Below are 144,179 nucleotides of genomic sequence, written 5' to 3'. Positions count from 1 at the left end.
GATGATATTTTATTATTCGTCTCCGACCCCATTAGATCTGTGCCTTGCCTCCATAGAATTATTAATTCCTTTTCTAAGTTCTCAGGATACAGAGTCGATTGGTCTAAATCCGAAGCTTTGGCTCTGACAGCATACTGCCCGGTAACGGCTTTCCAGCCGGGCGCCTTCCAGTGGCCCAAAGAGGGTATTAAGTATTTGGGCATTTTATTCCCAGCAAATATGTCTGATTTAGTTAGAGTTAATTTTGACCCCTTAATAAAAAGGTTTTCGAGCAATGTGGGCAGGTGGGCTTCATTACATTTATCTATGATTGGGAAGGTTAATGTTATTAAAATGAATTGTATTCTAAAATGTAACTACCTGTTACAATCTCTTCCTGTAGATGTCCCCCTCTCTTATTTCAAGCAATTTGATAGCATAGCAAAGTCCTTCATTTGGAATGGTAAGCATCCTAGATTACTTTTTAATAAGTTACATCGGCCGATTGACAAAGGTGGGCTAGGCCTCCCCAAGATTTTGTTTTATTATTATGCATTCAGTCTCAGACATTTGGCTCATTGGTCGCTTCCACCTGAGAGAGCTCCTCCTTGGTTTTGTATTGAACAGGAAGTTCTTGCCCCTATTTTGCCATTGCAAAGCCTTTCTATCAAACTAATCGGACAAGTTAAATTACACCCTGTTATCTCGCATTTGCACTCGGTATGGACAAAAGTGTCCAGAGTGTTTAATTCGGACATTTATTTAAATGATGCCTCAAGCATATGGCTGAACCCTACATATATTAATAAGCCCCCTTTCTGCTGGTCAGAGTGGATTTTGAGGGGGGTTACTACACTCAGTGACCTGTATGAGAGTGGAGTGTTGAGATCTTTTGAAAATTTGGTTCAACATTTTGGGATTCGCAGATCTCAGTTCTATAGGTATTTACAGCTGCGCCACCTGCTCTGTATTGTTTTTGGGAGTAGCACACACCCCACTAAAGCAGCAGATACTCTGGGAGTGGTGATTACTGCTTTTGTAAAAGGTCATGAGGCATCAGTGTATTACTCCCTGCTAATTCAGAGTTTGGGTGATGGAGCTTTAAATTCTATCAAGAGATTATGGGAGAAAGATTTAAACTTGGTATTGGAGGAGGGAGTGTGGGCCAGGATTCTAAAAAATTTCAAGTCTGCATCTAGAGATGCAAGGGTGCGCCTTATGCAATTCAAGGTTTTACATATATTCTATTGGACTCCCTCTAGATTGTATAGGCTTGGTCTTAAAGACACACCCACCTGCTGGTGATGCCAATCAGAAGATGGAGAGACAACCATGTTTTTTGGGGGTGTATTAAGATCCAAGAATTTTAGTTGAAGGTTCAGAGTTGTATGTGTGACGTTTGGGCACTCAGATTTTACTTTGCCCCAGACTCTGTATTTTGGGTGATGGGGCGTTCATAAATTTGGGGGATAAACGCATAAAAAATTGGGTTCTGACCAGTATCATGATTTGCAGACAAATTAGTTTAAGGGGATGGAAGTCAGGTGGAGTGCCCTCATTTCCAGAGTGGTGTGCAGAGATGGGGAGGTTGGCTGCTTTTGAGGAGGTGGAAAATAGAAGGCTGGGGTTTGGGGACTTGTTTGTTAAGAAATGGGGCAATTATTTAGTGTTTTTGGGGGACTCTCGGGGAGGGGATATGGAGAGAGAAGTTTAGTTTAATTATGTATGTTTATTATTATTTTTGTGTGTGTGTGTGTGTATTATGATATGTGACCACAGGGGTGTTCATTGGGGGTCAGGGTGGGGTTGGTGATTGGGGAGGGATATTAGTGTGGGTTAAATGTTAAATGTTGATTAGATGTGTATGTGTTGTGTTTTTCTCCGTTGTGTATTTTTGAATCAATAAAAAATGTTATGTTAATGATCTGCAGCGACAAGCAGGCACGTGCACACATAGACATCAAAGGGGGCTTGAGCACCTGGCCTTTTTCTTTCTCGAGAGAAAGTGCTTTTTTTTTCTTTTTTCTTTTTAAAATAAATGAATATATATATATATATATATTCCCTGTCTAACAAATATATTTATTGAATAAAAAATCAAAATATCAGGTCGGGAGATGAGACTTTGTCGAGTTCCGATGCTCGCCTTCCTTCCCTCCCGGCCTCCGTGCAGCACATCGGCACATCAGACACACAGACAGGCAGACAGGCAGGCAGCAGCCCCTCCCAGCTCCTATCCCAGTTGTGTTTTTCTTGGCTTGTGTGGATGTGAGTAGTGATGAACAAAAAACTAAGCTACCAGTGCCTCGACTTTACAGCTAATTAGCCAAAAGCCAAAAGCCAAATATTCACTATATGGCCAAAAGTTTGTGGACGCAATATGTGCTTGATAAACATTTGATTTCAAAACCTTAGGCATCAATTTCCCCCTTTGCTGTAATAACAGCTTCCACTCTTTTGGGAAGGTTTTCCACTATACTGTATGTAGTAACATGGCTGCAGGGATTTGCTCTCATTCAGACACAATCAGTGAGGTCAGGAACTGATGTTGGTCGATGGGGCCTGACTTGCAGTTGCTGTTCCATTTCACCACAAAAGTGATCAGTGGGTTTCAGGTCTGGGCTTTGTGCAGGCCAGTCAATTTCTTCCACGCTAGACACAGTAAACCATTTCTTTATGGACCTCACTTTGTTCACAGGGGTATTGTCATGCTGGAACAGAAAAGGACTATCCCCAGTTGCCACAAATATGGAAGCACACAAAGCCCAAGCCATTACATAAAGAAACATTAAGATTTTCCTTTACTGGATTTAATGGAGTAACCAAATTCATTAATTAGAAGGGGGTGTCCACAAACTTTTGGCCATATAATGTAGTTAACTTGTGTCTTGCTAACATGCATGACTCATGAGCTACTAGCTAATGTAATAAGTTAGCTAAAGTTTAGCTAAGGCAATATATCATGGCCATACAGGCTAATGTACTGTACATTATGGAGACACTACAGGTGAATACAGTAAAATCTGTGTCTAATAATGTCATCACAATCGCCACATTGATATGCAAATTAGGCGTTAACTAATTAAAATGCGCTAATTTGCATACATTTGACAAGGCACTGCAGGTGAATAGGATAAACAAAATAACTAAAGCATATCACCAGGGAATGAAAGGAATGGAAGTAACAGATTTTATTTCAAAGTTCAAGACCTTTTTTTGTAATCATTTCAGTTAAGTTGCTGTATTTTTGTATTTTGTCAATCATTTTTTGCAATGTTTTTTCATTATTTTTGCAGTTTTTTCCTGTAAAATTAACAAAATAGCAGCAACAGCCTTTTTCAGTTTAGTGTGTAGATTTCTGTTGATTTTGAAGTGTTATGTATTCCAATAACACTAAAAGAATGAAAACAATTTATTGCCTTGTGCAAAATAAACAAATTATTAGTGAAACTATGTCCCTCTCTTTGGTGCAGTCATTTATTCTAAATATATACTTGAAACTAGTAGCATAGAAAACATGCACATTGTGGCATAGTTTCCTTTGCTGTTGCCTGCTCTTGTGATAAACCTAGTGAATACTAAAGAAGACCATGGTCTCTGTGTGAACTGATTATTTTGTAGAAATCTGTTGAGTATGAAACAATTGTTTGAGTGTGAGGGAATTAAAATAAATTGGTAAGGAAGTCAGAGTTGTGTTAATATATTTAATGTTTTGTTTAAAATTTTTTTTTAAAATAAATAATAATGAGAAGTGCCCTTTTTTCCACTTGAGCCCCTGCCCCCCAACACACATTACAAACGTGACAGACCCCACATCCTAGTCGAAAACCTTTCCTGTTTTTATGCCCCATCCTCAGGATGCACCTGCCTCCTCCTCACCTCTCACAGGTGAATAACGTCATCTGGGCCCCACCTTCTGTGTCCGTCAGTACTATACCTAATGACTTCCTAACACAAAGTTATCAAATGGCTTCAGAAGACTTTTGACTTAAAAGACTTTGAAGATACTTTTATGATGCTTTTTTATCATTTTGGAGCTTGGCAGCCAGAGTCTTTATACACTTTCATTATATGGCAAAGAATGACTATGATCTTTTACTTAAAAAATTAAATTAAATAAAAAATCACCTTTTGTGTTTCACAGAATAGTAAGGTCATATGGGTTTGGAACAACATTATGATAAATAAATGATGACAGAATTTTAGAGGGATCTATTCCTTTAACAGCTTCAATTTTCTCCCTGAAAGAAAGAATTTCATACGTGCTATTTATTTAATTGGCATGTTAGATGCTGTAAAAGTTATATTCTGTGTTGTTGCATGATACAAGGCATCATATGCCACTAATTGCAGTAAAACACTTATTTCTCTCTGGGACCATGTTTATCTGAAAGTTCCACAATGGTTGCTATGGAAATGTGTGGTGAGATGGGTAGCTGTCCTAGATAGCTCTCTGCTTGTGTTGGCAGTGAATCGTGGGAGGCATGAGAGCGATGCTCCAATCTTATCAATTCTGCTTGATGCATTTCGAACAACAGCACAGGTCATCACACATGACTAAAGTGCTACTGAGCTAAAAATCATTTCCCCATTTGTTTCTGAGAGCATTACACTTTAAAATGCTTCACATACGCTACAGTTAACCTGCACACCCCTACGCTTCTTTTAAAAAGATTAAAATGTCAATTATGCAATAGTAATGTCAGATATTTGCAAATGCTTCTTATTTATCTAATTAGGCACAAAACATGACACCAAACAGCAGAAGACTGTATGAATAGTTCTCATCTTGACTTGTGATTTGGTGGAAAATTTATAATAATATTAATTATTATTGTTGTTGTTGTTGTTGTTATCATATCCTTTTATATTATATAAGAAACAGTATATCATATAAAATATATTACATTCCATATATATATATATATATATATATATATATATATATATATATATATATATATATATATACAGTATATATACAGTTGCATACCCTTGGAGAATTGGTAATATATGTACAATTTTTAAAGAAAACATGAGTGAGCAGGCAAAACACATTTCTTTTATTTCTTATGGGATTCATATTCAACTGTAGGTTATAACAGAATGGCACAATCATAAAATAACACATGGCAACAAAGAAAAAAATGAAATGACCCCTGTTCAAAAGTCTGCATACCCTTAGTTCTTAATACTGTGTATTGCCCCCTTTAGCATCAATGACAGCGTGCAGTCTTTTGTAATAGTTGTCTATGAGGCCCCAAATTCTTGCAGGTGGTATAGCTGCCCATTCGTCTTGGCAAAATGCCTCCAGGTCATGCAAAGTCTTTGGTCGTCTTGCATGAACCACACGTTTGAGATCTCCCCAGAGTGGCTCAATGATATTAAGGTCAGGAGACTGTGATGGCCACTACAGAACCTTCACTTTTTTCTGCTGTAACCACTGGAGGGTCAACTTGGCCTTGTGCTTAGGGTCATTGTCGTGCTGGAAAGTCCAAGTGTGTCCCATGCGCAGCTTTCATGCAGAAGAATGCAAATTGTCTGCCAGTATTTTCTGATAACATATTGCCATCGATTTTCACAAGATTCCCCGTGCCTTTAGAGCTCACACACCCCCAAAACATCAGTGAGCCACCACCATGCTTCACACTGGGGATGGTATTCTTTTCACTATAGGCCTTGTTGACCCCTCTAATAGAGAAGAATAGCATCTCAGAATGCTATTTTGAGTTGCAGGTTGGTGCTGCTTTGGCAGCATGAGGGGGACCAACACAATATTAGGCAGGTGGTTTTAACGTTGTGGCTGATTGGTGTGTATATATATATATATATATATATATATATATATATATATATATATATATATATATATATATATAGTATAGACACTGTGGCTTGAAGGCCTCTCCAGGTCTTCGTCTAACCATTAGAAGACCAGGTGGAGGATCAGTGATGATCTGGGCTCTTCAGTAAGGCTGGAATCGGGCAGATTCGTCTTTGTGAAGGATGCATGTATCAAGCCACGTACAAGGTTATCCTGGAATAAATCTTGCTTCCTTCTGCTCTGACTATGTTCCCAAACTCTGAGGATTGGTTTTTCCAGCAGGAAAATGCTCCATGCCACACAGCTAGGTCAATCAAGGTGTGGATGGAGGACCATTGGATCAAGACCCTGTCATGGCCAGCCCAATCTCCAGACCTGAACCCCATTGAAAACCTCAAACAAGCCATCAAACAAAGCCAAGCTGCTTGAATTTTTGTACCAGGAGTGGCATAAAGTCACCTATCGGCAATGTGAAAGACTGGTAGAGAGCATGCCAAGTCGCATGAAAGCTATGATTGAAAATCAGGGTTATTCCACCAAATATTGATTTATGAACTCTTCCTAAGTTAAAACATTAGTATTGTGTTGTTTAAAAATGAATATGAACTTCTTTTTTGCATTATTCGAGGTCTGAAAACATTGCATCTTTTTTTTAATTTTTTTTTTATTATTATTTATTTATTTATTTTTTGACCAGTTGTCATTTTCTGCAAATAAATGCTCTAAATGACAATATTTTTATTTGGAATTTGGGAGAGATGTTGTCAGTTCTTTATAGAATAAAACAAAAATGTTCATTTTACTCAAACACATACAGTACCTATAATTAGTAAATCCAGAGAAACTGATAATTTTGCAGTGGTCTCTTAATTTTTTTCCATAGCTGTATATAAAGTACATACTGTATACTGTTTTTATGTGTAAATGAGGTGATAAAACTAAAAGAGGAAAGTACTTCAGCATTATATGCAGCTTGATGTTTAAATGGTTCCTTAAAACACAATTTGATTTGCATGTTACATTCTACCTTTAACCAACAACCAGTTAGTTCACAATTTAAAACTAGACTTTTACATTTTCTGAAAAAAATGTGCTTGGTTCTTGCCTGTGCAAAAGTCACTGTCACGATTCGAGGATGTTGTGGCTGGTTACCAACTTGGTAATACCAAGGCGTTGCTAAGGCATTGCATCATGTAAGGTATCATTTATGTCTGTATGAGCAATAGTAATATTGCAAGCATCAATAATTAACCAGTTCACAATGTAAAATGAGGGTTTATCCATTTTGTAAGTATGGCAGCTTAATAAGTATAAAAGTTGCCTGGTAGGGAGCAACTTGAAAATCTGACTAAATCTTTTGGTCTGCAAGCTGCACTATGAGTCATCTAATCAACAAAAGTCAATGCATTTCCATGAAAGACTGACTTAAAAACTTTTCCACAGACACAAGGTATTAAATGTGTTAAACATTTATTTAAAACTTAAAAAAAAAAAATCGCCTTTACAAAAAATGTCATTGTTTTATCTTACAAATGTGCCATGTAATACCATGTTTTTTTGGACACTACCATAATGGTAATACTATGATATTCTTTAAAGTGCCTTGAAGTACCATTTAAATTCTATGGTATATGAATATGGCTGTCAAACAGAATCATGGTGGTATATCAAAATACATTGGTATTATTAACTGATATAATTATTGAACCATGGTACAGCCACAGTAATTTTTTTGTTAGGGCAAAGCAGAAAATCTCTGTAAAGCTCTGCTGAATAAATCTAATTATTCTAGATGTCAAAGTTTTAGTCATTTATCAGCGGAAGAGTTTTTAATTGGATATGATCAAAGACAAGGTTTCCTTTATTCACACTCATGCATTCTCTCTGTACTTCATTGAAATGTGACATCATAACCCTGATTACTTTGATCCATAAGACTACGTCCTATTAAAGAATTTGAAGAAGGTTTTTAATGTGTCTAAACAAACAGGCTAAACTGATTATAAAAGAAGTAAAAAAATATTAAAGAACATTATGTATTATGTAACATTAAACGTACCTTTATGTAATTACATTGCAGTCTTAAAGGAATAAATCACTGAAAAATAACAATTCTGCTCAACAATATCACTTTCAGGTGAAATATTCCTTTAAATGTACTTGATGGCCAGTACAAAAATACTGCAATAGACCTTTTTCACACTCCAGGTTTTGGAATGCAGAAGTAAAGGTTTGCAGGTTAAATTTTGACAGCGGTGAATGGGAGTGAATGGGAGATCACAGCAAATATTATTTTAACTTACCCATTTGCTCTAAGACCAAAAGAAAAAATCCACTGTTGCATTTGAATGACATTCCAGAAGAGGAAAAAAATAGAGAGTGGTGAATTAAGACTAAATTTACTGTCACTCTCTCAGCAGCTGTAATCAAAACCTCTCCCAGCTGTGGTAAATAGTTTTTTAAAACTAATTCCAGGGTAATATAACAATAAGAATAATGTTATAAATTTACACTAAATATGTAAAAAATGTATAATATAAAAAAAGATAGAGAAATTAACGCTGATAAATAAGGCAGAAACGCGTCATCACAGTCTGTGAAACTAAAGGGCTATTGATTTGAATGTTTTGCTCTAATTATGCTGGATTGACAAAGCTAACATACTGTTATTCTACAGACTAGAGTTAGGGTTTTTTCAAAATCTCTAAACCAAGACCAACACTTCTGACTGTTACTCCCCCTAAAGATTTCAAACTACATCCACCAAACTCGACACCTTTCTAAGACCTATCTAACTGATTGGACTTACAGTTTTCCCGTAGGCTAGCAGACATTCAAAGTGGCCAAAATTCTCCGACTTACATTGACAGAAAGTTCAAATGAACCAAAAGTCTAAAACGGAATGTTCGTGAATTCAAATTGCAAACTTAAAAAATTCAACATCCATCAAAACTCGGCACAAACCTTCAAACTGTTCTATTCGCATTCCATCCATCCATCTATCAGACAAGGCTTTGATACACAGTGTGAATCATACAGGGGCTCTAAATCAATGTATTCCAAGACCAACAGCTCTTTTTAAACAACCTGAAAGAGCCTCTGTTCATAGTCATTAGACAAGAACATGTTTCAGTTTTGAATAGAGTGAATAGAGTGTGTTCTGTAATTGGCTCAGTGAGACATACAGTATATATTAGCAATGGCAGACATAGAGAATGAAAGTGGAATTTCACTCATTATGTCTAGTGGCTTCATATATTCCTGATTCAATTCAGCTGTTTTTATAGAAATGCAACATAATGCAAATATAAATCTACACTGCAGCTGGGCCCTGTAGTACAAATGTTCTGTCATAACGTTTCACAGCTCATTCAACAATCATAAGGAGTGTATGTTACTGTAAGCTTCCTTTTTAGAGAATGTGTTATGGAAACTAATGAATTCCTGGAAAATCACTTTGAAAAAACTCTACTTGTGAAAGGAATGTGAAAATCCAGTATACAGTTCATCTTCTGTTTTCCCGTTCACTTAAAAAAATGTTCCGGTTTCAATAAAAGTAAAGCTGAATTGACAGCATTTATAACAATGTTGATTACCAAACAAATAATTTCGACTCGTCCCCTGTTTATTAAAAAAGCTAAAAAGAATTCGCTGTTAAAGTAAGGAACTTATGATGGAAATGAATGGGGTCAGTCAACAAATGTTAGAAAACACACTGTTTCAAAGGTACAGCCACTAGACACAAACATTGTACATGTTAACATAACTTTAGTGTGATGAAGTCGTTTACTAACCTTATTTGTGTAAGGTTATATGAAATTACAATTTAGTTGTCATGATGACATAACACTGGCAAACCCTGTAATCTGGTAAAAACAGTGTGACAAGGAGGAGGGCGTGGCCGGGCCGTGATGATGCACTGTAGTGATGGGAAGATCGGATCATTTTACTGGCTTGGATCATTGAGTCTCCTTCAGCAAAATGAACGAATCTTTATTCAAGTCATTTCGTTCATTTTGTTCATTTGAGCAGAATTAAATTAAAATGTTACATTTCAATAGCCAAACTTTGATTATAGTCCCAATAAGGAAAAAATTATAATGCAGCCAAGGCCAGATTATGAGAAACAGAAATGATTAGTTCACCTCCGGAATCTTCTTGTCCGAGTCGTTCGTTCTTTTGTCACGTGACAGCTGATATACGCTATCGTGAACAGCTGTCACGTAATAAGCCACAAAAGAACAAACGACTCGGACCAGATGACTCGAGAGGTGAACTAGTAATTTCTGTTTCCTGTGTGAGCAATGCATAGCGTATACGGCTGTCACGTGACAAAAGAACGAACGACTGGGACCAAAACAGTTGAAAGGTGAACTAATCATTTCTGTTTCCCTGTAACAACCGAACGGAGGTTGCGCAATGCACATGTGCGGCCACTACAAAATGAACGAATCACTCTCTGAGACTACTCGTTTTTCTGAGTCGCATAAAAGATTCGTTCAAAATGAATGACCCATCACTAATGCACGGCCGGCGCTGAATCAGCTGATCAGAGGGAGAGCAAGATAAAGGAGAGACGCATGCGGCCTCGCTGCATGTGTGTTCGTCTTATGTTTTATGTTGTTTTAAGTTCATTTATATCATTAAACCTTTATGTTGACTGTTCAGCCAGTTCTCCCCTCCTCCTTGCCCATGCTGTTAAACTGGTACCGAAACCCGAGAGGGAAGAGGAATGCGCTGTCGCGGAGTCGTCGCCTATGCCAACCGCCAGGGGAGCAGCTGCGGCTGTCTGCCTGGGGGCGGAGGGGGCACTGCCGGCCACCAAGAGCCGGAGGAACCGCTGCCATCCGCCGAAGAAGGGGAGGACTCGCTGCTGTCCGCCGGGGGAGGAGCGCGTGGCCAGGCCGTGATGATGCATGGCTGGCGCTGAATCAGCTGATCAGTAGGAGAGTGAGATAAAGGGGAGTCAGAAGCGCCAGTTCGAGAGACGCACGCGGCCTCACTTCATGTGTGTTTGTTTTATGTTGTTAAGTTAATTTATATTTATAACTTATAATTTATGTTGTCTGTTCAGCCAGTTCCCACCTCCTCCTTGCCCGTCCGTATGCTGTTACAAACTGTAATGCAAGTAAATCCCTTATTTTATCGCACTAAAATCATGTTAAAACATAACGTGTATGTCTAGTGCCTCTACTTTTGAAATAGTGTCAATTTGAATGTTTATGAACTGGTCCCATTGACTTCCATTGTAAGTGCCTTACTGAAACAGCCTGACCTTATTGCTTTTTTATTTTAAGTAAACGAGGGACAAGTTGAAATTATTTTTGTGATAATCCACATTAACAGATATTGTTGATTGAGCTTGTACTTACTGAACCTAGGGTTGCCATGATGAAAAATGTCCCAGAATTTGAATATTATATCAGGCTACTCAGACAGGAAACATTCAAGGCACCTTTGTACAATGGGCATATTTTCACAACGCGTTCAGACATATGAACCCTTGTTTAGAAGCACACCATGCTATGAGGAGAATCAAACACATTCATAAGAAAGTCTGATTCATTTTAGTGAACTGGTTTATTCAGATGATTGAGAGAGTATGATTTTTCACTTTTGTGAATGATCCTTTTAATTTTCGCTTTAACTTGCTATAATGCTTTAATGTTCCAGAAAACATGTCCAAAAAAGGAATATCCTTCCTTTTACTGTAAGATCTCTTAGGTTCATAATGGACAACACTCAAAAACTGTTTTAAAATGTATCCATTTCAATTTCATAAATTTCAAATTGAATTGTGTGATCTTTAACAAAATTAAATTAGTAAAACTTAACATATCTAAGATTGTTACTACTTAATTTAGTTAAAGATTATCATATTCAATTGGATGGAAATTTGTTATGAAATTGAAATGCGTAAATCTTGAAAAGTCAAGTCATTTTTATTTGTATAGCACGTTTCACAACACACCATTTCAAAGCAGCTTTACAGAAAATCATGCATCAACAAAAAATGAAACTGTAATATCTATAAAGTCTTAGAGTGATCTTTGTGTAGTTTGATTAAATATGATTGTAAATTGTGTATAGAAATTAAATACTTAAATTATAATTGTATTTAGAACCCCAGTGAGCAAGCTGAAGACAACTGTGGTAAGGAACACAAAACTCCATAAGATGTTGGTTAATGGAGAAAAATAACCTTGGGTGAAACCAGGCTCACTGTGGGGGCCAGTTCCCCTCTGGCTAAACAACATGAATATAATGCCAGTATTAGTTATTTATGTGCAGTGCAAGTCATGGTTTTACATTTGTAAATTAAATAAGCATTAAGGTCCATTTTTAACTTTAAGATTAATGACTAATGTCTTTGAAGTCCATCCAGGATTAACTGCAGAAGTTCACATTGATGCATTGTCCTTTGTTAGTTGGATGATGAAGGCTTTTGTTGGCAATTAAATGATAGTCTATGTATTCCATTTCAAGAATGTAGTCCATCAATAGACAAAGGTGATGCAGCAGGCAGAGATTAATGAGGTGCATCGCAGTTCAACCTGCAGGTCATTTTGGTGAGGTTCGGTGGGGTCCATCCTATGTCCAAGGTTCAAGCAGTGGCATATGAAGTATCTGATGTCTTACAGTTGGAGTTGGCATCAGTTCATCCTCTGAAGTCATAAGACTGAAGTGAAGTCTAGCTGGCACCGGCTGTAGTTTGTCATCATCTTTCAGCGATACGTAGCAGTGCAGTCCTACACCAAGCAGGAACGGAGCTGGATCTGGCTGGCTCTGCTAACCTCGGGATATGAATCCCAAGGTTGAGACATGGAAACAAAAAAATTTATATTAGCGTAGATGCCATTCAATTTTATGAAGAGTTATAGATCATGATGGAAGTTTCTGGTTTCGGCAGACCTACCTAAAGCAGCCTAATTGTGAGTTTAAGGATAAATTAGGTGTATGCCTGGCTAAATAGATGAGTCTTTATTCTAGACTTAAACTGAGTGAGTGTGTGTGCATCCCAAACAGTGTTAGGGAGACTATTCCATAGTTTAGGAGCCAAGTATAAAAAGGATCTACCTCCTTTTGTGGATTTAGATATTCTTAGAATTATTAACAAGCCAGAATTTTGTGATCATAATGAACATGACGGAATATAGCGTGTCAGAAGGTCACTTAAGTACTGTGGAGCTAGACCGTTCAAAGCTTTGTATATAGTTAACAGAATTTTAAAATTAATACGAAATTTTACAGGAAGCCAAAGTAATGACAAAAGAATGGTGCTAAGATGATCATATTTCTTGGTTCTAGTCAGCACTCTGGCAGCTGCATTTTGAACCAAATAAAGTTTATTTATTGAACTTGCTGGACATCCTCCCAGTAATGCATTACAATAATCTAGTCTTGAGGTTATGAACGCATGAATTAGTTTTTCAGCATCAGCAACAGAGAGCATGTGTCATAATTTAACAGTATTTCTCAGATGGAAGAATGTTGTTCTACAAACATTGGAAATTTGATTTTCAAAGAACAGATTGGTATCAAATATAATGCCTAAGTTATGTGCTGTAGAAGACGATGTAACAGTACATCCATCGAGAGTCAATTGATATTTTAGCGGCTTATTTTTAGAGGTTTTTGGTCCAATAATTAGTACCTCTGTTTTGTTGGAATTGAGTAGAAGGAAAATTCTGGCCATCCAATCTTTGATTGCATTGATACACTCTGCTAATTTGGAGAACTGTGAATTTTCATTGGGTTTAGAAGAAATATAAAGTTGGGTATCGTCAGCATAACAGTGGAAATTTATTCCATGATTCCTGATAATATCTCCCAGGGGAAGCATGTATAAGGAGAAAAGCAGAGGTCCTAAAACTGCTCCCTGTGGCACTCCATACGTTTGTTTGATTTGACAATTCCTCATTTACACATACAAAGTGGTAGCAGTCTGTTAAATAGGACCTAAACCATGCTAATGCAAGTCCACAAATGCCAACATAATTCTCCAGCCAATTCAAGAGAATGTCGTGATCTATCATATTGTAGGCAGCACTAAGATCTAAAAGCACTAGAAGAGAAATGCAGCCGCGATCAGATGATGAGAGCAAGTCATTTGTAACTCTGATAAGTGCAGTCTCTGTACTGTGTTGGGGCCTAAATCCTGACTGAAATTCTTCATATATTCCATTTCTCTGTAGAAATGAACATAGTTGGGAGGACACTACATTTTCTAGTATTTTCGACATAAATGGTAGATTTGAAATCGGCCTGTAATTAGCCAGTCCTCTAGGATCAAGCTGTGGCTTCTTAATAAGCGGTTTGATAACTGCCATTTTAAAGTTTCTTGGGACATGTCCTGAGGAGTTAGTAATATTAAGAAGAGGTTCTGAGATTACTGGGAATACCTCTTTTAAGAGCTTAGTTGGTATTGGATTGGATCTGGCTTTTGATTTTTGATACGTTTTGTTAGCTCTTCATGACCTGTGACAGCGAAAGATTGAAGTTGCTCATGAGCAAAATTATGAGATTGCTAGAGAAGACTGTACTTATATTTTCTGTTTTTACATCAAGTTTTTCTAGACTTTTTGGCTTACTGAGTATGTGAGACAATTCTGGAAGTTTATTAGTGAAGCTATCTTTAGTGGTCGAAAAATATTTTCTACCTGACGATAGCGTGATGTAGATTAAGTGACATTAGCTGATAGCAACAAAGGAGAGACTAGGTAATGATCTGAGATGTCATCGCTCTGCGGTAGAATTTCTGTACTATCAACATCAACTCCATATGACAGAATTAAATCTAGTGTATGATTATAGTGATGAGTTGGTCCTGTCACATTTTGTCTGACTCCAAGAGAGTTGAGAATATGGATAAATGCTAATCCCAATGTGTCATTTTCATTATCTATGTGAATGTTGAAGTCACCAACAATTAAATCTCTATCTACATTAACTACTAGATCTAATTGAAAATTTGCAAATTCACCAAGGAAACCAGAGTTAGGCCTGGGTGATCTATATACTAGCAAGAGCAAAAGACAGAGATTTTTTATTTATATCTGACAGTGTCATATTAAGCATTATTAGTTCAAAAAACTTAAACTTATATCCTGTCCTCTGAGTAACACTAGGGGTCGCTCTTGGGAGCCCCAAACACCTCTGATCTTTGAGAAAAGGCTAATGGGAATTGGCGAGTGGAATTTGCATGCCACTCCCCCAGACATACGGGTATAAAAGGAGCTGGCTCGCAACCACTCATTCAGGCTTTGTTTTGAGGAGCCGAGACAGGGTCAGCGTTGTGGCAGGAGGGACACAACGTCTCGTTCCCTCCTTCAGGGAATGGAGGTTACGAAAGTAACTAAAACATTCCCTATCTGTCACTCACTCGATGTTGTGTCGATTTAGTGACACTAGGGGTCCCTATACGGGATGCCACAACTAGCTGAACTGTGTTATGTGAACTGGCGGTGCGAGACAGGCAAATGTAACCTCCCCCAAAGCCCCTACGAGCGTCGTACGGTCCCCCGCACCTCGGGAACAAGTCGACTGCCCAAAATGGGGACAGGCCGTCCCAGCCGTGGCATCTTCTCTTCTTCTTTTCTCCCCAAAGAAGAATGATAAATCATTCAGCTGGGGGCCATAAGTGTCCACATTGGGGGGTGTCCATTCTCAAGGGGAAGACACCACAGAGACCACAGCCTGCCCGAAGGGGAGGCAATTATTTGGAAATACGTCACATGATCTTACCGAGTTCTTTCAGCAGTGTCGCATGTGAAGAAGTCCCCTTGCTAGGTCCTACCTAGAGGGGATGGAGCTCTACAAACATGGCGACTGGTGGCAGAGGGGAACTCTGCCCAAGGAAGACGTGGGTTTACCAACGGGGAAACCATCTCGTGGAAGATATATCACACGGGGTTACATTCAGGCAACCAGCGCATGTGGAGCACCTACCCTTGCACAGGGTCTGAGCAAGTAGGCTCACTGAGGGGAACGCATACTTACGTAACCCCTGGGGCCAGCTGTGTACCAGCACATCTGTGCCGAGAGGAGCCTCGGTCAGGGCATACCAGAGCGGGCAGTGGGAGGATTCCCGGGAAGCAAACAGGTCTACCTGCGCTTGACCGAATCGACTCCAAATCAGTTGGACCACCTGGGGGTGGAGTCTACACTCTCCCCTGAGAGTGACCTGCCGTTGAGGTCGCCGGGGATGTGAATGGCTCACAACGACTTGAGTCACTGCTGACTCCAGAGGAGACGGCGGGCGAGTTGCGACATGCGAAGGGAGCACAAGCCGCCTTGGCGGTTGATGTACACTACCATCGCCATGTTGTCCGTCCAGACCAACACGTGCTTGCCCTGGATCAACAGCCGAAGCCTCCGCAGGGCGAGTGACACTGCCAGCAACTCGAGGCAGTTGATATGCCAATGCAGTCACGGCCCTGTCCAGGAACCCGTGGCTGCATGCCCATTGCATACGGCACTCCAGCCACGCTTGGAGGCATCTGTCATAACCACGATGCGCCTGGACACTTGCACTAAGGGCACCCCTGCCCGCAGAAATGCAAGGTCCGTCCAAGGGCTGAACAAGTGGCGGCAGATCGGCGTGACGACCATGCAATGTGCCCCGTGGTGCCATGCCCATCTTGGGACTCGAGTCTGAAGCCAGTGCTGAAGCGGTCTCATATGCATTAACCCGAGCGGTGTGACCACCACCGAGGATGCCATATGCCCCAGAAGCCTCTGAAATTGCTTCAGTGGGACCACTGTTTCTGCCTGAACGACTTCAGGCAGTTCAGCAATGACTGCGTGCGCTCGCTTTTGAGACATGCCATCATAGAGACTGAGTCTAACTCCAACCCGAGAAAAGAGATGCTCTAAAATGGGGAGAGCTTGCTCTTTTCCCAGTTGACCCGAAGCCCCAACCGGCTGAGGTGCCTGAGCACCAGGTCCCTGTGTACACACAACAAGTCTTGAGAGTGAGCTATAATCAGCCAGTCATCGAGATAGTTGAGGATTCCCTTAGTGGGGCAAGGGCTGCCCCTGTGACTTTCGTGAAGATGCGAGGTGACAGGGACAGACCGAAGGGGAGGACCTTGTAGTGGTATGCACAGCCCTTGAAGGCAAACCACAGAAAGGGCCTGTGCTGAGGTAAAACCGAGACATGGAAGTACGCGTCCTTCAGGTCTACCGCCGTGAACCAATCTTGATGCCAAACGCTCGCTAAAATGTGTTTCTGCATCAGCATCCTGAACAGGAGTCTGTGCAAGGCCCGGTTCAGTACTCGCAGGTCCAAGATTGGCCGCAACCCACCGCCTTTCTTTGGTATGATGAATTAGGGGTTGTAGAATCCCTTCTTCATCTCAGCTGGAGGGACAGGCTCTATCTTGTCCTTCTGCAGAAGGGTCGCGATCTCCGTACGCAGGGCAGCGGTGTTCTCACCCTTCACTGAGGTAAAACAGATGCCGCTGATCCTGGGTGGGCTGAATCACATAGCCATCGCGATGGGTTGGGAGTGCAAGCCACGCCTCCAAGCTCCGGGCGAGGGGAACCAAGGGGACAATCACGTCGGACGTACCAGCGGGTGGGGCCTCGCGGCAGGGCGGAGCCGGAGGCGCCAAGTTGAGGAGGCTCGAACCCCATGCTCGTGCTGAGTCTGGGGACATTGAAGCACTTACCTGGCTCTGGGTACCCACCATAGGACCGGTCAGCAACAGGGGAGGTGGGGAACCGTCCTCTTAATCCGTCACAACCGCCTAGGCGTGGGTGTGTTTGTGCCATAGCTGGGCATGCAAGGGCGGGGGGCCCGCCTCCGCAGCGCCGTGCCTGCCGTAAATGTGCGATGTCCGGCGATCGTGATAACGACGGCCGTAAACACCGGTTGTGTGACCCAGGGAATGAGGAAATGGCTCTTTTTCTGAAAATGTGGGTACCGCAGCCCCTTAGGCATGTGGCGAAATCAAAGGAAAAGGCAACAATAGATTCTCCTCCCGGGCCTCCACCGGGGGATGGAGTGGTCTGCTTACCACCTCCAGGCCTGTAGTGGGTCTCCACGTCCCTGGGTCGCCCGTCTCAGGGGCGCTTAGAAGTCTTCCTTGGGTTCTTGGCGGTGGGCCGTGAGACAGGGTGCATCTGCTTCCTGTGGGGGGCTCTATGCCGGGGGGGATGCCCCTGGCGATGAGCAGAAGGGTTGCAGGATCTTGATCTGCGCCGGGGCAGGATATGCTGGATGGCCTCCGTCTGCTTCTTAACCTTACCTGCTGCGCAAAGTCCTCGATGGTGTCGCCGAATAGGAACCGTACCTTGTCAGCCTCCCTCATCTCAACCAAGTTGAGCCATAGGTGGCGCTCCTGGACCACCTAGGTGGACATCGCCCGCCCGAGAGTCCGCGCATGATCTTTGTGACCCGGAGGGTGAGAATGGTCACTGAGCGTAGCTCCTGCATACACTCGATCAGTTCTCTCAGTGCCTTGGCTTGGTACATTTGCAGGAGAGCCATGGCGTGCAGGGCGAAGGCGACCTGTCCAGTGGCACCATAAGCCTTAGTCACCAGTGACAACATAAACCTAAAGGCCCTGGACAGGAGTCTTGGGCGGTTCCGCCAGGTGGCGGCGCTTTGCAGGCACAGGTGCAACGCAACCAATTTGTCCACCTGGGAAACCACCGAGTACCCCCTGGCAGCCCCACCATCAAGGGTAGTGAGAGAGGAGGAGCTCAGAGATTGGGTCCAGGCAGTGAAAGGTGCTCGTCACGACTTCATGAGCACCTCATGCACCTCCGGGAAGAAAGGGACCGGGGCGGGGCGCGGCTGTGAGTGGTGCTCCGAGCCCAGGAACCAATACTCAAGCTGCGTGGGTTCAGGGCGGGGCGGAGGGTTCCACTCCAGCCCGACACTCGCAGCCGCCTGGGCAAGCATGGCCGCCAGCTCTGTGTTGGCCTGCGACTGGGTGACCGCATCTGAAGGTGGGAGCCCAGTCAAGTCCTCGGCATCAGACTGAACCAGCCCACTCTCCGATGCTGCTATCGAGAGCTCATCCACTTCGCGAGCCCCGAATGAGACCGCGAACTCGCCCTGAGACGAGCCGGAGGTCTCATCCCAGAACTCGACCGGGGTGAACGAGCGTGCTGGGGAATGGGAGGTCCATGGGGGGTCCCAAATCGTCCCCAGTGCTAACCGATACGGCCTCATATCTGTAGGTAGAAGGACCAAGGCGGGGAGCCGCTGGGGTGGCTTTCCCTCTGAAGAAGGAAAGCCGTGACCGCAACATTGCCATGAGAACATGACCCGTCCACGAACGCTGTTTCCACGTGGGCAGCGCCCAAGCACGTTAAACAGTGATCGTGACAGTCAGAAGCGGAGAGGTAACGACCGCAACCAGGAATTAAACACAGACGGAAAGTCATCTTTAAAAAGACGCTCTCCATCAGTACCACCCTTTTAGTAGGGAAAATATACTCTTTTATTGCAAAAATATATTCTCTTTTAGACTGTTGAAGTGCCCAGGGGCGTTCTCTGCACTCCACCGGTGCACGAGGGGGAGAAACCGCTGTAATGCGCTGTAAATCCAACAGCTTTTTAGAGGTGAATGGAACGGCAGAGGGATTCAGCTCACTGAATACAACCGCTCGGCACCGAAGAGAAAATCTGAAAGAGTTGTTGCGAGCCAGCTCCTTTTATACCTGTATGTTCGGGGGAGTGGCATGCAAATTCCACTCGCCAATTCCCATTGGACTTTTCTCAAAGATCAGAGGTATTTGGGGCTCCCAAGGGCGACCCTTAGTGTCACTACATCGACACAACGTTGAGTGGGTGACAGATAGGGAACTTAATATTTTAAGTTTTAAACATGCCCATTTTTGTACATTTGTACATTTAAACTATACACTTATGCATTTAGCTGTCACTTGATCTGAAGTGACTTACAGTGCATTCAAGGTGTACATATTATCATTTTATATGTTCTCTGCGATCTTAACCTACGATCCTGGCATTGCTAGCGCCATGCTCTACCAGTTGATCTACAGGAACCCTGTTTTAGTTTTGTTAAAAATTACACACTTCATTACGATGCCCAGGGCCAAGGTGGTAACCCTAATTGAACCCAGAAAGACATTCCTTTAAGTTCACTTGTAGCTAATTCATGCAATCATATAATACATTTCGCAAGAATAAGAGCTGTGCTTTCCTATGCAAATGTTGGCACTTCGATGCTAGACTGTTGTGGATGGTTGCTATGGTGTTGCTAGGTTGTTGCAAGGGTGTTTTGGGTAGTTGCTTACTTGCCCAAGTCAAAAGAGCCTACTCTCATATCTCATCCATGATAATCTGAGGATGTATTACAAGAACATCCTAACTCTAGAATCCTATCTTGTCTAATAGTAATTTAGTTATTTGACATGTTGGATCTTAAATTAAGACTGTAGGGTTCTGTAATATGGCTCCTGGTCTCTATATAGCTTGGGTCCCTCCTTCAACATAAGTCTATATTTTCTATTTCCAAACATTATGTAATAATGAACCAAGTTTTAGCTCAATATTCATCTGACCATAAAGGACTCGTCATGTGAGCTCATCGCTGCTTAATGTTCCTTCATGTTTATTGCATTTATTACACACATTAATTGTGTGTGTGTGTGTGTGTGTGTGTGTGTTTGTGTGTGTGTGACTCTATCCCTCGGGAAGCTCTGATAACACATGGTGACATACTCTTGGCATGATAGCTGTGAAACAGGGCAACAAAACGTGGATTGCCAACACTGTTGCTATAGTAACCCCATAGCCTCTTACATTCTGCAGTAGTCTATGCTGGGAAGATGAGGCAGTGTTTGTTTTTTTATTGTGGCTCTGTGATCTGTGCAGCCCACACAGAGCATCCAGCATGTCTTCGCAGACATGACAGAGTGTTATTCACCCTCATTCTCTTTATTTTGAGTTTCTGTTACAGATACTGTAATATAGTCATGTAAAATGTCAGATGCATTATGTTATATATACTCCCTTTCCTTTTCATTTATGCATTTCATTATGTAAAGATCATTCTGATGTCTTCTTTTACATAATGTTGTACTTACAATCAAGTTTAATGCTCTACTATCGGAATTCATCATGACACAGATGATTTTGACTTCTTGGATGGCATGAGGGTGAGTAAATGATGAGAGAATTTTCATTTTTAGTGAACTACCCCTTTAAATCAACAGTCCAAACCCTGACTGTACATTTGGGAGAGACAGTATAGTGTGTATTGTGGCCAGATATTTTCAGATGAGATTCATTTTACTAGATTATTTTTAATCAATTATAATAAAATAAAGTCATACAACTAGGTAGCTGTAGTTAGAGAAAATGTTAGTAGAAGAATCTAGCCAGCACTGACAATCCAGACTATACTGGTTTTAAATTGTTGTACTCTACAGTACTGTCAGAGAGTACTCACCAAATAATATATTTGCCCACAGTAAAAGTGAAAATGCTGAATGATGTGACACAATCACAGAAAATCAGAACATATTTGATGTGGATTATACAACTATCAGGGGCTGGATTTTGGATCAATGAGATTTCATTGTGGGCGGGGCTACTCAGCATTTCATCACGTGAACAGAATGACCTGTTGTCATTGCAGTCGTGACTCGTGACTGGTCAATTAATGTTCCTACCTCTAAATTTTAACACTTTAAAATATTTTTCCCCCCTTCAAGAACAAAATAAATTCAATATATTTTTGCAAATCAAAAGAAATGTTTTCAATTCAAGAATTTCCCCAAAATAATTTACATTCAGGCAGGGATGTCTTCTGCAGGTTTCTATAGCCCCTTTCACAAATACAGCCTTTTCCAGGATATTAACTGAATTTTTCAGATTGGAGGTCATGTGTGAATATGACCTTTTTGAAAATTCTGGTAAATTTTGCTCTGGCAATTTCTCTTAATGAGAAGTTCTGTCATTACCTATAAATTTCCATACTGATGGTATGTGTGAACAGCACAAGTGGTACATCTACCAGTAAAGACAACCCAACAATTTTCCTATAATTTACCTGGTTGCTTGTGTTATCAGGGCTTATGAGTTTTACTCACTTAGATTTGTTTTAGAATTAATCATTTTTGCCTTTTATTCAAAGCAAAATTGCTCCAGCTCTGCCATATTAGACTTCCAATGGACAGCAATTTACAGGTCATGCCTATTTTCAAATAGGCATGGGGGATAGATTTGTTATGAATTATGTAGGTTCACATTGACTGATCCAGTCACAATGGAGATTACTGTACTTTGTTTATAGAATTCTTGAGATGTTATGAAATGCAAAATGTGATTGAAATTAAAAGGAAATGGTGCCCCCTTTTTTTAAGTGTTTTTTTTTAATAAGCATTATCCTAATTTATTACCCAGATAAGTATCCAACACCAGCAGTGACCCAAGTCACCCACACATAGGCCTGAACAGCGTAAGCCTATTTGCCACTTTGGAGCTGCACCAACTTGCCGAGCTGAGATGAGAATCACATGGAGCTGCTGCTTCTTTTTTCCGCACTTGTGACTCTCATCTCTAACCTTTTTTCCACACATACCAAAACCAATCCAAATTTTTATCTTTTTTTTCCTTTCCGCTAATTTCTTTGGTTGCTCTGGCTGAGCGATACAACTTAAATTTGCTGCTCATTGCGCATGTTCAACACCTCCGCCAAATGGTTTCTGTGATGGAAAAAACAGCTTAAACCAGTTTATGCTGGTTTAAGCTGATCTTGTTTGCTGGTTTAAGCTGATTTCATCTTCAGCTTGGTCTTCAGATGGTTTCAACCCATGCTTTTCTGTTGGTCTTAGCTGGTTTTAGCTGGTCTAGCCCAGCCTGGTCAACCTGATCCTCAGTTGGTCTAGCTGATCTTCCAGCCTGGCTAAGCTGATCTTCAAATGGTTTTAGCCAATGCTTGTTTACTTGTCTTAGCTGGTTTAAGAAGGTCTATCTGGTGCTTAACTGGTCAAGATGCCTCTCAAACTGGCCAAGCTGGTTTACAGATGGTTTCAGTCTAAGCTGGTTTGCTGGTCTTAGCTGATTTAAGCTGGTTTAGCTGCTCTCCTAGCCTGGCCATGCTGGCCTTCAGATGGCCTAGATGGCCCTCAGCCTGGCCATGCTGGCCTTCAGCTGGTCTTGATGTCTCTCAGTCTCACCAAGCTGGCCTTCTGCTGGTCTAGATGTTCCTGAGCTTGGCCAAGCTGGCCTTCAGCTGGCCTTGATATCTCTTACTCTCACAAAGCTGGCCTTCAACTGGTCAAGATGTCCCTCAGCCTGGCCAAGCTGTCCTTCAGCTGGTCTTGATGTTCCTCAGCCTGGCTAAGCTGGCCTTCAGCTGGTCTAGATTTCCCTCAGCCTGGCCAAGCTGGCCTTCAGCTGGTCTTGATGTCTCTCAGTCTCACTAAGATGACCTTCAGCTGGTCTAGATGTCCCTGAGCCTGGCCAAGCTGACCCTCAGCTGGTCTTGATGTTTCACAATCTCGCCAAGCTGGCCTTCAGCTGGTCAAATGTCCCTCAATCTGGCCAAGTTGGCATTCAGCTGGTCTTGATGTCTCTCATTCTGGCCAAGCTGGCCTTTAGTTGGTCTAGATATTCCTGAGCCCGACCAAGCTGGTCTTCAGCTAGCCTTGATGTCTCTCAGTCACGCCAAGCTGGACTTCAGCTGGTCTTGATGTCCCTCAGTGTGGCCAAGCTGGTCTTCAGCTAGTTTAGATGTCCCTCAGCCTGGCCAAGCTGGCCTTCAGCTGGTCTAGATGTCACTCAGCCTGGCCAAGCTGGCCTTCAGCTAGTCTAGATGTCACTCAGTCTCGCCAAGCTGGTCTTCAAGGGTCTAGTTGGCCTCCCAGCCTGACTGGCTGACAAGTTTTTAAAACTCCTCTAAAACAAGCAAACCAGACCAGCCTTGTTGGGCTGGGAGGCCAGCTTAAACCAGCCAAGCATCTTTTTTTTTTTAGTAGATTTGAGTTCTACCTTGGACCCTTTTCACAGATGTATAATGATGCGTTTCCGCCTTATTTAACAACATAAATGTTGCAAACATTTTTTATTTCCAATTTTTAAAATATTTGGTGTAAATTTATAATATTGAACTTTGTACTATATTACCCTGGAGTAAGTTACCACAGCTGCGCTTCTAACACAGGTGCTGAGGAAGTGACAGAAAATTTAGCCTATTTCTCTCTTCTTACTGCTGTTATTCAGCGCTATATATTTTTATCTTCCTTTGAAAGGCAGTGAAAGTGCAAAACTAATAATAGTCTATCATATAACATGATACATGTGGTTTCTTCAATAGCATCTTATATGATAGCTAAGCCCATAACCCAGTACTGATACTCGATCCTCAGCAGTTGCAGGAACAAAGCCCAATGAAATCGTTCATGTGTCCAGCATGATTAATTTAGAGCTGCCACCTGCCTGTGGCCCATCTGAGCAGTCAGACATTGAGCTGTGTAGGGAACAGTGTTAAAATAATGCATTGCTACGGCACTGCCTCGCAGAAGACACTTGATAAATATACTACATACACACAGATGTGTTTATACAGTAATGTATGGACTGTATTATCACATAGGAAATCGTCTTGTTGCTTCCGAAAGTTTGTGGACCCTAAAATCAACCTCATTCAGCTAAATTACTGACAAACGGCATCCACCATCAGATATTTTTGCATCAATTCAAGTGCCAACACTTTACCTCTAGAGTTATTGATAGTGTGTTGCTTGAGCAACCTTCGAAACATGGGTTCTAATGTCGTGGGAACCAGGAAGTAATTGTGTTCACATAAACAATGGTGAGTGTGATTTGCAGAATGCATTTTCACTCTACAATTAAAATTTTACTCTACTCACAGTTAGGTGTAGGGGGTTGGGGTTTTGGTTTTAGGAAGTAGGGTTAATCAAATATGCATTCCTTTTGACTGTTTTGCATCATTTACAACTTCAAATAATTTTTTTTATAAGAATTAAAAGTTCTGAAAGCACAGACGATTTCAGCAGAACTTTTGACCTACTGTCGCCGAATTCACGGTGTGATCAGTCTGCTTTTTATACAATAATCACATATTGTCACCAGGGACTGTCAAGCTCCAAAAAAGCACCATAAAAGTAGCTATTACCATCTCTTAATGGTGCCCCTAAAATCAGTCACCCAAGTTTCATAAAAGATCATTAATCTTACTGATCTGACCCCCTAAAATTCAAAGATGGCATGCTTGTAAATAGTCCCTCTGAACAAATCTTTCTTTTTATCCATGTTGGGGAAATTGCAGTTCATCACTGGCTCACCACAACTTTTCCCATAACATTACACTACTATCAGATAATTGCTTGACCAAAAAGGTCCTCTGGATTACAAGGGTAAATAAAATAGTTTCATTTTATAAACTGCAAAAGAGTGTGAATGTTCCCTGAAAGACACTGAGACACACAGGCTTTTGAGAGATTTCACTTGAAAATCAAAAGGGTTATGTCAAAGTAGGCTAAAAGCTCCAGCATATAAAAAGGTTGCCTAGAAACAAGATGAAATTTAAATTGCATATCCATTTACAGATAAGGCTGTTTGCTGGTAAATTTTCGTTAAGCGCTACAGCTCAAAGAAACTCTTGCCCACTCTGTACTGTACAACCTCGTATACACTATATTATTGGACTGGATAACTCTTTGGTCAAAGTGTAAATTAACCTTTTAGGCAGGTCAGCTCTTGCATAGCTCATTGAGGCATAAAGGTGCTGTGGCCAACACAGAGCGATAACGAATTCATCCATGGCGATCATTATTAACAGTACATTCCCAACCGTGAAAGAAAAAGTGTTCCTCTGCTTTAATTATGGCCCAAGAACTTCACATTGTTATCGCTCCTGTGTTGCCATGGTGACCCCCGGACCCCTCTACCGACCCATAAGTATTCGATAATGCAGGTTAAGGTTCTGTGGCATTGAAGGAAGTTGTATAGAATACACCGATAAGCCACAACATTAAAACCACCTTCCTAATTTTGTGTGGGTCCCCCTCGTGCCGCCAAAACAGCACCAACCCGCATCTCAGAATAGCATTCTGAGATAATATACTTCTCACCACAATTGTACAGAGCAGTTATATGAGTGTGACAGGGAGAAGGGCGTGGCCAGGCCGTGATGGAGCACGGCCGGCGCTGAATCAGCTAATCAGTGGGAGTGCGAGATAAGAAGCGACTGAAGACGCTGGTTCAAGAGTGGATGACGCACACGGCCGCATTGCATGTGTGTCTGTTTATGTTTGTTTAAGTTCTCAAACCAGCCCATCTGGCACCAACAATCATGCCACGGTCCAAGTCACTGAGATCAAATTTTTCCCCATTCTGATGGTTGATGTGAACATTAACTGATGCTCCTGACCCATATCTACATGGTTTTATGAACTGCACTGCTGCCACACGATTGGCTGATTAGATAATCGCATGGATGATTGTTGGTGCCAGACGGGCTGGTTTGAGAATTTCTGTAACTGCTGATCTCCTGGGATTTTCACACACAACAGTCTCTAGAATTTACTCTGACTGGTGCCAAAAATAAAAAACATCCAGTGAGCGGCAGTTCTGTGGATGGAAATACCTTGTTGATGAGAGAGGTCAACAGAGAATGGCCAGACTGGTTCGAACTGACAAAGTGTACGGTAACTCAGATAACTGCTCTGTACAATTGTGGTGAGAAGAATAGCATCTCAGAATGCTATTCTGAGATGCGGGTTGGCGCTGTTTTGGCGGCACGAGGGGGACCTACACAGTATTAGGCAGGTGGTTTTAATGTTGTGGCTGATGGGTGTATGTACACTACCAATTATGTCACTTACAAGTGTGAAGGTGAACTACAGTAATTGAGTTATTTAGGGCAAGCACACTGCAAAAAATATATACCGTTAAGTAATAATGAGATCTTATATCTTGCTTTCCAGTAAAAGATATCTAAACATATTTAAAACAATGATTAATTGACTTGACAAGACAAAATTATTAAGATATAAAGACTTTTTTTCCCAGAGAATATATTTTGGCAAATTGTTTAACTAGTTTTAAGCACACACTGTGCAAAGGCAAAACGCAGTAACTAAACATTTAGTCAAAACTGAGCTCTGATGAAAGTCAGGTTTCCTAGGCCATGTTTATGCTGATACATTAGGTTTTTAATTCCCTAATGTCACTGGTTTTCCGATTATACTGTGCTAGAGACTGTTTTCGAAAGTCTCCCTTTTCATTGGATAAAAATGCTGTTCCAGTGTGTATGAAAGGTGTAAATGAAGAAAAATAAATGCTCTAACCAAAACATCTTGGAATGTGGCCTAAATCTTTGATCTGAACTGTGACAGGTTTGTCTCAACATTGCTCAGATTCAGAGAAAACAGAGTGTGAAAACTGCAGTTACTACAATATCAAAACACTAAAACCAAGTCATTTTTTTTATTTTTATTTAAGTGTCAGTGTAGTTTTGCTTTTGTAGGGCATCATAAACATCAAAAAATGTTGATAGATTTAAGGCTGAAACATAGTCTACTCAGGTATGTGAATGTTGAAGATCCTAGCTGTTACATGCATAGTTGCATATCATAATGTGTAAGACAGCAATTCATAACACAATGCAAGTACACATTGCATTCTCGTCATTACCACAAGGGGGACGGACCCTGTGAACTGTCAAAAAGCAAATTACCTGAATGATCACACTTCCAGGTTAATGGTACAGACTTTTGAAGGTAACTCTATCCACCCCCTTAAATACTGAGATGTGTTACCGCCACAGTAATACAAGTACGTATGTTAAGGCCAAAACATACTTTAAGCAAGCAAGCATTTAATGCAGGCGCTTCTTGCTACACAAGTTCAATTTCATGCATTGTTGCATTCAAAAATGTGTCAAACACAATACATAACACAATGCATAAAAAAGTATGCATTGCATTCGCAACATTGCCACAAGGGGCACTATATCGTACATTAGTGTGAACTGTCCACTTCTATGGTGAGTTTTCTCTTTTAGGTCAACTACTGTCATGGCGGAACAACAGTTTGAAGAGAATATTGTGGAGCAAGTAAAGTCAATATATTTAAAAAAACGTACCTAAATAATAGCACATCCAGTGTAGACACACATTTTTGAGGGTAACTCTATCGCCTCTTGAGTACTGATGTTTGTTACCGCCACAGTAAAGCCCATAGTATATTTCGCCTGTCCGTGTTCCTCAACGGTCCACGCACAGTATGCGTGACGTAATTTTCGTCATCAGGAGTGTCCGCATGCAGCCAGATTTTTCTGTCCACACGGACTGTGCGTGGACAAATGTGCATGCGCAAGGTTGACTGTTGAGTTCGAAGAGTCCACTAGGTGGCAATATGCACAGTTGGGATGTACTGTCAATCAGTAGTCGAAGAATATATCCTTTTCCATCGTTTTGTTGTTGTTGTTCTTGCTTCCTCTAATGGCGGATCCTCAGTTTTTCCTCTTCTTTATCCTTCAGAGCGGATGTCCTGTAAATGACACGACTCGGTGCTGCCTTCTAACATCTGGTAGCGTATAACAAAGCTATTGTACTGCGCACGTGTCGAATGTGTCCATTCACGCTCATCGTGAGGTATACTTTCAAAGCTGTGTGCACACAACTGTGTGCGAGACGGAACGGATGTTTAGCAACCAAACAGCGAGTTAGCAATGCGTTGGCCAAGCTTATGCATTTCAGTGTGTGTACTTTGCTAAAGTATGTTTCTGGCCTTATGCTTAATGGTGGTATGGAAAACTGAATTCAAAATAAACAATTTGAAAAGTCTAAATATTTAATGCAATGTTGCTTCTCAAGTAAATTAACAATTTTACTGAAAAATTACTGGATTAAATGATTTTTTTGCAGAACAACTGCTCTCTACTTTCACTGTCATTTGCAGGTGTAAAGGTGGACTAATAGATAGTCATTCACTGCAAGGATGCTTCCTCTACAGCTTTGCTTTAAATTAATTAAATTTAATTAAGCAAAGCCAGGACACCGCTTCTCAATCCCAACACTCTCGCTGAAGCAATCAGCGCCATCCCCCAGTGGAAACAAACTTGTTGGACATCATTAAAGCCTTCTGCACGTCCCCTGGTTGAGGCATCTGCCTTGCAGCGCCTCAAGTAACACAGCTCATTAAGAGCTAAAGCTTCTCTCTGATCCCCCTGGTGAGGACAAGGGTCCAAAACACGAGCGGCTTCGAGATTAGACACCGCTATTATAATGCTGGAGACTCGTTGAAGTACTGTGAACAAATTCCACCCAATTTGGCTTCACCTAATGGGACTGATTATATTTTCAGTGAATATTGCTCAACATTCATGCTGGCTGTTTTTCTGGAAACCAAACATCACGCATATGCTTAATTATGCCATTTTTACAGCAGGCAAAAACAGCCCGCTCTGTCAGGACTGAACAATTGACGAGCTGGCTGCTAATAGCTGTTCAATTAATTTAATTTTGAAAATGAACTAATTTTTCATGACAATGTATGGCAGATAAGAGGACTAGAGGTGATGGGGGTGGCACTGACTTCAGAAATGTAGCTCAAACACGGACAGTCATTGATTTTATCGTCATGATAGTGAAGCCAAACCACTGTGCATAATCAGTTATGGATTTTCAAAGTGATCCGTTACAGTTCACTCTTGAATGACCTTTGAAGGTCCCCTTCATGCTGTGTCAAAAAGAAGAAAATTAAAGCAAACTACACCATTGAAAAGAATGACAGTGCTCAAAATTGCATAATAGCATGGTACTCATGCTACTTTTGCAGTATGCAGCATGTATACTGTCAGCAGTATGTTTTTTTTTGTTTGTTTTTGTTTTCCGTAGAATATTCAGATACCTGTTTCTGCTATGTGGAAAAAAGCATACTTTGGTAGGCCTAAATCAAACTGATAATTTTGAAAAAGTCATAATTATGAGATATCAAGTCAGAATTAGAAAGGAAAAAAGTAATTAATATGAAATAAAAAGTCACTATGAGATAGAAAATGTCAAAATTATGATATAAATGTCATAATTAAGAGATAAGTGTAATTATGCGATTAAGTTATGTTTAGTCATATTTATGACAAAAGTCATTTATGAGATAAAAAGTCATAATTGAGATTATAATTAAAAATTTAGATAGCAAGTATGAGATTAAGTAAACATTATGAGATACTAAATTAGAATTATGAAATATTAAGCCATATTTATGACGTAAAAAGTCATATTTGTGAGATTAAAAATTCAAATTATAAGATAAAATGCCAAAATTGAGATAATAAATCACAATTACGAGATAATATGTCATTAAATATGAGAGAAAAAGTCATAATTATGGGATACTAAGCATAATTATGAGATTAAAACTCAACTATAACATTAAGTCATCATTATGATGTACTAAATCAGAATTATGACATATTAAGCCGTATGACATAGAAAGTCACATTGGAATAAAAATCATAAATGTATATGACTTTGTAATTATTATCATATTATCACATTTATTAAATCATAATTATTAAAGATATTAAGTTACATTTATGACTTAGTCATATTTATGAGATAAAAGTCAAAATTATGAGGTCAAAAGTCATAATTGAGATCAAAATTATGAGATAAAAAGGCAAAATGATGAGAAACTTATAAGATACTATGTCATAACTATAAAATATCAAGTCATATTTATGAGATTAAAAGTCTTATGAGATACTAAGTAATAACTAAGATATTAAGTCATATTTATGACCAAAAAAGTCAGAAATATGAGGTTAAAGGTCATAATTATGAGATACTAATGCATAAGTATGGAACATGGCATATGGATGACCATCTACATTGCCAAAATGTGTCGAGTATACAGCAGAACACATTGAGCCTTCATTTAACAAGCAGTAAAGATTCAGTGTCACTGATCCATTTCATTTAATTGTTTTAGCTCTAATGTCAAGTACATTGCTCAAGGTCTACTTAACAATGCTTGTTGTTGTCATAGAAACGAGACTTAAGGCCTGTCATAAAGATGCTGTTTCAGTATAGATATGTGCATGCTTTGCCTCTTACACCTGGCAGTCATTGTTAAAATATCAAACACCTTTCTGCTCGTTAAAATCATGTAAAAGAAGTCAAGCGGAAACCTGTTTGTGTGCACCATTCTGCAGACACAAAGGGGTGTCACCCAAAAATGCCATCAGCATCTTCTTTTGTATGGAAGAAAGTAAAGTCATACGGGTTTGGAACAACATGAAGGTGAGTAAATGATGACAGAATTTAAATTTTTGTGTGAACTATCCTTTACATAAAAATAACTGAGATCTCCATTAAGTCTCATTGTTTATTGTTGTATTGTCAAAGGCCTGGCTAGGCAAGGCTAACACCCACTCCGCTCTCTCCTTCTCGGTCTCTCTCTCTCTCTCTCTCTCTCTCTCTCTCTCTCTCTCTCTCTCTCTCTCCCACTCTCCCACTTTCTCTCAGGCAATCAAGCATTAATTACATCATCAAAAGCTATCATAATCCTCTCTTTGAGCCCCACTTCATGCCAGAAACCATTTTATCCCACTGAGTGTTAACTGATATAATTAAAACCTGCGATACGTGACACACTGCAGGACAAACATTACGATGACTCATTTGAGACTTTATTTAAGAGTCACGCAAATGTGATGACAGCTACAGTAATGTTGCTATGCAATTCCCGTATAAGTGCCTGACTAATCAGCTACAGAAGCTTAGTTGTCTTTTGTGTATCTTGCAGAGTCCCCTTGCTGTGTATTTCTGGGAGATAAAAGAGCACATACAAGGTTTATAAATGCGGCATTCTGACAAAAACAGCATCCCTTACATCCTGATTTTGAAAGAGGTGCAACATCTACTGGCTGCAAAAAGTATTGCCTTTGGGTTGCTTTTGGTGAGGATAAAAAAGTAAAACCATGCTGAAAAAACAAACAAACAGCTTAACTGGATTCAGCTGGTCTCATTGGATCCCATTGATCTTGTTGCTTTTTATGTTCTGCATTTTTTTTCTTAGTGGGAACAGTGACGGCAAAAGGAGACTGTTTTCTTGCAGCAATTAAACTTTATTACATGCAGTTACAAAGTCCAGCATTGCACTAGAATGTACGTACGGCTTTACAATTTGACACTTAAGTACAAATTACCATTGATCTAAAACATAATGCACTTTTCACATAAAAGCTGCCACTGTCACAAGCACATGGGAGAGGTTTGAAAGATCTTTCCACAAACCACTCATGCATTAGACAACATTTACTCACCAGAAGTCATTTTACACAATAGCAATACCTGAGGAATAATAAAAGTGGCAATCAATCAGTATGAGATAAACAGAGAGACCTCTAGCTTATGTATTGTCTCATTTCGGCTACTTTAAGAGATTTTTAAAATGTAATATCGGCTACCGTTTCGTTTTACCTGTTCTTATATAATTTTTTTTTCTGTAAAATGTTTTAACAAACCGGCATCAGCAACAAAATACTGTAATAGTACATACAAGGCAATAAATATAATCAGCAAAAGCAAATATAAATAAAAATAATCAGTTACGTTCAGCAGTATCAGTACAACGTTCATTTCAACAGTCCAGAGAGTTTAAAGTTAGGCACTTAAGACTGGAGAGCACTCGCAGCAATAGAAAGTGTCATCCCAGCGACGATTTGACATATTTTACGATCATGAAGGCGAACGAATATACATTGCATGATGTAACCAATATTATACATTTAACTGCATCTTATAATGATGGTTTAAATTAAGTCACTGTATCCTCTGACAGCTAAGAGCCTGAGATGCCAAATACTACAATACAGCAGACAACCAACTTCAACTAATAAACAATAGTCACAATAAGGCTTTATTTCTTACAATGACGGTCGAATCCACTGAACACAAGTTCAACTTTTGAGCACTGTTATTTCAGTGCACAAACTTTATTGACTAAGAACCCACAATTCAGTCTACCTAGGCACTATCTATGCTGGTACAGCGCTGAGCCATGTACTGTATATATGTAAATAAAGTAATTGTCACCTAGAAATAAAGTAGTAGTTTGCGTAATCACATGCAGGATATGAATTATAGATATTAAAAGGCTCATTCTTGATTTCAGCAATGGAATTACTACTAGTAAAAAAAAAACTTCTTGATGTCAAAAATGACTTTATTACTAAAACCCATTCTTGATTTCTTGCGGAAATACCCATTCTTGATATCAAAAATGGAATTTCAACTAGTAAAAAAAATCTTGATAGCTGTATTTGCATTTTCACTAGTAGAATTTCACAATAATCTGTCATTTACCTCAAAAAGCGATTACAGATATCTATAAAATTTCTTACTAGTTGAAATACTAGTAAAAAATTAAATTTTTTGATACCAATAATTACATTGTTAGTAGAACAAATATCTATTCCTGATGTCAACCAATTGAATTAAAACTAGCGAAAATTCTACTTTTTTATATCTGTTAATGTATTTCAACAGGTTGGATTTGGTATTTCAGAAATCTGGAAATGGATTTCAGATATCAATAAACTGAAGTGTAATTAAAAATATCTTTAAAGGCTTTATTCCTAGTTACAATAACATTATAAATATCTTAAATTAACATTGCCACTAGTAAAAATCAAATTACTGATATCAAAAATATTCTTTTTTTTTTTCCTAGTTGATATCGGGAATGGACATTTGCACTAGTAACAATGTAATTATTTATATAAAAAATATATATATATTTTTACTAGTAAGAAATTCATATGTGATATGTTGATGTGTGAAATTGGAAATTCAACTTAGAAATTAATTACAGATATCTTTATTTGTGTTTTAAACAGGGGTGAATGACAGATCATTGTGAAATGGTGAAAATGGTTGAATTTCCATTTTTGATATCAAGAATATGTATTTCTGTAATGACGTTATTTTTTATATTACGAATGAACATTTTAACTTGTGAAAACGTAATTTCTGAGCAGATTCAGGTGCATGCATTAATGGTTATGTTTGTACTGTTATCTAATTTCCATAATCAATTTTGCAAATTGGGTGCTAAAACAACACAGACAGCATGTGCAAATAAGCAATGCTTTAGGCGAGCGCAATCCATTTTCCCCATCATTTTGGCACAAAATCTTCCAAAGCAGCAACGAGACTTCATTATCATTCATTAAATTATATGCACAGAACATCAGTATTTTGGAGACAAGCTAAAAACACGAACAATCTTTCAATCCTACAAAAAAAATTGCAAAGACATGCAATTTTTATGGTAGTGCTGCAGTGGAAAGTAATAAAATACTGGTACAATGTCCATTTATAAATACTAAAACAAACCCACAGAATACATTAATTCAATTTAAGAAGATGAGAGTAAAACCCTCTTTTAGCATAGTTTAAGTTTAGTCCCTACCCTATCAACAGGTCCAAACAGAATCTGTGGACATTTCCGCATTTTCTGCGCTGATTCTGCAGGAAAACATGGTAAAATGTGTAAATTAGAGCTTAGAGTATGATACTCTTAAGGGGTTACTTTATGACTCACATCAGCACTGCCGAATACAACTTTTTTTTGGGAATTAAGCATTAGCTTCAGTGTTAACCCTAGTACCACGTTGCGCATCTGTCAAGCATTGTAACGCGCCACTCAAAGTTCAAACCATTTCAACTTTCACCCTGTTGCTGCTGAAATTTGGAAGCGGCAGACCAGCAGGCAATGATTATCAGACATATTCAGATGATGTATCATTAAGTGGGAGATGCCAGAGCTAAAGTCAAGTTCTCTGCAATGCTTTTCCTGTAGAGATCAAAGCGGTGCATTGATGCCCCAACGCAAGTCATATGCAAGCACCTTTATTGGTAGCTGAAAGCATACCTAAATTAGCCACAATATTTAAAAGCAAACATGCAAGGGATGGAGGAAGTGTAGAACTTTTGTGAATGACATGTTGCATTTCTGCGGAAATCAGCTGAGCTTTCTGCTGAGTTCTGTGCGCACAGATTCCGTCTGGATCTTATCAGAACTCACACACTGTTCGGGTTATAACAGAGCATGTTGAGTTGTAGGTTCTCGTCCCAGTGTCTCAGAATGATGAAGAGTTGATTGGCTGCGGCTTTGACCGATGGTAGGTCTCGTCCTTCTGGGATAATCTGTTCGTCAAGCCACATGCTCGCCTTGGCTGCGATCAGCTCCCATTCGATGAAATAACTGGCTGAGCTGTGTTCCAGCCAGGCCAGAGCTACTGCTGTGGCCCACACCATGCCCTCGAGGTCTTGCATGGCCTTTTGCAGGCTCCCTGGGAAGCCCGGCAAGGGAGATTTTGCAATCTTTGACTCCGACCCTCGTTCGCTGTCATGCAAAGAATTAATGGCCGACGGTGGGGCCTCGGTTGACATTGAAGAGAAGCCTGCTAACGACGAGAGCTCATCCCCCATTCGAGGACTTTCGGCTGGCGTGGAGGATAAAGATGGGCGAGAAACAAGCTCCTCAAATTCAGAGTTCAGGTGTGAGTCTTTGGGTGGAGCAGAAGCGCCGCGATGGACCTCCAAGCTCTCTGAACGGCGAGAGCTGGAGTGGGATAGGTGGGTTAGGCTGATTCTGTGACTACTGAAGGGTGACGTCCACTTCAGCTTGTCCATGGGCACGTTGATAGCGTCACACAAGGCACTGTCCAACATGAATGCCCCACAGGACAGCTGCAATGACACCTGGAAAAGGGAGTAGAGCAGGAAACCAAATATCTTTCAATGCTTTTTCTATTTACTGCTAAAATCTTTTTCTGTTTAACTGCTAAAATCAATAAACAAAGTGACATGTCATTCACTTTTGTGTTAAATAAATATGGTGGACTACTGGAATGACATAAAGTCAGTAAATGATGACAGAACTTCCATTTCTCGGTAAAGAATTCCTTTAAGGTCTTTAAGCTGCATCTATAATGTCAATTACATTGACACCACAAATGAACGTTTGGATCAATTGGCCCAGTTCAATGAACATTTACTACAAAAATACTTGAACATAATGAGTGAAAGTCCCATAACCCCAAAAGTTATAATTCTGTTCAAATACAACATCTTATTTAAAGTAACTAGACTTACTGATTATGAGATATTGATCTACATTTATGCTTGTTAAATGACCTGTTACCGTAATCACTATACGTAAAGAGCTTTTTCCTGCAAGGCGAGTATTGATCAGCTATTCAAAGCTTGTGAGGCAAATGGATGCAAAACACACAGTGACATCATTATTTTGTAGTGGTAGGCTTTTAAACTGCTTCTGAACAACCCCAAAAAAGTGGTTCTAAACTAAAGACCTAGATTTTACACTGGACATCAAATGACAAGCCAACACCGTACCAAAGTTTTATCATTCAAAAGTTAACAAAAATGACTTTAAAGTAATGTTCTGGGTTTAATACAAGTTAAGCTCAATCAACAGCATTTGTGGCATATTGTTAATTTAACACAATAATAATTTCAACTCATCCTTCATTTATTAAAAAACATGCGTTTACAGTAAGGCACTTACAATGGAAGTGGGGCTAGTCCATAACTGCTAAAATACACAACTTTTCAAAAGTATAGCCACAAGAGGTAAATATTTTAGGTGTTAACATGATTTTAGTGTGATAAAATCATTTACTAACCTTATCTGTTTAATCAGCAAAAACTGTCTACTTTTGGAGGTAGGGCTTTCAGCATTGCTGCACCAAAATTTCCATGAAATTACATTTCTAATGATCTTTAAAGAGCACATTTATTAACACTGTGCTTTTCAACAGATCCCTGCAATGCTGTTGTCTCTGTATTATTCATGTTTCATGTTTGTGTTTCAGTCATGCATGCTTGCTCACATGTTTGAATTTACTTTATATGTTTGTTTCTACATTTTGTCTATGCTTTGTGAAGCATCCTTGGGTCCTTGAAAGGCACTATATAAATAAATATTATTGTTATCTCCAATATCGGGATTACCGTACAGGCTTTTGTTGTCATGGCCACAAAGTTGTAATATTGGATATAACTTCACACAGATATGGTTAGTAAGTGATTTTATCACACTAAAATAGTTAAAACATATAATGTTTATATCTCGTGGTTATACTTTTGAAACGGTGTGTATTTTAGTGCTTATGGACTGGCCCATTCACATTTTAAGTGCCTTACACTGCCTACGATTTTTTCTTCTTTTTTCTTTCTTTTTTTTTTTTTTAAATAAATGAGAGACGAGTTGAAATAATTTTTTGTGGAAATCAACATTATGCCACAAATGCTGTTCACTGAACTCAGAACACTGCCTTAAAATGAAACATTGAAATGTATTAGTATTACAATTAACTGCATAGGCTCAACAATATGCAATAATTTAGGCTGAATAGAAAACTGACAATTTGGTTTCTAAATGTATAATCACAATTCATTGCATCAATCAAATTGTAGTCTGCACAAACCTTGTTTATCTTCAGTGCAAATGTTCTCGTATATAACAGTTTGGGGCATATATTATTTATTTTTTATCTAGTGGAGGTTTTTTCATAGGTTTGAAGTATGAGAGCATGTAAAGCAACCTGTCCGTCTTAGCATCTGACTAATTTAACTAGCTTCTACCAAGTACAGTACGGTTGGATTGGATGCACGGCCACTGACATCAACAAAATATATACTGAAAGTGTTTTCTCCTCCCTTTTAAAAATGTATTTGTATCCAGTTATTTTACTTTATCCTAACTATGCACAATTACACAGTTAGTTTCATTTTAATATTTACATTAGACAATGTTTTTTCTTGCTGTTTGTGACCCTATCAGAACAGACTTGCGACCTCCTTCTGTGTCACGACCCACCAGTTGAGAAGCACTACCAAAAAGCATCAACATTTTGAAAGCAGAAAATGTCAATAGAAACCAGAGAGATGTAGTCTTTGTTGTCATTTTCGCTTTCTCCCATCGAGTTGCTGATTTTGCTTTGCGTTCGACTCATGAATCCTCTGGCAGCTTTCGTCAGGAGACGTGTCCTGGTCAGACTCAGCTTGCTAGAGGCAAAAAGAAACATCATCTTTAACTCTGGTGCCTCAATGTCTTCATTAAATGCAAAGACACGTCTAATGTGCTTTTTTTTTCTTTGTGATATCTGGCCCTTCATTTATTTGAAAAATGTGCACGCCTCCTCGAGAGCACTGCTCCTCACATTTATGTCATTACTTTAGCTGAAGTGACAGCTAGAGGGAGAGCTGTGAAAGAGATTCCAGACAGGCGAGGGGAAGTGTTTATTTTGGTGTCTAGTGTGTCGTGTTGCTACAGTCCCTGTTGACAGAACCAGTTTAAGGCTAGTTTATGCTGGTAGAGCTGGTTCGTTATGCTAGTTTAAGGAATAGCTCACCACAAAAAGTGAATTGGAAAAAGACTTCACAAAGTTTATTTGACATATAATGACATAATATCAAGTTCGAAAATGCATAAAACCACATTAACCCTCCTATGGTCTTCATAAATGAGCCCTTTCTATAGTAAAAATGTGCATGTACCTTGCAGATGGATTTTTTTGCACACCATGCTGGTTTTAATGTCTCTTGAGAGCCAGTCCACACACCTTTGTTTCTGTGTGTGTGTGTGTGTGTGTGTGCATGCGTGCTCTGCATTGTGGGTGTGTTTCTTCACTTTTCTGAGTGTGTGTTTAGCATTGTAGCTGATTTATTGGTTTTATTTGACAAAAAACAAAACGCTTTGTGTTAAAGACTGACCAGTTAATTTTTATGTGTGAGTAAGTGTGTGTGTGTCTGTTTTGCACACTGGATGTTTTATAGTCTCACCCTTTATTTCTGTGTGTGTTTTTTCTGCATTGTGGTTGATTTATTGACTGTATTTGGCAAATAATAAATATTGCTCTTTGTTGGTCTTTCCCATTTATTTTCAAAGGTGTCTTTTTGGGGGGGGTTACGACCACTTAGACTTATCGAATCATGCCCAACATTTTTTTTTGTTTTTTGTTTTTTGTTTTGGTATGTTCAGATTGCAAGTAGAGGAAAAGTCATCTAGACTTGTACCGCTCAGATAAAAGGAAACCATTTTTATTAAATCGGCAAAAATGATTCCGGTCAAAAATGACCAAAGTCCATAGGAGGGTTAAAAGTAATCGATACGACTCATGCACTATATTCCAAGTCTTCTGAAGATATACGATAACTTTGTGAGATGAACAGACTAAAATCAGTAAATCGTTACAAGTATTCACACTCAAATTAAATCACTAATGAAGTGCAAAAATCAAATATGGTGGCTACATCAATAATGTCAAACCTCATTGTTTTTTGGGACAAGACATCATGACGATTGGCCACAAAACACAATGAGAACCAATGAGGTTTGATGTTATCGAAGTTGTCATATTGCATTTCAGTGCTTTACCAATGATTTGATTTCATTTGAGAGTGAATAACCACATAAATTTCATCCTGTTCAACTTCGTAGCATATAATGCAGGAGTATTGTCAATTACATTTACTGTCATTTTATGGTGTTTTTTCCTTTTACGAGCATGACAGACCAGAATCACTATTCACATGCATCACATGGCAAATAAGCACTGTGAAGACTTTAAACTCACCTTTTGTGTTTACCGGAAGAGATAAAGTCATGCGGATTTAGTGGAACATAATGACAGAATTTGCATTATTATGCATGGTTAAGATGGGAGTTTGTTGTCTTGTTCAAAGACATGACAGCAGTGGTCACAGGAAGGGCAAGGCTTAGACAAGTTATAATTTCTGAATGCCACAAACTCTAATTATAACTGAAACAAAGTGTGTGTGGCTAATATCCAGTTTTTGTACTACTTTAACCCTTGTGCGACCTTCGGGACATTTTTGTCTTTCATTTTTGTTTTTTCGATCATTTTGGCTGTGTTAATGCCAACGGCATAAATTTTGCCAAAGGTGTGTATTTTTGGGGGAATTTTGATATTTCAACCTCAATTGAATTATATAAACAAACTGGCATTTAAAGGGTTAAAATCCTGGAAATGAATGAACATTTGGTAGTTCTGATCAGGACTGATGTTGGTTAAAAATATTTACTCATTGAAAGTGGAAAATAATATCAATATATAATATTATGGCAGTTTTTTGACATGGACATTTTTGTCCTCTAAGGACCTCTGAGTAACTTTTTTAAATTGATGCACAAGGGTTAAGCTGGAGTGCCCATCACGTCATGAGTTTACTTAAACGCAAAGCATTCAGGCTATTTTTCTTTTTTTTTTTTTAAAGGGCAAATTATTGAATTTTTACGTCAACAGAACAAAGCACACTCGTTGTTAAAGGGTATTTGTCACATTGACTCACACTGATTAATTGTAAGAAAGCAGTTATATACTTCACATAAATATAAAACTTGACTGCATTTATCATTAGCATGACAACAATTGAGCTAGCTTCATTAGCATAGATTTTCCAGTAACAAGCTTCCTTTTCCATTTTTTAAATCCTATAATTGTTGAAAAAAATTATACATTTTAAAAAGATATTCCCCCTTAAAGTGTGAAATCAAACTTAAAGTTTTGCTGCTTTTAGTCCATATCTATTAGCTTTAAGTCCATCTATATGCTAGTGTACTTCTATATGATGACAAAATTAGTTTTCAGAAGATATAAGCATTTAAAATCTGCAGTCTCTCTTTTCCAGCTAAAAAGACCCAGAAAAATGTATGACTCACAATATACTGCATTAATTTTGACCAATCAAATGTTTTCTAGAACAAGAACGTCCCCACCCCATCACTGAGCCTAACATATTACCAAACATCTCCTTTTGTGTTTCATGTTCCAAGTCACAGGGGTCTGGAACAACATGAGGATGAGCAGAATTGAGGATTGATAGAATTTTCATTTTTGGGTGAACTATCCCTTTAACTACTTTAAATTATGAGTAGCTTGGCAAGCTACAGATTCAAATGAGGCTCAACGTTGACATTCATTACTGTCGGGCATTTCTTGTTCACTGAATCTCTAGGATAAAATCAGCTACATATCTGCGCACATCTTTGTGGTCGTACTGTCAGTGTAAACATCTCATGTCTTTAGTCTTTTTAATGAATAATGAATATCTGTCGTGGTCTATTCTCTATGAGTATTGAACTCATTACATGCACCCACAGAATAACAAAAGCAATCAAAATGCAAATGTGACTCATGATGTAAAACAATGGAGCATGAACAACACAAACTGTTGAAATATTCATTTGTGTTCCGTGAATTACAGTGTTTGTATTTCCATAACTTGATTTGTAGAAGTTGTTTGCAGGTTGTCTATGGCTTCTATATCATGTTTTCTGTCTCCACCCACCTGGTAGAGAAAAGGCTCTCCACTGATCTTTGTGAGTGGTCTGAGGTCACAGACGGACTCCTTTGAGAGGCTGAAAGAGAGAGCAGACACAGTAGGTTGGCATTCTGCTCGTTTCAATGCACCAGTACACATTCAAACACATCCACCGATCAGCCACAACATTAAAACCACCTGCCTAATATTGTGTAGATCCCCCTCATGCCACCAAAACAGAACATTCTGAGATGATATTCTTCTCACCACAATTGTGCAGAGCGGTTATCTGAGTTACCATACACTTTGTCAGTTTGAACCAGTCTGGCCATTCTCTGTTGACCTCTCTCATCAACAAGGCATTTCCGTCCGCAGAACTGCAGGAGACAAAGTCTACGGTAACTCAGATAACCGCTCTGTACAATTGTGGTGAGAAGAATAGCATCTCAGAATGCTATTCTGAGATGCAGGTTGGCACTGTTTTGGCAGCAAGAGGGGGACCTACACAATATTAGGCAGGTGGTTTTAATATTGTAGCTGATAGGTGTACACTGCGCTCCACGGCAAAGGGCAAAGAGCACTCAACAAACTTGACAATGTTCCTCAAGGTCACAACAAACTTACAAATTCATTAGCTATAAAAACATTAATATGATTATGCCACTTCAGTGACTAATGCCGTTGTGTTTGCTTGACATGCACAATCTGCAAGATCTGCAAGGATTAGTTTTACTTTTACCCTGCAATGGTTCTCAAATTAGCAGTTTACAAGAATAAGGTCTTAATTTTTGGTCTGTTTCTCACATAAAGCTATCATATGGCTTCAGAAGACTTAGGGGGTATACACTTGGTCACTTCATGCATTTATACTGACCAGATAGCGAGAAGACCAAGTGTAAATGACCTCTAAGACAGATTCGAGACAGATCAATCCGATCACTGTTAACCTCCGGAGACCAGACAAAACTCGGTAAAGTTAGTGAGGTTTCGTTCGTGAACAAATCTGTCTTTTTGAATGAATCTTTTAAGTGAATTAATAGTTCTCTTTCACCACCATACACTGACTCGTTCACTGATGTCTCTCCCTTTTGAAGCCAATGAGCTCTGCTGCTTTTCAGGCCTGTAAAGACTGACTATAGTACGAGCCAATAGCTTTCGAGTGTGTGCTGTGAAGGAGAATATCATTGGTTTGACCCGCTGAACGAATAAGCCCCGTCACTGAACTAGACGGTCATTTGAGTCTGAACGTGATGTGAGGTGATTTGTAAACGAAGTGAATATACTGGCAAACTCATTCACGAATGACTTGTGAACAAAGATCTGCTGAAAGACTGAACAAGATGGAGGTTTGTCATTCGTTAAGTTCGGCATGTGAGTCAATCACGTTCAACAAAAAGAGACGGGTGAAATGCACTTAAGACAAGTTTATAGATATGCACAAAACATAATCCCCAATTTATGAATGTGTAAAAATGACATGAATTACGGATGGAAATGTTGTGCTTTTATGCACAGTGTAAGATATTTAGGCTTTTCTTAAACTTTTTATTTGTCTTGGTAATAATTAAGCCCAGCATTTGACAAAATATAGGGAAAATAAGACCTGCCTTTTGTGGTGAAAACGGTTATGGTGTTTAAACTCTATTTTTAAAGTGTCTTCCTCCTTTTGTAGACATGCAAATTCCATTTGTCTTCCTTTGTTGTGCTTATAAAGACTGACTTTAGCGTGAGCCAATAGCATTGAGAGGGGGCTGTGAAGGAGCATATCATTGGTTGGATCACCTGAACGAATACACTCCTTCAATGAACTCAGCATTTCGTTTGTGACATAAACGAACTGTATGTACTGATAAACTCGTTCGCGACCAACATGTATGAATCAGCCTTCATGAATGCTGACCGGCTGAACGAGAGGAGGAGCTGCATGTCATTCGTTCATATCGTCAATCTCACTCAACAAGAAAAGGAGCCGGATTAATTATGGATAAAAGTGAATGATGACCACACATTACACTGACGGATGTTATTGAAACTCATAATTATTTTTAGGCTAGCACTGTTGTCCTTATTTTTATAGCTTGATAAAAAGCCATGCTCAGCAGTTCACAGTATGATATATATGTTTTGTTATTATTTGTGGGGAAATACTTACGATGTTTAAAACGCTCTGCAGTGCTGAAGGCTCTTACTAGAATTTGAATAAAGGATAATTAGGCCTTGTTCAGACTGCCACTAAAAATCTGATTTTTTGCATATCCAGATTGTATCCAGATGAATTTTTGATAGTCTGGACAGCAAAAAACTACATGAAATCTGATTTTACCGAATCTGATTCAAACCAGATCGGGAGGTGGTTTCAAATGCGATTGAAATCAGATTTTTTTCAGATGTGTCTCAGTCCGGACGCTCTGGCTGCTCAAATCGGATTTCAAATGGTCTTTTGCGTCACACTTAACGCGACACACAACGATGACGTCAAAAATCGGTGACTGCAGCACGGAACATCACAATATTTACCAGTCTCCTGTTCTGCACCGTGACTGGACAGAGCGCTTATTTGGAGAGCGAGATGATGCACCTCCATTTTTCCCGCATCTGTTTTGAAAGCATCATCACGTGGGTACACCTACGTCGTTACCAAAGCAACCCATGCAGATAGGTTGGTTATGTCTGAATGCGCAAATCTGATTTGATCACTTGCAATTAATAGTGTGGACAATCTGCCTGAAAAAAATCTGATTTGCCTGCAGTCTGAACATAGCCTTAGACTTATTCTGGTTGAGTGACTGCTTTTGGTTCAACGCAATTACTTACAAGGTAATTTGGCGCCATCTGCAGGCACAAAGGCCTAACTTGAAGATATGGTCAGTGAACGGATCAATGAACGAATCTGAACTAATCTTTTTGGTTAACGGAATCAAAAGAATCGAGTCACTGAAATGAATCAAAGTCACCACCACTAGGCCAAGTGTAAATGCATCTGGCTGTTCAAGCCACACATGTAAACTTTACTCAGAAATAACAGATGTTACAGATTGTTTGCATAGGGCTCGTGTTGCGCTATAAATGATAACAAAGTAAGAAACAGGTGCACGTTGTAGGAGAGACAGAACTTTGAAGAAATTTAAACTAAACACTGACATTAAGTGCAGATGACGTACATGGACAAATCGTAACTACAACAAGCCCTGAGGAGAAAAATACACAGCATGCGCACACAGATACTTGCACGCGGTACGGAGTCACTTGAAATCAAATGATAAATCACATCTTTTAAATTCACTGCCTGGTATTAGCATAATCGTGGAAGTGAACTGGAAGTTTTATTTGCATATAGTGTTGGAATTGAAGATCGGATTTGTATCCATTTGGCGGTTACTGGGGATGTATCGGTATGAAATGTTCACAGTACGATATCGTTCACAAAAAATACAACAGTATCACGGTATTAAGGTGCCTTGTTAAAAATATTAGAAAAATACAGCAACGAGTCATCTGACTGAATAATGGCCCAGGATGTGTTGCTGGGACATTTTTCTGGATGAATAAATACATTTGAAATCTTTATCTTAGTTCGCTGATGAAGTCCCTACCTGATTTTTGAAATGCAGGCAACATTATAAATAATAATACATAGGCCTATAGGCCTATTAAAATATGACTTTTTTTCCCCCAGGTATTTCCCATTAGGTGTATCTTGTGAATAAAGGATAAACAATGCCAGGGGAAATGTATAAAAATTATACATAATTTTCTTTTTTTTTTTTTTTTAAATGCTGTTTTGGAATATAATAATAATGGTAAGACAGGTAAAAAAAAAATTGTGATCTTGTTCTCCCCTTTATGGTAGCATTAACACCACTCAGTTTTCTACTGTTTTCACACAGTATACAGATTTACATTTGAGATATATTTAAAAAAAAAAAAAAAAAAAACACAATTTCTATCACGCTGTTTGTCTCGCGCATCCACAAATGTCTGACTGGCTCGTTTCTAAAAGCTTAAAACTGTTTAGATGCAGTAGACCTACCACTTCTCTGGTGTTCGCATTTCATGCCATGTGTGATCTTGTTGAGCTACGATGGTTATTAAATGACACCATACAAAGAGTGCAAATGACACGTCCTGTCATGCACACATGCACGCCCACACGCCCACCACACACACACACACACACACACACACGTGCGAGTGAGAGGCCGGGGGAGGGGGGAGTGTTAATTTGACCTTTTGATGTCAGATTGACTATATATGCGTTAGGCCTACTACAGCATAATAACGTCGTATTTAATTTGATTCCAAATGAGACCCCCCAATAAAGTGCAAATTAGTTTTGCAGGGGGTCTCCTGTCTGTCTCTGCCATGCAGTTCGGTCGTGTGGCTTTTAAATTAAGTTACGGTTGAGTGGAACAGGAGACCTACCTCGCAATTTAGAGATTTATTTGATCAAGTTTATTCACCTTATGCGCCAGAGAAACTAGCGTGCAGCCATCTTGAAAATGTTGGCTTGGAACTTCCGTTCTACTGGTCGCTATAGATATCTGTGGTGTTGATGTCAAAGTGTAATTAGCTAGCGAAGTGGATTTACGGTTATAGAGTTGTCAAAATCTATCATGAGTATTTTAAGCTGTTCAGGGGATGCCATAACATCTGGAAGCAGAGCGGGGAGATTTTGAAACAAGAGTACTTCATTCATAAATCCACAATGTCCTACCTTCATGCTGTGGTTGTACTGATATTCTACTGTGCTCATTCAACTCCAAGAGACAACACAAAATCATTAAAATATCTCTGTAGGACACATCTGGCCTTCTTTTCGTGTCATTCACCCATCGTGTAATTGTTAAAGTGAGAAGATTTTTTGAGTGTTGAACCGGGATGGGGAAGGGTGCAACTATATGCCTATTTATTCATACACACAGACATACACACATCTACATGTATGTTTTATTTTATATTCCGATTTAAACCATTTTAAATCACATTTAAGCCTCTAAAAATGTAGGGTGACAAATTAATTTTTAAAAGTACAACTGTAGTTTGCTTTAATGTTATGAACGTGCATATTTAATAAGAGCTGTCACTGTTGAACGTTTCATATCAACTGCACATTTTAACACAAATAATTAACAATTTGAAGAAAAAAAATTAAGCACAATTACACATATAAAAATTTAACGTTTGTATCATGAAAAAGTGCAGTGTGTCATAGCTGTCTAAATGTGGTCTGCCAGGTCCAATTTACCTCTGCGGGTGTTGGAAAAAATGAATATTTAGAGTGCCAGTAAAATCACCTCACTTGCATTTTCACGTAGTAAAGGGGTGCTGTAGACTCACACCATCAACTCTTGGTGAAAAAGAAAAAAAAACTTTCTGTGCTCCCACACATAATCCATTTTGATCCACTCTTCTCAGTAGCTTCAATACAAACAGGAAGTTAGATGACAAAATTCGGAAGAGTGGAGCGCGGAAAAGGGGCGGGGCTGAATAATGTGAATATGATGCTGTGTAAATATAGCCGATTCTCTCTGAATTGAACTGATATTTACAATGGAAACTTTAATTCCTTTATTTGCATTTAAGGGGGAAAAAATTAAAGAAATACAGTGAATGCAATAACGTGAATTATAAATGTCAATGGTTTCATAACCGTCTCTTTTTAAAATCGTGGTATACAGTGAAACCGTGACACCGTTACATCCCTTGCCATGACACATTAATGTGGCCAAGTGTGAATAGTAAGAGTGGCTTGAAAATTTCTCCTTTGAGAAAAAAGTCATACTGGTATGAAACAACATAGTGGTGAGTAAATTTTCATTTGACTGTATTTGGGTTAAGTATTCCTTTAATAACTGAGACAATCAACTCTAAAGACAAAATCTAGACAGAAAAAAAAGTTAGCTGGTAATGGACTCACCTTCAGTAAAGCTACATCGTTCCCAACTGGAGGATGAGGGTGTTTTGCAAGGGGAATGGGCTCCATCCTCAACATCTGTAGAACAAAGAAGACTTTAAATGCATTTAAACACTGTAGCTTTTGATGCTGACCAAGTCTGAAAGCAAGATTAACTCGTTTGGTTGTTGTGAATGTGGACAGTTTGCAAAGCGGCCGAAGTTTTGCTGTAACCAAAATGGTGTGATATCCTCAGGACATTGTGACAAAGATATATTCATACTTTTGTGTCAATATACAAAAGTCTCTTCAAGATACAGTCTCACTTCCTGTTTGGCATGTTTGCCATCAACATTGTTAGGGGCAGGAGTAGCAGAAAACGGTATGTCAATCTGTTCTGAATGACCGAAACTCAAATTAAAGATCTTGAAAAATTGGCAATCATAGTATTCAACAAGCCCACAAGAGCATATGGAGAGATGCAGCATGATGTTAAGCCAAATTGCTCCAAAGTAGCCAGTAGGTGTCACTGTCCCCAAACTGCTCAGGTACTGTCAGGACACGGTATCAAAGACAATTACCAAATTTCGTTTCAATACACCAAAGCCTTGCCAAGATACAGTCCCACTATCTGTGTGGTGTCCTTTACATTAAATTTGTTGACGCATTGCACAAAAATACTTTGGTATATCAAAAGAAGTTTAAGTACTTATTTAGACTTTTCGGCATCACTACAAGATAATCTGATCCAAGTTCTAATGACCAGAAAATCTACTAGGAAAGAAATTGAAACCTAGCATGAACACGACATGACCCGAAGTTATCGGCTAAAATGTACATGAATGTTTGAGCTAGAGGGTTTGAAATTGAGATGCTATATTTGGTATGACAGAAGTTGAGGCTCTCTTCTATGAGCGTGCAAAATTTTAAATACGGTTCTAGAAGATGCCATAGATTCCCTACCAGAAGAAGTAGAAGATTAAGAAGAAACAACAGTTGGCCCCTATAAAAGTAAAGCCAACAAAACTTTCAAATTTTGGCGCCTTCTTTTACTATGTTGTTACCTAGTTACAGTGGTAAACAGCTGCTATTGGTTGTCACAGTTGTATTTATGTTGATAATGCAAATGTACTGCAGGTGACTTAAAAGCACTATGTGAAACCAGAATTGTTGGGGCAATGGGTGAGGTGAAATCGAACTTGGATTCAGACCAACTTAGTCTCTGTAATTTTATATGAAGATCATTGGCCCAATACACCCTATCCAAGTTCCTTCCCATAAATTCACAAATGTAAATGACCCTAATAGTACTTTATGTTTAGTCTTACTGCAGGGTACTGCTACATCATCTTGCACAGGCAAACTGCCTGACTGTGAGCGACCTAGGCCCACAGAGTAACCATGATTCTTCTTGCTGCCAGAGTGAGAACTGCAGTGCGAGCTCCTCTTCTGATTCTCCCCTGGATAAAAACAAATATACACACAGTCATTACCATAATCTAATTCTGTGCCTAAGCAAATTGTACATCCCTTGGCACTCTCCAAGAATTACAAGAATTACATACCAGGTTGGCTGTACTCAACACAGGTGGGTAAAAATTCATTGCTGTCCAGATCAATAGGTACAAACGCTGTGTATTTGCTCAAGATGTTGCAGGCTTTGCTGGTGTGGATGGCATAGAGCTGGTACCTTCTACCAGAACCTGAGAGCAAGTACATATTCAAGGAACTTAGTCAGACATTCAAGCACAGGGATCCCAACAATTTTGACCAATGAATTTGCATGATCTTTCCAGGCAATTTTTTTTTTAATTCAGACTCACTTATTAATAATTTTCATATATTTGTGAACATTTTCTACTACAGGTAGATTGATATATGGGTTTTAAAGATTAATCAGTGCTGAAAGTAGCTGTGGAGGTGAGGGCGTGGTCGAGCATCCATCTGGAAAGAGAGTAAGCGGTAAGGGTTCGCACCTTAGGGTACGGTTACATGACAACGATGTACTAAAAATGGAAATGTTTTTCCTTTGCGTTTTTGAAAAGTTTTGCCTATAGACGAAATGATCCCCGTTTACACGGATCTGCGAAAATGACTAAAAACGCTGTATTATGCATGCCAGGCCAGTAGTTGGCAATGTCACTTTGTAAAGAAACACTACACGTCTGCGCACATAAGCATTCTTCCACAGCGCGGTGAACACAAACAATGAAGATGGCGAAAGCATCAAGCAATTTTGTCTGGATGGACGATGAGGTTGCTTTATCACTACAAGTGACCCTGGACTATAAAGCACGCCACCTTTTTAAGGACTCCAACTGGTGATCTCATGTTGGTCTGTTCGCCCTGGAGGTAAGGACGAAGTTCTCGAAGTTCATGCCTATAGACTGAACACGTAATACGCGTGCGCATGACGTCGTCGTTTTCACAAATTCGCATTTTTGTATGTTTACATGGAGATGATAAATGCATCGTTTTCAAAAACGTGCACTTTGAAACCCTTTTTCAAAAGTTTGCATTTTCAGGCCCCAAAATGCCGTTGTCGTGTAAGCGAACAGCCAAAACGCATTAAAAGTTTTCCGTTTTTAGTTGAAAACATTGTCGTGTAAACGGCCCCTGAGATGAATTGCTGGTAATTGCTTGTTTCTGTGTTTGCAGTGAGAGACGGGGGAAATAAAAAGGGGCCAGATCTTAGAGTGTGGAGAGAGAGTGAGACAGACACCCAAAGCTGTTTGTGTTACCTGCTGTCATGGAAGCTACACCGTTGCACTCAATGCAAACATGTTTTTGTTTTGTGTTGAATAAACAGTGACATTCCTGAGTTGGAAACGCCGTCTCCCGCCTCCTCATTTAATTGAACCCGTTATAGTAGCCTTTTGGAACTATCGGTTATCTGCAAAAATCTATGCCGATAGTTTATTTTATTTTATTTTTTTTTAGTCCTCTGTTTTCCTCTGTGGCCTGTGCTGAAGTATTCTAAGGTTAGAACGGTTTGGTTCTACAGTATAACAGCGGTCCCTTGAGATTAAATAAATACAGTGCTGGAGTATTCTAAGGTTAGAACAGTTTGGTTCTACAGTCTAATAGCGGTCCCTAGAGGTGAAATAAAAACAATAACCTGAGGATAAATTTGCAAATCTAAATGATCTTTCATCATTGACAATATTCATCCATATTTTTATCCATACTTCAATGCATATTTTGTTATTTTTATAAGATAAATCAAGTGTTCTACATTAAAGCATGGACATGCAAAGAAAAATGTGGCTATATGGAAATGTGCCCAGTCAGCACATGTCTCCAACTTTATATCTTGTGAATAATAATAAACCTCATTGCTCATTAAACCTCATCTGGTTGAATATACAAAACCCTTCATCTGGTGAATGTGTAAACTATGAAAAGCATAATTTGGTAAATACTTATATATATACAGTAGAGCATTGTAACGTAGCGTCCTTTCAAAATAAGAGTCCCTTGTGTGTTTTGGTCTTCTTTATAATTAAGTCCTGCAGTTGGATGAATGAATGGTGGCACGGTAGCACGCAGCGGCCACTTCGGGTCCACAAATATGGTGCGTGTTATGTGTAGTCTGCGCCAATTGGGAAACTTTTTACCAGAGATGTGCATCGGAAGCACTGGTGAACATGTCTATCATCGCCAACATTTGCTGAATATTGGAAAACAAAACTCAGGAGAAATAAACGATGGACCACGGGAAGAGCTACGCGACCTCGGGCTGCTACGCGAACCAGGCCCTGGGACCGCGGTATTGCCTGATGCCGCTGGCCGGGATAGAGGGTGCCGGAAACGGTGTGCGAGGCAGCGGAAGTGCGGTAAGTGAGCCGACGTCCGTATTAGGCTAAAGGCTAACCCTAACCGCCCGGCTCTACCATCCATTCTCCTCTCCAATGTTCGCTCCCTCGACAATAAAATGGACTTACTTAAACTACAGCTAAAAAGTCAGGGACTGCTGTGTTCTCATTTTTGCAGAAACATGGCTCAACAGCAGCACTCCGGATGCAGCCACTCAGCTATCTGGGCTAACCACACATCGCACCGACAGGATAGTTGGTAAGACTCGTGGCGGTGGTCTGTGTGTTTACACAAACAACGAATTGTGCAGGAATGCTGTTGTGGTCTCAAGCTACTGTTCTTCGCTGGTGGAGTTTATGACTCTGAAGTGCCGGCCATACTACCTACCCAGAGAGTTTACCACCATGCTCATTGTTGCGGTGTACATTCCACCTGGTGCTAATGCAAGGGAAGCACTAAGTGAACTCTACGGGGCTATCAGTAAATTAAAGACAGCACACCCCGATGGATTTTTCATTGTCGCTGGGGACTTTAACCAAGCGAATCTGAAATCGGTGCTGCCAAAATTCCACCAGAATGTTGATTTCGCAACCCGTGGTACAAACACTTTAGACATTTGTTTACACAAATATTCACAGTGCTTACAAGGCTGCACCCCGCCCCCACCTCGGCTGCTCAGACCATATCTCTGTTATGCTAATCCCAGCATACAGACCACTGCTGAAACATGCCAGACTGGTTCTGAAACAGGTGAGAATCTGGTCTGAGGGAGCCATCTCAGCACTTCAGGACTGTTTTGAATACACAGACTGGAATATGTTCCACAGACTTGTAGGAATACACAGCATCACTGACTGGCTACATCAGCAAGTGCATAGATGATGTGACTTCCTTCAAGACCATCACCACACATGCAAACCAGAAAATGTGGATGACTGCTGAAGTGCACTCACTGCTGAAAACCCGAGACATTGCCTTCAGGTCTGACGACAAGGCAGCCCTCTGCACAGCAAGGGCCAATCTGTCCCAGGCTATCAAAGAGGTGAAGCGCAACTACGCAAAAAGTATCACACCTATCATCATGAAGTGCTTCGAGCGGCTAGTCATGAAACACATAAAGACAAGTCTTCCCACCACACTGGACCCATTTCAGTACATCTACCGTCCCAACCGCTCAACAGAGGATGCCATATCTTCTACCATCCACCTTTCTCTGACCCATCTGGACAAAAAGGACAACTATGAAAGGATGCTGTTCATAGACTTCAGTTCAGCATTCAACACAATCATCCTACAACAACTGATAACAAAGCTGAACCAACTGGGTCTGACCACCTCCCTCTGCAACTGGATTCTGGACTTTTTGACTGGGGGACCCCAGTCCGTCAGGATCGGCAACATCACCTCCAGCACCACCACACTGAACACCGGCGCTCCCCAGAACTGTGTGCTCAGTCCACTGTTGTTTACCTTGCTGACTCATGACTGTGCTGCAAAGTACAGTTCAAATCACATCCTCAAGTTTGCTGATGACACTACATTTGTGGGCCTCATCAGCAACAATGATGAGTCAGCATACAGAGAGGAGGTGAACCAGCTCGCAGAATGGTGTAGAGACAACAATCTATCTCTTAATGTTGATAAGACTAAAGAGATGATTGTTGACTTCAGGAGGACCCAAGCAGACCACTCACCACTGTACATCAATGGATCAACTGTGAAGAGAGTCAAAAGCTCCAAGTTTCTTGGTGTGTATATGACGGAGGACCTCTCCTGGACTCTCAACACCACCTGCCTAGCCAAGAAGGCCCAGCAGCACCTCCACTTCCTGCGGAGGCTGAAGAGAGCCAAACTCCCCCCTTCCCATCCTCACCACCTTCTACAGAGGGACAATAGAGAGCGTTCTGACCAGCTGTTGCACCGTGTGGTACGGGAACTGCACAGCCTCTGACCGCAAGAGTGAATTGTGAGAAGAGCTGAAAAGATCATCAGAGTCTCTCTACCCACCATCGACACCACATACAACAACCGCTGCTTCCACAAAGCCACCAGTATTGCAGACGACCCCTCTCATGGACTCTTCACCCTCCTGCCATTTGGCAGAAGGTACAGGAGCATCCGTGCCACCACCAACAGACTCCGTAACACTTTCTTCCCTGAGGCAGTCAGATTACTCAACACTCTGCTAACTCCCAATGCTCACCTGGCATAGTCAAACACCTAACCCAGTATGACTCAAAAATATTGCACACCTGCACTTTATAAAGCTGCATCAGTCACTTATTATTATGGAACTCATTTATGCTATACTTTTGCTATACCTAAACATACATATATAAAATTATGCTATACTTATTGCTGCTACACTACAAAATAGTTTACAGTCTACAGCTCATTTCTGTGTATTTATTGCCCTGCGTATTTATTGGCCTATGTATCTATTGTTCTGTTCTGTGTATTTATTGTCCTGCACTCTGTTGTGTATTGCACTTTATGTAGTCTTGCGTACTGTTCTGTGTTGCACCATGGTCCTGGAATAACAACATTTCGTTCCAGTGTATATAAGCTATATAGGGGAATGACAATAAAAACCCACTTGACTTGATGAGTATGCACCACATCTTAATTTTTTCCTAGTTATTATTTGGATTTTGGTTGAAAAATAAACTGAATCAGGGATTATATTAATTTTGAACTCATTAAGCCTCTATGTCTGTGCCCTTGATAGTAAAGAAAGACTAAAATTCTGTAAATCTAATTTAAAAACTATCAGCCTATTAATCAGTTATCTGCCATTTCCACCACCTCAGTTGTCGGTACTGGCAAAATCCACTATCGGTCATCCTCTAGTTTTAACTATTGCACTGAAAAGAACTGACTCAAAAGATCGATTAATGGACAACTTATACATTACTATGGCTTGCAAGCAAGTTTAAGCTCATGAAATATTTTTTAGCAGAGAAAAACAAAACAAAATATATGCACCCAAGAAAGTTCCAAAATTTTAAGAGAGCCACAATAAAAGATAAATATAAAATAAAAAGATAAAAAATGAAATATGATAACATGCTAATTCACTTCTAAAACATTTTTGTGCTTCTATTTTTTTGCACAATAGAATTCAAATTGTATATATCATGATAGAACATTACAAATTCATATTTTGCATTTGACATGCTTTATATTTTCTGTATTTCATTTCTGATGGTATTTCTTTATATTACATGCAGAAAAAAAGGATTATAAACTTTATACAATGCAGTAAATGTAATTAATTATAAATAAATCATCTGCTTTTCATATTGCTGTTTTAAAGCTTATGACGATATGCAGATGGTTTTAAGTTGGTCAATAATTGGCAGATAAATATCAGTGGCTGATACATTGGTGAATACCTACACTTAAACTCAGGTTTCTACAGCCGAGCTGTCCTAGTAACAAGCAAGTATACTGAAAGTATATTGTAAGTCACATTTAAAATGGATAAAAGCTATATGTTAAATAAAGTTTGAAGTTCCTTACCATGCTCAATCTCACACTCCTTGATGGCCATGTGTTCAAAGTCTTGAATAATTGAACGCCCTGCCAGGTGATGGAACGTTTCATTCCACAGGTCTTCATGAACTTTTTCCTCCCGTTCTCGGCCTTGGAGGTAAGGCTGAATGTCGAAGGTCACCTCCCATTTCATGGGTTTTCCACAGAGCAGTCCTGATACAATTGCTTTGCAATCTCCCTTTCCCCGACTGGACTTAAATTCTGGCGTATGAAGATCTTGGGGCGTTTCAACTTCACAAAGCTGATGCATGTAGCCGTCTGTCCCAAAACACACAGGAGACAAAACACAATGTTCAGAGTAGTAGATGTGTTCCCTACTGAAATAACAATCCTAGTCCAGCTAAGCTATTTCAGATGGTAACCAGCTGAAATGGCCTGGTAATCTTAAAAATGTGTTGCTTATTAGAAGTATAAGATATGGTTTGGGCACTGTCACACTGGTTTTGGTTGGTCACGTGGCCAAGCTGGTCTACCAGGAACAATAACCACCTAAAGCAGCTTGTGCCAGTCACAGACCAGCAATGCCCATGTAAAACCAGTTAAGACCATATTCAAGATTTTACAAGTACAATTCTGATGAATTCTGATTCATGAACAGTTTGTCAGTCATGTGGCATGTCGGTCCTCACCATATGCTTTGCTACACCCACACTGTGCAGATGATTATGGTTATTTAAATTATAGTGTTAAAAGCCAGCTTAATTCTGAGCCCAAGCAGAGTTCCTTTATATAATTACACACCAGAAAATCTACTCCTCTTTTTTTTTTTTCTCCCCAATATGGAATGCCCAATTCTCAGGGCACACTAAGTCCTCGTGGTGGCATAGTGACTCGCCTCAATCCAGGTGGCAGAGGATGAATCTCAGTTGCCTCTGCATCTGAGACCATCAACCCGCGCATCTGATCACGTGGCTTGTTGAGCACGTTACCATGGAGACATACACGCCATCCACCGTGGCATCCACACACAACTCACCATGTGCCCCACTGAGAGTGAACCACATTATAGCGACCACAAGGAGGTTACCCCATGTGACTCTACCATCCCTAACAACTGGGCCAATTTGGTTGCTTAGGAGACCTGGCTGGAGTCACTCAGCACACCTTGGGGTTTGAACTCGTGAACTCCAGGGGTGGTAGTCAGCGTCTTTACTCACTGAGCTACCCAGGCCCCCATACTTCTTTTATTTTTAACCAGGTGCAGTGCGACTAGTTTCCAGCAACAAGCAGTTTGTTTGTCCACACTGAACACGAAAATTCCAAGCAACGTGACATAGTCTCAGCCAATCTATGTCAAAGATATTTCATATTTAATAGATTGCTACAGTGTCCACCCATTTTTTCAGCCACCTTTGTTACGGAAATGGACGGGTCAAAGGGGGGTATTGCCCCACAAATTTTTAATTGCTCCTCAAGTAAATTTATCTTGTTTTAATTATGTTTAGATGTTTTTATTGGAAACAAGACAAAAATACTTACGTGCAAGCATGCGCTAAATCTAGGCGCAAGTGGATTGGCGAAACTGCGCATAAATGGGCTGTCTAAAATGCAATTTAATTCTGAGGTTCTTCCAAGGTTATTGCACTGTCTTCGTCCTAATATATATTTAATTACCTGTCAAGCAACATCGATATAAATGAACACAGCCCATTCTTAAGAATATGGTAGTTAAATGGGCTGTATGCAATGCATCCCCTGCTCAGTTTGTCGCCTGCGCTGCTCCAGACCATGATGTATGTGTTGTACATTCTCTATCAGCACCTCTGGGACTATTGACTCTCATACTGCTCACCCGTGACTCACCTCATTGAAATATGTTTGCTTCTCTCCCATTGTTCATTGTTTTGTAATGCATATTTGTTGTATGTTTTACCGTTTAATTTTTTATGTTTAATTTTTTAACAGCATCTTTGAGCTTTGGAATGGCGCTATACAAAATTAACATTATTATTATTGTTATTTTTATAAGTATTATTATTAATCAAATGGATCTACTGACACACAAATCATGGCTAGTACTAAAAGTGATCGATAGCTCTTTGATATCATCTGCTGGTGGAGTCCCTAAACTGCAAATGCAGGAACTGATTTGACACTTTGTGTCAAGATTAGACATGGTTTTCAAACGTCTCAGCACAATGACATTTTTTCAGGAAAACAGCAAAATTCCAGCTTGGTCTCATGAAATTTACGTGAGCATTGCAATGTTTTTGCAAAATTGAAATTACGTGCTACATAACACGTTTGCCTGCAGTTTAAAAGTGAAATGTCCAGCGGGTGGCACCAAATCCTAGCAAAATTAGGTTGTAATCAGACAAGATTTTTAAGGTGAATTTTAGATGGAGGTTTTAATAAGTAAAATGTTCCCCCCAACCTAAACTTTACCCTAAACCTAACCAATAGCCTCCGAAAAGATAAATGAGAGTTTAACAAAATAGACCTCCTTATCTGTAACCAACACCTAACCCTAACTGATAATGTCATAAAATGCAAATTCAAATGCAAAAACAAAACCACACATTTACTGAAACAACCATGTTATTTCATGTCGCATCTATGCCACTTTCACATTCGTGTGTCTTTAGCTAGACTTGAACTGCAGTCATTGAGTCCAATGTCCTACGCTCAAGCAGGTGAGCTACCAACCAAGCTAGAAAAATATGTTTTTATAAAGACACAATCAGCAATTGCACTCATGATTTGTGTGACAATTAATAAAACACACGCATTGTTATAGCGCCTCTAGTGTTCATTTCACCAGGAAACTGTAGCAAAACATAGAAAGTGGCACTTAAAAGTCTGTTTGCAAAAATGTATATAGAGTAACATTCATTCTATGAGACCAGGTTGCAAATTGTGCTTTGCTTCACTTCATTAACATTCAATACACCCACAGTTTGCGTGCATACACCCACAGACAGTCAAACACTCCCACCCACACCCACTTGTGCTGGCACTAAAATTGCGCTTAGAATTAGCAAACTCATAAAAATTGGTGACGCCTAGTGTGGTCACGATGAAAGTGCCCTTAATATCTTATGTGATTCTGCTTCTCAAGTAAATGCATCTTGTTTCAAGGGTGTTTAGCTATTTTTACAAGCAAACAAGACAAAATAATGAGTAAGAAAATAATTTTTTGCAGTGAAACCCATTTTACATGGAATAGATTTCCTAGTTTGTTGCTTTAAAGCACTATGTCTAGTTCAGACACAGTTTTAAACTAGAGAACTGTAGCGAGGAACCAACCTGCATCACCAGTGCTGCCTAGAGAAGGACTGTCCGTTGAAGACCTGGAGCCATCTTCTAAGTGTCCCTGGGTCACGCCATGCATAGAGGGGCCAGGGGCCTCTTGTTGCTGCTGCATTGAAGGTTTGTGAACAGCTGTGGGACGTGCTCTTGAGGAGGATGCACACAGGCTGGCCACCTGTGGCTGAAAAAAATGGCCAGCAGATCTTTGGTCAAAAGTCCTTTTGAGGCAAATCAGTTCACTCTGCAACCATCTTAGCAACCTTGCTTAAAAGTCATATACCTTGGAATGGACTACTCACATGGACTACTGTTATGATAGTTCTTGATGTGAGTCACTATAAACTGCTATTCTATTTACTATAAATCAGTGAAAAGTATATCCTTTAAAATAACTCCTAACACCACAATGCAACAGTAATGGCAAACGCTAACAAGTTTGACTATGTTTCTGTGCCTGCGTTAAGCATGCAGATTGCAACTGTAATTTCCAACATGCAGGCAGCATGTAGCGAAAGGAAATCTAATTTATTTCACCTCATGTAGAAAGAGTTTATGAGCACAATGATTCTTTGAGACACCGTAACCACAGCAGTTCTTATTCCTTTTGGGTTTAATGGCATTTTGGCCCATGAAAAATGTATGCCTGCTGAGGAGCTAATAAGGACCATTAAAGTAATTATTATGGGTACTGAGGGGAAATCAAGGACACTTGTCATGCTGTAGCTAATCTTTAATATTTCTCTCTCCTTTTTGATATGATTTCCATGACCAATTGCCTGTAATGCTGATTATTGCCCAGACTATTGATATCTTCTCTCTTTTCACAGAGCGTGACATTGAAATTTTATCGTGGCCATCAAGAGTTTTGTCACAGTTGTCAGAACTAATGTACCCTTTGCACTGGATGCAATTGGCTGGATGTTCGATATGCCTCTTGGCAGAGTGTCGCCCATGCAGAAGTATCCCTGAACTCACTAAATGTGAAACACAATGTTGAGAAATTGGAGCAGTAAGTACTAGACATGCCATTATTGTCTCAGTGGGTTTGTTCAGGAATGCAATTACACAAACAGACTGAGAGAAATATAATGTAGTTTGTTAAGAAAGCGAAAGCATGTGTGCATCTTTAAATTTCCCCAGAAGAGCAACTTTGAATAGAGTGTAACAGTGAGTGGGGACATAAGAGCGAACACTTAACCAATCCACACTTAGTGCACTTATGTAAATTACAATGAATAAATAATTATTCATTGTCTGTCCCTTTCTTCTGCACTAGCATCTAAACTACTCCAGTCACTTTGCGAACATGGCTGTGCAATACTGAATATACTGTAGACTTTTGTTGACAAATTTCTTATGTTCCTCATTTTTAAGTCGCTTTGGATAAAAGTGTCTGCTAAATGAAAAAGAGTGACCTGAAACCTCTATAAACCTTATTAGCCTGGCTCATGAATATTAATTAGGTGACAAAGTTCATCCAGTAATCTTTTGCTGAAAAGCAGGTAAGTGGATGCTAGGCATATTAGGTGCTGTTCACCATTGTTGGGGAAACTACTTTGTAACTGTAGCTTAATAAGCTACAAGCTACTCATACCTTTAAGTAGTTCAGTTAGAACAACTCTTGGAAATAATTCAAGATTTTTTTATTGATGGTAATGACAGTGGAGTAGATTTGGTCTTGGCGGACTAGCTCTGCTTTACGCATGCTGCTGCTGTTGCTTAACATGAGTCAATACGCTGCCGTTGTTGGCACGGAAACATGATGCTGCTGAGACAGAAGAGACATGCTCCTGCTACTGTACAAACATCACGATAAAGCCCCCATAAAGCAGATCTAGGCAGGTGGTGCTGGGAGGTGAAGGGAGAATGCTGCGGCTGTGCCCTTGTCAGAGTCCTCAACATCATCACTCTCACCACCCTGGTCTCCTGGCCTTCCTCTGGAACCCCAGTGGTCTCCTAGCCCTCCTCTGGATCCCCAGTGGTCTCCTGGCCCTCCTCCGGATCCCCAGTGGTCTCCTGACCCTCCTCTGGATCCCCAGTGGTCCCCTGGCCGTCTGTCGGCTCCATCTTCGTCTTCAGCTCCCCCATGGGTTCCTGCGCCGCTGCCGGCTTCCCTGTGGTTTCCTGCTCTGCTGCCCACAGAGCCCGTTTCTGGCCTACCCTAGTTTGCTCTTTTTGTTGTTGGGTGTCAGGAGCTGCCCATTAATGGGGGGGCTCTGAAACACTTCTGGGACTTTCCCCTAGTGGCCACCAGAGGTCACTATGAGGTTTGGGGCATTTTAGAAATGTGTGAACTCTTATTTTGAAGGATAGTTTTAGGTTCTTGTCTTGTCTCTGTTCTCTGTGCTGTGCTCTGTGTGTGTCTCTGATTGGTTGAACTATTCTTTTACTACTTCTATTCTATGATGAAGTACTGCGAATGACGTAATAGAATCTAAAATGACATTACAATATAGAAATATTGATTTTATATTCACAATTATATTTATATTGATTCTAAGTATAAGAACAATTTATTTGAAGTTTATTGCAATTTTTTCATGCATTCATATATATATATATATATATATAAACACTGGTGGCCTCAAGTTTGGGATAATGTACAGATTTTGCTGTTTCGGAAGGAAATTGGTACTTTAATTCACCAAAGTGGCATTCAGCTGATCACAAAGTATAGTCAGGAAATTACTGATGTAAAAAACATCACTATTTGAAAAAAGTCATTTTTGATCAAATCTAGACAGGCCCCATTTCCAGCAGCCATCACGCCAACACCTTATCCTTGAGTAATCATGCTAAATTGCTAATTTGGTACTAGAAAATCACTTGCATTTATATCAAACACAGCTGAAAGCTATTTGGTTTGTTAAATGAGGTTTAACATTGTCTTTGTGTTTGTTTTTTGAGTTGCCACAGTATGTAATAGACTGGCATGTCTTAAGGTCAATATTAGGTCAAAAATGGAAAAAAGAAACAGCTTTCTCTAGAAACTTGTCAGTCAATCATTGTTTTGAGGAATGAAGGCTATACAATGATTGAAATTGCCAAAAAACTGAAGATTTCATACAAAGGTGTACACTACAGTCTTCAAAGACAAAGGACAACTGGCTCTAACAAGGACAGAAAGAGATGTGGAAGGCCAGATGTACAACTAAACAAGAGGATAAGTATATCAGAGTCTCTAGTTTGAGAAATAGATGCCTCACATGTCCTCAGCTGACAGCTTCATTGAATTCTACCCGCTCAATACCAGTTTCATGTACAACAGTAAAGAGAAGACTTAGGGCTGCAGGCCTTATGGGAAGAATTGCAAAGAAAAAGCCACTTTCAAAACAGAAAAACACAAAGAAAAGGTTAGTGTGGGCAAAGAAACACAGACACTGGACAACAGATAATTGGGAAAGAGTGTTATGGATCTTAACTCCATTGAGCTTTTGTGGGATCAGCTAGACTGTAAGGTGCGTGAGATGTGCCCGACAAGACAGCCACATCTATGGCAAGTGCTACAGGAAGCGTGGGGTGAAATGTCACCTGAGTATCTGGACAAACTGACAGCTAGAATGCCAAGGATCTGCAAAGCTGTCATTACTGCAATGTAATAATTGCAATGCTTGTAATAGTAATTTTTCACGTTATTAATGTCCTGACTATACATTGTGAACAGTTGAATGCCACTTTGGTGAATAAAAGTACTAATTTCTTTCCATAGGAGCAAAATCTGTACATTATTCCAAAATTTTGGCCAGGAGTGTGTATATATAAGTAGTTTGAGAGTTTAGGGATGCCGACTTGTTTACATCATTTGCAATGTTTCATGGGAGTGGGCAGTAGCTTCTGATGTCATTTGCAGCAAGTTTCATTTCCAAGGTAACAAAAGCATCTCTTGATTGGTAGATCTCTGCTTCTGGAAGAAAAACCACTAAAATATTTCCATAGGGGAATTGTTTATTAATGATAACGAATAAACCTTTAAAGACAGACCTACCGTGAGCTCTGAGGTTGTTAATCAAGAGTATATGCTTCTGTTGGAGCCATCAGTCCACATTATTTCAACTTCATTAAAAAAATAAAATAAACATTTAACAGCAGAATTTCTGGTGAAGTGCTACACTACCCATGATCCAGTAGAGAGAGATGCACTAATCAGAGAATTGCAGCAAACAAACCACGGCAGAAGAGCTCTGCCACGACTGTCCACTTCCAAGACGCACTTTGAATGATGCAATCTAGTCAGTCTCCCTGCACTTTCAAATTACTTATGTACTTGTATATATAAAGTATATATAATTATTTTGCAATATATGAAGAATATATTATTGCTATTCTTATAAGTCAACAACTTTTATATTTTTATAAAACTTATACTTCCAGAATACAGAAATCATAAAAAGTGGGTGGGCACTGTTATGCTCTATTACATATGATTTAATGGCTTCTAAAGAAGAATATACCATCTCTTAACAACCTTGAGCACATGGTAGGTCTGTCTTGAAAAGGTGTACACATTTTCATTAAGACAAAAAATGTCTCTATGTAGAAAATTAATGGGTTTTTACTTTTGTAACCCTCTATGGCGTTACAAATACGCTATATGCTATTTAGGCCTTAGGTATTCCGCTCAGTTGTCATGCATGAAATGAGCACAGCCATCATTAACAGTCACAGAGGAAGCACACCTTCTCTGTGTGGTCTTGAATGAAATCTAATTTGTCTCTGGGTCAGAGATATTTTTGTAAACTCCCTTGTTTTGTCTCTGTTCAAACACTGGAAAATCTTCTTGTGACAGGAAGACACCAACCTTGTTTCTCACTCTGGACTCCAAAAGGTGAATTTAGAACATTGTGCACGTGGACACCCATCACAAAGTGCCATCTAATGCATCCACCTAAAATGATTTTTTTGTGAAAGGTTTTCCCTTTTTGTGAATTCTTTCTTTGCTTAAATGTCTCAGGAACTGTAATTTGCCTTCCGCCGGCTGTGTGATCTAAACTCTATTTGTGTGGACGTGGCAGTAAGAAGATTGAATTATGGCCAAAATGTGGAGATTCAGATCTCATCATCTCATCACAGAGCTCAGAAATGAGTTCAAATAACACCTCTGAATAACCAGATTTTTACGGCTCTTTTCATATTGCAGCAGATGCTTTAGATGAAGCATATGGCATTGTAAAGATTGCCTGCAGATATTTCTTCTATGAAAAACAACAACCTCCGAAATAGTAGCCTTCTGCTTTGTGACAAAAGACACATGCACAAAGGATATTAGAGATATGTTTTCTAATAATTGAAAATGTTAGAGACTGTTTTCTAATTATTTCCATGTTACAATGTTTATTGCATAGGCTACTCAAAAGTTGTATTATAAGTGATCATTTAAACCTGAAAATAAACAAAGTTTTTGATTTTTTTAAATTCTAAAATGGAGAAATTTAATATTTAATCATTAATATTTAAAAACATATTTTCGTTTTAATTTAAATTAATATTAATAATATTGAAATTAAATTAAATAATATATACATATTTAATTAATATTAAATAATATTAATTTAAATAATATTTTTATTAGGTAGTTTACAAACTTCTAGAATCTGTGCCAGCTCGAGTTTGTAGTTTGAAATAAAAAACCTTGCATTAAATTAGAAAAGAATGCAAACTAGAACTCACTTTTCCCATACAATGTAGGAACACAAATGCAGTATGTTTACAAATCTTTATGGTTTAGGATTCACCAACCTGGTAGTCTATTTTCCACTGTGCTCCATGATCAGGATGTGTCTGACCAATCAGCTCCTGGATTTTTGCTCTTCTAAGTGGGTTTTTCCCCACCACAGAGCTGGGGTCACTAGGGGTGTAGACCTTCTTGGTAGGGTTATAATCAACTATTTGATTGGTGCTATAAGCACGTCTTCTCGGGGAGGTGCTTGTCTCATTTCCTGCACAAAAAGACTCCGTCGTTAAAATGATAGTGGCTATGTTTGGAATGGAATCAATTTTGTCTCTTAGAGCTGTACTTTACCCATAGTATCTTGCCCCATGGTGATAGGACAGCTCTCAGACATGGTCTCCTGGCAACCATCAAACAGCGAGGTGACCTGATTGTCCCTGTGAAGCCCCTGACTGCCAGAGGAAACCTTCCCAGCATCCTCCTCTTGAGAGTGGTAGAATACAGAACTGGCCAACTCGTTGGAACGCATCATACTGTAACGTCTTCGTTTATCCTGTTACAACAAAGAGGATAAAATAAGGAAGTTGTTAGCTTTTTGTTCCACTCTATAAATCTATATTTTTGCTGTCAAAATGTTTTTTTCTAGATTTGATTCATATGAATTTAAAGAAGATTTTATTATAATGTTGTTTATTAGAGATGCACCGATACAAAATTTCTGTGCCGATACCGATATTGTGTGCTTATACGATAATATGGTTGTTCTGCTTTTTTTATATCCCATCACTGATAATTAACTTCGAATAAATGTAAATAATAACTTTTTATATAACAGGCCCTGATTATCGGCTGTTTTTAAACAATCGGCCGATTGTTTTAAAATTGTTTAATTGCTTTTAGCCGCTGATACCGCTGTTTGGTCAATACATCGGTGGATCTCTTGTGCTTATAATGCTTCATAATTCCAGGATAATAGAAGTCCAGTTTTAGTATGGCAAAGAACAAATGTTATTGTGCACCATTTTAAAATACTCACTGATTTGGGATTGGAGTGATATCTGGAGGTATCACAGACCACACTGTATCCAATCAGATGATCACCAGGGAACAGACAAGTCGTCCCCACTGGAGAGAGCAAGATCTCCTTTGTCTCTGGATACAGCCAATCAATGGAGATGTCAGTCAATACTGATGTCATGGACTTCTTCAGGGACTTAATCATCTGTCAGACCAAAGACAGAAATAATCACCAGGTCAAACACTACTTACTGCAGTTAATCAAGGGAACACAGTTGTCCAAACAAGTGTCCAAAAATCTGCAACCAATTTGAAAATCTGGCATTTAAAATCTAATTTAAACCTGAAAGTTTAAGGATTTTGAAAGATTAAACCAAAGAAACATTATGGAAAAATTTAGATATTAAGAAACTCAGGTAAATTTTTCAGTTAATTCAATTAAGATTTCACTCAAATTGTGAGAGAGTATAATTTGTAAAGTAAAGCAAATATTGAATTGAATAAGAAAAATGTGAAACAGATCCATATTTGCTTGTGGTCTCCAACTGTTGGACCCCACTGTATATTGTTACATGTGCCAAATAAATAAAATACACTGTATGTACTAGTAGTAGAAAAAGACAGAAAGGAAACAACAGGGAGAGAAGAAACAAAAATTAAATGTGCTGTCAAGCTTTGACCATTATTTTTAATTAATGTTTTAAGGGACAAAATGAATTGTTTACTGCTAATACAATTGGGCACCCCACAATTTACGTCTTTGCTGTAATTGCTTCGTGGTGACATTCAAAATAACAGGGCTGTTACGGTGTAGAATAAACATGTCAGAGGAAATGAAAACCTTGGGTTGCAATCTTTCCCCTTCAGCGAGAAACTCAGCTGTGCCCCTGGAAACAGCGGACAGTCCTAAAACAAGCCTTCTGCATGCACCTGGACCAATGCCAAATGCGTAACACCTGCCATGATACACAGCACACAGATACAGGTGCAGTGAGTGTCAGGGGCGTTGATTCCAGGGGGGATGGGTAGGAGGTAACCCTCCCCCCAATAATCAAAACAAGCAAGTACAATATTTATACTATGATCAATGGAAACATGTAAATGCTTCACGCTGCAACACCCCCCCCCCCCCCACCCCAAAGTTCAAGCCAATTCTACGCCCTTGGTGAGTGTCTTATCAAATTAAGATAAGGGTTTGAAGAAACTGTATCTCAGCTTGGTTACACTCTGCCAGACAACATCTGTTAAATTAAAGATTCTCTGAAGTTTAATGCTATATTACTTCTAAGAATTGGCAAGCGGAGTGCTGTCAGAAAGCCAGAAAGGAAATTATTATTTTTTGATTTTTAGAACAGAATAAAAAAAAAAAAATCCAAATCTAGTGAGCTGCCTTGCTGTCTACATAAGCAGCTGCATTCTAAGGGGCCGTTCACACTGAATACATTTTAGCGCCCATCTGCACTGCTTTTCAAGTGTTTTTCATTGTAAACATGTGCTTGTTGGACATCTTTGTCCATCGCACCACGTTTTACATGTTTAATTTAAAAACGTGGCATTTAATCGATAGCTACGTTTCGCTATTTTATGAAATATAACAATATTCGTAATCAATGTTTCTCTTGTAACTTTTTCTACTGAGTTTGTTGCAAAGCATTCTGTGATTGCCTTGTAATTTGGCCAAAAGAGGTATCTTTAACCCAAAACATACTACGCAATACATGAACATACACAATTCTAGATAAGCAAGCTGATTTGAATACAGTTTGATGTTAGCATGTTGCTAATCTAACAACAGAATTCTATAATAAACATAAAAAATCACATGCCATACATAAATATAGAGTAAAATAGTTCATTTGTAATTAGGTTGAGCTATTTTTTAACTATGTTTCAGTCACAGATTCTCTGCCCCAAGCAAATAAACAGTAACAAATTATCACCGGAAATATATGTGATAATTCCACTATTGGCACGATAATACTATAAATTTCCCCAGTTATACGCCACTAATATATAGTCTGCCGATATTTCGTGCAACCCTATTCAAAACATACACTACGATGATACATGACTGCAAACTATCAAATCAAATCAAATCAAATCACTTTATTGTCACACAGCCATATACACAAGTGCAATGGTGTGTGAAATTCTTGGGTGCAGTTCCGATCAACATAGCAGTCATGACAGTGATGAGACATATACCAATTTACAATAACATCAAATTAACACAACACAATTTAAACATCTGATATACACATAATTACACTCAACAATATACAAATACTAACATACACTGTACAGTATACAATACGCACTATATAGATACACATTATTCAATAAAAATAAAAAATAAAAATATATAAAAAAGTATATATAGTATATATAGAATGTACAGTATTGTACTGTATTGACATTCAGGCTGTCGGTTGATAGTCAGTTGTTAAGAGAGAATATAATATAATAATAATATAATTTATGACAGTCCGGTGTGAGATATAAGAGTAAGGGTAATAAAGTGCAGTGCTGATGTATTTTGATCGTGGGAGATCAAGAGTTCAGAAGTCTGATTGCTTGGGGGAAGAAGCTGTCATGAAGTCGGCTGGTGCGGGTCCTGATGCTGCGATACCGCCTACCTGATGGTAGCAGTGAGAACAGCCCATGGCTCGGGTGGCTGGAGTCTCTGATGATCCTCCGAGCTTTTTTCACACACCGCCTTGTATATATTTCCTGGAGGGAGGGAAGCTCACCTCCGATGATGTGTCTGGCAGTTCGCACCACCCTTTGCAGTGCTTTGCGGTTGTGGGCGGTGCTATTGCCGTACCAGGCAGAGATGCAGCCAGTCAGGATACTAGAGGTCGACCAATAGTGAATTTTGCTGCTACCATTAACTAAGGTGGTGGCAAAGGCCAATATCCAGTTAACCAGGCCAACAGTTTTAAAATCGATTAATAGAATGTTAAAATTCTTATTCTTTCCTTATTCTTTCCTTATTCTGTCCTATGACAGACAAAGAGATAAAGGCTACAAGAGTCTAAAATGAATAAAATCATAGCTGCAGTTTATTGTTCAATCAAAATCCCAATAATGACCAAAAGAAAAATCAGATTTGGTGTATAACGTTGGACTTTAAACTATAAACAAGCCCAAAACACACCAGTGACCGTTATTTTGAAATGATGGAGACTTGGCTCCATTACAATGCTCCATATCTGAGTATTAACCAATTTAAGCTTTTTGTAGCCTATATATTGATGAGATGAAGAGTTTTTGTAGATGAGGTTTAATGAGAATAAGGTTTAATTATTATTGACAAGATATGAAGTTGGAGATACGAAGTATGTGCTAACAGGGCACGTTACTATATAGTCGCTCTTTTCTTTGCGTGCCCTCACTTCAATTTAAAAAAACACTTGATCATCTCAGAATCAGAATAAGCTTTATTGCCAAGTATGCTTACACACACAAGGAATTTGTCATGGTGTCAGAATCTTCCAGTGCAAGAGAATGCAATGTATATACAGTACATACATACAAACATATACATTTAAACATATATACATATAGTGACAAAAAAAATACAATATAACAGATAAAAAAAGAGAAATATATACAATAGCGCAATAATGTTGTTAGAATGTTTTGTATACAGATATACAGTTATATGCAGGTGATGTAATGTATTGAAGAAGAGGTAGGATATGTTAAAGAATATAAATGAAATATGAATATAAGTAGGAATGGATGGACTGAATATTGCACATGGTTGTATTGACCAAAGGAAAGTATTTGGGGGCAGTTTTAACTGTTCATGAGATGGATGGCCTGATGGAAACAACTGTTCCTGTGCCTGGCTTTTCTGGTGCTCAGTGCTCTGAAGCACCGGCCAGAGGGCAACAGTTTGTAGAAGTGTGCTGCGTGAATGGGGTCAAGAGTGATTTTACCAGCCCTTTTCGTCACTCTGGATGTGTACAGTTCTAGTAGGGTGGGTAGGAGGAGCGCCAATAATCCTCTCAGCAGTCCGAACTATCCTTTGAAGTCTTCTGATGTCTGACTACTTGGTTGCTGAACCAAACCAGACAGTTATAGAAGTGCAGAGGACAGACTCAGTGACTGCTGAGTAGAACTGTATCAGCAGCGCCTGTGGTAGGTTGAACTTCCTCAACTTGCGAAGGAAGTACAACCTCTGCTGGGCCTTTTTCTGTCAATGTGTGTCTCCCACTTCAGGTCCTATGAGATGGTAGAGCCCAGGAACCTGAATGACTCCACTGCTGCCACAGTGCTGTTCAGAATGGTGAACGGGGTTAATGTTGGGGTGTTCTTCCTAAAGTCCACAATCATCTCCACTGTTTTAAGCGTGTTCAGCTCCAGGTTATTTTGACTGCACCAGAAGGCCAGATGTTCAACCTCCCTTCTGTATGCAGACTCATCGTCATCTTGGATGAGACCGGTGACTGTAGTGTCATCTGCAAACTTCAGGAGCTTAACAGAGGGGTCCTTGGCAGTGCAGTCATTTGTGTAGAGGGAGAAGATTAGTGGGGAGAGCACACATCCCTGCGGGGCACCAGTGCTGACTGTATATGTGCTGGATGTGAATTTCTCCATTCCCACTAGCTGCAGCCTGTCTGTCAGAAAGCTGGTGATACAATGACGGATAGAGCCGGGAACAGAGAGCTGGGATAATTTAGTCCATAGGAGAGCAGTGTTGATGGTGTTAAAAGCCGAACTGAAGTCAACAAATAGTATCCTTGCATAAGTCCCTGGTCTGTCAAGATGTTGGAGTATGTAATGCAGTCCCATATTGACTGCATCATCCACAGACTGGTTTGCTCTATAAGCAAACTGAAGGGGATTCAGAAAGGGTTCAGTGATGTCTTTTTCAGTCTCTCAAATGACTTCATGAAAACAGACGTCAGAGTGTTGGGTCTGTAGTCATTAAGTCCTTTGATCTTGGGTTTCTTTGGGACGGGGACGATTGTGGAGTGTTTGAAGCAGCAGGGAACTTCACACTGCTCCAGTGATCTGTTGAAGATCTGTGTGAAGATGGGGGCCAGCTGGTCAGCACAGGATTTTAGACAAGTGGGTGAAACATCATCTGGGCCCTGTGCTTTTCTTGTCTTCTGTTTCCAGAAGACCCAGCACACATCATCTTCACAGATCTTAAGTTCATGTTGAGTAGCAAGAGAGGGGAGGAGGTTGGTGGCAGGAGGTGTAAATGTTTGTGTGCTGTGAAGGTCGGAGTGGGTGTGGGGTGTGAGACTGGGCTTTTCAAATCTACAGTAAAACACATTCAGGTCGTTAGACAGTTGTTGATTCCCTACAGTGTTGGGGGATGGTGTCTTGTAGTTGGTAAAGTCTTTCAGGCCTCTCCACACTAATGCAGATTTGTTAGCGGAAAACAGTTTTTTCAGCTTTTCAGAATAGCTTCTTTTAGCCACTCTAATCTCCTTTGTCAGTCTGTATTTGGCCTGATTGTACAAGATTTTATCCCCAAACCTGTAAGCATCCTCTTTAGCCTGACGAAGCTGCCTGAGTTTTGCTGTAAACCATGGTTTGTCACTGTTGTATGTTAAATAAGTCCTTGTAGGAATGCACATATCCTCACAGAAAATGATATATGATGTCACAGTATCTGTGAACTCATCCAGGTCTGTGGCTGCAGCTTCAAAAACACTCCAATCAGTGCAGTCAAAGCAGGCTTTTAGTTCCAGCTCTGCTTCATTTGTCCATCTTTTTACAGTCTTTACCACAGGTTTAGCTGGTTTTAGTTTCTGCCCGTAGATCAGAAGAAGATGAACCAGACAGTGATCAGAGAGTCCTAAAGCTGCACATGAGACAGAGTGATATGCATCCTTTATTGTTGTGTAGCAATGATCCAGTGTATTTCTGTCTCTGGTGGGGCATGTAATGTGCTGTCTGTATTTGGGCAGTTCACGTGTGAGATTTGCCTTGTTAAAATCTCCAAGAATAATAATAAGTGAGTTTGGGGTATTGCTGTTCTGTGTCTGTGATCTGATCAGTCAGCTGTTGCAGCACGGCATTCACACATGTGTATGGAGGAATATAAACACTCACAAGAATACACGAAAACTAAACAAAATAACAAAATATGTATTAAAGTGAGGATGAAAATATGGATGAATATTGTCAGAAATGAATAATTTAGATACAGCAAATCCCAACGCAGTGTCAGTTTTTATTTAACTATTAGAAGCCACTGTTATACTGCCATTTTAACTTTAGAAAAAAAGCAAATACTGAAACCAAATAATTGGTAAAACCGATCTTTTGTTCTAGCTCTAATACAAACTTTTCAAGATACACAAGCTCGATTTCACGCATTTTGTAATGTGTCAGAATGCATCACAGCATTGACACTAGGGCCTTCTTCAAGAGCAAACTTTTTTTTTTAGTTCAACTACTATCATCATGGCAGAGCAACAGTTTGAAGTAAATCTTGCTGAATCTTGTCCTTCAGTACCGGGGATTGTTAACGCCACAGTACTGTAACACAAAAATGCATGTTAAGTACGTATAATGGGACCGCTTGTAGTGCATTGGCCAAGTATTCACATCTGCATACTGGCAAAGAGTAAGTTTCTAGTAGCATAAGATTGTAAATTACCTTTCCTTTGCACTTCTATGATGCCTCAAAATGCTGTCTAGATAGGCAGCTCACTAGGTTTTGGAACAGAGCTTATGTCTTAACCCACAGAGTCCTTTACTGGCAAATTCATCATGTTCACTCAAAATCACCAGATCTCTGCTTCACTGGGGTTTTTAAAAGACAGTCGAGCTAATACACACTATCTCAATGCCAAAGGTAGTAATTAAAGACAGTGACCTTCGACATGAGCAACATCTGTGGCTCACCACCCGACTTTCAGTGGAGCATTTTCTAAGTATGCACAGTGGTCTGATGAATTTACCTCAAATTATTCTACCCTCGCAAGCAAAGAAAATCCTAGTCATGTCCAAACAGCAGAGAATGGCATTGACGTGCAGTGAGATACAGCTGATATTTTCTCAACCCATCTTTCTCGGCTGTGAAGTAAATTACACTTTAGCATCATTTTCCAGCCATCTTCTTTGTGTCTATCATGTTGAAGAAAGTGCTGTTAAACCTAAAACATTTTTCCATTCTTTTGAAATACGTTTTTTGCAGCCTTTCCTCCAGAGGATGAGTTAGAAAAGAACTACTTCTCTACGTTGAACATCTCGGTAGGTGATAAATAGCCTGGAGGTGAGAGATGAAAAGCTCTCGGAAGCAACAGAGCACTAGAACAAAGGCGCTGAATACCAGCAGCGCTATGGCTAGTGTATTCTAAGGGTGTGTTCACACTTGGTAGGTTTGGTTGGATTAAAACGAACTCTGGTGCGATTGCCCTGTTAGTGCGGTTCATTTGAAGTGTGAACGCTGTCACCCGAACCTTGGTGCGCACCAAACAAGCAGACCGAGACCGCCTGAATAGTGGGTCTCGGTCCGCTTCCAAACGAACTCTGGTGCGGTTCGATTGATATATGAACGCAACCTGGACCAAAGACGTCTAAATGGACCAAAAACAGGAAGTAATTTGCCTAATACTGACCTCAAGCATACCTGGTTCTTCTCATCATAGGAGCTATGTTGCCCATTACAGTTCGGTACAGGCGTCGGAACCGCCATCAGCCGTCCTCGCAGCATATCTTCGTTTGTGTGTGCAACGAAGGAATTTCTGGTGCTGTTTTGACTCCTTTACACATTTTATTAGCTCTTCGTTTGTCCTCAGCTGGTAAAAATGCCATCATGTATACATACATATATAAATATAACAAGCGCATTTAGCCCAGCAGCCAGCATTGTTTTGGATGATCGGCAAGTTCCATCAAAAAATATACATCATAAAAGCTGTCCAATCAGGTTGTGACTTTTTCCTGATGCCTTTGGTTTTGTATCTTTAGGTTCGGTGTTAAAAATGCCAGTGTGAACGCTAAGCGAACCAGGACTAAATGTATCATTTTCTTTTTTGGTCCGGACTAAGAGGACCAAGAGAACCGAACTACAAGTGTGAACACACCCTAAAAGGATAAGGCAGAGAGACATCAATTTACCCGCTCTCCCATCTGTGCTGATCTGATTATGATATATTGGTATATTGATATAGTGTAGATACTGGAGCAATACTTATAGGGCACAATTTGTGAAGTTCTGAAAATACTTTTGAGACAGCAAGATGCTTTTATGAGTAACAAATTAGATAATGCTTATTCAAAATAACCACTTCAGAAAAAAGTTGCATAGTTTCTTGTTAATTTCAATCACATTTGGCATTTTATAACATCTCAAGTATTCTATAAATAATTCAAATCTATTCCCACCACTTAAGAAAAACAAAGTGTTTAATTAATAGGGGCCTTTAGCCCCTGCAACAGGTGGGCTTTTTACTTCAAATACTAACCTTTCACTTTCTGGACAGTTATTGAATTTCTTAAAAATATAATCACGTTGAACAAAATTGAAAATGACAAATGTAGCATTAGCTACATAAACATTTTAAAAATTATTAAATATTAGATCAAATCAAATATAAAATCAAACTTTAGACATTACACACAATGATCTCATGGAAGAGGAATTTGCAGTGCATAGTGACAAACAGGTGTTTAGAAAAGTCCTGTGGTAGTTTTTGATGCTATTTAGTGTTTTGGGAGAAGTGAAAATCAAAGGAGCCTTTTACACTGGGGAGCCTTTAGCCCCGTTGTACCCTACTAATTTTCTGACAGTACCATGCAACTGTAATTATACAAACGAGACCTGGTGAATGGGGCGTGTCTACGGAGCAGCTCGATAACTTTCCCTGTGTTGCTGACGGCTCCATCCGTTAGGAGGAAGAGCAGGCGAGGATGACCTCTCTGTATGGGCTGCCGTAGGATCCAGCTGAGTGGAGCTAGTATGTTTGTACCGCCCATGTCGGCCCGAATCTTCCTCACATGTTCACAAGCCAAAGCTAAACTTTCCTGTAAATGAGGTTTGTTGGTGGTTGACAGTGTTAATTTTTGTTAATGAAATTTCACAAGAAAAATCACTTTCTTTATCAGTAGTTTTGTCTTGTTTTCCAGGGAAAAATAGCTAAACATTCCTAAAACAAGAAATTACTTGAAAAGCTAAATGAAATAAGATGTTAAGTCTTGTTTTTAAGAGAAAGCTAACAAAATTTGGTGCAACCCTATTCAAAACACACACTACGATGATACATGACTGCAAACTAAAGGTTGACCAATAGTGAATTTTGCTGCTACCATTAACTAAGGTGGTGGCAAAGGCCAATATCCAGTTAACCCGGCCAATAGTTTTGGTCGGCTTAAAACAAGAAAAACGTCATGGTTACTTTCGTAACCTCCGTTCCCTGATGGAGGGAACGAGATGTTGTGTCGATGTAGTGACACTAGGGGTCACTCTTGGGAGCCCCAAACACCTCTGCTTTTTTGAAAATTAGGCCACTGAAAATTGGCGAGTGGAATTTGCATGCCACTCCCCTGGACATATGGGTATAAAAGGTGCTGGTATGCAACCACTCATTCAGGTTGAGACCAGGTCCCGGCCATTTCTGCAGGTAGTTCAGCATTGTGGCAAGAGGGACACGACGTCTCGTTCCCTCCATCAGGGAACGGAGGTTACGAAAGTAACCATGACATTCCCTATCTGTCACTCACTCGATGTTGTGTCGATGTAGTGACACTAGGGGTCCCTATACAAAACGCCACAACTATCTGAACTATGTTACGTGAACTGGCGGTGTGTGATGAGCAGCCCGCTGTGTGCCTTGTAGCCAGCACAACAGGCCGTCATGTAACCTCCCCCAACGCTCTTATGAGTGTCGAATGGTCCATCAGGAACAAGTCAACTGCCCAACTATAGGGACAGGCTAGCCCCGCCGAGGCCTCTTTCCCTCTCTTTTCTCCCCAAAAAGAGTGGAATTTGTTAACTGACTGGGAGCCATAAGTGTCTGCATCGGGGGGTGTCCCTTCCAAGGGGAAGACACCGCGGAGACTACACTCCACCCAGAAAGGGGGGGGGGGATTTTGAATGGAATACGTCACATGGTCTTACCGAGTCTTGTCAGAAGTATGTCATATGGAGAGGTCCCATGGTAGGTCCTACCCGAAGGGGGAGGAGTTTCTACAGAGCATGGCGACCGGGGGCAGAGGGGCCTCTGCCCAAAAAAGACGCAGTTTGCTGACAAGGAAACTATTTTGCGGAAGATATCACATGGGGTCGCCTTTGGGGAACCAGCACATGTGGAGCACCTACCTCAGTACAGGGGCTCTTCAGCGCACGTACTGAGCCGGTCAGCGAGTTTCTCCGCAAACAAGAACGCACGTCTTCACCTCAAGCTGTCCCAGAACTTACCTGCTCGTGCCTGCCAATATACGAGACGAGACCGGCTCAACCTGGAGATCGTAGGACCTCGCAAAGGTGTTGGGTGTTGCCCAGCCCGCTGCTCTGCAGATGTCTGCCAAAGAGGCGTCACTGTCCAGGGCCCAGGAGGCCGCCACACTCCTGGTAGAGTGGGCTCGTAATCCCACAGGGGGTGGCACGTCCTGAGCCTGATATGCCATCGCGATTGCGTCAATGACCCAGTGGGTGATCCTCTGTTTGGAGACAGCGCTTCCTTTCCGCTGTCCACCAAAGCAGATAAAGAGCTGCTCGGAGCTTCTAAGGCTCTGCGTGTGATCCAAATAGATGCGTAAAGCTTGCACCGGACACAGCAATGCCAAGGCTGGGTCTGCCTCCTCCTGGGGCAGCGCTTGCAGGTTCACCACCTGATCCCAAAAAGGGGTCGTGGGAACCTTGGGCCATAGCCCGGTCAGGGTCTCAGGATCACGTAAGAGTAACCCAGACCAAACTCCAGGCATGATTCGCTGACAGAGAATGCCTGCAGGTCCCCTACCCTTTTGATGGAAGTGAGCACAGTCAGGAGGGCAGTCTTCAAAGAGAGTGCCTTAAGCTCAGCTGACTCCAAGGACTCAAAGGGAGCTCCCTGTAGACCCCAAAGGACTAAAAAGAGGTTCCGCGAGGGGACAAGGCACGGTCTGGAGGGATTCTACCTCCTAGCTCCTCTCAGGAACCTGATGATCAAGTCGTGCTTCCACAAGTACTTACCATCTACTGCATCGTGATGAGCTGAAATAGCGGCTACATACACCTTCAAGGTGCAGCCTCTCCTGCAGGAAGGAAAGCACCGATCCGACTGTGCATCTCTGGGGTCTTCGCGTTGGGAAGAACACCACATAGCGAACAGATGCCACTTCAAGGCATACAGGCACCTTGTAGAGAGAGCCCTAGCCTGAGTGATAGTGTCTACCACCGCGGGTGGTAGGCCACTTAGGTCTTCCGCGTCCCGTCCAAGGGCCAGACGTGCAGATTCCAGAGGTCTGGTCGTGAGTGCCAGATGGTGCCCCGTCCCTGAGAAAGAAGGTCCTTCCTCAGGGGAATTCATCGGGGGGTGCTGTCGCGAGGAGCGTGAGATTTGAGAACCACATCTGGGTGGGCCAGTAGGTTGCTACTAGGACAACCTACTCCTAATCCTCCCTGACCTTGCACAGGGTCTGTGCAAGTAGGCTCACTGGGGGAAACTAATATTTGCAATAGTCCAGCGGGCCAGCTGTGTGCCAGCGCATCTATACCGAGTATATCGGTCAGGGGTACTAAAGCGGGCAGTGGGAGGATTCCCAGGAAGCAAACAGGTCTACCTGTGCTCGATCGAATCGACTCCAAATCAGCTGGACCACCTGAGGTTGGAGTCTCCACTCTTCCCTGAGGGTAACCTGACATGACAGCATGTCCACTGCAGTGTTGAGGTCGCCCAGGATGTGAGTGGCTCGTAGCGACTTGAGGTGCTGCTGACTACAGAGGAGGAGACGGCGGGCGAGTTGTGACATGCAATGGGAGCGTAGACCGCCTTGATGGTTGATGTATGCTACCATTGCTGTGTTGTCCGTCCGGACCAACACGTGCTTGCCCTGGATCAACGGCCAGAACCTCCGCAGGGCAAGCAGTACTGCCAACAACTCTAGGCAGTTGATGTGCCAACGCAGCGGCGGGCCAGTTCAGGAGCCGGCGGCTGCGTGCCCGTTGCATCCGATGCCCCAGCCCGTCTTGGAGTCGTCTGTTGTAACCACAACGCACCTGGAGACCTGCTTTTGGGGAACCCCTGCCCGTAGAAATGCTAGGTCGGCCCAAGGGCTGAAGAGGCGGCGACAGATCGGCGTGATGTTCACGCGATGTGTCCCGTGGCGCCATGCCCATCCCGGGACTCGAGTCTGAAGCCAGTGCTGAAGCGGTCTCATATGCATCAACCCGAGCGGTGTGGCCACTGCTGAGGATGCCATATGCCCCAGGAGCCTCTGAAAAAGGTCTGAACACCTTCAGACAGTTCAGCACCGACTACGCGCTCTTGTTCGCGAGCTGTCATCGAGACTGAGGTGCCAGAGCACGAGGTCCCTGTGTGCACACAGCAACTCTCGAGAGTGAGCTAGGATTAGCCAGTCGTCGAGATAGTTGAGGATGCGGACACCCACTTCCCTTCGAAGGTAAACCGCAGGAAGGGTCTGTGTCAAGGTAAGACCAAGACGTGGCAGTACACGTCCTTCAGGTCAACCGCCGCGAACAAATCTTGATGCCGGACGCTCGTTAGAGTGCATTTTTGCGTTAGCATCTTGGACAGTAGTTGTGCAAAGCCTGGTTCAGTACTCACAGGTCCAGGATTGGTTGCAACCCACCGCCTTTCTTCGGTACGATGAAGTAAGGGCTGTAGAACCCTTTCTTCATCTCGGCTGGAGGGACAGGCTCTATCGCGCCCTTGCGCAGAAGGTTAGAGATCTCCACCCGTAAGGTAGCGGTGTTCTCGCCCTTCACCGAGGAGAAGCGGACACTGCTGAACCTGGGCGGGTGCCTGGCGAACTGAATCGCGTAGCCGAGTCGGACGGTCTGGGTCAGCCATCGCGACGGGTTGGAAAGCGCGAGCCATGCGCCCAAACTCTGGGTGAGGGGGACCGAGGGAATGATCACGTCCGACATACCGGCAGGTAGAAGGACCGGTGCGGGGAGCCGCTGGTGTGGCCGCGACAGCAACATTGCCATGGTCATATTCTCGCAATGAGGACATGACTCATCCACGAACGATGTCTCCGCGTGGGCAGTGCCCAGACACGTAAGCAGCGATCGTGGCCATCAGAAGCGGAGAGATAACGACCGCAATCAGGAATAACACACAAACAGAAAGGCATCTTTAAAAAGATGTTCCGTGTGTGCTGCTCTTTTTGTGAATGAAAATATACTCTTTTAGAATATCCTCCCTTATTTTCTCTCTGCCGAAGCGCCCAGGGGCGTTCTCTGCACTCCACGGGTGCAGAGGGGGAGAAGCTGCTGAAATGCGCAGTAAATCTAGCAGTTTTGAGGTGCGTTTTTGGAGGGAATTGAATTCAGTGCACTGAATCAAACCGTTCGGCTCCGAAAAGAAAATCTGAATGAGTGTTTGCATACCAGCTCCTTTTATACCCATATATCCGGGGGAGCGGTATGCAAATTCCACTCCCCAATTCTCATTGGCCCTTTTTCAAAAAAGCAGAGGTGTTTGGGGCTCCCAAGAGTGACCCCTAGTGTCACTACATCAACACAACGTTGAGTGAGTGACAATTAGGGAACCTATTTGCCAATGGGGTAAGAAAAATAAATTTGGTTTGTTCACCCAAAAATGAAAATTCTCTCATTATTTACTTACCCTCATGCTGTCCCAGATGTGTATGACTTTTTTTCTTCAGCAGATCACAAAGATTTTTAGAAGAATATCTCAGCTCTGTATAGGTCCATACAATGCAAGTGGATGGCAGGGGTGTAAAGTAACAAATTGCAAATACTCTCATTTCTGTAATTAAGTTGTTTTTCCCAGGAATTGTACTTTTTTAAGTAATTTTAAAATGGGATACTTTTACTTTTACTTGAGTACATTCTAAGTGCTGTAACTGTACTTTTACTGTGCTATTTTCCCTCCGTCTTTGTACACTACATCCCTGTCCTGATTTTATTTTAATCCAACAATGTGATTGGCTAGGAAGAGTCTCGTGACTCCTGTCAAATCAAAGCACGCATAGAAAACTTGAATGGCAGTGGTAGACCTGGCACCAAAATATTCAGGCTGTTTTAGATGTGGATGATGCCTCAAACAGGGGTACAACACCTGAAAATCCAAGACCGAAACTTTTAAGTACTTTACGCAATGAAGAAGGCCAATTGCTTGTTTGTTTTATGTGAGTTTAGTTCTAGCCAGTCGAGATATCAGCATTAATTATACGTCTAATTTGAAGAAACATATTGAGGTAAATTTCATATTTCTGCTTACTAGATTTTCTGTATCTATAACGCCTGTAAATTAGCTATCTATCGCTGAGATTACTGGGCTGCTATAAGAGATTTATACAATGTTAGCTAGGTTACAGGGGATAAAACAATTTCAATATTTATCGGAAAAAAAATCCTCAATATCGATGATAAACTTTTGAGTAATTTTCGATATTTAGCCTATGTTCTACATCTAGACCAGGGTTGCAATCGCGATAGCAAGACAACCACAAGTTGATCTAGATAAAATCGAAAAGATTTACTTTTTATTTCTTCGCTTCTGTCACCGCACGCTGTTTGACTTTGTTTATGTACAGTATATGCGCTTTGCAAGGTATTAATGTGAGCACAGTCAGTTATGTCTAGAGTGAACGTAAACAGTGGGACAAAAAGCGGATTTGTATCAAAATGTCAGACTTGAAGTGTACATGTAACCGAATAGACCACTGTCTAGTCTAGTGTGTCATTAAAAGGCTATTAATCAAACAACAGTAACAAGAAAATGAGAAAATCACTTACTGCATTTGGCTGAATAACTTTAATAGCTTTAAAAGTATTCATGTAATATAATAAAACAGTGACATTTTAAAAATAATATTTTTTTAATAATGTTAATTTTTAATAATACCAACCCCTGATAGTGTTAATTTGAATAATAAATTACCAGGGAAGTAGAGATGATAAAATATTTTTTTTAATTATGCTCAGCCTTTATCAAGTTTTTCTAATGCCTGGTAGAAAAGTATAAACATTTGCAGAGCATTACTTCAGGCAGAATAGTCCCATCATCACAAATACACTTCAGAAAATTGTGCATCATGCATTAGAATGAGAACACAACTATTTCTGGGCTTAAAAGATACAAGAACTAAATAAATACGGAACATTGTATCTCAGAAGGAATACAGTGTGGTCCCCCATGTACAGCTTAAAGCCAGATGTGGCCCCTGTACCAAACAACTTTGCCCACCCCTGCTCTATACCCCCTTTATTGTGTAGGATGTGACATGCCAAGTGACAGTCTTTTTCTGCTTTTTTAGTGTTTTTTGCATTCTGTGCATTGTTTTATACATAATGTTTTATGCACAACAATAACTGGTGTCGTTTTTGTGACAGGTAGGTGCCAGATTGCGGCTTTCCCTATTAATTTGTATGGTATCCGCAAACAGTGACTTAGACTTACTGTCGTAACATGCTTGTTGACCATTATGCTCTCTCCTATGATAGGGCCGTGGAATTTATTATCTCAGTAAATAAAAGAATCTCTGAATAAGCCGAGTTGCACTTCCGGTTGTATCGCGTCAATTTTCGCATGAACACGCCAACGCGCCTACATTATTATAGGCCTATATATTATATTTATAATTATTTTAATTATTATAAATGACCTTAATTTGGGTGCCTTTCTCAGTAAATATTGGTGTGCAATTAATTGCAATTAACTAATTGGAATGTCATGTTATTAATTTGATTACAAATTTTAATCGATTGACTGCCCTAGTTATGATTTGTGTAATTTTGCTTCTCAAGTAAATTTATCTTGTTTTAAGAATGTTTAGATATTTTTACTGGAAAACAAGAAACATACTCAATTTTAAAAGTATTTTTTGTATGTTCTTTTCCAGTAAAAATCTCTAAACATCCTTAAAACAATTTGTTCTAGTTTAAAGCATAAACCTCAATATATTTTGCTAGATTTATGCTTCAAAAAAAACATTTGTCAATGGGGTAAGAAAATAAATGTTATAGTTATAATTTGTTTTTTATTATTTTATTTTTTTACCCAGAAATGCATATTCTGTTGTTTGAAAACTGTATGACCTTCTTCTATGGAACACAAAAGATTATTACAAGCGGTATGTTAGGCTCAGTCATCATTTGTTTTCTTTGTGTTTTTTCTTTTCATATAATGAAATTGAATGGTGAATAAAGGCTGTCATTCTACCTAACATCACCTTTTGTTACCCATGGAAGTCTTACAGGATTGGAATGACATGAGGGTGAGTAAATGATGATAGAATATTAATATGTTTTAACATTTTATTGCCCATTAATATCACTTTTTAATAACTTTTAACGCTTCTCAAGTTTCGTAATGTTATCTGTTTTTAAGGATGTTGTGGCGTTTTTACAAGCAAGACAAAAATACTGATTAACAGTGGTGCTGTGTTTGCTTGTACAAAACACATTTTGTAAATGATTTATATCAGTATGAAACTTTACCAGGACATCATTATATAAGGCAAGCCTTTGTCAGCGTTTACCAATTTAAAAACACAAACATTTATCCTCTTCATAGTAAAAACCGTCTCATTGTAACTGCAGTTCTAATGAGGACTGCATGTGTGGCTTACTGGCTGTGCTTTGCAACGAGTCCTTGCGGGTGACCTACCTCATCGTAACTCTGACTGGTGGCAAACAGGGTCTTGAACTTGGATCCAAAGCCCACTATGTTGAATAAACAAGCTGGGAAAAGACTTTTCAGAATCACGATCATCGCATCCTGTGAACACATACAAAAGGGAGAGGTCAGTGTAAATGAGGGTGTAAGATGGGCAGGTTAGATAATGGAGAGCAGATACAATGGAAGTAGAGGGAAGCATGGGGACAGGAATGAAAGAGAAGAGGAGAGATGTTTAAAGTGGCCATTGGATGGACTGCCTCCTCCAACCCAATTGCAAGTGAGCCCCTGCATTGTGCGCTAAGCCACTGGTCAGGTCGCATTTCCAAACTTTGTTTACATTTGTCATTACATTTGGCAACCTCACAATATTTTAATAGTACATTTCAGACAATATAGTAATTTGCCATTTAACACAATGCTTATTATCGAAGGCATCTTGCAGTAAACTAATTGCAGGGATAGTAGCCAGGGTCAAGTGCCTTCCTCAAGGGCAAGACCATTATCACCACTGATGCATGCCCCACAATATTTTGATTAGTGAACGACTGACCAATAAAGTCTTTTCAGCAGTGTCACCCTTAATTACAATCTTTGTTAGCAGTCAGGGACCTAAAACATTAGACTATCATCCAACACTTCTCGCTAAGCAGATGACAATTATACATAGTTATGCATTCATTATGACTCAAGTAAAGTAAGAAATATAATTTAGAAGACTGCTTTTCACCAGACTGACAGCATGTAGAACAGCATGCAATTGACATGACAGCATTTCCAGCATAAGGGTATCATCAGGTTTGTAAATATGAATGGGAAAACATATTTACAGTAAAATTATTAGATCTGCCAGTACTTTTTTGAATGTATTACAAAGCTAATCAAGGGTAATTGAGAATTTAAAAGAAAAATAATGATATTACACAGTCATTAAAGGAACAGTTCACCCAAAAAAATTGCACCCCGGTGTAAATAGCATCTGCCACACAGTGCAGATATTTGCATTCTAATAGTCTGGTGAAACCACTGGAATATATGACAAACCAGACAATAGGTGTCACTGCTGTGGCGTGGGGTGTAAAGAGGGTGTGAATGTGTAGTGTTGTCCTGGTGACCCGGTTCATTTCCGCCTTTTGTCCCACTCTTTTTCCCATCCGATTTCCAGTTTCCACTCTTAATATTTCCTTTAATACTATTTAAAATAATAGATAAAAATGAATATAAATGTTGATTTCATCGCAGTGATTTGGTCACAATGAATGTCGATCGCACTCGTTCCCTTCCTCTTATTCCTGAGGCTCACCGTCACTTGTGTGTAGATTGCATCACTGTATTACTATAGTAATATTGTAGTAACCATTTATTTTTTTTATTTTTTTTGGCAGAAACCATAGTTTTAATTTAATTAACTATGGTGTTACTACAGTAATATGGTTGTAATATATGTAGTAACCATTGCTAATTTTGTGGGTACTGTAAACTCACAACAAAATACCATGGTGAAAGTATGGTTACTGTAGTAAAACCAAGGTTTTGGTGCAATTAGTATTTACCATTATTTGTACCAGGGTTGGGGTGCAAATAATATCTGCCACTATTTGCACTGGGGTGTAAATAGCATCTACCATTATTTGCACCAGAGTGCAAACAGCATCTTACAAAAATTAACTCACCCTCATGTCATGCCAAATTCATATGACAAAAGGAGACATTTTGAATTAATGTTGCTCTTTTCCATGCAGTTCCATTGAATTGGGACTGGAGTGTTTACAAGCATAAAAAAATAACACAAAAGCACCATGAATGGATCAAAAAAGGGGTCCATAAATCTTGTGCACTATATTCCAAGTCTTCTGAACCAATAGGATAGCTTTATGTGAGGAACAGACTGAATTTGTAGACATTCTTCATATACAGTCTTTGCCCTTTTATGTCCCGTGGAAAAAAATAACAGCACACAGGTTTGTAAAGCCATTAGGGTGAGTAAACAATGACAGAATTTCCATTTTTGGGTGAGCTATCCCTTTAAATTCATTTCCTCTCCATCTTACTAAAGACAGCTGCTGTTGCCCTTCTATTCCAAGGAGGAATCACATTGGATACTTGACATTTCAGTATGGATCAATTGTCTTCTGGGTCAAGGAAATTACCACTCGAGTGACCTGGGCCTTTAGATTCTGCCCGTTTTGTGTGTGTGGTCAGATGGGGAGCATCCTCAGTCAAAACTGCAGTGAGTCATCGCTGTCTTGTGCGTCACACACTGCATAGCCCCATCAACAGAGCACACACACACGCCCATTCACACATTCAGAACAGACCAAATATCCAATCTCAGCATGGAGACTTACTGGGTTCAATTATCGTAGCTACCTGAGTCACTCAGTGCAACAAGCTGGTTATTTCATTTTGTGGCTTCTTCAATACCTTGCTCACAATGTCTGATTTGACACATTTAGTTCAGAATTTTAGAACTACATATGTTCAATGAAATATCTTTGTTATGTTTATAAACATTTCAATTTCTAGCACAATTACTTGCAACTAGCTAAAACACATAAAACTACAAAAAAAATCTAACATTTTACAATAAGATTCCATTCATTAACATTAGTTAACTAGATTAGTTAACATGAACTAACAATAAACAATAATTTTACAGCATTTATTAATCTTAGTTAATGTTATTTTTAACATATACTAATACATTTAAAAAAATAAAAGTTGGGTAACACTTTATTTTAGGGATCAGAAATTTGACAGTAATTAATGACTAATAATTAGACTTGTAAGGGACTAGTTACAGACTTGTTTGGAAATGATAATGTATTTATTAGGCCTTTGTTTGTTGATTTCTTACTCTTAATAGCCTCTTTACACTTGTTTTTTCCTAACAATTAACTTTTAGATAAAAACAAGATACCAATTGCTTGTAAGGTGCAAAATACATCCTTAATAGGTTCTGATTACACTATGTGAATGTGAAACTTACAGTATAAGTATAAAATAAATATAGAAGGCACTTTTGTTGCTTGGTGTAAATAGCAACAAAAGCATTTTCCCACAAAAGTCCCACAAACACCCTACACCAACCCCTACCCCTACCCCTAAACTTTACCCTAACCTTCCTTGCTTTGTTGAAATACTGTATGCATTCTACATGTATTTTGTACTTACAGTATAAGCCACACATTCACACAGAGTACTGAGAACTTTAAAAGAATGCATTTTGCATCATACTAGCTATTTACGTGTTTTGTTTTTAGCTAAGAAATCCATTGTCATGACAAAAGCAAATGTAAAGGGGCTATAAAGCAAGAATAAGAAATCAGTAAATAAAGGCTTAATAAATACTTTATAATGCCAAACGAGTTCATAACTAGTCACTTATAATTATAAGTCATGAGTTACTCTCTAATTTCTGATCCCTAAACTAAAGTGTTATCAAAAGTTGTATATATTAACATTAGTTAATGCGATACTAACATGAACTAACAATGAAGAATTGTGTTTTTATAAACTAACATTAACAAAGATGAATAAATACTGTAAAAAAAGATATTGTTTATTGTTAGTTCATGATACTTAATGCATTCATGTTAAAAAATGTAACCTTATTGTAAATTTTCAGCCTTGATAAAAATATCTCAATATATATTCCCCACTAGATTTGAAATATTGAACACTTCTCTCAGTTTTCACCAAATAAACACAAGAATGAATGTACCAATAATAAAACATTAGATTGTAATAAACAGCAAAATTTATATTTACACTAAGTATATTTTTAACTTTAATTTAAATACATTTAAAAATAATAATTTTTTGGAAAAAAGGCACAAACAAATCTTTGTTTGACCAAAGGTAGACGGGGGGCATATTCAGAAAGCTGTTTTGGAAACAAAGTTTATTTTTGCAATTCCATATGGTGGCACGAGTGGCGCAGAAAGTACATACTTCAGCTTTAAATCAAAGATGCTATTAAAAAATCTCTGTCTTCAAGCTTTCATACTTCTGTGTTAAATTCAGTTGGTTAATTTACATACAAATTGTAGGAACACTTTAAAATAAGGTTACATTTGTTAATATTAGTTAACAACATTAGTTAACATGAACTAACAATGAACAATACTTTTACAGCATTTATTAATATTAATTTATGTTAATTTCAACATTTACTAACACATTTTTTAAATCAAAAGTTGTATTTGTTAACATTAGTTAATTCACTATGAACTAACATGAACTAACAATGAACAATTGTATTTTTATCAACTAACATTAACATAAATGAATAAATACTGTAAAAAAAGATATTGTTCATTGTTAGTTCATGATACCTAATGCATTTACTATTGTTAACAAATGGAACATTATTATAAAGTGTTACCAAAATTGTTTTACTAAAGATTTATACACCAATTTGTTCTGCTTGCGTTTCATGAATAAGGGCCATTGTGATATTTAAAATTTTGCTTAAATGTGCACTCAGTAATTTTTTCCCCATTAAAAAAGTTTTACTACTAAAGAATTGAATTGTCATTTTGAAACATATTTATAAAATCATGACCGCTCAAATGAGATGAGGATTCTAGTCATATCATTAACCTTATAAAAGCTGTTTTATTATACATGGGGCAGGGTCGCCCTCATGGGGGCTGCCATTTTAGAATCATATGACCAGCTGAATACTACATGCTTAATCTCAGTAACCGTCTTGTTATTGGACACTTTCACTCTTGGATTAAATTAATCGTGGCTGACTGTGAATGGTAAATTTCTACAATGTCATCTGTATCTGAAAACTATTGATTTTGAATGATGCTGCATCCACACCACTAGGTGTCACTGTAAGTCCATGATGACACAAACAAAAAGTTACTGAGTGCACCATTCATTTTATTTCCCCAGCAAAAGCATCGCAAATGTATCTTTAATGTTCTGATAAATGTATTGAAAATAAAACTCAATATCTTTCACACATTTGATGCCATGTGTCTTGCAAACAATTTCCAATGAATAGTTCTTCCTCAGAAGCACTCATTGTAGCATCTTGTTACCTTTTCAGTAAAAATTTTGCTAGACTGGTTAAAAACCTGTGCACCCTGTCTTGCCAGCCATTCAGATTTGATCTGACGGATTTGAATTTAGTCATCTCTTGCCCATTTTGAGGTTCAATATGCAGTCTAGTAAACTGTCAATTGGTTGTGTGTCTGGCGTCGAAACTAATGTAGAACAGCCTTTTTGGTATATAAGCTTTGGCTGTGTGTTTATAAACCTTGTTCCATTTCATTCCATTAATGGTTATTTACACAACTGAGGCAGTTTGTAATAATCTTAAACACTTAATAAGTTAGGATGTCTTCAAAAGTTAATGAGCATATTGGGACTGAAGGGCACAGTTCACTTTTTGCAGAACACGCAAGTATCCTACTCTACCTTAACCCGATTGATGTTGACCCCACTCATACTTCCACTTCGGTCAATGAGGAAGATGAATTCTCCCTGGATGCTACGCAGATCAGAAGTTGTAGAATGGAGGTCTGGGCAGAAGTTGAGCATGGCCACAGGGTTGTGGAGGATGTCTTTATGAAGCCTTTTCCGAATGATGTCCACCTACACACCACAGAGAAACTAGTGAGAGGCAGTCATTTCCCAACATTACACACAAGCACTACATCTTCCAAGTGTGACAAGGGCAAGACGTGCATAATAAAGCAACAATGGTTAAAACTCAAATGTAACGTTACATCTCACAAAAACATGTCCAGGTATTTATGTTTTGCATAAAGGTAATGAAGAATTTTTTAAGGACTACTAAAAGGTTCATGACATGAGGAATAAAATTTTCCTTAATCTTTTGACATACAAGAGGTCATTGTATTATAAAAACATACTGTAAGTTTCAGAACTCAAAACTTCCTCCTCACTGCGAAAAGAGCATTTGTTGAAACCAAGCTGCCAAAACGACTCATTCTCTACTTCTTCCACATTGTGATGTCACACTGTGGTAGATATTTGTATCTGACCACCTGCACAACAACACGTCAACACCTACTTTACCTTATCACTTCCATAACCCCACCATGCAGCAGTGAGCAGTGAGATGGCAAGAGGAGAGAGCAGGTCAGACAAGAGCAGAGAGCCAGTCATAACAGCAGGCGTTTACTGTCAAGTCTTAAAGGAGAAGCAGCACCAAAACTGAGTGTTTCTGACAGAGGGTCAGAATGAGGGTGGAAAATGATCATGTTTTACAAATATATGACTAATATTAATAAGTGGTAATGACTAATATTATAAGTGAACATCAAGGAACATACTAAAATAATAAAGCATGGTATGTTATGGCCCCTTTAATATCTTTTGCATTGTGACATTATTTTCATGACAATTAAGCACATTTTCCCTAATTTCTCATTGCTGTTATGTATCTAGATGTTTTAATTTTGAGTTGTTTTTTTTTTTTTTTAAATTTTAATTTCCAATTTCTCAATGGTAATGAGAAATAACGAGTTTCAGTCATGAGAAATGATGGAAGTGAAGTGCTTCATTTTATTTATGCAAAATATTATTGCTTATTTCTTTCTGATAATTTTGGGGTGAAATATAACATGGTTCAGAAAGGTTTAATGAGATTTGCCCAAACATCCTTCATTCATTTGCTCTTGCTTGAAATACCTTACAATGAATTTGAACTGTAACTGAAAATGTCATTCTGCCTAACATCTCGTTTTGTGCTCTACGAAAGCATAAAAATAATATGGGTTTGGAATGACATTAGGGTGAGTAAATGATCACAGAATATTCATTTTTAGTTTAACAATTCCTTTAAACAGAGATTTTTCTACATAAAAGAAAATAAACTTTACTTCAGCTTTAACTGTTCAATGAACGCGGGCGGTAGTAACCTGGGGGTTGAGGACTTGAACTTAACGTGCTTATGTGTGGGTGAACCTTCAGCTGAAAAGTAAGAAATGCAGTGCACTTGTCTGGAGGTGGGAGGGTTTAATAGTAATTGGTCTATTGTTAACAGCTTTGAACAAAGTATTTCAAATTAACAATGTATTTCAACCACTTTTTGTCAAGCTTCAATTAGTTAGCCCCTTGCACATTAAATTACTTCTTGGAAATCTGCACTTTCATACAAAGAAAGTGGATGGGGACCACAGGCTGTCAAGCTCCAAAAAGGACAAAAAAGCACTATAAAATCATCATAAATGTAGTGCACATGAATCAAGTGCTTTGTGTGAGGAACAGACTGAAATAAAAGCCGTATTTCATTCAGTCTTGCTTAACAGCCATGGTCAACATTTATTTTCATTGTATGTAGAAGAGCAGATTGAACGTTCTGCTTTAAATCATCCTTTTGAGTTTCACGGAAGTTGAAAGTCATGTGGGTTTTAAAAGACATGAGGATGAGTAAATGAGGACAGAATTTTTAATTTTGGGTGAAATAATTCTTTAATACATGTTTGATGAGCTCACTTCCATAAATTATTGATTAAGCTAGACACTTGTCAAGCATGCATATATGAGCCGTGACCAGAATTTAAAAAATCTTTTAAAGTTCACAGATTCCCTTTGCAGGTTTTCAAAATTTTAAAGATATTATTAAAATAGCATACATCCCAAAGGAGGCGGAGTTTACTCTAATTTCATCACCCGGCAGGTAGAAACATTATGGACTGAGCTAGAGACCTTTGAAGGTTTCCATAGAAACCTCTATTCATGATAATGTTAAGGCTGAATGTTCTCTGCCTCCTGTAGAGGAATTGCACTCAATTAAGGATGCAATTGAAGCTTTGTGCTCCTGAGAAACATGCATCTGCGCTAACATTCCCTCTTAATTCCCACTTTCCTGAGGCAACAGTTAATGTGAAATGGCAAGCGATTTTCTATTCAACAGATGCCCTTACTTACCTGATTTTCAGTAAAAGTGTAAAACAAAATCGAATAGTTTGATGTTAAGAACTCCTGAATATTTCTGAGAGTGCAACACATCATGAAAACATGTCCTCATTAGGGGAAGCACTACATTACAGAGGCATAAAATCAAAAACTGTGTAGCTTTTTGTCCATGTCTGTACACCTTAAAAGTGGCAAAATAATGTTTTAGCAAATATACACATTTACAGAATGTCCAAACAAAAGTAATTCTGGGTTATGTTAGATACTGACAGTTGTTAAAAGCCAAGCCACTGAAGAAAAATTTTATAGGGTGACAAGTATTTTACAGATATTAAAAGAAAAGTTGTGGCCTACATTTGAAAGACTCATGAATTACATTTTGCAATTTGTCACACTTTTGTTTTGTAAGGACATGAATGAGAATGAAAAAGTAGATTAAATTACTGTCCAAAAGTGATAAAAAGCATCCTAATAAATGGCAACACCGAGCATCTCCACTATTTCCAAAAATGAACAGCAGGAAAATAATGTGCACGTCTTATTCAGAATATGCTGACATATACAGGAATATTCCATTTACATGTTTTAGAATAAATGCTTGACTTTAAAGGAATGTTCCGGGTTCAATATAAGTTAAACTCAATCGACAGCATTTGTTACATAATGTCCACATGATGACCACAAAAAAAAAGTTTTACTTTTTTTTTTTTTATATAAATGAGGGATGAGTCAAATATATTTTTGTGGTAATCAACATTATGTTACAAATGCTGTTGATTGAGCTTAACTTGGATTGAACCTGGAACATTGCTTTAATTGGAAAATGATGCACGTGTAAACGTGGTCACGCTCTCTCTCTCTCTCTCTCTCTCTCTCTCTCTCTCATTATTTTTGTCTCAAGTCTTGCACTTACTATCTTCTCATTACTGCAGTCCTTCTTTGTGGCCTTGATGTAGTCACTTCTTCCTTTTAGGTGTTCATCGTATTCCTCTGGTGTCATGTCCCCGTCCTCAATGAGAACATGTGGCAGATGAGGCTCTACACAGAGAAAGGAAGAATTACTCTCTCCATTCAACAAAAGAGAGCACTAGTGTGAAGGTAGAACACTGAGTTATGACATTCAAAGGGGCAGAACAAACACACCCTTGGTTTAAAAAAGCATGCTTTATAAAAAAAAGTGTAATGAATAGAACAGAACGCAGGTGTCTCCAGACGCATTTTAAAAAGTTGAAGTGCTTTTAACTTGACATGACACCTTAAAAACGTACCGCAGTGAGACTCTAACCTAACTGTAAACGTGCACTCTCCTACGAAGCATTGGAAAGTCTGATTCATTTTAGTGAAAATATTTGTTCAGATTGTTCATGTATATGAACCTGTTTAAAGAATTGATTCACTGATTCCGTCCTTGCTGGGTATTTTACATATTATATTTTGTATTGGGTTGTTGATTTAACGTGTTCAGTGTGATTAATTATATATAAAATGTATGCATTAAAAAACACTTGTTTTCAGCAGGGGGTAGTAAGCAAAACTCCAGCTATATATGCAACGCGCAGCTATTCAGACAACAAACCAAACTCAGGCTTGCTTGATACTAGTGACAGGATAAGATTAGGATGCGTACTTACATTCAAACACAGGACGGAGTGCAATTCCGAATGCAGGGATCTCGAGATGTGTTTTTCTATGTTTCAAACTACATTTAATTTGACGCAGCAACCTAAAACCCCATTTATGTAGCGATGTAACCAAAGTGACATTACAAAACACAGACACTACAAAAGCGCCTGTCTGACACATATGTACATAGGCGCATCCTTAGAAAAGCCCTTATAATAAATCTACTGTATCTAAAATGTATTGCTGTGGACTGTAGGCCAATGATAGACTTATGAAAAATAATATGGAAATAAACAATATATTGCCTTCTAAAGCCAATTTTTGTATTGTTTAAGCAATGTTATATATACAAGTGACTAGGGCTTTTTAGCCCGGGAAATTACGTTATTTGGTTGTGGACCTGGGAATTGTGTTTCAATAGCTTTTAATTTAATAAACCAGCTCACATTTAGACATGGTGGATGGAGGCTTTCAGGTACTCAAAGAGATTAGTTCTGGTTTGTTTTGAAAGGCTGACTCTACTGTCAAGAGGACAGTGTGTGGCTGTTATCTTGTATGTCTGTCCCCCACAAAAAACCTGAACACTACATTGTAGGGAGGTCCCCATGAGGATATATACATATTTATACATATACAAAATACTGTATACAGTATGTATATATATATATATATATATATATATATATATATTCACTTATAATATTAGTAAAGTTTTTTGCACAAAAAAACAGCCACATAATTGTGAAACATGATAATGTTCCACCCTGTCTGACCCTCTGTCAGAAATGCTTTAAGGCTTGACAGTAAATGTCCACTGCTATGATTGTCTCTCTGCTCTTCACTGACCTGCTCTCTCCTTGCTATCTCACTGCTCACTGCTACCAGGCAGGGTTACGGAAGTGATAATGTAAAGTAGGCGTTGAAGTGTTGTTGTGGAGGCGGTCAGATGCAAATGTCTACCACAGTGTGACATCACAATGTGAAGGAAATAGAGAATGAGTCGTTTTGGTAGCTTGGTTTCAATAAATGTTCTTTTTGCATTGAGGAGGACGTTTTGAGTTCAGAAATTTACAGTATGTTTTTGAAGTACCATGACCTCTTATGTGTTAAAAGATCAAGGAAAGTTAATGTGTAAACTTACTTATTCAATGTAAAAAGTACTTAATCTGTTCTGCTATATTTATTTCACCACAAAATAATTTTTTTCAGTGCAGGGGGTTAAAAAAAAAATGCATTGTAAGATGCTTTGGGTAAAAAGTTTATGCAAAATGCACAAATGTAATGTGGATATATACGCTAAAACTCACCACAAGAATATTATGTGTAGTTGCCAGGCCGTAATTAATGTTTTCTGAGTTTTTTTTTTAATTATAATTTATTTATTTATTTTATCCCCTTTTCTCCCAATTTGGAATGCCCAATTCCCACTACTTAGTAGGTCCTCGTGGTGGCGCGGTTACTCAGCTCAATCTGGGTGGCGGAGGACAAGTCTCAGTTGCCTCCACTTCTGAGACAGTCAATCCGTGCATCTTATCACATGGCTCATCGTGCATGACACCGCGGAGACTACCAGCACGTGGAGGCTTATGCTACCCTCCGTGATCCACGCACAACTTACCACGTGCCCCATTGAGAGCGAGAACCACTAATCGCGACCACGAGGAGGTTACCCCATTTGACTCTACCCTCCCTAGCAACCAGACCAATTTGGTTGCTTAGGAGACCTGGCTGGAGTCACTCAGCACACCCTGGATTCGAACTCGCGACTCCAGGGGTGGTAGTCAGCATCAATACTCGCTGAGCTACCCAGGCCCCCTCTGAGTGGTTTTTAACGTTTTGCTATGCAGTTGCATAGGTATTCTGGTTGCTAAGGTGTTGTGGGTGGCTGTTAGGTGGTTGCTTACTTGCCCAAGTCAAAAGAGTCTCCATAATATTCTGGTCCTTAAATATGACTAGTGTCCTTCACTATATGATTTTTTTTTTTTGCCCATTTTATCACCCAACAGGCGAAAAAGTCCATTCACTTTCAATGATTCATTCATGTCTGTTGCAAAAAACAGCAACTAGTTTAAGAAGAGAAGTCAGTATGATGTTCTCATCGTGATATACAGTACAGTGAATAAATAAACGTTTGTATAGTGTTACTCGCCACTGGGGTAGATCAATATCTCCACGGGACAGTCATAGGTGTACTTGTCAGCCAGTGTAACCACTATGGTGGATGCAGAGCGAGCCGAGGGGTCAGCGTCCGCCCGGATGGCGTGAGAGGGACTCTCCACACCTGCAAAGGGAAACTTCTAAAGCATCTCAAATAAGCAGGAGCAACAGATGTTAGACCACATGCAAGGACTAGACCGCTACGCAACTCCAACAAAAGGATGCATATTGCATACAACTGCTGTGCTGAAATAATGTAGTAGATTTTTAACAGTGATGTTCATTGTATAATCTACACCTTTCTCACACTAATTTTTAAACTCTGCGAGGGCTTTCAAGCCACAGACTTGTTGCCTTGCATTCCATTGTTAAGATGGAGGTACTAACCTGCCAGTAGATATGGTCCTCTGATCTCAAGCTGGAAGTTGAACTCATAGTCGATGGAGTTGATGGTCTCTTCCTCCAACAGAGCAGCCAAACACACACCTGAAGCTGTCTGGTCAGTTCCCAATGCACAGTGATGTCGATCCCTACTGAAACAAGTCAGCAACCTTATCATTTCACAGATCCATTTTCAGTTTCATAAAGTATGTAAAGACCAATGTGAGATCTGAGGCCTAATATGACTCAAAAAAAGATGGAAAAGTCAAATCTCTGGTACCTTCTAGCTGTGCTGGGCGAAAATGCCTGCTCCTCTTTGACGGAACGCTGGACCCTCGGAGAGCAGACGGGTGGTGAGGTGACCCGAATTCCACCATTCGGGAGTGTGCTCAGCTCAGAAGAGGTGCTGACCTGTATATTGATGGTCTCCAAAGCAGGAATGACCCCCAAATTCACCACCAGCACTGTCCTCTCCTGATCTTCATCCAGAACAAGATGTCCTGTAGCAGAATTGCAATAATTCAATAGCGCTTCTAAAATGTTTTGCCAACATATTAACATCAATGAAAGAATGTAATAAAATCTTGTGTTCAGCAAAACTACATACAAATCAAAGCTGAAAAGCAAAAATGGAAACCAGAATACTGCATCCTATGTTTTGGATGCTGGCACTCAACATGGGATACTGGTATGCTGGTCTTCCAAACAGGTTTCTTAAAGGGATATTCTGGGTTCAATATAAGTGAAGCTCAATCATAATGTTGATTACCACAAAAATAACTTTTTACTTGTCTGTTTTTTTCTGAAAAAAAAAAAAAAAAAAAATCTAGGTTACGGAGAGGCACTTGCAATAGAAGTGAATGGGGCCGATCCATAAACGTTAAAATACTCACCATTTCAAAAGGTGAATTTTGTTTTTTGTTTTTTTAAAGAAAAGGAGCAACGAGTCTAAATTAATTTTTGTGATAATCAACAATATGCAACGAGTTCTGTCGATTGAGCTTCACTTATTTCAGAGACAGTTTAGGAGAGACGGACCACTGGTATTAAAGGGATAGTTCACCCAAAAAGGAAAATTCTCTTATCATTTACTCACCCTCATGATATCCCAGGTGTGTATGACTTTCTTTCTTCAGCGGAACACATTTGAAGAAAAATATAAAAAAATCTCAGCTCAGTAGGTCCTTAAAATGCAAGTGGATGGTGATTAGACATTTGAAGCTCCAAAAAAAACAGACAGTCAGCATAAACCTCATCCATATGACTCCAGCAGTTAAACTAATGTTTTCTAAAGCAATACGATTACTTTTGGTGCAAAAAAAATCTATATTTAAGTACTTTTTAACAATAAATCATTGCTTCCGGTCAGCGGCAATACGCACATGTGATGTAATCGTGTTGACACATGAGACACGCGAGAACTGACGCATGTGCAACACACCAGAAAGAGCAGCGCGATTTATGACTGAGTAGGAGGAATGTTGTACAGAAGCTTCATTGGTTTTGGTTTAGATCTGTATTTGTATCTGTTTGTTTACTCACAATGGTACGTTTGTGTGCTTATCATGGATGTCTCAACCAAGAGAAGAATGTCCATAACATGACAATGCAAATTCGTCACACAAGAGGCCATGTGAACACTGCAGCTTACCAGAAGCGATGGTTAATACTTAAAAAAGTACTTAAATATTGATCGTATTCACACCAAAAATGATCGTATCGCTTTAGAAGACTTTAACCGCTGAAGTCGTATGAATGACGTTAATGGCTCCTTTATGTCATTTTTGGAGCTTCTGAGCTCTGGTCATCATCCACTAGCATTTTAAGGACCTACTGAGCTGAGATATTTTTCTATTTTTCTTCAAATGTGTTCTGCTGAAGAAACAAAGTCAGACACACCTGGGATGGAATGACGATGAGTAAATGATGAGAGAATTTTCATTTTTGGGTGAACTATCACTTTATAGGAGAAACTGGAACGGCCAGTGGATGTACAAAAGGAAGTCCTGCCTCACAGGTAAAAGAGCCAATCAGCTTTGAGATACAAATATCGCCTGTGAATCAACTCGAAAATGTGCATGTGCATTAGTTGTACCAGCCTGTAAAATAGCATTTTTAGTGTGATCTGAGCTAAAAAAAAAAGCTCAATTTATGATACCATTGTTGTCATATTTTACTGCTGATATTAAATATTTGATCATAACCTTGACCAACCATTTTGGAGATTTCAGTCTTTATCCATTCGAAGATAGGAGCTGTATTTTCATGTTGCTTGTCTCCATGGAAATAGATAATAGCTTTAGCCTTCTAAAGATGGCTAGGGTCAGTGGACTGACTTGCCTTGAAAAGGACTTTGCTTATATTTAACCTGGAATATTCCTTTAAACTGATTAACTAGCGAGACTTCCATGGTCAATCAACTTCCATGGTCAAGACCTTGCTGGCTAAGTTTTAATGAAGAACAATAGACCTGGGTAAAAATATTGATTTTCCGATTAATTGCGATCATCATTTGAATAATTCCAATACAGATTCTTAAAAATTCCAAGATCAGTCTTTTACTTTTAAAGTTTACATCAGTTTTGGTTGTGTTGATTATTATATTGGATCAATAAATATCAATTGAACTGCATAGTTTGTTAATAATTTTTTTTAATATATTTTCGTAATGGAGGCCTACCAAGTAAGAAGTTCCATGTGTAATTTACAGGATTAACTAAGGGAGAATTTTTTTCATATGTCATCAAAATTACCATTATATACCCAAATTAATCAGAATCTAAGCAAATCGCTTCAGAATCTAATCGGGAGCTTGTGAATCAGAATTGAATCAAATCGGGAAATCTAGTGAACAACATGGCCATTTGTCAAACAGTATGACCAGCACTAACTAACTAACATAAATCAGCTTGGACCAGCAAGCCAATTCATGCTGGTCTACACTGTTCTTTTAAGCATCGTGCCTTAATTTTTAGTTGAGAATCAGAAATGAAATAAGCAATCTTACCACCTCCATTCTGAGGGGTTCCATTAGCGTTACAGCAATCAAGGTAACAGTCATCAATTTTCATTTTGTCTTTGACCTGCACGGTTATTATCTGGCTGCCAATCATTGCTTCGAACCCAACCACCACACTGCATTCATCCACAGGGTATATAAAGATTCCTGCATGTGTTGCAAAAAGAGAATAAAAAAAGACTAAGTGTAGTGATCAATCACATTTATTGAGAATGCATTGTTTGTAATGCAACGGTGGAAACCGATCTTTCCACAAAGTGAATTTTGCACTTGACAGATATTAAATCCTTTGTTTTAGTGCTTTCAACACTAACCAATGCAAAATCCAATCTGTGTAAGTCAATATGGCATCAGAGACCGCAGAGCAACAATCTTCCAGTGACATTTTCAGACTTCACACACATAATCGATGATGTTTGTTTGGGGGGAGTGAGGGGAAGGGAGGTGTTTATTTAGGGCATCCTTACGCTTCAACTAGGGATTTTAAGAAATGATTACAATGAGAATAAGAAGCCTGAGGCATTTCCTCCAAAATTACTTCGGAGGCTAAGAATCACAATTGTGGTTTTCATCATCAGCTAGATCCAGTACACTGTCTCATGTTTTATGAGACATCTATAAAAATGTATATACGAAATCAGAATTGGGGCTGCACCTCTCAGCATCAAGCTTCATGATTTGAACAATCATTCATGTCTGTAGCACAGACAGTGTGGATGAATTGCATTCTAAATTTGAATACTTGGCACCCTAAGCATGAACATTAGTGATAGCAATGTGTAAGACAGTCAGCATACTCACCCTCAATAGAGTGACCCTCAATGTTTTCATAGGTCAAAGAAGCTGTCATTGCCAGGGTGTAACCCCTGACACAGGAAGTGATGTCTGAGACACTGAGAGGTAGAGCGCTGCGTTTGCTCTTGTTGATCAGGCCCGGCATGATGATGGTTGAGCCAGAAAAAAGTGACGTTTACCTAAAAAGACAAGGTAATATTTAAACAATGTTTTAAAATAGCCATATCTTGCAGAATGTCTATAAACCCAAAATGGAGTTTATCGGAACCACAGATGTGATCTTTCCCATACAATGGAAGTAAATAGTGACCAGGGGCTGCCATGTTCTGAAATGGACAAAACAGCATTATAAAAGTAGCCCATATGACTTCTTCACTATATTCAAAGCCATATGACATGGGGCCCTATTTTGGGCTCACTTTAATAAGTGCAAAGTAAAAGTGCATGAAGTTTTGGTATTTTTACCCAAACATGCGCAAAGTCTAGGCGTAAGTGGGTTTGGCGAAATTGCATATGCAAAGCACTGATGGGCTGGGTCAAGTGCAATTTAAAGGAATATTCCAGGTTCAAGACAAGTTAAGCTCAATCAGCAGCATTTGTGTAATATTATATTAAAATAATATTGATTACCACAAAAAATAATTTCGACTCGTCTGTCCTTTTCTTTAAAAAGAGTAAACATTGAGGTTACAGTGAGGCTCTTACAATGGAAGTGAATGTGGCCAATTTTTTGGAGGGTTTAAACACAGAAATGTGAAGCTTATAATTTTATAAAAGCATTTACATTAATTCTTCTGTTAAAACTCGTGTATTATTTGAGCTGTAAAGTTGTTTACAGTCATTTTAGGGTTTTAGGGTTTGTTGACATTACATTGTCATTGCAATGAAGTTGTAAAATTGGATATAACTTTACACAGAAAAAGTTAGTAAGTGAATGTTTCACACTAAAATCATGCTAACACGCATACTGTTTAAGTCTTTTGGCTATACTTTTGAAAATGTGAATATTTTCAGGTTAAAAAATTGGTCCCATTCACTTCTATTGTAAGTGCCTCACTGTGACCTAGATTTTTTCCTTTTTGTAAGGAAAAATAATTTTTGTGGTAATCAACATTACAGTATGCCACAAATGCTGTCGATTGGGCTTAACTTGTATTGAATCCGGAATATTCCTTTATTTCTGAGGTTATTCTCCGGTTACAGCACCATCTGCATCCTATAATCTATTCCCTGTCAAGCACCAGCGATATAAACAAAGACAGCACATTCATAGGAAGTTGGTAGTGTAAATTTATTCTGTATGCAATGAATTAGAAGACTAAAAATATGGACTTTGTGCATTAACTGCATCCTTGTTGAATGTCAAGCATATTTCTATGACTGTGACATGCTCCTTATATACGCATAGAAAATTTGATTCTCCGTTAAATTATAGAGAATGTAAGAATTATTAATAATTTTCATCTACTGACACACAAATCACGGCTAGTATTAACAATGATTGTATCAGCACACCCTTCACTTCTTCCTCTTGATTTTGATTTTGATTCATTTTTTGAAACACAAAAAATATTTCTAAATTCAAATTACACTTCAAACGAAATGCAAATATATTTAAAAATAACCATACCAAATCCAAATATTTTACCCTCTCCAACTTCTTCCACAAACCCCTTTTGCAGTGACTTAAAAATCACTCTACAACAACAGGTGGAAAAATGCCAATACAAATCATAAATACAATTGTAAATATAAACATAATAATAATAATTGAAAAATAAACCATGACCTCAGAGCCGACCCTGCCTAATAAGCGACATATGCGGCTGCATAGGCCCCCGCTGTCACCAGGGACCCCCCTACCACTGGTTCAGTATAGCCATATAATTATTTGCAATAAGTGAAAATAGCACTGGGCACACAGACCAACTAAATGCATGCCAATAGTCCAATGGAACCTGTCAACACTATTAAAAATATTGCATAGGCTTTGAAGAACAGAGATGGAGAGATAAGTATGTGTATTCAATCTTCCTCAGCCAGAGATCTGGTATGGCGACATTAGTAAGACAGCTTGATAATTGTGTGGCCGATCTGGGTTTGAGTCCACCTTTCCCCTTATTGATCTAAGTAAGTGAAGACATACATTAAAGTAATTTATTTCAAATAAAATCCCTAACTCTAAATAAAGTGTCTAAGGGGACTGTGATATCACTGAAAATAAACTCTGTATTTTCGTCATGATCACTAAAGGTTAGGCAGTGCAGAGAAGGCGGTGGCAGGTACACGCACGCCTTTCCTGGTATGAAACGTATGGTTGGTGGCTTTTTCCAGCGGCTCGGCATCTCACAGGCCAGCGGAACAAGGGTCGCGGTAGCACGTTTCCTGGACCTGAAGAAAGCGCTCTCTCTAAAGCCACTCTCGGCATTTGAAGACAACAGTGACGAGGTACCATTATGTGACACATCAGGTGCGTTTCCTCCCGCTGCCAGCAATGCAGTTAAGTTCCGTCACAATAGCCTACTTATTAGATTTTATACAGTTTTATTATACACCAGGGTGCAAATACCATAGTTTAGAGGTAGTATACGCACATCTAAAAAGAATGCAGGTGCACAGCTACAAGTTGAAGTTCATAAGAATGAGTAGACGCTGGCATACTGCTAAACGTTTCAGTATATTGACAGTGTTTCGACGCAAAATTGTTGTGTTTTGACCTTGACGCTTGACGCTTTTAAATAAATAGACTTGTTTATTTGCACAATTTATAAGTGTACTTGAAGGCAGGGTTGCTCCATTTTGAAAATCTGCTCAGGGCCTCCAAAATGCTAGGGCCTGCCCTGCATGACCTATAGATAGTTTAACACAAAATCTCAAAAATATTTGTTTTGTAAAACGGCTACAACAGTGATTGTCAAGGAGTTAATTTCATGTTCCACTATATGAGTTTGGACATGAAGTTTATTACCACCTGCTGGTGGAATCTCCAAACTAGAAATGTAGGAACTGAATTTAGGCTGAAAACAGACGTGGTTCTTAAACATCTTAGTGCAATAACCTATTTCTCTGGAAAATTGCAAATTGCGCTTTGCGGCACTTTGTTGACATACAATACACCCATAGTTTGCTCACAAACAACCACAGATATCACAAGCACTCCCAACCACACTCCTCTGGCTGGTCTGAAAATTGCGCTTAGAATTAGCACTCTTACGAAAATTGGAAAAGATGTAGCGCACACTCGTTGCATGTAGTCCTGCGCTTTGCACATTAATGAAAATAGAGCCCATATTCTGCTTGCACAAAGGGCAAGATGTTTTTAATGAAATTTCAGTCTGCTTCTCACACAAAGCAATGATATGGCTTCAGAAGACATGAAAAGCAGTGCTCTCTTATTGACCATATTTATGGTGCTTTTTAGTAATGTTTTGAGCTTGACAGCCCCTGGTCACCATTCACTTTCATTGTATGAAAAAGATTAGTGTAAACCTTCTGCCTAACATCTCCTTTTGTGTTCGATGGAAGATAAAAATAAGTAATACTGGTTTGGATCAACTTGAGGGTCAGTAAATGATAATGACAGAATCAATTTAAATTGTCTCATCAATTATTCATCCTCATGCCATCCCAGATGTGTATGTCTTTCTTTCATTTGCTGAGCTCAAATGAAGATTTTTAGAAGAATTTCTCAGCTCTTTTGGTCCATTCAATGCAAGTGAATGGGTGCCAAAATGTTGAAGCTCCAAAAATCAGATAAGTCAGCATAAAGTTTGTAATGTGTTGTAATGTGGTTTGTAATCCATAAGACTCAAGTGGTTAAATCCACATCTTCAGAAGTGATGTGATAGGTTTGGGTGAGAAACAGATAAATATTTAAGTCTTTTTTTTTGTTTTTTTTTTTTTACTATTAATTCTCCTTCCTGCTCAGTCAATCTCCACTTTAACTTTCACTTTCACATTCTTCTTCTTGTGTTTTTGGTGATTCACATTCTTCATGAATATCACCCCCTAATGGGCAGGGAGAAGAATTTCTAGCAAAAAAGGACTTATATATAAATATGTTTCTCATCCACACTTGAGATGTGCATAGTTACTGTTTTTAACATTCGGTTAACCGCTAGGTTTCATGAGCAGTTAATATTTTTTGGGGACGTGGGAATAAAGAATATTTATTGCATTGAAATTTCCTCAAACTCTACTCAAAATAGCAGCAAATAAAGTGGACAGTGAGCTATGAGCCTAAATAGCAAAATACGTAGATCTTCAGATGATAAAATCTCACATTAAACTCAAACAAAAATAATCAAATTGTCACTGCATGAAGTAAATGTGCTCTGCCCAGGCGGACTGAACGCAAGTATTGTCATGTGCGTGGAGTTATCACTGCTGCGGTTAAATAGCCTCTTTGTGGTGCTTTGATTTTTTAAATGGTTTAAAATCAAATGGCATTGAACTTGTCTCTATTGTACATAAATATGTACATTAGAGCAAAAGGAAAAACAATGTCTTACGTTTATAAAGCGCTGAAACTTTCCTTGGTGAAAAACAACCTGGAATCATTTTTAATTGTGTAACAGTCACATGAAGTCCTCTTTGCAACCTGAACTTCTTCAGAAAGCAGCACAGCACATGATATGTTAATTAAAAATAAAGTTATTTTTAACTTTACTTGGTGTCTACAAATGTGGCGATCTTGCACGAGACGCTGAAAGAGAAAACAGTGAGATTCAGCACAACAGTCAAAGACGCCTGTCCAGCACGTGTTAACAGTACATAGAAAACAGCGCAGACACACAGAAAAGCATGTTTGAACATCCCCCAACTCCCCCTTTTCATGAAAAACGTACCCAAACCCAACGGTTTGTCAGAACTCGTTGAGTTCGGGTCGGGTTGTCAACCTCTATTGCACGTGTAGAATAACCGAATAGTGATTTTGGTATTTGAATAGTGGAGCGTTGAGTTGTTAACCGAATGTCAACTATCCGTGTACATGCCTAATCCACACCTATCATATCACTTCTGAAGATATGGATTAAAACACTGGAGTCATATGGATTACTTTTATGATGCCTTTATGTGCTTTTTGGAGCACATTCTTCTAAAAATCATAATTTGTGTTCTGCAGAAGAAAGAAAGTTATACACATCTGGGATGGCATAAGGTTGAGAAAATTATGAGAGAATTTTCCTTTTTGGGTGAACTATCCCTTTAAGTCTCCAAGTCTTTCTACCTCCCCACAGAGGGGGGAGAAAAATCATTCATATTCACAGACATCACACATCAAAATTCATCATTGCCCTCATGCCTGTCGCATTAATCAAGAAAGAGGAGGACAACAGCATTATCTGTATCACTCTGGATGCCTCTCGCATGTCAAAATGAAGACCTCTGATAGGTCTACCCCACCCCCCGTCCCACAGGCAGATTTCTGGCACACTGAAAACAGGTATGGTTCAACACCATCAAAGGGAATGGACTCCTCTGCCACATCAAACACACGACTGGCACATTAATAGATGCAGTACTGATGTCATAAGTCAGTTTCTACCTGGGCATATAGACAATTTCAGGCTAAAGGAACAAAAAAACCACATTAGGTTATAATGATACGGATTAGTATCTTTGCCTTTTTACTCTCAAAAATTGTTCTGTTAAAACAAATCATAATGATGTTATATTCTGATTAGCAGGTTTTCAGTCTGCATGACCCATAGGAATGAAAAATTTCCAATGAGACTTCTCAATTTTACTCATAGACAGCAATGGAGAGCTAATGGAGACAAATGTCTCAACAATGTCTCAAACTGTGCAGATTTGCCAAAAAGTCAGAGATTTCAATATGATCTCAAAAATTTCTCAATAGATTCCTTTAAATTATTTGAGATATACTATCTCTACTATCTAGAGCTATATAGTAGCTATACTATCAAGTGACCGACCAATACCAATGCAAATAAATTGAGACTGAGACATATATTTTGAAAAATAATCATTCATTAAAATTGGCATCATTAATTTCAATTTTTATATATATATATATATATATATATATATATATATATATATATATATATATATATATATATATATATATATATATATATATATTAACATTATATCAGCCACCCTGTTGACCCCTAATGCTATCCACAGTAATTTTATAACATTAAATAATGTTACTGAATGTCATAAATAGGGGTCCAAGCACTGACGGTATATCTCCCATTTTATTTCCGTTTATTTTTATAAAATAATTTTTAAAAATTACATTTTTATTTTCTGCCATTTCTAATTTTCTGAAAAACCTACTTTTTTGAGCACCTCCTATACCATTTTTTTTTTATTATTATTATTATATATATTTTGATATCAAAAGAATTTTGATTTGTCAAATCGTCAAAGTCAATGAATTTCTGCGTCATGGCGAAATTCACTCATCAACCTATATTTTCTGAATGCAAAGTCTGAAGTTAACGAATCTTAAAGGGATAGTTCAACCCAAAAAGAAAATTCTCACCCTCATGCCATCCCAGATGTGTATGACTTTCTTTCTTCATCCAAACACAAATTAAGATTTTTAGAAAAATATCTCAGCTCTGTAGGTCCATACAATGCATGTGAATTGTGATCAGACCTTAGTAGCTCCAGAAATCACATAAAGGAAACATAAAAGTAATCCATATGAATCCAGTGGTTAAATCCATATCTTCAGAAGCGATATAATAGGTGTGGGTGAGAAACAGAACAATATTTTAGTCCTTTTTTTACTCTAAATCTACACTTAAACCTTTATTTTCAGATGTGAAAGTGAAACTAAACAGTCACCACATGTGACTTAGATGTAAAACTAAAAGTGAAAGTGGAGCTTTAGAGTAAAAAAGGACTTAATTTTTTATTTGTTTCTCACCAACACCTATTATATCGTTTGTGAAGATAGGGATTTAACAACTGAAGTCTTATGGATTAATTTTATGTTTCCTTTATGTGATTTTTGGAGCTACAGAGGTCTGATCACCAAGCATTGTATGTGTATCCAGTCCTGCTCGACCTGCTCTGAGCGGGATTCGAACCGGCGTCTCTGGCATGGGAGGCAGTAGCGCTAACGAGGAAGCTAAAGGCACAGCTATCACATACCAGCTGGCTCTTATTACATATGGACCTACAGAGCTGAAATATTCTACTGAAAATCTTTGTTTGTGTTCTACTGAAAAAATAAAGTCATACACATCTGGTATGGCATGAGGGTGAATAAATGATGAGAGAATTTTCATTTTTGAGTGAATTATCCCTTGAAAGGTGAACTCAGGACCCCTGATTTCCACTTTATTTTCACCCCTCACAGAGCCCCTCCACATCTAACATGTTGAACTTCCACAGAAACTTTCCTAGTTTTGAAGAGTTGGTTTGATTTTCAACCAGTTCACCCCTGGATTTATAGGTAACTCTGCAAAGACGAGAGGAGACATTAATGCTTGAGATTAAACATCTCCCTGTTATCACAGACCAGAAACAGGGCTGTTCATCCAGATCTCCACATGACCATAATTCAAAGACACAGGAACACCACCCACTCTCTCACAAGTTAGGGTTTGGCACAGTGCCATTTGGTCAGAGCAGAAGAGTGCAACAGATTTCCTTCTCAGCCGTGGCTGCTTTTATACTGACCAAACCAGTCAAACACTGCCATCATGTGTCCTAAGACCCATTTTCACTAAGCAAAGGTTTCAATATCATCTTCAGACATCCAGAAGTCCTCCGATCATATAGGTAACTATCAAAAAAATAACAACCAAAACATATAGTTTTAGCATTTAATTAACCAAAGCACATCAAACAGAGGAGGTGAACGCCAAATTTTATTTCATCTTCTGACTGACAAGACTGATTTGTTTTTCCTCTACATGAAAATATGTATTGACCTTCTGGATCTGAAAAGCGGAGAATATGCGACTGGTATGATTGCATATCCTGCGATATGGGACCCAGAAGAAGAAAACTCAGGGTGACAGACACTGATGAAACCTTTGCCTCCTATTTCATCTTCTTGGAGTTTGGAGTGTGAATCACTCCCACAAAACAGCCAAATCACCCGCTACATACACACACACACACACACACACACACACACTGCGGGATAATGGCATAGAAACAACCACCTGTTGATTCTGTATCTTCACAAACTGACTACAGATGCATTTCTTTGCTAGGAAGCACAGATTTTCCTTGACATGGTCACTTAATTAACAACAAAAAAGCAATCCGTATTGCTTTGGACATTTCAGGGGTATGTTCGTTCAAAACACCTTAAAGCTTTTAATCTAAAACAATATGCATCCTATACAGTAATTGCAAGATGTTAATTATAGCAATTGCAAGCCTAGACCCATCTTCAAACAATCCATACTGCATTTGCACAAACATTTTGAGAGGTTTATGCTTTTAAAACACTTCTAAACATTTCTAAAACAATATGTAATCTACTTTATCAGAAAATATTGTGCAGTCAAACCTCTTTTGAAACCAAATTACACACCAATTCAGTTTTACAAATGTAAAGATGCAATCTAGATTTAGAAACCAGAACACTTACCTCAAACCTGATACATTTGTACCTTTAATCTTAAAAGGTATGATAATTCATTGCTAGATGTTTTTTGATTAAATTTCTGCCTAATTGAGCCTGTTGTAAAACTGAATTGCACACCAATTCAGTTTCTTAAATGGAAACTAAAACACTTACCTCACATTGGCACCTGTAACAATTCTCTTTACATTTTTACCTTTAATCTAAAACAATATCACACTTTATGGCAGGATGTTGTTTCAAATCTGTTGCGAAACTGAATTGCACACCAATTCAGATTATCAAATGTGTGAACATGCACTTTAGATGGTCAGAAACCTGAACACTCACTTCACGTTTGGCATCTGCTATACTTCTCTACATTTTTACCTTTAATCTAAAACAATATCATACTTCATGGCAATAAGTTGCTTATTAGTGCAAATTCATCTAAATCAAACCTGTTGTTAAACTGAATTGCAGACCAATTCATCTTCTCAAGTGTTAAGATTCACTTTAGATATTTGTAATTCAGAACACTTACGTCACATTGGCATCTGAAACATTATTTTTTATTTTATTTTACATTTTTACATTTAATCTAAAGCAGTATGACACTTTATTGCAAGATGTTGTTTATTAATGCAATTTCAGCCTAATCAAACCTGTTGTGAAAGTAAATTGCAAACCAGTTCAGTTCTCAAGTGTAAACATGAGATATTTGAAAGCCAGAACACTTACCTCACATTGGCATCTGTTGAAATTCTCTGTACATTTCTACCTTTAATCTAAAAGAATATGAGACATTATGCCAAGATTTTGTTAATCAAAGCAATTTCAGACTAATCAAACCCACTGTGAAACTGAATTGCACACCAATTCAGTTTCTCAAGTGTAAACATGCACTTTAGATGTTCGGAAACCACAACTCTTACCTCACATTGGCGTCTGTTACAATTATCTTGTGATGATATCTCTATGGATCACATGAAGCTGTATTAAAAAAAGGTTTTCCCTCTCTGTTAGGTAATGATGTCCGTGTGAGTGGCGTAGAGATAACGCTGTCTGCACAGGTGGCTGCAACTCTGAATTAAAGCTCCCTACCTCTCAGGGATAGACACAACAACTGAGAAGAACTGTGGAAGGAGAGAGAGAGAGAGAGAGAGAGAGAGATAGCAGCAGCTGTAATGCAGTCTGTCAGCACAGCAACATGTGGTTATGAAGAGTAGCTCAGTGGAGCTGTGGCAACAACAAAAGCGAGAAAGCTGGATTGCGAGAGCTTGTCCTGTGCAACAAATTAACATGCGCCCACCCCAACCCACCCGCCAACGCACAATTCTCCCCCCAGCATCTGTAACACACCCACCCACTTTCCCCCCTTTTCCCTTTCCTTTATCAGTGACGAGGGCATCCATTCATGTATCATATTTGACGGGGGGATTGCACTAACTGAAATGTAATACAATGCATGGGATAACAAAGGGAGGGCAATATATAATAGATTATCCAAGAGGTTTAGCCCCCATCTTTTGGTCTCACATCCTCTATATTTCCTATTGTGCCCTTTTTTGACCTAATTTTCTGTCATTTTAACATTTCTTTTTTTTCCCTTCTAGGGACAGCTAAGCTTCATCTTGATTTCAGTGTGCGAGGGATGATTTTATTTTATCTGTATGCATTTTGTGACCACGGCACGTCTAATTACCCTGCTTTTGCAGAGGAGGTAACCATGACAATCAATATGGAGCCTCCAGGGCTTCTTAAAAGACAACAGGTTGGTTAGAGAAAGTGTGTGCGTGCGCGCGCGCGTGCGTGAGTGCGTGTGTGCGTGTGCATGTGCGTGTGTGGTGCCTTGGCTTAAATCTAAGCTTCTGTTTCTCAATTAAATTAACGCGCTATCTCTCTCTCTTTTGCTTGCTCGCTCTCTCTAAATTTCTCTTATCTCATCTTTGGAGATTTATTGGCTACAGATTATTTCATTTGCATTAAAGAACAAATATACCAAAATTCAAAGTAAAAAAACTAACTAAGCAATGGATGTAAGACTCTTTGGACATATGCATTCTGTGAAAATGTAAGGCTGAAATTTAAATTCTCTTTCACACTATATCTGCTACCATTATGCTATTATAAATTTGAAATCACTTGTAATCTTGCACTTAAATTTCTAACATTAGCACATTCTGAAGTGAATTGTATTTCCTAATTATTCATCGACTTAAAAGTGTCATGCTCTCCCCAGTCTCTGTCTGTCACTCTCTCCACAATCTACATTCCCAGAAGCACCTCCCTGGACTTCTAACTACACACACCTGTTCCCAATTCCTTTTCATCATTGTCATGTGTATATATACCCTCTGTTCTTATTACACTAATAAGGTTGTAGCGGTTTGTTGCTTTATCGGTTGAGTTAATAACCTTCCTTGTGTATCATCTTCATTTAGCTTATAATTTTTATCATAATATGGAGCTGGCTGAGATGGGGAATCTCACATGGAGGGAATATGTGAGGGCAGCACTGGAAATGCATGCCCCTTCATGGCAAGATAAGGCTTCATCATTCCCTGATCCACTCACAGCTCCGGTGGTCCAGGGGGCCCTCTTGACAGAGACCATTCCCCTGCCACTGCCTGCCACGGTCAACGAGCCCACGCCCACCACTGTCCCAGAGCCAGCGTTTGATGCCTGGTCCGTCCAAGAACCAGCTTTCACTGTTCCAGCCCTAGACTCAAATCCCTGCTCTTCCAGAGGCTCAGCCTCCGGCTATGCCTTTGGAGTCTCCAGTCCCTATTCCTCCTGTGGTTCCGCCCGCTCCACCTTCGGCTCTGCCTCCTGAGTCTCAACTCCCTGAACCACCAGCGGCTCCACCCCCTGTGGCTCCGTCTCCAGCAGCTCCACCCCCTTACCCTCTGCCAGTTCCGTCCTGGTCTCCTGATCCTCCGCCTGTTGCCTTCTGGGAGCCGCCTCCCATACTGCCAAACCCTGCTCCCTTCCTGGAGCCATCTCCTAAACCTCCAGACCCTTCCTTTTTGGCTTTTGGGCTTCGGGAGCCGCCCTTTGAGGAGGGGGGTTCTGTCACGCTCTCCCCAGTTTCTGTCTGCCACTCTCTCCACAAACTAACGGGCCGTTTACACGACAACGTTTTCAACTAAAAAGAGAAGACTTTTTATGCGTTTTGGCTGTTCGTTTACACGACAACAGCATTTTGGGGCCTGAAAACGCAAACTTTTGAAAACGGGTTTCAAAGTGCAAGTTTTTGAAAGCGATTCTGTTATTGTCTCCGTGTAAACATACAAAAACATGCGTATTACGTGTTCAGTCTATAGGCATGAACTTCGAGAACTTCGTCCTTACATCCAGGGCGAGCAGACCAACATGAGATCACCAGTTGGAGTCCTTAAAAAGGTGGCGTACTTTATAGTCCAGGGTCACTTGTAGTAATAAAGCAACCTCATCGTCCGTCCAGACAAAATCGCTCGATGCTTTCGCCATCTTCATTGTTTGTATTCACCGCTCTGTGGAAGAATGCTTATGTGCACAGGTGCATAGTGTTACTTTACAAAGTGACATCGCCAACTACTAGCCTGGCATGCATAATACAGCGTTTTTTGTAATTTTTGCGGATCTGTGTGAACGGGGATCGTTTTGACAACGTTGTCGTCTGTATGCGAAACTTTTAAATGCAAAGGAAAAACTTTTCCGTTTTTAGTACGTCGTTGTCATGTAAACGTACCCTAAATTTACCAGAAGCACCTCCCAGGACATCTAACTACACACACCTGTTCCCAATTTTTCATCATTGTCATGTGTGTATATATACCCTCTGTTTCAGTTGTTCTGGGTCAGTTCTTGTCACCCTAATAAGGCTGTAGTGTTTTGTTGCTTTATTGTCTGAGTTAATAACCTTCCTTGTGTATCATCTTCATTTAGCTTATTAAAAGAATCTGCATCTAGATCCACACTGTCTCATCCCTCCAACAAGCATTACCAAAATAAGTTGATAATATTTAAAGATTTGGATGAGTTTAAATGCCCCCTTATAAGAAAGCCCAGTTAGCTATACACAAAACCAAATAACCTTTGATGTAGGATGGAATATTTGTAAAATCTCTCTTGACATACTTGAACGCATATACCGTACCAGCAAACAGACAAACAACACCAAACATTTATTACTGATAGCATTCTAAGCTGTTCTAAAAATGCAAACTTTTGAGTAAATATTTAACCCTGATGTTTAGGGGTCTAAGAAACCCCATAATAGATAAAAAAAAAAAAAAAAAGAAAAGAAAACTGAACCAGGGGCGTCACACCTCTGCACTTAACATTGCCTAATTTATGGTCAAATGGAGGTTAAATGTTTATTAATAATATGATATAGTCTAAAGGGTGTAGATTGGGTCAGAGGGGAAAAAACAATAATGGAAAATTCATTTTAAAAATATGCCATTACTCTTGCACAGTAACTGTGGAAATGGTAGTAATGCCCTAGCAGCCACATGTTAACCATGGACAGCCCTTCATTAACATGATTAAAATGATCCCAAGTTTATACAGGGGAAATGCTTGCAATATTGTTAGCAGTACAGTGGATAGAGAATGCAAGACCATTGAGAGCAATCATTTGTTCAGACTCAAGCTCATCACTAGCCAGTATACAGTACAGTCATTCAGACAGCAGACCAGACATTTTGATAGAAATACAACAAACATTATACAGAATTCAAATGATGGGACCTACAGTAAAATTTTTATGGGTAACGGCACATATTGGTATCAAAGGAAATGACATGGCAGATAAGGTGGCAAAGGAAGCCACAAAAACAGTTAGCATATTGATTTGATAGTTAGCCTCAACAGGACAGAAATCAAGAACATTATTAAACAAAGATTGAAGGAAAGGTGGCAAAAGCAATGGGAGGAAGAAAGGAAAGGATGATGATTCTATATAATTCAAAGGAAAGGGGGAGAGATGAAGAGTGCAGGAAAGAACAGAGAGGAGATATTAAAATCAAGACTTGGTTTGGACACACTGGACTAAACAGTGATCTATTCAAAATAGGTAAACATAATACAGGTAGATGCAACTATTGTGGGCAAGAAGAAACAATACAGCATGTTATTATCCATTGTCAGAAATATGAAGCAGAAAGAAGGAATCTGATTCAAAACCTCAGAAAGATAAAAGTACACTTTGACATAATAGATATTTTACAAAAGAGCCAGGAAAATGAGTGTTATCGAATCCTATTTCAATATCTTAGAATAAATAATTTGATTGAGAGAATATCATTAAGGAAAAGAAAAGGAAAAAGCAAGTAAAGAGGGAAAAGAAGAAGGAAGAAGAGGAATTGTAATTTATTTCTTTGTGGATATTGAAATACTAGACATTCTAATCCACACTCCATACCAGTTGGTGGTGGTAATGCACCAATTCGTTGTTTGCTAACTGCCAATAAACCTCAAAAAAAGAAGAAAAATGATCCCAATTCCTTTTGTTCCCCTAATAGATTATTTGTTAGATTCATAGATTACAGTGGCATGCACAAGTTTGGGCACCCCTGATCAAAATTTCTGTTGCTGTGAATAGCTAAGCGAGCAAAAGATGACCTGATTTCCAAAAGGCATAAAGTTAAAGATGACACATTTCTTTAATATTTTAAGCAATTTTACTTTTTTATTTCCATCTTTTACAGTTTCAAAAAAACAAAAAAGGAAAAGGGCCCAAAGCAAAAGTTTGGGCACCCTGCATGGTTAGTATTTAGTAATACCCCCTTTAGCAAGTATCACAACTTGTAAACGCTTTTTGTAGCCAGCTAAGAGTCTTTCAATTCTTGTTTGGGGGATTTTCACCCATTCTTCCTTGCAAAAGTCTGTGAGGCTGTGAGGGCCATGGCAAAACCTTCAGCTTGCGCCTCTTGAGGAAGTCCATTGTGGATTTTGAGGTGTGTTTAGGATCATTATCCTGTTGTAGAAGCAATCCTCTTTTCATCTTCAGCTTTTTTACAGATGGTGTGATGTTTGCTTCCAGAATTTGCTGGTATTTAATTTAATCCATTCTTCCTTCTACCAGTGAAATGTTCCCCATGCCACTGGCTGCAACACAAGCCCAAAGCATGATTGATCCACCCCCTGTGCTTAACAGTTGGAGAGGTGTTCTTTTCATGAAATGTTGCACTCTTTTTTCTCCAAGCATACCTTTGCTTATTGCGGCCAAAAGTTCGATTTTAACTTCATCAGTCCACAGGACTTGTTTCCAAAATGCATCAGGCTTGTGTTGTTCTTGATGTTCATTTGCAAACTTCTGAGGCTGAATTTTGTGGTGAAGACGCAGGAAATGTTTTCTTCTCATGACTCTTCCATGAAGGTCATATTTGTGCAGGTGTCGCTGCACAGTAGAACAGTGCACCACTACTCCAGAGTCTGCTAAATCTTCCTTGAGGTCTTTTGCAGTCAAACAGGGGTTTTGATTTGCCTTTCTAGCAATCCTACAAGGAGTTCTCTCTGAAAGTTTTCTTGGTCTTCCAGACCTCAACGTGACCTCCACCGATCCTTTTAACTACCATTTCTTAATTACATTACGAACTGAGGAAACGGCTACCTGAAAACGCTTTGCTATCTTATTATAGTCTTCTCCTGCTTTGTGGGCATCAATTATTTTAATTTCGGAAGGAAATTGGTACTTTAATTCACCAAAGTGGCATTCAACTGATCAAAGTATAGTCAGGATATTACTGATGTAAAAAACAGCACCATCACTATTTGAAAAAAGTCATTTTTGATCAAATTTAGACAGGCCCCATTTCCAGCAGCCATCACGCCAACACCTTATCCTTGACTAATCATGCTATATTGCTCATTTGGTACTAGAAAATCACTAGCCATTATATCAAACACAGTTGAAAGCTATTTGGTATAAGGCAGCTGCTTAGAGGAGCCCAAGGCTGCTGATTGATGGGACAAGGTTTTTGAGGAGTCAGAGTATTTGTAAAGCTTTGAAATTTGCAACACCTGGCCTTTCCAAACAATGATTGTGAACAAGCCATAGCCCTAACAAGCTAATTAAGGTCTGAGACCTTGGTAAAAGTTATCTGAGAGCTCAAATCTCATGGGGTGCCCAAACGTTTGCATGGTGCTCCTTTCCTTTTTTTCCACTCTAAAATTGTGCAAAACAAAAATAATACACTAATCTTGCTTAAAATGTTGAAAAGAAAGTTTCATCTTTAACTTTATGCCTTTTGGAGATCAATTCATCTTCTATTCACTTAACTATTCACAGAAACAGAAATTTTGGCCAGTGGTGCCCAAACTTTTGCATGCCACTGTATATATGTATGGAAAAAGTGGCTTTGTACTGTGGTTTGGTCGCTCATTGTTTTGGTCAGCCCTGACTCTTTATGCACGAAAAGTCAACCAGCTCATATTTGAAATCAGTTTAATCGAATATTTACTCAACAACTCACTCGTAACACTTAAAAGATGGTAATTTGTCGCAATCTACTGGCATATATGGTAATTGGCAGAAATGATAACTGAACAAATTATTTTTTGGTAAACAAAATAAGCCCCCTTGGCAGGTGCTCGCGCCCCTTGAATTAGTGGATTCGTTATTTGTCCATTTACTGTATATACTTGGATATTTGATGAGATATTTGTCAGTGCAAATTGCTATTTTTGAATTTTCAGAATTAAACAAAGATATTTTAACTGAAACACACACACGTTGTAACAGTTAAAGGATTGGCAAGGAGGAGGCAGGAACCGGCTGAACAGTCAACATAAATTTTAATGATATAAATGAACATAAAACAAACATAAACAGACACACATGCAATGCAGCTGTGTGAGTCTCTCTCTCTCTCAAACTGTCGTCTCCGGCTGCCCCTTATCTCGCTCTTCCGAGTAGGGTTGCACCAGCTGTGCGTAAGGTCTTACGTAAGTTGGGACGTAAAGTTCACACTAAGGGCTTAGTAACTACTAGTTAATTTGTTACTAAGTCAGTGCTTAATTTGGTTGCACCACCTGTTCTTAAGGCAAGACTTAACTAGTAGGTCGTAAGCTCTCCGTAAAGTAATGTGTAGTCGCATAATATGACGTTTACATGTATTATCCAATAAACAGCCTTCAAATTTGTACACAGGAGTGTTAAAAAGCCGTGAACTTCAATTTGATCTTGTTACAGTTGATATTCAAACCTTGTTTGCTCACGTAACTGTCAGCTGTCATAAATTATATCCCCATTAAAATATGATACGTAATAAAAGTACATTTGATAAATAGTATATTTAACCTGTGTAAATAACAATATATAGGAACTGTATCTAAAATAAATAAGAGGTGATCAATAAATAATATTACAACAGACTGGAAAAATAGAAATTTATTCATTTTAATATCCCATATATATTTTGATTGTGGTGAAACTTGACACCAGGCGATGCACCCGTCGCACACACATTTTGACAGTGCGCACATTGGGCCTTTATTCATAACCTACTGGCAGAACTAATTTGTATATAAATCGTTAGTAAAACGATTCTTATGTAAATGGTCCTAGTCAGTTCAATGGGACAATTTACAAAGGAGTGCAATTACAAACAAACTTGTTCTGCTTATGTTTCATGAATAGGCTCAATAAACATACTTGAAGACTATTTTTCCCACAGATAAGCGAACTGGAACTAATTTTGGCGCTAACATCCGCCGGACAGCATTCGACTATGCACGTGCCCGCAGTTTGCGCGTCCACGCGGAGCTGAGTAGAGTAGAGTGAAAGTGGTGGACAGCTCGTCAGAAGAGTTCTCAAAACAGATTTATAATCCACATAATTGCGACTGAAGCCATGGCAACCGACTCATGGGCTTTTGCGGTGGACGAACAAGAGGCTTCAACCAAGTTTGTGAGTAAAAAATGTGTTTCCCAGAATGACCAGTGTGTTTATTGATATGTTTATGGCTTAGCATGCTAGCTGCAGTGAGTCAGGGGCTGTTTGTCTAACCCTCATGTTGTGTTCCGGTCATTTTGACCCGAAGAGGATTTTCTTTTGTCTGAAAAAGCTAGCTGATGTGATCCTATTGGACTAAAACTGACTGACTTAGCTCACACAGGGTATCACAACTCTTCTTACACCCCCACCCCCAAAGTGGTAAATTAAAAATAATTGGGTTGGGGTTGGGTCACCTTGTTACACTTTTGGTGTTGCCGGCCTATAAAAATTGCTTATAAATCACTCATTATGATCTATTATCATCAATTACTGGATTAGATCTTTTTGCCAACTTGTTTTCTTTTAATTAGCACACGTTTTGTATTTCTTTTTGGAGCTTATTGATCGTAGGCCTCATTGACCTGAGCTTATGCACTTCTGTTTTTGAGTGAAAAAAGCATTATTTGTGTATAATTTTGACAATATTTAATAAATTATGAAAACAATGTGTGCTATTTATCTCATTTGTGTGCTTTAATGTTTAACCTGGAAGTTTGTTTTGAAATGCTCTTGTGGTGTTCCTGGTCAAAAATGACCGGCCAATGAAAATGAATGGGGGAGATCAAAACTAAGAGAAAATTGAGTGTTCAGGAGCATGTTCAGCTTGTTCATGTTAACATATGTACATGTGATTGCAAACATAAAGGCCTCGGACCACACACACACACACACGTGCACTAACACGCATGCTCACGTTCACGCACAAACTCTTAGAGTATTACATGCTTTCTTACATGTTCATGTTCACATACACTGGTGGCCAATTCACCAAAGTGGCATTCAACTGATCACAATGTATAGTCAGGACATTAATAATGTGAAAATTACTATTACAATTTGAAAAAAAAATGTTCAGAACTTTTTTATCCCCTTTTCTCCCCAAAATGGAATGCCCAATTCCCACTACTTAGTACTAGTAGGTCCTTGTGGTGGCGCGGTTACTCAATCCAGGTGGCGGAGGACAAGTCTCAGTTGCCTCCGCTTCTGAGACCGTCAGTCCGCGCATCTTATCACGTGGCTCGTTGTGCATGACACCGCGGAGACTCATGCTACTCTCCACGTTCTACACACAACTTACCACACGCCCCATTGAGAGCGAGCACCACTAATCGCAACCACAAGGAGACTACCCCATGTGACTCTACCCTCCCTAGCAACCAGGTCAATTTGGTTGCTTGGGAGACCTGGCTGAAGTCACTCAGCACACCCTGGATTCGAACTCACGACTCAAGGGGTGGTAGTCAGCGTCAGTATCCGCTGAGCTACCCAGCCCCACCCCCGTTCAGAACTTCTTAAACTACTTCAAAGAGTTCTCATCAAAAAAATCCTCCACGTGCAGCAATGACAGCTTTGCTGTCAGTTTGTCCAGATACTCAGGTGACATTTCACCCCACGTTTCCTGTAGCACTTTCCATAGATGTGGCTGTCTTGTCGGGCACTTCTCACGCACCTTACAGTCTAGCTGATCTCACAAAAGCTCAATGGGGTTAAGATCCATAACACTCTTTTCCAATTATCTGTTGTCCAATATCTGTGTTTCTTTGCCCACTCTAACCTTTTCTCTGTGTTTTCTGTTTTAAAAGTGGCTTTTTCTTTGCAATTCTTCCCATAAGTCCTGCACCACTGAGTTTTCTCTTTTATTGTTGTACATGAAACTGGTGTTGAGCAGGTAGAATTCAATGAAGCTGTCAGCTGAGGACATGTGAGGCATCTATTTCTCAAACTAGAGACTCTGATGTACTTATCCTCTTGTTTAGTTGTACATCTGGGCCTTCCACATCTCTTTCTGTCCTTGTTAGAGCCAGTTGTTCTTTGTCTTGTAAGACTGTAGTGTACACCTTTGTATGAAATCTTCAGTTTTTTGGCAATTTCAAGCATTGTATAGCCTTCATTCCTCAAAACAATGATTGACTGATGAGTTTCTAGAGAAAGCTGTTTCTTTTTTGCCATTTTTGACCTAATATTGACCTTAAGACATGCCAGTCTATTGCATACTGTGGTAACTCCAAAACAAACACAAAGACAATGTTAAGCTTCATTTAATGAACCAAATAGCTTTCAACTGTGTTTGATATAATGGCAAGTGATTTTCTAGTACCAAATGAGCAATTTAGCATGATTACTCAAGGATAAGGTGTTGGCGTGATGGCTGCTGGAAATGGGCCTCTCTAAATTTGATCAAAAAATACTTTTTTCAAATAGTGATGCTGTTTTTTTACATCAGTAATGTCCTGACTATACTTTGTGATCAGTTGAATGACACTTTGGTGAATTAAAGTACCAATTTCCTTCCGAAACAGCAAAATCTTTACATTATTCCAAACGTTTGGCCGCCAGCGTATGTGTGCTTGCAAACACAAAGGCCTCGGATCTGTGCACATATGGCCACGTGCATGCACGCACACACATGCTCACATACACGCACAAACTCGTGTATTACATGCTTGCTTACATGTTCGTGTTCACATATGTGCATGTGTGCTTGCAAACATAAAGGCCTCGGATCTGTGCACGTGTTCATAAACACACACATGCTCATGTACACACATACTCTGAGTATTACATGCTTTTTCATTGAGATGAACTTTTTTCTACCATGAACTGCATCCAACATCCATTCATCCATCCAACATTACCACACACACCCACACCAGAACGGTCTTTGCCCCACAGTGACCCCTCTCCAATAGTATTGTGGTGTTCTCAGTCAAAGATGACCGGCCATTGAAAGTGAATGGGGAAGATAACAAAAAAAACAGGAATTTTATTTTGAAATGCTTTTATTTTCTGAAAAGGAGCACAAAGTAACACTTGTGGTGTTCCCTGTCAAATCTGACCATTGTGACAAAGAAAACTGGCCTAAGCCTGTTTACACATTAACATAGTCATATAAAGAACATTTCATGGAACAAAAATACCAACACTGTTCATATTTCTGTTATATTTTCTAATCAACAACAAACCAAATCAACGAACACTGGTGGTTTTGTGTCCTCATGCACATGACTGACAATAGCTTTTTGCATGTGCCTTGCAAATGTGTGCTCTGCATTTGAAACACAATGCTTGATGAAAGAGATTCTATTGGAGAGGGATCACTGTGGGGCAAAGGCAGTTCTGGTGTGTGTGTGGTAATGTTGGATGGATGTTGGATGCAGTTCAGGTTAGGATAAAGTTCATCTCTGTGAAAAAGAAAGCATGTAATAAGAGTTTGTGTGTACATGAGCATGTGTGTTTGTGTGCAAGCATGTGTGTGTGTGTATGTGCATGCGCACAGGTCTGAGGCCTTTGTTTGCAAGAACATGTGAACCTGAACATGCTCCTGAACACACAATTTTTCTTTTATTCTTGATCTCACCTATTCATTTTCAATGGCCGGTCATTTTTGACCGGGAACACCACAAGTGCGACTTTGTGCCATTTTGTACAAAATAAAAGTACTTCAAAACAAATATTAAAGCACACTAGTGTGATAAATAGTACAGAATGTTTTTATATTTTATTTAATATTACCAAAATTGTCCACAATGCTTTTTTTCACTCAAAAATGGAGGTGCATAAGTTCAGGTCAATGAGGCCTACGATCAATAAGTTCCAAAAAGAAATACAAAACATGTGCTAATTGAAAGAAAACAAATTGGCATAACGAGAGATTTATAAGCAATTTTTAATAGGCTGGCCATTTTTGAGCAGGAACACCAGATTAGGTAAAAAATTTCAACACAGCACAAGGGCTAAACCTAGTGGGCTTCCTAGCCAGATAATATTTGGGCATCATAGTCCTGTTTGACCATTGTAATCAAACATTCCAGTGCCTAATATGCTGTCTAGTTAGGCAGCTCACTAGATATTGAGACACTGGCAGTATGACACATTAAATTTGGATGAGGTTTAGGGTGTGTTCACACTTGGCAGGTTTGGTTCTATTAAAAAGAACTGTGTTAGTGCGGTTCATTTGAACAAGTGTGAACGCTGCCATCCAAACCTTGGTGCGCACCAAACAAGCGGACCGCTTCCAAATGAACTCTGGTGCGGTTCGACTGATATATGAATGCAGCATGGACCAAAGACGTCTAAACTGACCAATAACGGGAAGTAATTTGCCTTTAATACTGACCTCAAGCATACCTGGTTCTTCTCATCATAGGAGCTATGTTGCACATTACAGTTCGGTACAGGCGTCGGAACTGCCGTCAGCCGTCCTCGCAGCATATCTTCGTTTGTGTGTGCAACGGAGGAATTCCTGGTGCTGTTTTGACTCCTTTACACATTAGCTCTTCGTTTGTTCTCAGCTGGTAAAAATACCACCATATATAAATCCAACGAGCGCATTTAGCCCAGCAGCCAGCATTGTTTTGGATGTTCGGCAAGTTCCATCGCAAAATATACGTCATAAAAGCTGTCCAATCAGGTTGTGACCTTATCCTTATGCCTTTTTGTTTTGTATCTTTAGGTTCGGTGTTAAAAATGCATCATTTTCTTTTTTGGTCTGAACCAAGAGAACCGAACTGCAAGTGTGAACACACCCTTAGTGACAGATTTAGTACAGTTTGGCTGCAAGCTTCTCTGCTAAAGCTCTTTAAACTCTTCAGGCACACTATACAGTTTGTGTATGTGCATATAGCTCCTCAATATAAGCTATAGCTCTGATCCTGTGCAATTATTAAAATGATTCCTTGTGGCATTTGAAGACTAGTGATGCCTCAACCCAAACCAGCTACAGCCAGATCTGCTTTGTTAAATTTAAATGATCATTATGTTTTCCATTATGTAGTGTCGTCTATATCAGCTCTACTGTCAAATTATAGGCACATCATTCTTAAAGGGTAGTTCACCCAAAAATGGAAATTCATCATTTACTCACCTTCATGCCATTCCAGATGTGTATGACTTCCTTTCTTCTGCTGAACACATGAAGATTTTTAGAACAATATCTCCGCTCTGTAGGTCTGTACAATGCCAGTCAACAGGTTCCAAATTTCAAGCTCAAAGAGCACATAAAGGCAGCATAAAAGTAATCCGTAAGACTCCAGTGTTCACCCATTTTTGGGTGAACTATCCCTTTAATTTATGAATGCAACATTGTTTTTTTATTGTATTGTGTAATCAATGCATTGTATTTAGATTGACTATAACTGCAATTCTGTTGTTTGGAAAAAGATTCGGAACTTACGGATTATGGACGTGGGAGATGCACCTGTACTTTGCTCTAATGGTAATTTTCTTTTAGAAGTTTTACTTTTTATTTTTAGATTACAGTTTTCCATTAAGATGTGCAGAGATTTGTTGCTATATTGTTACTGAACGTAAATGTCTTAAAAGGTTTGTTTGCATTGTTTTTTTGTAATTGTCATTTATTTAATTAGTACTTTTTATCTTCTCTTGGAGGAACAAAACCAGTAGATGATGGTGACAAATCGGATGAAGAGGAGAAAGGTGAAATTTAAATTGTTGTCTGAATATTATTGTGCTTGTTACTTACAAGTGACCTTAAAATCTAAATTTACCCCAATTGCTTACTAGAGCCTGACCGATATGGGATTTGAGACCGATACCGATTACCGATATGGTGGCTGATATATTTAATTTGAGCTGGAATGAAAACAGACCTTTTCTATGTGGATTTTGCACCGATATGGCTATGCAAAGGTACTCAGAAGGCTGCTTTCTTAAACAGATATTTTTATCAAAGAATATTTGACATTATTTTAATTCATTGTCAACAAATTCTAGAAATGAACACTGAAAAAATAAAGAATGAAAAAAAAATACAATAAATAGCTAAATAAACATAAGTACTGTTTCGTATAAGTCAATTGCTGATCATTAAAATAAAGAATAAATAAAAATAAAAAATAGATAAACATCAGTACTGTATGTTTAGTATCAGTCAAATGCTGACCATTAAAATAAAGAATAAATAAAAAATAAAATAAATATCTAAATAAACATCAGTATTACTGTTTAGTATCAGTCAAATGTTTACCATTAAAATAAAGAATAAATAAAAAATAAAATAAATATCTAAATAAACATCAGTATTACTGTTTAGTATCAGTCAAATGTTTACCATTAAAATAAAGAATAAATTAAAATACATTAAATAGCTAAATAAACATCAGGGGCCGGTTGCACCAGCTATACTTACGTTACAACTTAGCCTAGTTGTGGCGTAAATGGGCACAGAGTCAAAATGTATGCACTACTAAATATTTGAGCATTGCACCATTAAATTTATGTAGGACATAATCCTACGTATAAACTAAATATATACGGAAGCCTCCGACCAGGAGCAACTGATGGAATAAAAAAGCAGACTCACTTAATGACATCAATGAGCTCATGTTTTGGTTGACAGGCTTCAGTCCTTTCGACATATGATGTTGGCATTTACACTCATTTACATTTACGAGAGAAGAAATAAAATGTACTTTTAAGCGGCTCTTCAGCATGAAACCGATCTAATGGTGCCGTTTTTAGGATGCGTCGCCCGGTGTCAAGTTTCAACACATTCAAAATATATATATATAGGATATTAAAATGAATAAATGCCTATTTTTCCAGCCTGTTGTATTAGTATTTATCGCCCCTCATTTATTTTAGATACAGTTCCTATATATTATTATTTACACAGGGTGAATATACTATTTATTAAATCTACTTTTATTACGTATCCTATTTTAATGTCTGGAAAACCAGACTTTGAAATATTACATTTTATAAATGCAATGACTGGAATTGTTCGGTTGAAGGGGGTACCAGACTGTGAATCCTGAACAAAACAGTTTGGTGAATACATGTTTACACGCTGACAAGGTATGAAAGTAGCTACATGGTTAGCTAGTTAGCTGTAAGCTCGTTGTCACGGAGAGTAAAAGATGGACTTTATTTACTTTCCAGCATTGTGTCTCACCAACTAGGTAACAGCGAAGCGTGAAATCAACACTCGCCACACACAATCCACCACTGCACCGTTGTCTGCTGAGCTGCAAAAAGATGCTCTGATGTTTACCTTTCAATCTGCTGCATCACTGACTTCACTGACAAACTATAGTTGGCTAACAGCAAACCGATGTGATAAACATGAGTGACATGGTTGTCAGGGACAGGGTTAACGTTATATAAAACGATGGGTTATTTTTTATAGACTTTCCAGTACGTATTTTACAAACTAGTTAGCAATTTAAGGAGAAGAGACCACTCGAATCCACAACATTTAACTCCGCCCTGTCTGCAGAGCCACCGTCAGATAAGAATCATAATATCGACCGACCGATATATCGGTCAGGCACTAGCCGATATTATCGGCCTATTGCAGACAGTCTGAGCACTGATGGAGGGATTGTGCATTACTGGTGTAACTCGGGCAGTTGTGATATTCGGATTTACCGATCCTGTGCAGGTGTTGTTACACGTGGTCTGCCACTGCGAGGACATTCAGCCGTCCTTCCTGTCTCCCTGTAGCGCTGTCTTAGTCACAGTACGGACATTGCAATTTATTGCCCTGGCCACATCTGCAGTCCTCATGCCTCCATGCAGCATGCCTAAGGCATGTTCACACAGATGAGCAGGGACCCTGGGCATCTTTCTTTTGATGTTTTTCAGAGTCAGTAGAAAGGTCTCTTTAGTGTCCTAAGTTTTTATAACTGTGACCTTAATTGCCTACCGTCTGTAAGCTGTTAGTGTTTCAACGACTGTTCCACAGGTGCGTGTTCATTAATTGTTTATGGTTCATTGAACAAGCATGGGAAACCTTGTTTAAACCCTTTACAATAAAGATCTGTAAAGTAATTTGGATTTTTACGAACTTATCTTTAAAATATAGTGTCCTGAAAAAGGGACTTTTGTTTTTTTTTTTTTTTTTTGCTGAGTTTATTAAAACTTCCTAATCTTCCTTTTTAGAGGACAAAGCCACACAGTCCCTCTTAAATAAGCTCATCAGAAGCAATTTAGTCAACAACACAAACCAAGTGGAGGTTCTTCAGAGGGATCCAAACTCCCCTCTGTATTCAGTGAAGACCTTTGAGGAGCTAAGACTGTAAGTATGTTTTAGTTTAGACGTACAGTACTGTGAAAAATGTTGTATAGTGAGAATGTTTTCAAAAATAATGCAATGTATAATTTTTTTTATTGATCAATTAACAATCAATCAATATTTAGTGTGACAACCCTGTGCCTTTAAGCAGCACCAATTCTCTTAGGTACACTTGCAAACAGTTTTTCAAAGTTGTTGGCAGATAGGTTGTCCCAAGCATCTTGCCACAGTTCTAGGTATTTAGATGTTCTCTATTGCTTCTGCCTCTTCATGTAATCCCAGACTGACTCAACGTTGACACACTAAAGTAGAAGATATTAAATAACCATCATCAGACAAATGTTTTTGTGAAACTTCTAATGAGCCTAAGACTTTTGCACAGTGCTGTATGTGAGAAAATACTGTTAGCTGTGTCTATTGTGTTACGGAAGCTCTGAACCGCAAGGTGAAAAAAAATAAAAATAACAGTGAAAAAAATAAATAAATAGTGTCTCCGTTCCTTCCTGAGCCATTCTTAAAAAAAAAATTCTCTCTTCCAAAATGTTTTTCTCTCTCTTCAAAAAAATCATACCCCCACTCACACACACACTCATGATAATAAATGGCGGGGGACGAATAAATAACATTACACAAAACATTCAATGAGGCCTCCCCGGAGAAAAGCTCATGTTTAGACAGACCAACAATATTTGGATATTTATTTGACATTCTTCATCTGGAACTCTTCACTTCTGCGGTAGACAGTGTGTTTCAAATGCATAGACAACTTGTTATATTAAAATATATTATTATAATTAAATTCCACCATGAAAGTCTGCACATGACATCCCCGTTCAGTCGCGAGGATTTAATTTATAAATTATCTTTTCGTTTAGAAATTAGATTACTTACAACAATATTAACATTACCAGATGTACCCCTAACACTTCAAAAGGACAGACATAATAATAATTTCCCCATGTTTCCCTCAATACATACCTTGGCTTCCACCATGTAACACTGAGCAAACGGCATAGATGGTTTAGAAAGACCAACAATTTCAAACAAAAAATAAATCCAGTTGCTGCCTGACAACGAATGCCATATCAAACATATGTAACCTGATTTTGTCTTAAGGCTTGCAAACCCTTAAATAAATAATAAATGTATTATTCAGCTATATAGGAACAGAGAAAGCATTAAAAGCGTAAGATTACATGTTTACTGATAGTGGCACCTGGTGGCCAAGGTTGGTACTGCATGCATTTTTTTGAAGAGAAAAAAAACATTTGAAGAGAGAAAAAAAAAAATTAGGAAGAGAGAAACAAATTTAAGACTTAGGCTCCGGAAAGAACTGAGACACTTTTTCTTTTTTTTCACCTTGCGGTTCAGAGCTTAAGTAATTGTGAAATGAGCATTTAGACCAATATTCTGGGTTCAATACAAGTTAAGCTCAATCCACAGCATTTGTTGAATAATATAGATTACCACAAAAATATATTTAGACTTGCCGCTTTTCTTTATAAAAAAAAAGCAACTTTTTCAAAAGTATACTGCCCTACAAAGGCAAAAGACCTTAACTCGCTAGAGTGTGGAACTGAGAAAAATGACTTTAAAGTTTTTTAGTTGTCCAGCCAAATGTATTATAGGTAGGACACTGAAAATCTGGCAATTAGATGTTTTAGTAATGAAATTTATCTACATAAAAAAATCTTGAGCTCAAACTTTACTTTTGACCCCTATTTTGAAGTTACTGTACTCTGCCTTTTTATTGTCTGCAAAAAGTGAGAATTCATGCCAAGGCAAAAGGCAGTAACTTCCACATTATCAGTATTTTGTTGCTGATCACCATTTACAAAATCATTATAGTAACACCTGTATAAAATCTAGTGATCATGGCATTTATTTTGGATGATTTACATCCAGCCTGTGCTTTGGTTGTATTCTGATGGTATTTTTAATACATTAGACATGACACATACCTCCATAGCGGTAAGAATATCTTCAATTGGTGTGCAGCAAAACTAACAGGTTGACTGCAGATAGGTGACAATTATATGAATAAATACAAGATAAGCGTATTTCTAATGAGTAAACTTAATAATGGAATGCAAAGATATAACAAATCATGTACAAATTTAAAATGCATGGGATTGGAATAAGAGATAATAAATCAGCCACAGGCCTACAAGGTAGTGCCAGAGCTGGTTAATCAAGGGTTAAGTTTGGCTACCATGCTCCAGTGCACAGCTCTCTGACTGGTGAATTGGACTGGCCAATCTCAAAGGCTATAACGTAGAGTAATGTGACTATATTAATTGTTTTTCTGAATCTGACCGTAACTGACATCCAGACAAAAAGTTATACATGTGGTTGGATACCGTTCAATTTATTTATTGCAGTGTTCACTAACGTAAAAGGATACAAGACATAAGTTAGCCTAAGTGCTTTTACATCGAATTGAATGAAAGTAGCCTAGCCTAAAAGATCGACTTGTGGATTGATGTGAACGCCAGCAAGTAGGAATAATGCTCAGAAATCAGAATGCTTGTGGATTAAACATCTGCGATGACGTTCATTGCCATGGATTTTATCGGGTTACTAGAAAAGGTAGGACAGATTTAATTGCGAACTGTTACTACTGATTTTATGTGTGATCATGCTACATGCTACGATGTCATGGCATTCGAGTCCACACTCTTGCAACTAGTGGGCAGCCCCAGACTCACTGACACTGATGTTGACAGCTGGCACTGACAGGCTGGCACTGACTGAATAATCTGCATTATGAAAAAAAAAAAAAAAACTTTGAGAATATTTACGGTTACTTATTGCTGGCAAGTTATCTAGTCTTTGCTTGTTTACAGTGCTTTGTTGTATGGAGCAGTTTGGTAGCCTATTCATTGGATAGCCGAGTAGCCTATTTATGCTATAGGCTGCTAGCTAGCTAAATGAAGTAGCTAAACATCATTGACCTTGATGTCGGTGTTTCAAAGCCATCTCAACCATCATTTTCCCTCGAGAGGCCATCTTTAAACGCTATAGAAAAACACTCAACAATATTTGTTTACTACACTTTTATTCAGGTATCGTGTGTGTCAGATTGCTTCAATGACAGATGTATGACAGTACACAGGCTACACCGTAATTTAAACGTGGTAAACTTTAATGTAAAAACAAAGGCAGAGTACAGTAACTCCATGCCGGCACAGTAACTTCATTTTGACGCATGGCTAAACAAAGGCAGAGTACCCTAACTCAATTTGAGCGTTCCAAAACAAAGTCAAAGAGCGGTAATTGGAGTTACGGAGTTCTGCCTTGGTTTTTCTTGGGCTTTTGGAAGTTACTGTTAAGACAACCCATTATTTTCTTGAAAAAACAATGAAATTGACTCAAGATACTTATCCACATGATAAAGGAGGTCTTGAATGTCTCAAAAATATAAATAACTCATTTTCGACCAAAAACGAAGTTACGGCCTTTTGCCTTTGCACGGCAGTATAGCAACAAGACATAAGCAGTATGCATGTAAACATGATTTTAGTGTGATAAAATCACTTACTAACCTTTTCTGTGTAAAGTTATAGCCAATTTTACAGCTTCGTTGCCATGACGATGTAATTTCAACAAACCCTAAAATGACTGTAAAAATGAACATTTAAATGACTCTACAGCTCAAATACATGGGTTTTAACAGAAGAATTAATGTAAGTGCTGTTATTAAATTATAAGCTTCATGTTTCTGCCTTTTAAACCCTCCAAAAATTGAACCCATTCACTTCCATTTTAAGTGCCTCACTGTAACCCAGATTTTTGCTTTTTTTTTTTTTTTAAAGAAAGGGAGGGACTAGCCGAAATTTATTTGAGTGGTAATCAACATTATGCCACAGATGCTTTCGATTGAACCCAGAATATTTTTTTAATTGACATGTATGCATAGAGAGAGAAAGGAAAATCAGATTTTAAAAAAGTTTAAAGACTATACCCTGTAACTAAAAGCTTTAAAAAGCTCTCATGAAGCACTTTTCACCATGTGGTAATTTTCATTAGTTTTTAATTTTGTAACAGGAAACCTCAGCTGCTCAAAGGCGTGTATGAAATGGGCTTCAACAGACCCTCTAAAATTCAAGAGAATGCACTTCCCATGATGCTCGCCGAACCGTAAGTCCACATTTTTCAAATGTATTCTTGAGAGAATGTATTTAACTTGTAAGAGAAAGAGCACTCCTACGAAATTAGCTGTGGCGGCGATGAATAAAAATGTTTTTAATAGGGCTGTCATTTTAACACCTGCAATTAATTATATATATATTTAAAAAAAAAAAAGAAAAATGCATTAAGGAAATTAACGCGATTAATCATGTTCCCTTACCGTAATAAGGAATATTCCTAATATTGTAGTGATTCAAGCATAATGTACCACCTGTTTTCTCCAGGGGGCAGTAAGCAAAACTCCAGCTGTAAAGGTATCACGCAGCTGTACAGACAACAAACCAAACTCAGGCTTGCTTGATACTAGCGACAGCACAAGATGAGGATGCGTTCTTGTGTTCAAACACAACTGGATGGAGCACAATTTCGAATGCAGGGATCTCGAGACCAAACAAGTTCCAAACTATATTTAACCTGATACAGTGACCTAAAAATGCTGTTTGTACAAAGCATCTGTCTGTGCATGTGTACATTGACGCATCCTTAGAAAAGCCCTTATAATAAATCTATCTCAAGACAGATTGATGAATTCAATTGCAAAATGGATTGCTCTGGACTGTAGGACAATGATAAACTTATGTTCAGTAATATAGAAATAAACAATATGTTGCCTTCTAAAGCCACTTTTTGTATTGTCTTATTAATGCTTTACTCACCTGCCATTTAAATATAAATCATTTAAATATATCTTTATATAATCATATTTTGAATTATTGTCATTTGAGGGGCTTTTTCAGCAAATATTTATATATACGATTAATTGAAGCCAATTCTATTAATTAAAAATGTAATCGGTTGGCAGCTCTAGTTTTTACACACCAGGATCTAATCAGTAAACATGATCAGTGCTGTTATTCAAAGATTTATCTTTACTTAGGGCTATAGATATAAATGCAATCAGAACGAATCTGATTTGTTTGATTCACTAACAAATCAGATGATTTTGACACATAGTTGGGGTATTTGATACGCAATGCCTTTCCATTAAAAGTTTTGCGAAATATCTTCTATTAAAATAGTGTATTGGTGTCAAGTAGGTTTTACTAGAACTCTGGTATGTATAGACCTCTGTATCACTCTCTTCTCTGTACGTGTTTCCCTCCACTCCCAGACCTCAGAATCTGATCGCTCAGTCTCAGTCTGGCACTGGTAAAACGGCCGCCTTCGTATTGGCCATGCTCAGCCATGTGGACCCAGCCCTTAAATGGACACAGGTAAATGTGAAAACTTGTCACAGCAAGTTTAAATAGGACTTAGTCAGTGAGGGATAGTTAAAGGAGTATTTCACCCCAAAATTGGCTCTGGTTGAAACCCAAATGACTTTCATTCTTCTGTGGAACACAAAAAGAGATGTTTAGTAGAATGTCCTTGCTGCTTTTCTCTATTCAACAAAATCAGTGGCCTGTAAATATCCAAAAAGCCACCATAAAAGTAGTCCATGCATACAGCTTCAAGATTGCAGCTTGATTTTATAAATCACTGACTGATTTGATTGTATGGAAAAGAGCAGCATAGACATTCTGCAAAATATCTCCATTTCTGTTCCACGGGACAAAAAGTCACTCATACGGGTTTGGTACAACATGAGGGTGAGAAAATGATGACAGAATTATAATTTTTGGATGAACGGCCCCTTTAATAAATATTGTTCACTAATTCTTTGTTTCTTCCAGTGTTTGTGCATTTCTCCCACTTATGAGCTCGCTCTGCAAACGGGTAAAGTCATTGAGCAGATGGGCAAATTCTACCCAGAGGTCACACTGGCATATGCAGTTCGTGGACACAGAAGTAAGTGGCATAAATTCAGTTTCTCAATCTTACAATGTGCAAATTATACGTAACACCAAATTTAAATGTGTGTAATGGCTGTTTTATTCTCAGTGGAGCGTGGCATTAAAATCAGTGAGCAGATTGTCATCGGGACACCCGGGACCGTTCTAGACTGGTGCATCAAACTGAAACTCATTGACCTGAGGAAGATCAAAGTGTTTGTTTTGGATGAGGCTGATGTCATGATCGCCACGCAGGGCCACCAGGATCAAAGCATCCGCATTCAGAGGTGAGCCATCTCTAATGGATGGTTTGGAACTTTGCTAGCAAGTCTTCAGGATGAATTACAAGATAACACCCCTATCAACAGTGCATTTATATCTAGTATATAGTTCGCAAAAAGGTTTCCAGTATCCAAAGTTAATACGTGATGGAGAGGTTTGCTTCAGAATCAAAGCAAACACTTATATGTTCTACTGAAATGAGGGAATCCTAATTTCTGCTTGGAATGAAAAATTGTGCCGTGTAGATAAAGCATTATTTTAAATACTTAGATATTTATTTTTAAAGTCGTTTCATTGTAATGGACATGACAAGTTTACCATTACTTTAGACATCCTTTTAAATGAAAAAGGAACTTTATTATTTTATGATAATAATTGAGTTTTTGAATCACTTTACATTGAAATGTATTTACATTTGTGTATATTGTGATGGATATTGTTATTGACCAAAAATGTTTAGTTGTATCACGTACCCCATCACCGCTATTTTCATGCACAAAGATTGACTTCAGACAAAATGATCGTTAATGATTTTGTGTCAGTGACGTGACTTGTGTTCAAACTCATTATTTTATAAAATAAAAGCATTAAAAATGTATTTTATAAATACAACTATAATGCACTTCAATGATGAACATGTTTTCAGCATCTGAATTAAAATTAAGTTTAAAGTTTTTGGGGATTAATGTAAAATATTTTAAGTGGTGTAGCCATACTGAGATCATAAAGAAGAAATATTTAAAGAGCTGAAATTCTTGGGGGGGAATATATATATATATATATATATATATATATACAGGTGCATCTCAATAAATTAGAATGTCGTGGAAAAGTTCATTTATTTCAGTAATTCAACTCAAATTGTGAAACTCGTGTATTAAATAAATTCAGTGCACACAGACTGAAGTAGTTTAAGTCTTTGGTTCTTTTAATTGTGATGATTTTGGCTCACATTTAACAAAAACCCACCAATTCACTATCTCAAAAAATTAGAATATGGTGACATGCCAATCAGCTAATCAACTCAAAACACCTGCAAAGGTTTCCTGAGCCTTCAAAATGGTCTCTCAGTTTGGTTCACTAGGCTACACAATCATGGGGAAGACTGCTGATCTGACAGTTGTCCAGAAGACAATCATTGACACCCTTCACAAGGAGGGTAAGCCACAAACATTCATTGCTAAAGAAGCTGGCTGTTCACAGAGTGCTGTATCCAAGCATGTTAACAGAAAGTTGAGTGGAAGGAAAAAGTGTGGAAGAAAAAGATGCACAACCAACCGAGAGAACCGCAGCCTTATGATTGTCAAGCAAAATCGATTCAAGAATTTGGGTGAACTTCACAAGGAATGGACTGAGGCTGGGGTCAAGGCATCAAGACACAGACATGTCAAGGAATTTGGCTACAGTTGTCGTATTCCTCTTGTTAAGCCACTCCTGAACCACAGACAACGTCAGAGGTGTCTTACCTGGGCTAAGGAGAAGAAGAACTGGACTGTTGCCCAGTGGTCCAAAGTCCTCTTTTCAGATGAGAGCAAGTTTTGTATTTCATTTGGAAACCAAGGTCCTAGAGTCTGGAGGAAGGGTGGAGAAGCTCATAGCCCAAGTTGCTTGAAGTCCAGTGTTAAGTTTCCACAGTTTGTGATGATTTGGGGTGCAATGTCATCTGCTGGTGTTGGTCCATTGTGTTTTTTGAAAACCAAAGTCACTGCACTCGTTTACCAAGAAATTTTGGAGCACTTCATGCTGCCTTCTGCTGACCAGCTTTTTAAAGATGCTGATTTCATTTTCCAGCAGGATTTGGCACCTGCCCACACTGCCAAAAGCACCAAAAGTTGGTTAAATGACCATGGTGTTGGTGTGCTTGACTGGCCAGCGAACTCACCAGACCTGAACCCCATAGAGAATCTATGGGGTATTGTCAAGAGGAAAATGAGAAACAAGAGACCAAAAAATGCAGATGAGCTGAAGGCCACTGTCAAAGAAACCTGGGCTTCCATACCACCTCAGCAGTGCCACAAACTGATCACCTCCATGCCACGCCAAATTGAGGCAGTAATTAAAGCAAAAGGAGCCCCTACCAAGTATTGAGTACATATACAGTAAATGAACATACTTTCCAGAAGGCCAACAATTCACTAAAAATGTTTTTTTCATTGGTCTTATGATGTATTCTAATTTTTTGAGATAGTGAATTGGTGGGTTTTTGTTAAATGTGAGCCAAAATCATCACAATTAAAAGAACCAAAGACTTAAACTACTTCAGTCTGTGTGCATTGAATTTATTTAATACACGAGTTTCACAATTTGAGTTGAATTACTGAAATAAATGAACTTTTCCACGACATTCTAATTTATTGAGATGCACCTGTATGTATATATATATATATATACATACACACACACATACTGTATTGCAAATTTGCTTGAACATATTAAAAAAAAAAGTAAATGACACTAACATGAATGCAAAGATTACATTTCTAAGAACTTGGCACATGCATCTTAAACTCGATTTGTTGTTTTCTTTTTTTTTTTAGCAGTTAAAGGTGATTTCGCTTGAAATCAACTAAGTGAGAATTAAGAATGCTGTCCATTATCTGTCACAGAATGCTGCCCAAAGGCTGCCAGATGTTACTTTTCTCTGCTACATTTGAGGACTCCGTGTGGAATTTTGCAGTGCGGGTCGTGCCGGACCCCAACATCATCAAGCTCAAACGAGAAGAGGAGACCCTGGACACTATCAAGCAGTACTATGTGCTCTGCAATAGCAAGGAGGACAAATACAATGCACTCTGTAACATTTATGGAGCTATCACTATAGCACAAGCTATGATCTTCTGTCATGTGAGTCCATCTGCCTTTTTTGATAGTTGATGATTCTTGGTTTATTGGAGTCATCCATTCAATCATCTCATTGCGCGTTCGTCTTGCAGACTCGTAAAACAGCCAACTGGCTCGCAGGGCAGATGTCTAAAGAAGGCCACCAGGTGGCGCTTCTCAGTGGTGAAATGGTAGTAGAGCAAAGAGCTGCAATTATTGAACGATTCAGAGATGGCAAAGAGAAGGTTCTTATCACTACTAATGTCTGTGCAAGAGGTAAGTGTACCTTATTTTTTTATTTTATTTTTTATTTGCAGTTATGAAGATGCAAAGTTTTTTTTTTTTTTTAGCTTTGACAACAAATAATAGAGTTGATATTTTAGCCTAAGATGAAGTATTTGTGTTCTTCAGAGGTAATATTTAACTTATCTATGTGTAAATTCAGCCATTCTCAATAATCGCACGGCCATGCGCAGGTATTGATGTCGAACAAGTGTCTGTGGTGATCAACTTTGACCTACCTCTGGACAAAGACCACAATCCAGACAATGAAACGTACCTCCATAGGATCGGGAGAACAGGACGATTTGGCAAGAGAGGGCTTGCCATCAACATGGTGGACAGCCAGCGCAGCATGGAGATTCTCAAGACAATTGAAAGGCATTTTAGTAAGTTCCACCATTATTACTTGTATATTTTTAAAGAGATGGCTCACCCAAAAATGAAAATTGTCATTTGTTCACCCTCGCGTCATTCCAAACCTGTATGACTTTCTTTTCTCTTTGCAACACAAAGGGAATATGAATGGTGACTGGGGCTGTTGAGCTTCAAAAATGACCCATTAAAAAAAAGTCCATTTGATTTGCACAATATATTCCAAGTCTTCTGAAGCCTTTCTCTGAGGAGCAAAGTTGTTATTCACTGAAAATCACAATTATAATTCACCCTCACATTTGTCATTTAATTAATTGTATGCGCGAATGAGATTTGAGAGCTACAGTGGTGGGGAATCCCCATTCAGTTTTATTTTATGGAGAATAAAAAGCAGCCTTGAGATAATACATCAATTTTATATTATATATAATGGTGATGACAGAATTTTTAATTTGAGGAAACTAAGTCTTGTTGATCAGTTCAATTTAATGATTTGGTGTTTTTCTCCTACAGATAAGAAAATTCTGAGGCTGGATACAGATGATCTTGACGAAATCGAAAAGATTGCCAACTGAAAGACCTTAAATGCACTCCACATTGCATAATCAAAATCAGTTCTGCTGTTACCTCGTTCGAGTTGATGCTTCATTAACCAACATTGGTTCTTCACTTTGTATGTGAAAGCTAGAGTTGCAATGACAATTGTTTACATGAATTACAGACATACAGAGAACAGTTAACGCTTTAATCTTTATGCCAAAAGTTTTGATTCCAAGCCAGGGGCGTTTCTAGGACTTGAGGTGTTTCGGGGCTTAGCGGGGGTGGGGGGGTGTAGCAATATTATTGCGTAGCCTACATTTAAAATTACATTCGGGGCTGAAGCCCCGGAAAAATGACCTGGCGATGCCGATGTTCCAAGCTAATAGTTGTTACAGGAGGAATCAGTTTGGGTTTGAAAGAGTGTCTCTATATTTTCATTTGAAGTGAATGACTGTTACAGCACTAATTCCTATATTTAGTCTTGTTTCCTAATTTTATGTAGATTATTGTCTGTTAGCTACTGGACTAATTAAGCATATTTTGCATTGTGTTGCACTGTTAAATAATTAGACTACCTTTTGATCTTAAATGTGAAAAGAATTATAACTGAATTAAATATGTAAGCTATTAGAGTATACATTATATAAAGAATCAGACTTGAACTTCAGTGTGCATACAAAGTTAAAAGGCACACCTAAAACACTAACATTGCTCAGGCGCACTTTAAAATGAAAGAGATTTTGAAATGAGAATTATTGTGAAAGCACAATAGAGTATTATATTGATGTTTAACAACAACAACAACAAAAATGTATTGTACTTGAACTGCATTCAAAGCTTTAGGTTTTTTTTATTTGTTTTTTTTTTTTCACGATATTATGCAAGTTTCCTTGTTTTGAAGTTTAAAGAGGAAACCATTAAAGGAGACCAAATTAGATTTTTTTTTTTTTTTTTTTTTTTTTAACACTGGCTAACATATTCATGTTTTCAAAATGCAGCACTTTTACCCAGTGCAGTTAGGTACTGAAAGATAATATAGCTATATTGTTAGAAAATTAATGCACGGCTGCTGTTTGCAAAAAGCAAAATAACTATACATTTGTTACATTTTTGCTGCTCAATTAATGCACTTTGGTTGACTGAAACAGTTTGCATTTGTGAATGCTGTGAGTGAAGTTTATTAAGAATTGAAGAGCTTTAAAAGTGTTTTTTTTTTTCTTTTTTTTTTTCCTGTAGCATTTCATTTTCTTTTCTTGCACATTTGCTGCATTTGTTTTATAGTTGTTTCTTATAATAATAAATAACCAACTGGCTCGTTTTTGTGTGGTGTATCCATAATGTTCACTTTTATTCAACACCTGTGTAACAGTATAAGGACGGGTAAGGAAGAGGCGGGAACTGGCTGAACAATCAAAGTTTTGATGCAAAACTCAACATTAACCATAACACAAACAGACACACAACACGGACACTTGAGTCTCTCTCGAGCTTCTCCAGCTGATTCAGTGCTGGCTGTGCTCAATCACTGCCCGGCCACACCCTCCTCCTCGTCACAGCCTGTAATATACTTTACTCTACATGTTTCAAGTTTGAGATTCATATCTCATTTTCCTTCACCGTGCAAAAAAATTCTTTGTGAGGTTATAGGCATTTAACATACATTTGACCTGCAATCTGTGAGGTTAAATTTTAAGAAAACCTGTTTAACTTCAAAATCAAATTTAACAAAATGCTCCAGGTATAATACAAGTTCAGTTGACTGCATTTGTGGCATAATGTTATTTCCCACCATTACCACCTTGTCTATTTATAAAGCAAAAATCATGTAACATTAAAGCACACACAATGGAAGTGAATGGGGCCAGTACATAAATGCTGAAATACACTGTTTCAAAAATATTATATGTGTTAAGATTTTAGTGTGATAAAATCAGGGATTTCGCTGCATTACAGTATTTACCAGATTACAGGGTTTACTGGCGATATGTCTTCATGACAACCAAGTTGTAATATTGGATATAACTTGATTAGTAAGCGATGTTATCACACTAAAATTATGTTAACATGTATAATGTTTACATCTTGTAGCTATATTTTCGATATGTGTATTTCAAAGATTATGGACTGGCCCCATTCCCTTCTATTGTAAATGCCTTCCTGTAACAGCGAATTTCTTATAATTTGGGGGTGAAATATCTCCTGGACATGATGGGTTTCATGATATTCACCTTTGAAGCCATAGCCATTGTAAAAGTAATCTGATAAAATGCCGTTTCATGGAGCTACATTACGTAAATAATACACAATCAGACTTAAAAGTATTTTATTTTACAATGTTATCCTCTAACTACAGAGGATTATGAACATTACCGTCACAAAATCCTGTTGCTGTTTGCTCTTCAGTTATGTATTTATTTTACAAGTGACAAAAGTAACATTCACCTCTTTTACCTAAGTAGGGGTGCATCAAAATGTATTCATGGTTAACAACATTAGTTATAAAAATTCAAAAATTATTCAAATAACATTTGATTTGAAATGTTAATTGGACTGTAAATCATATTTATAAATCTACAAAATAAGCACTTTCATCCAGTTATTAGGTTTCAAGTTAAATCCATGTCGCCATCTTTAGAAATGCATAAAACTGATTTGTTCAAGACGCCACACTGTGCAAAGGACATTGTCAAGTTTGCAAAAGTCCTGCGTGGGACGTCCATAGTATCAATCAGACAACTGTCAAACTTCTCTCCAAATTCAGCCTCTGCGGCTCATAGCACGGCCTGGAGCTTGTCTGTTGAGTGGAAATGGCACTTGAATGTTTGAACACATGGAGTTCTGTTAGCAAGCAGCAGGCCTGGTTCATCTCGAGGGGTTTGACCTGTGTCACTTCCTGTCCCCTTGGACGTCACTTCTGATTGGTTTGGTGGCTTCGAGGTATTCAAACTATTCCTCATACCTGTATTGCCCTTGGTCTTTGTGAGAACATGTGAACTGTTTTGCTCACATTGGTGCCAGCATATCCTCCAACTGCTGCCATCTCCAGACTGCTGTTTTTTTCTCAATGGAAGGGAGAACCCTGTATTTGTTGAGTGAGACGTGCTCTTCCGGGGGTTTGTCACATATGTCAGCTGATCTCTCTGTGCTCGGCTGACGGCTGCGTCTCAGAATGGCTCTGGATCGGACGCATTGGTTGCATTTGTCATTTGCCTTGGCTGGTAGTTGGGGTGAAAGTGACGAGTGCTGCACAGGTGCATCCAAACTCTGAGTAGGTGCCACCATGGGTCTACTGCGTTCCTTAGAAGACTTCGGCCTGGTTACATGCATCATTTCTCCAGAAGTCAAATCTATCCCATAGTTGAATAGAATTAAACAAGATAGATAGATAGATAGAGTTGAAGTCAGAAGTTTACATACACTTAGGTTGAAGTCATTAAAACTAATTTTTTAACCACTCCACAGATTTCATATTAGCAAACTATAGTTTTGGCAAGTCATTTAGGACATCTACTTTGTGCATGACACGAGTCATTTGTCCAACAATTGTTTACAGACAGATTGTTTCACTTTTAATTGACTATATCACAATTCCAGTGGGTCAGAAGTTTACATACACTACCTTCAAACTGCCTCTTTGCTTGACATCATGGGAAATTCAAAAGAAATCAGCCAAGACCTCAGAAAACAATTGTGGACCTTCACAAGTCTGGTTCATCCTTCGGAGCAATTTCCAAATGCCTGAAAGTACCACGTTCATCTGTACAAACAATAGTATGCAAGTATAAACACCATGGGACAACGCAGCCATCACACCGCTCAGGAAGGAGACGCATTCTGTCTCCTAGAGATTAACATAGTTTGGTGTGAAAAGTGCAAATCAGTCCCAGAACAAAGGCAAAGGACCTTGTGAAGATGCTGTAGGAAACAGGTAGACAAGTATCAACTTCCACAGTAAAATGAGTCCTATATCGACATAACCTGAAAGGCCGCTCAGCAAGAAGAAGCCACTGCTCCAAAACCACCATAAAAAAAGTCAGACTACAGTTTGCAAGTGCACATAAGATCTTACTTTTTGGAGAAATGTCCTCTGGTCTGATGAAACAAAATTTTAATTTTTGGCCATAATGACCATCCTTATGTTTGGAAGAAAAAGGGTGAGGCTTGCAAGCCGAAGAACACCATCCCAACCGTGAAGCATGGGGGTGGCAGCATCATGTTGTGGGGGTGCTTTGCTGCAGGAGGGACTGGTGCACTTCACAAAATAGATGGCATCATGAGGAAGGAAAATTATGTGGATATATTGAAGCAACATCTCAAGACATCAGCCAGGAAGTTAAAGCTCATCACAAATGGGTCTTCCAAATGGACAATGACCCCAAGCATACCTCCAAAGTTGTGGCAAAATGGCTTAAGGACAACAAAGTCAAGGTATTGGAGTGACCATCACAAAGCCCTGACCTCAATCTGATAGAAAATTTGTGGGCAGAACTGAAAAAGCTTGTGCGAGAAAGGAGGCCTACAAACTTGACTCCGTTACACCAGTTCTGTCTGGAGGAATGGGCCAAAATTCCAGCAACTTATTGTGAGAAGCTTGTGGAAGGCTACCCAAAACATTTGACCCAAGTTAAACAATTTAAAGGCAATGCTACCAAATACTAACAAAGTGTATGTAAACTTCTGACTTCAACTGTAGATAGATAGATAGATACTATAACACTGAATGACATTTACTTTAAAATGTTCCCTTTTTATGTTATAAGTATGCAATATTTCTTAATTGATCGCAACAAAGTAAAATATTAGAGGCGTCGAAAATGTATTAGGTTATTTTGCTCGTTTCATTCGTTGCTGGAGAAATACAGTGAGGCATTTTCACTGCCGTCTCCAGTGTTGCCAACTCAGTGTCGTCTCCATAGCAACGCTTCCGATGAGCGCGAACGAGCGTTGTAAAGTTTCAGAGCCCTTCTAGTAAATACTAGCAAGCATAAAATAGCGTAACGCGGAGGTCCCATAGACATTCTGTGGCGGTACACTGGCGAGGAGACAAGAGGCCGTTTTATTACGAGTTAATTGCGATTAAATGTATATTTTACAAGAGCGACACGGACAGTATTGCGACAGCTAGGAATCAGTTTACGGCTCTCCGCATTTGTTTGTAGGTTACACAAGCGATTCTATTAACTACAGGTTACACTAATGAATACTTTATTTTTGTGGTTTATCTCATTATTTTACTTTATTATTATGGTTTACACTTAAAAATGTATTTGTTAACATCAGTTAACTATATTAGTTTATAAGGGTAATAAACAGTGCTTCTGCAGCACTTATTAATCTTGGTTTTTGTTAATTTCAACATATATTAATACATTTTTTTAACTAAATTTTGTGTACGTTAACAATAGTTAATGCATTATGATCTTACATGAACTAACAAGTGCATTTTCATTCATTAACATTAACCAAGATTAATAAATGATGAAAAAATACAATATTGATTACCTAATGTATGTAATAATGTTAACAAATAGAACTTTATTGTGAAGTGTTACTATTATTATTATTAATAATAATAATTATTATTATTTATTCATTCATATATTTTCAGTTTTATGATAGTCAGAGGTAATGATATTTTTTGATTTTTAATGATTATCTCATAACTGATATGACTTGAGACTTTTTGAGATATTTATACATCTTGATGTCCTAGTTTCACAATTTGGTTTATTCTAAAATAGTCAGCCATCATGAATCTTATTATTTGGTGACATTTAAAAGTCTAAGTTAAAAGACAATGATAACTTTAAAGTCAACATGAACTCAAAATTAGCCCTATTTATTGTCTTAATACACATTTGTGGTCTTATTGAAAATTATTCATCGGTGCACATTATTCTGTCAAAGCTTTGAAAACATTGTGTCTAGTTTCATCTGAATGCGAGATATGAGAAAAAAACATGAAAAAAAAACTTTCTTTTTTTGTTTCAGAACATTATATTTAATTATTGTATTACATAATACATCTCCAGAAAATTCTTCCCTTTGCAGTTTCCAGCTGATATGATGCACATTCAACATGAATTCAAGTAAGATAAACTGAAAATACAAGTAAGGATAAAGTACATTTCCTACATTTTCAATTATACAGTACTTCCAATTCAAATGTATATTATCTCAAGTAATGTAGCGTCAGTTATATTTTTTGAATACTGTATATCATACACATCCTTCACCTTTAAATGAAAAAAAAAAAAAAAAAAAATCATGATTTCATATTGTTCCCTAAATTCACAAATATGTAAACATATAGCCTACTCGGCTACCAGTAAATATCTGTGGTAATTTATGTGTAGTTGGTAGGTTACATAATTAGAACCCTGGTTAAATCTGTTTGCATGCATTTGTATTTTGCATAGATCCCTTGTGAAGGTCTTCTGGGCAAATCAAATTAATGACCATTCAAAAACAGGCAGACAGTCAAATATGTTTGTAGTATAAGAACAATGTATTATTTTTATGTGGATCTGTAAACATACAGTATGTCATCCATCTATGGTAACTCCAGGAGGTTGTTCTTTGCATATAAGTCTTCTGTGATCTGGTACACTTCAGAGATGAGAGGCAAAGACTCTCCCAACAGATGAACCACCTGCGTGTGATCACCTGCATTCATCACATCAAAGAATGTGTCACGTCCTGGAAGTGCACAGAATGCCACACCAACAACTGTGCGGATATACCAGGGGTGGTGGTGAGCCAGAGACTCATTATACGCCTCAGAACACATGACAGAGGTCTTGCTACCCTCCGTGCTGGTTCGCAGTCTGTCCAGGAAAAGCTCGAGCCAGTGCAGAGCCCGATGTAGCCTGAGAAGAGTGCGACAACCGGATTCTGGGTGGTTGCCCCTATTGGTGAGGTCCACCAGGTCGTTCTCCAGCTCATAATTCACCATGGACTGGATGGTGACATAATGGGACCCATTTTCACCCGAAAGGAAGTTCTCCATGATTTTAATCTTGCTTACCACATCACTGGAGATGAAGGAAAACATATTTCCCAAACTGTTCATGAAGCTGAGATGGGAAAGGAGAAATGTGGATTAAGAAACTTCAAAGTGCTCAGTATAAACCAGTCCTTACTTAATCCCACACCTTCTGACCAATTAATTTCTATGATTTTTCCTACTGTTCATTTCCTGCTTGATTTACATTCGACATATTTGAAAAAGAAGCAATGTGGAAGTAAACTCTAGCAAGGTTAACACATGAACAGTATGATTTGGCTATTGTCATTTGGGTGTAATACTGAAATTATGTATGTTGTGCTTCTATTTAGACTCAAAAAGTGCCTGAGAAAATACATATGTGTAGCTTATGTGTAATGTGTAGTAGGGATGCCGCGATTACACGATTTCACTATTAACCACGATTACAAATGTCACGGTTAATTTAACTGCAAGAATTTAGAATCCACAGGTAAAACCGTGAAATGCTTCACTTAGACGTGGCAAAATAATTTACGTAATGTATAAATATATAATATAAGAATTTGTAAGCCTAAATGAGAAAACTCTTGTGCCTGTGTGGTTACTGGAGCTGTTGCTATGGTTACCGAAGGTGGTTGAGTGGTGCTTAACCAGGTGTCTCCAACTGAATGTGAACTTTCAATTCAGAATTCACGTGAAATTGGCGCAACGACACACAAACTCCAAAATATAACAGGAATTCGATCTACCAGACTCGTATCCACCAAAAAAGGCGACTTAAATCGGCTGTTTGGGAGCATTTAAATGACTGACTGAAGATGACGGATGTAAATTATGCAGACAGAAGTCATAGAAAAAAAAAACACATCCGACAAATGGGACAGGATGCTCCACTAGTCGTCCAACAACAAACTAGTAATTTTAATATTTTTAGCTGTGGTGATTTTAAAGTGATGAATTAAAAGATGCTATTTTTTGTAATGTTTAAGCGTGCTGACAGCGCGCGGTGCACTGCGTGCAGTTACTATCAGCAAGTGAACTTTGAAAAGTTGCGTCTTTGTCATTATTTAAAGCATTGCTTCTGTACAAATTCATCACGTTAAACAAAAATATAAATTTTTTTGGATTTTGCCCCCTTTTCTCCCCAATTTGGCATGCCCAATTCCCAATGCGATCTAAGTCCTCGTGGTGGTGTAGTGACTCAATCTGGGGTGGCAGAGGACGAATCTCAGTTGCCTCTGCGTCTGAGACCGTCAGTCCACGCATCTTATCATGTGGCTTGTTGAGCGTGTTACTGCGGAGACATAGCGCATGTGGAGGCTTCACGCTATTTTCTGAAGCATCCACGCACAACTCACCACGCACCCCACCGAGAGCGAGAACCGCACTATAGCGACCATGAGGAGGTTACCCCATGTGACTCTGCCCTCCCTAGCAACCAGGCCAATTTGGTTGCTTAGGAGACCTGGCTGGAGTCACTCAGCATACCCTGGATTCAAACTCATTACTCCAGGGGTGGTAGTCAGCGTCAATACTCGCTGAGCTACCAGGCCCCCCAATAAATGTACATTTTATTCATTATCAGACTTTAAATTGCCTGCTGTGAGCAATGTTCCCATTATTATGCACAGTCCACAGGTTTATTTGTAATGGACAGTAGTTTTATATAGTCTGTTGCCGATTCTTTATGTTGGGGTATCTGACAGACAACAGATTGCTTAACTGGTGCAGAAGAAAAAATATGTCAGATGCCTTGAACTAGGCTACACATTGCACACCCACAATAATCTTACATTTACACACTTTTGAAGCGCTCCGGTTACATTGATTGAAGCACATCACTGAGCTCGAGAGATTGGAGTGTCTCTTTTTATATACCTCCTATTTATTTTTTGTGTATTTATCAGTTTTCTAATTGTAGGGATGCCCTCACCCCACCTCATACCCACATAAATATGTCCACTAAGACAATCAGCTGTGATATGATATGCATTTTTTGCATCAGTGCTGTTGTATAATAAGAAAAGTTGCAAATAATCGTAAAACCGGTTAACCGGGATTTTTTCTCAGACGGTAATCTCACCGTCAAAAACTCACACCGCGGTATCCTTAATGTGTTTGACAGCAGTTACGTCTCATGAAGTCCTGTTCTATATATTTTTGCAATATGAAAAATAAAACGTCAAAATATTTCAGAATATATTCTATTCTATTATTTTCTAACTGTCTTATTTATTTATTTATTTATTTTTTTGAAAATGTAACCCTATCTGGGCATTTCGTAGATCCATTTGTGATAGATATAGGCTTACATGCCGGGTCGGTAGTGTGTAATAAAGTTAGCCGAAACACCCATGCATTAAACAGTATATAATACAGTATACTAATATAAATGATATAAAAAAAATTATTAATTGGATAGTATGTTTTTATTATATTGCGTTATGGATTCTAATAGTAAGTGGTTTATATATGCAAATGTGATATAATTGTACAATATTATAATATTAATATATGTAAATGATCTACTGTTTAAAAATGAATTCCTGTTGTCAGTAATTACAGAATAAGAATTTTGAAAAATCATTTTATAGAGATTGCACTCCCAAAGAGCAATTCTTAACTGGCTAAATATATCCGTGTGGATCATAACTATGAAGAATTAAATTGACTATGCATATTTCCATGATTTTTCACTTTTTAAACAATAAACAAGCCAAAATGTTCCATGACAGCAGACTTTAATAAAGCAGAATAACAATAAAGTAAAATGTACTTTAATTAAATAACGAAAAAAAAAAAAAAAACGTTTTTACGATTGTATTAATTTTATTAATTTATAAGTTTACATGACTGTGGGAACCCTGCCACATCAGTAAGCAAATCAAATAGTTTTATTATTAAAGAGAAATATATATATATATATATATATATATATATATTTTTTACATGACACAAGCAATATAACAAGCTACGCTGCTCTAAGACCATGACACAAGACCATTGTTAAGGAACAATCACAAAACATGAACTCACCTGACCAGATCTTGCCATCCTGCTATATAATATTTAACATAAACCTCTTTAGTCTCACTCAGACATGATCTGAATGCATCCAACACTTCCTGAAGTCTGAATGTATCTGTCATTTCTTTGCTTTCTTATTTAATTACCAGCTTGGAACTAAATAGAAACTGTAACGAAAACCTTACGACGAAATGTGCAAAGGATTAAAAGACCTTATGTTCACTTAATCGCACAAAAGAAGCTGAAAATCAAATGTATCTTCTTCATTAGGATTATATCATGGAACTGTCATTGGTGCTTTCACCATGATTGTTTCTTCCGGGATTTTTCAGTGATATTTTAGCAACGTAAGCAGTATTAAACCAATCGAATAGCGGTTTTTATGACATGTGACACATTGAGGCATATGATTGGACGTTGGGTCTCGGCCTTCTGCGGTTGTTGTGGCAAATTAACCAATGGGGTATAAGATGACGTTGTCGTTGCGTTCTGAAGTATGACACGCTGCGTTTCAAAACATAGCAAGCTATCTGTCTAGTTAGTAAAGATCTAGACGAGCGATTCCAACGCCCAAAAAATGATGTTAGTCAGCAAGCTCGTCAGCCATCACGGCCCCTAACCACATCCTCCACAGTTTTAGCAATAAATGCGTTGAGTTAATATGCGTTATTAATAAAAATTGTATATCCTTTCTTATATGCTAAAATGAGAACTTTCCTGACCCATGACTTATAAAATTAAAATACATCATTTATATGTTAAAAAGATATTTATTTTAATTTTTTTTTTCGATTATTTGTCTTCTTTATCTTATGTATACATTTTGGATGGTTTATACATATATTTTTTATTTATTTATTTATTTTATAATTATTATTTATTTTATTTTATTTGTTTATTTTTTTCCTTCACCTGTAGTTGTCTTTATGATTGTATTCATACATTGTTTGATCTTATTGAACATTTATATAGAAAAAACTCCACAGTTTTACCACCATTTGTGGACTTTTCAGATGGACTGTCTAAAACGGGCTAACACACCCTCCACAGTATCGTCCCGTTTTAGCACAATGTGTGGACTTTTCAGACGGTCCCTTGCCCACCATAGGCAGATTTTCCAGCTTATATCAATGTTAAATTGGTGATCTGGAACGGTTTCACCGTGACGCCATCTGACCATCTTAAATACGAGACAAATCGCATCATTTTATCTTTAAATACGGGACGATCCCGTATTTTACGGGACAGGTGGCAACCCTAATTTAGGGTGCAATTGTGGCTAATGCGCATAAGTAGAGTAAGCAGACAGACATGCACCTATG

General features: G+C 38.8%; 3 protein-coding genes and 1 pseudogene across 6 annotated transcripts; 1 reads left to right on the top strand and 3 right to left on the bottom strand.

The window, feature by feature from the left end:
- Positions 1-34,849: 34,849 nt before the first annotated feature.
- LOC127418740 (von Willebrand factor A domain-containing protein 5B1-like) lies at positions 34,850-97,144 on the bottom strand. The gene is made up of 21 exons (XM_051659508.1): positions 97,006-97,144; positions 96,193-96,351; positions 93,466-93,685; positions 93,192-93,337; positions 92,797-92,928; positions 89,938-90,062; positions 86,556-86,732; positions 81,111-81,221; positions 73,133-73,335; positions 65,180-65,294; positions 64,358-64,543; positions 63,673-63,874; positions 63,390-63,589; positions 57,651-57,834; positions 54,372-54,662; positions 48,599-48,736; positions 48,362-48,493; positions 47,058-47,132; positions 41,168-41,237; positions 37,735-37,861; positions 34,850-35,533 (listed from the first exon to the last, which is right to left on the bottom strand). The coding sequence occupies exons 1-21, from the start codon at positions 97,142-97,144 to the stop codon at positions 34,850-34,852; spliced, it is 3,816 nt and encodes a 1,271-aa protein (XP_051515468.1).
- Positions 97,145-114,299: 17,155 nt separating this feature from the next.
- Positions 114,300-134,151, top strand: LOC127418792 (ATP-dependent RNA helicase DDX19B-like). Of its 4 annotated transcripts, XM_051659620.1 has the most exons (13): positions 114,332-114,461; positions 119,429-119,495; positions 119,709-119,763; positions 119,937-119,984; positions 122,451-122,586; positions 126,631-126,723; positions 127,886-127,988; positions 128,448-128,562; positions 128,656-128,833; positions 131,435-131,672; positions 131,762-131,924; positions 132,125-132,316; positions 132,816-134,151. In XM_051659620.1, exons 3-13 carry the CDS (start codon positions 119,727-119,729, stop codon positions 132,875-132,877), a joined length of 1,365 nt encoding a protein of 454 aa, XP_051515580.1. In that variant the 5' UTR covers positions 114,332-114,461; positions 119,429-119,495; positions 119,709-119,726; the 3' UTR covers positions 132,878-134,151. The 4 variants fall into 4 exon arrangements, with proteins under 4 accessions (XP_051515579.1, XP_051515578.1, XP_051515581.1 ...); XM_051659619.1 differs by lacking the exon at positions 119,429-119,495 and having other exon boundaries at positions 114,300-114,461; XM_051659618.1 differs by lacking the exon at positions 119,429-119,495 and having other exon boundaries at positions 114,300-114,461; positions 119,673-119,763.
- Positions 134,152-135,448: 1,297 nt separating this feature from the next.
- Positions 135,449-136,506, bottom strand: LOC127418525 (UBX domain-containing protein 10-like; annotated as a pseudogene).
- A 2,297-nt stretch (positions 136,507-138,803) lies between these two features.
- On the bottom strand, positions 138,804-143,171 carry LOC127419091 (ceramide-1-phosphate transfer protein-like). The gene is made up of 2 exons (XM_051660198.1): positions 142,867-143,171; positions 138,804-139,918 (listed from the first exon to the last, which is right to left on the bottom strand). Exons 1-2 carry the CDS (start codon positions 142,977-142,979, stop codon positions 139,396-139,398), a joined length of 636 nt encoding a protein of 211 aa, XP_051516158.1. The 5' UTR covers positions 142,980-143,171; the 3' UTR covers positions 138,804-139,395.
- Between the last annotated feature and the right edge of the window lie 1,008 nt (positions 143,172-144,179).

The sequence above is a fragment of the Myxocyprinus asiaticus genome, chromosome 28 (genome assembly GCF_019703515.2).
Source record: "Myxocyprinus asiaticus isolate MX2 ecotype Aquarium Trade chromosome 28, UBuf_Myxa_2, whole genome shotgun sequence".
In the NCBI taxonomy this organism is placed as follows: Eukaryota; Metazoa; Chordata; class Actinopteri; order Cypriniformes; family Catostomidae; genus Myxocyprinus; species Myxocyprinus asiaticus.
The sequence above is the reverse complement of the archived record's forward strand: the minus strand, read 5'-3'. Positions and strand labels throughout refer to the sequence as shown.

Coding starts and splice junctions, on each gene's coding strand:
- LOC127418740 (XM_051659508.1), bottom strand. CDS start 97,144: ATGCCGGGCCTGATCAACAAGAGCAAACGCAGCGCTCTACCTCTCAGT. Junction 93,686..96,192: donor AACCCCTCAGAATGGAGGTG/GTAAGATTGCTT, acceptor ATTCTGCTACAG/GACATCTTGTTCTGGATGAA. Junction 92,929..93,191: donor AGGACCATATCTACTGGCAG/GTTAGTACCTCC, acceptor TTCCCTTTGCAG/GTGTGGAGAGTCCCTCTCAC.
- LOC127418792 (XM_051659618.1), top strand. CDS start 114,405: ATGGCAACCGACTCATGGGCTTTTGCGGTGGACGAACAAGAGGCTTCA. Junction 126,724..127,885: donor CCCATGATGCTCGCCGAACC/GTAAGTCCACAT, acceptor CTCCACTCCCAG/ACCTCAGAATCTGATCGCTC. Junction 131,673..131,761: donor AAGCTATGATCTTCTGTCAT/GTGAGTCCATCT, acceptor TTCGTCTTGCAG/ACTCGTAAAACAGCCAACTG.
- LOC127419091 (XM_051660198.1), bottom strand. CDS start 142,979: ATGACAGATACATTCAGACTTCAGGAAGTGTTGGATGCATTCAGATCA. Junction 139,919..142,866: donor GGATGGCAAGATCTGGTCAG/GTGAGTTCATGT, acceptor TTCCCATCTCAG/CTTCATGAACAGTTTGGGAA.